This window comes from Marmota monax, unplaced genomic scaffold (genome assembly GCF_021218885.2).
Source record: "Marmota monax isolate L192 unplaced genomic scaffold, Marmota_monax_Labrador192_F-V1.1 WCK01_AAM20220418_F8-fsc00050, whole genome shotgun sequence".
NCBI classification, from domain to species: domain Eukaryota; kingdom Metazoa; phylum Chordata; class Mammalia; order Rodentia; family Sciuridae; genus Marmota; species Marmota monax.
The window spans coordinates 2,672,263-2,816,441 of NW_026694552.1; the positions used below are offsets into that span (position 1 = coordinate 2,672,263).

A 144,179-nucleotide genomic window follows, 5' to 3' on the forward strand; every position below is an offset into this window, starting at 1 on the left:
AGATGCACCCTCTGAAAGCAGCAATTTAAAGGCACAGTCACCAGCAGCTGGAGTGGGGTTCAGAGTGTGTCTCTGTGCTGGGGAGGAGCTTGGGCTGCCGCTACTGCTTGAGAAGAGCCAGAGGTGTTCTGTCCAGCCTCCAACTCTCTAGCTGGAGGAGGGCACATAAGTGGCCCTGCTGCCCTCAACTCAACCACTTTCCTTTTAGCCTGGAGCTAAACTGGGGCTCAGCAGTAAAGTTCCAATGATTGTAAAAAAGACCTCAGAAGGGTTAGGCAACAGCCATTGGGTATCCTCAAGGTAATAGCTTTAGGTCAGAAAGGAGGGAAGGATGAGGCTAAAGGTCAGGGGCAATGTTTTTTTTTTCACCCTCTGGATGGAGGCACAGTGAATGGATGATAGAGGAACTTCAGAGCCCTTCTATGTAGTCTGCCTGCCTGAGAGTCTGCCTGCCTGCCTGCCTGCCTGCCTGCCTGCCCAATCCCCCTTTATCCTTATAGATTTGTGTTCTTTTCCCTGCCTTCCTCCATTAGGCCATCATTGGAGGCTTGGGGTCCTCTATGGCTCTCAGAATCCTTCCTCCTTGACAATACTTCCCTAATGCTGCTCAAGGGAAGGGACAACTGTCCTAAGTGGGGGCAGGACAGAGCAAGGATGGGACACTGCAGGTTTTGCAAGTTTCAGAGGAATCCCAGTGGGGGCAGGGCACAGAGACCTAACTGCCTCCAGCACTGGATGGAGAAGAGGCGAGAGGGTGGGCTTGCCTCCTCCCTTGCCTTCTGCACATTTGCTTATTGGCATCCAGGTGCTTCAGCAGCTCCATTTTCTCCTTTCTGACCCTTGCCCAAACTTTCCTGTGCATCATCTAAACAGCTCTGGGACTTCCCCCTCCCAGTGCCTCTTCCTCCCTCCTTTTCTCTCTTTTTCTCTCTTTCTCCCTCTCTCACTGAAGTTTTCTTTCATCTGTCCTCTCTCCATTCCAGTCTCCCTCCCTGCTTCTTCTCTGTGTCTCACCTTCTGTGTCTTTCTCTTCTTTCTCTCTCACAATTTGCTCCCTTTCTCTTTTCTCTCTAGCTCCCTTGTACCTTCAGTCTCAGATTCTTTCTTCCTAAATTACATCAGTGAGAATCCAAGACTTTTCAGTGGAAACTCAGCCACCAGGTCTCCTGGTTTTTTTTTTGTTTGTTTGTTTGTTTTGTTTTGTTTTGCGGGGGGGGGGGGGATACTGGGGATTGAACCCAGGGGCACTTAACCACTAAGCCATATCCCCAGCCCCTTTTGTATTTTATTTTGAGACAGGGGGTCTCATTGAGTTGCTTAGGGCCTTGCTAAATTGCTGAGGCTAGCTTTGAACTCTTAATCCTCCTGCCTCAGCCTCCCAAGCCACTGGGATTATAGACATGTACCACTGCATCCTGCAGGTCTGCTGAATTTGAGTATGTATTAGGGAAACGGTCCATGCCACTTTATACGGGTCAGTCCTAAGGCTGATTGCAGCCTCCCCAACCTGGTCAGAGAGGAGTTTGTGAGGATTGGAAGCTGTTCTCAGGTGGCCCATTGGCTATATAGAAGGATTAATAATAAAATATGCATGCATGGAACTTGTGCAGCATCTCTCTTTGCCTGTCTTCTTATTAAAGGAGGAATTTTGAAACCACAAGTGAAAGGGAAGAAGATAATTTTCAAGAATATATGCTGAAATATTGATGAGTGAGCTGAGCTTTTGGGATTGAAACTGAAAACATTATAAGCCTCAAATAGTGCCAATATGGCCGCAAAGCAAAATGTTAATTATCCTAGAAACATCTTTAGCCACCCTATTGTCTGCTCACCCTTCCTCCTTGTTTCTCCCAAGCATAACAATTCCACTCCATGGCCCTGAACTGAGCCTTACAGAACCTCTCAGAGCAGCGCTCCAGGATGGGGAATGAAAGGAGGGGGGGCTTGTCTCTTTTGTATAACTTCCTACCTCTGACAACCCTGATCAATCATTTCACTTCCCCTGCCTCAACAGTTCCCCATTGCTCTCAGGCTGCAGTCCAAGACTGTGTGATCTGGTTACTCCTCTTCTTGCATTGATGTGTCCAGAGTTGTCCATTTTGTCTTTCTGGTTCTGAGTGTTTTCTTTTTTCTCCCAGAACAGGGGAATCAAACCCAGGGCCTTGCAAATGCTAGACAAGTACTATACCATTAAGCTATATCCCCAGCCTTTTTTTCTGTTTTATTTTGAGACAGGGTATCATTAAATTGCCTAGGCTGGACTTGAACTTGTGGTCCTCCTGCCTCAGCATTCTGAGTGGCTGGGAGTACAGGTATGCACCACCATGCCTGGCCAGTTCTGGGTATTTTCATTTGCTATTCCCTACAAAGTACTCTTCCTTACACTCTTTCCCTTCTGAACTGAATTTTGTTGTCACTTTGTCAAAGATGATTTCTTGAACTTCCCCCAGTACCCTCAGATCTGAGTCAGGAGATCCTCCCTTATGTTCCCTCAGGACTCTCATCCTTCTCAGCATGGTCATACTCTACCACACTTTCCCTTACTCGTCTCTCTCCCTCCTATTATATAGAGAGTTTCCTGACAGCAAAGACACATTACCTGCCAAATCCCCAGTATACTATAGGCAATTAGGGATCATTTATTAAAAGATGCATCCTGGGCACCCAGGGATACTTTCTCAAGCTCACTGCCTCTCCATCTCTCTGTGTCAAAGAAGAATGATAAGTTTGACACACAGAGAGAGGGGGCAAGTATGAGCTAATGGTAATAAGGAGAAACAAAGAAGCAGTTTTTATTCTCTTACCCCTTGGGCCTGTGGCCTCACACTCTGGAGTTCTTGCCTAATGGAAGGCATAGGTTTCTGGGGATGTATCCATTGTCTATAGTGTCACCTCCCATATGTCCCATGGGATCCCGGAGAGCTGACAGCACGGCAGGGTCAGTTTCCTGGGAGGACATATCCCTTCTTGTGTGAGGCTACTGCAATGAGCACATGATGAAGATGTATAGTTTTCTTAAGGTTCTAGAAACAAATTCTTGGTAAAGATGGGAGGAAATGAGACAAAGAACTGGGTAAACTTCTGCTAGGAGTTGAATAAGCCAGTTCCAAGAATTCCCTGTACCAAAAGGAAGTTACACTCTCTGAAGTTGAACTCAGCATCTTCTGGTGTGTAAAGGGTACAAAGTTGTGTCTATCCTTACCCTATAACCTTTTCCTTCTTGTTACAAACTATGGTGTGTGGTTGCTTTGCTGGTATGAGAAGTGGGTTTGTTGCAATGCTGAGGTTGTGTGGAAGCTACAATAGTCAACATGTTTTCAGGATAAAATACATTATTTTGTCATGAAAGAAACTACTGAGCTGCTAAAAATGGATTGAGCACATTTTCATAAATCTTTCATTGCAGGAAAGATTCCATCACATTTTAGTCCTATGCAGGAAAAATTGCATTTGCACCCTGCTGACATGCAGTCTTCCTGAACCCTCCATCTGAGGGGCAGCATGTCCATATTGGGATGGGTATTGTTTATAAATTCAGTGACTTCTAGGGCTGCATTTTGAGGGGCAAAGTTGGATAATCATTTAGTATAGCTTCCTGAATCCAACTACAGTTACTCACATGGTGTGCCCCACCCCCCATTTCTTATTGAAGTAGAAAGTGGCCTGTGGGGTACCTCAGAAGTCAGACTGTATTCCAAATCCAAGGACCCTCCCAGAGTGTTAGCCACCTTTTAGAAGCATTGGGGTAGGAAGTTGGAGGGGGTTTGAAATAAAAGACAGATGCCTTTTTAAAAATCTGCTGACGATGACTGGGGCATTTCAGTTGGATCTCTAAGGAACAAGTCTGCATCTTTTTGCTGTGTGTGAATTTTTCTTTTCAGGGTCATTTTCAACTTCCAAGGATGTGACAGTGTACTCCTAAGTGGGAGCTTTTCTACCAATGCTTACAAGCATTGGTGGCAGAGGCCAGAAATAACTTAGCCCTCCAGACTTCAGGAGACAGGCCAAGTGTATTTGTGGGCAGTAGTGGCTGTGGGGGTTTCAGTCCTAGACTCAAATGGAGCAAGGTTGAACCAAATTGAAGGTATGTTAGACATGTTCAATTTTCTCTTGACTTTTGGAGAATGGTACAAGTCTGACACTTCAAAGATTTAACCTCCTTTTAATGAAAAAAATATATTTTTTTGATACCAGGGATTGAACCCAGGGTCACTTAACCACTGAGCCACATCTCCAGCCTTATTAAAATATTTTATTTAGAGACAGGGTCTCACTGAGTTACTTAGGGCCTTGCTAAGTTGCTGAGGTTGGCTTTGAACTCATGATCCTCCTGCCTCAGCCTCCTGAGCTGCTGGGATTACAGGTTGCACCACTGTGCCCAGCTTAATGAAATATTTAAGGTTTTTTTTTTTTTTGGTATGTGTGTGTGTGGTGCTGGGGATTGAACCCAGGGCCTTGTACTGACTGAGCTATATCCTCAGCCCCTGTAAGTATGGGTTTTGTAGACAAAACCTGGGGTGTCTGAATTTGGAGGAGTCTGCTGGAGAGGTTAACCAAGTTCCTTCCCATCTTCAAAGACACATCAGGTATCAGCACCAGCATGGCACCAAGTAATCAAATGGCCCTGCCTTTGTTGCTGACTTCTCTGTTCAGTGTCCAGGACACAACAGAGTGGTAGAGCTCCTGCTAGGGAAGACATATTGACAAACATCCCAGTATGCATCATTTCTCTGTTGATGGACCCTCAGAATCATCACTCATCCAATTAGTCACTTGAGAGCAATTCACTACCCATGCAGAAGAGTTTCATTAAGGTTTCCATAGCACTTGCATTGACTCTCCTTGTCTCTTGGCTCTCATAACTCTGCAACCTTCTTGTTAGGGGATGATAGGACCATGTCACACCTCTCCTCAAAGGTAAATTGGTTTATACTTGTGATCATGCACATGAATATCTTATTTCACTCATTTGGGGGATTGTTCTAATCCATGCTGTGTAAGATGTGTGTCTTTACATAACAAAAACAACAGAACTTGGAGAGTGAATAAATATTTACTGTGTGGAATGGGTTTAACTTCCATTAATTTGTGCATACATTCAACAAATATGTATTGAAGGCAAATCATCTGCCGTATGTTCTAGGTGACCGAGATACAATAATGAACACAGGAGTAATTCATACCCTCATGTAGTTTATATTTTAGTGGGTTTGTAATGTAAATCCTTCCTAAAGAAGGCTTCTGTATGGGTCATCAGCTGCCAGGCCTGAGTGCTTCTCTTAGCATTTGAGTAGATCATTTAGTACATGGCCTAGAAAACAGACTAATTTCCAGCAGGCAGTAATGAGTGTCATATCCATCCATCTCAGAATGTATCTGCTAGTCACATCACACAAGTCATCACCTGTCAGACACCCTCCCAAGAAGCTTATCCTGTAATAATCCAACCCTACAGAATACACATATCTATAACTCATAATTGTCTTTCGTGGTGCATACATATTTGTCTGCAACTGCTAATAAGCACCTTCCTCACTAGAAGAATTATGCGACATTAACAGCACTCTTAACTGTGGGGGCTTCTCTAAGTGGTCTCCAATTATTTAGGATTCTCTCCTTCCTCCTTTCTTTCTACCTTTCTTTTAATCTGTTTTCCTGTCTGTCCATCCTCCTGTATTTTCTTTTTTGCTTTTACCATGGATAAATTTAATGTTTTCTGTAATAAGATCCCGAACACTGAAGTAAGGAAAAATTTGTTGGATGATTATATAGAATTACACAGAAAACCAAAATTGCATTAATTATGTCAGTAATATAAATATCATTAAGTCTGCAAATTTTATATGCCAAGAATTGTAAATTTAACATTATGAACAATGCATTATGCCCTCCTATAGGGTTCATCATTTAGGTATCTATACAAGTGTGCATGCAAACACACACATAGAACTCTTTGTCATAACATGAGGGTCATGTCCCTGCTGTTAGCAATTATTTTTCAAGAGTGTGACTATGGCCAAAGAAGTTTGGGTGTGAAGAACAGTCCTTTTAATTTGTGGCTGTGGCCTCTACTTGTACTTCTTGCCAGTCACTTACCCAGAATAATTGGAAATACTAGGTACGGTGCCAAATTAAACTACTTCTTTTTGTACAGGGGGAACATTATTTATTTTGTAAAATTATGCTGCATATGACCCGAAGTGGCAAGTTATAATCAATGACAGGCACTCCTAAAAAGTTACCAGAGATACTAGTCAGACAACAGGCTACTTCAAATCCCAGCAGGTCACACACATCATTTTTTGCTGCCATCCACTCCTGCACTGTCAGCAACATCATTGTCAAATGCCGAGTGTTCCTTTGAGAACTCTGACTTTTCTTTTCTGCCCATTGTCAGTTTCTTTCTGTAACCTTCACATTGCCTTTCTACCATGCATTACCTCCCATGTGTTCTATAATCCCCTTACTTTCCACAGTGGTGTGCCCACTGCTGAGTCAAAGGCAGGTGCTGTTTCACAACTGCAAACCTAGTACAACTAGCCTCAATTATGGTCCAGTTTCAGGAAAGACAAATAGGATGCTGAGGTCTTGACATTTTCAGGCAAGCAATAATGCATAGACAGGAAATTTGCTCAGTTGCATCATCTTAAGCAAAAGCACTTGGGGAACCATGTCTTCTCTGTGTATAGAACCAGGCCTATGAAATGATAAAGGAGAAGGATATGGTTTAGAAGGTTCACTGAGTAGGGATAACCATTTTAGCACTGTACAGAAGAACCCAGGAAGAAACTGGAAATGAGAGTAGGGTAGCTTAACTCATGCTCAGCTACTAGAGGGAAAGAATTTGAAGTGGTTTTCTTCTGTTTCCCTCCTTCTCCTCTCCTCCTTCTCTTCCACCTTCTCTTTGATGATTTGGCAGAAAGTTTGCTGGGATCCCACTCACGATAAAGCAGCAACAAACTGCTCTTCCAATCCCTTTGCCCTGAGGGGATTATCTCATCCCTGTACATACTAGAAACAAGATATAGTTATTATGAGAGAGAAGCTTCTGGCATCCAAGGGTAATGTCAGAGGTATGGAAGACTCTTTGTTCCAACTTGGTGGGATACAGAACAATTATTTGATATCTTTCAGAATCTTTACCTTCTAAGTTTAATTTTATCTGCTATTATGGGCCCTTCTTAGACCATTTTACAGATGTGAAAATGAAGACTCTCAATACCATACATCTGTCTTTTCTCCCTCTCATCTTGTACTTTCACTTTCATCCTACCTCCACTTTCTCAAATATAACTGTATCATGATTACAAGTTGGTGAAAATGGAGGTAGACAAGCAGTAATGATTAAAATGACATTAACAACACTCTTTTTTGTATTTAGTGGCCAAGAAATACTTAGGTGTCTGTCTAATGTCCAATTCCATACTCAGTTTTTGGCCTCTCCATTGTCCTGTACCTACTTGGACCTCTACTAACCAGCATGTTTAGAGTGTCATCTTCTAGAGATGAACTGAAATCTCCTGATGCTCATCAAGGGTGAAGATTGATCTCTTCATTTAAACAAGTGGGATGATAGGAGAAGAATGATTTATTCATTTATTCATCATAGCACTTGATTCTGCTATGTAGCTTCCCTGATCTCAGGAAGAGAGTAGAAAGTGATGAAAGGACAGGTATCCTACTTTTTTGAGAGTCAAAGGCCAGCCAGGCACGGTGGTCCATGCCTATAATCCTAGTGGCTTGGGAAGCTGAGGCAGGAGGATTGTGAGTTCAAAGCCAGCTTTAGCAACTTAGCAAGGCCCTAAGCAACTTAGCAAGACCCTGTCTCAAACAATAAAAAGGACTGGGGATGTGGCTCAGTGGTTAAGTGACCCTGAGTTCAATCCCTATTACTCCCACCCCAAAATGTATCAAAGCTCACCCTGGACAAATACATTCTCCAACCTGTGTTCCACAGAGGTTGGTCATGATATAGGTCTTTTCCCCAAAGGTCAAACAAGTTGGCCATCAAATTAGGGGACAAAGCCAGGTAGGTTCCAACTGACTGTTCTAGTCAAGTGAAAACAAACTAGATCCTTAAAATTTCCTTAAAATATTATGGAACAAAAAAGGTTATGGAACAGTGGCTAGTTCCATCAATACCACCTTCCAAGACAGTCGTGTTGGCACATGCCTATAATCCTAACGACTCTAGAGGCTGAGACAGGAGGATCATGAGTTCGAGGCCAGTCTCAGTGATTCAGCAAGGCCCTAAGCAACTCAGTGAGACCCTGTCTCAAAAATAAAAAAGGCTGGGGATGTATCTCAGTGGTAAAGCACCCCTGGGTTTAATTTCTAGTACCAAACAAACAAACAAACAAAAAAAAAAACCTCCTTCCAAATCAGACTTTGCTGTGGTTAGTAGTGAAGTTGTCTCCATCCCAATAAGGAGGTCCTTTCAGCCACCAGATGAATCGTGGATGAAATGAACACACATTTTTTTCTAAAGGCTTTGATTCTTCTTTGTTCCATAGCCTCCTGCCCCCTGCCACCAATTCTCTTTAATCCTGCTCTGTAGTTTGGCCTACCTCTACCATGAACAGAGATGGTAGGAGCCTTAACTGTCCTCTCAGGTGATTTAGAAGTGCCTTGTGGGTGAGAAATGGGGAGAAAGACTGAAATTTGAGAGGAAAAGCTTGCATAGGACAAAGGAAGAAGAGCTAGCATTACCCATACCCCTCAAAAATCTCATACAAAATCATCAACATAGAAATGGCTAGATCATAGGGATCAAATAAAAACCTCTCATTATAAAAGCCACAGAAGAGACCAGAAAGGTACAATGAAAGGCTCAAGGTGATCTAATGATTTGGTACAGAACTAGGATTAGATCTTAGAAATGTTGGCTCAGAAGCCCACTATTTGCTGCCACACTGTTGTCTGACACCAAAAACCCAAACTGGTCTTCTGCTCTGTGTTCTGTGGCATTTCTCCTATTCCCTCTCCCCACAAGACATGTGTGTGCACACCTATACTCTGCTCTGCACCTTGTAGCCATGAGATCTTCTTGGAAGAGCACAGGCACAGGCAATCTTGTCCTCCTGAATCGCCACTTTGCAGTAAAGATTCAGCACTAAGGCCAAAGGAGTCCCTTTATATTAAGCCATAAGTCAGCAATTTATGCACATGTAATCTCCTTCTTCCACTGTTTACTCAGTAACTATTCTCCAAAAAACAGAGCCAAAGAAAGAAAGAAGAGGATAAGAGAGGAGAAAGCAAGAAAGAGAAACAAAAATGGCTAGATTTCCTGAGAATTTCCTGGCATTCTCCCCTCTACCCAAACCACTTCTTTAAACTTTGCACTGTGGGACCACCTTCCCTTGCAATCTTAGGCATGTCTTGTCACAATATGATGATAATAATTATGTTGTCTTGGCATCATCTTCCTTTATCCAGAGTCCTCATCAGGATGGAAGATTGGTTTTGGAACTGAGTGTTGCACTTTCCGGAGGGCTGGGTCTCTGATCACAAGAAGTGGAAAGAGAAAGCTGCCCCTTTCCAGGAGGTAAGAAGGCAGATTCTGGGATTGGTTGTAGCTCAGTGGTAGAGTGCTTGCCTAGCATGTGTGAGGAATTGGGTTCAATCCTTAGCACCACATAAAAATAAATACATAAAATGAAGGTATTGTGTCCATCTACAACTAAAAATATTTTTTAAAAAGAAGGTAGATTCTGTAGGCAGCCTTGAGTTCCTCTGCTTTGAGAGAGCCCAACTTGAGAGAGGCACCCTGTACCCCAGATCCATCCCATTTCTGGAAAAGTTCAGCCTGACCCTTTGTCTTGGGTGGAAATTTCACATGTAGAAATGATTCTGTCTCTACAAAGTTGACCCTTTTCTGTCAAGCACCATGTTCGGTACTTTCATAGCCATGCTTTTGGTCAACTAGTAAGTATCATTATCCCTAGAAACAAGTCAAAAATGGCAACTAGAGATCCAGGCCTCACAGACAGGGCTTTTGGTACCTAATGGTCTCCCCCAAACAATACAGAGGCCTCTGGATAGGCTGAACAGAGCCTTGTGGAAAATATTGGCTAAATATGTGTTAGACGAATGTCTGAAAAAGAGAAGAGATTCACAATGAGGGACACCTGCATTCCCTTACTCACCTATCTGCTTTATTGTCCCTGTGGACCAGAGCAAGCACGTGTGTGTGTGTGTGTGTGTGTGTGTGTGTGTGTTTTGTTCAGGGCCTCTTTATTAACCAGACAGATTTTAGAGAATGCCAGTTAAAGGCTTTACCTAGACCCCATTCTTCTCACTTAATGAGAAAGGGAAGGTCTTCTTCCTGAAACTTCTTTTGAAAGTAGTAATAAAGAGCAGGCTTTGATGTTACACTGCCTGGGTTTAAATTCTTGCTCTGCCACTTATTAGCTATGTGACCTTTTAAAAGCATCATAACTGGTCTCCATTTCCCCATTTGTTAAGTGAGAAAATAAACAATATCTATGTCATTAGGGTCATCATGAAGATTAAGTGTGATAACAGATATAAAGTTCTAGAGTAGCATCAGGCACATAGTCAGCACTTAACAAAAATTATTATTATTATTATTTTTACCTTGGAGCCCTTCTTTCCCTTTATTTGCTCTGTGGGCTGACATGGTTTTACTGTACTGTGTCTCCCAGCTTTAGAATAGGGGGAATACCAGAACAGAGGATGGGGACATTGGAACATACCCAGAGCAAAGACCAATGCTTTCTAGGCCATTAGAACTACAGCTGATGAAACATCCTGGATGAAGATTTAGCTCTGGGAAAAGGGGTAGTTAGAAATATTGCTTTGGGGGAGAGGGGCAGGAAATTGCAGGAACAGAGAGAAAACAGAGGAGACATAGTGGGGAAAGGAAAAGATGGGGATTCAGGAGAAGAAAAGGTTTGGGAGAGACAGGGAGGGGCTATGAGAGTTGAGAGGAAGCTAAATTGCTCCTGTAACATTAAGCACAAATGAGGGGAAATAAAATTAACATCTTTATTGAAAGAGAAACAAGGAAGTAAAAAATATCCTCGTTTGGGGAAATCTCATGTAGAAAGGAGCAGGTGCTGGCGACCTTTGGAGGCTGGTTGCCATAGTGATGCTATATGTCTTATTTTCTATTACCCTGTGAATCTGTCAGTTGATGGTTTCTTTCTGCTTTAGTTTTTAATACCAGGGCGTAGCCTTTGGTGAAGCATTCGTGTTCTTATCTTTAGTACTTTGGTTTTGCTGTGGGACCTACCGGCTAGTTGTCACAGTTCTATTTTCATGACACCTGTCTAGAAAGAAAAGAAAGACAGAGTGCATGCCAGGGAGCTAGAGGAAGACATTCTGCTCACCTCTTGCCAGATGGATAAGAAGGCAAATTTAGCACCTTGGCCATAGAGAGATTGGAGAGACCTTTAATGACTCCTCCCTTTTAAGGTGAATCCAGGTGGGCATTTCTCTAGGAAATTTGGGTGATCAATATCCTGGTTTGCCCAGGACTGAAGGATTTCCTGGGACACAGAACTTTTTTAATATATTTTTTTTAGTTGTAGATGGACACAATACCTTTATTTACTTATTTATTTATTTTTATGTGATACTGAGGATCCAACTCAGTGCCTTACACATGCTAGGCAAGTGCTCTACCACTAAGCCACAACCCTAGCCCAATAAAGAACTTTTGATGCTAAAGTTGGGTGGGTACAAAGCAAACCAGCATGGTTGGTCAGCCTAAGAAAAAACACTTAGAAATTTTTCACAGGCCTCTAAACATGGGCCATGACTTATTAGCTTGGATTTTGCCACTAACTTGCCTTCTTCATCCTATATCCAAAAGATTCTCCAAATTCCAGCAACTTTAGAATCACTTTCCTGGGGGCCTGGTTAAAATGGAAATTCTTAGACTTAACCCTAACCTGATTATTCATAATCTCTGGAGGAGGTTCAGCCCAGTCATTACCTTTACAGTCTTCCTAGTGGTGGAAGCTTGTGGTCTGATGGGGAGGGGTTGAAAAAGCCCAGAATGTTTGTTACACAAGTGAAAGCCAGCAGGTATCCAGACCTCAGAGACACTGACTCTACCAAGACAAAGGGTTCAGCAATGCAATTTCTCAGGGGCAGGGACAGAGCTAGCTGGTGTCTTCTTTCTTTCTCTGGGTGGAGGCTTAAATATCACCTCCTCTTAATTCTTTCCTGGCCTTTTACTTTATATTTACTTTTTATCTTATAGGCTCTCACATCCCGTTTCTTGATTCTGTTGTGTTTATTGAAATTTGTAATCTCATATCCACATGAATGGTTCTTCATGTGTTCCTCTCTCTACTAGTATTTAGACTCCAAGAGATTGAGGCCTAGGTCTATTCATCTCATTGCTGTGCATTTTACAGCATGTAGCAGAGGGCCAAGCACAGGATACTTGCCAAATAAATCTTGTTGGATGAACGCATGAATAAAAGAATGGATGGGGAGACACTGGTACCCATCCCATTCTGGTTGACAATGCTGGTAACAGTACTTCCATGTGGTCTGTCCTGGGAGTGCAGTTTGTAGCAATGACATTGACTTAGTCAGCGGGGCCACCATAAAAATATCACAGGCTGGGTACCTAAAAACAACAGAAACCAGTTTTCTACAGTTCTGGAATCTAGAAGTCTGAGATTAGGGTGCCTGTGTTTTTCGGTTCTGGTGAGGTTCCACTTCCTAGCTAGAATATGGTTACCAGTTCACTGTGTACTCACATAGGGAGGGGGGGAGGGAGAGAGAGGGGGGGATATGAGTATAAGCATTCTGGTCTCTTCATGTTCTTATGCTGATAATCCCACTGTGTAGGGCGTACTCTCATGACCTCATTTGAACCTAAACACCTCCCAAAGGCCCCATCTGTAATCATATTATGGGTTAGTTAGCATTTCATCATATGAATTTCACAAACATTCAATCTATAACAACTATTAATGTCTTCAAAGGTGACAAAGCAAGGGACTAAACCCTCTCTCCATAGGTTCCTATCCTAAGCAGAATCTTAAGTCACTCCCAAAATGTACTATAGTGAAGCCAAGGCAGCCAGACTTTGTGCAAGAAGGAGAGCGCCTGGTTCTTGCTATCCCTCTTGCCCTGGCTTTTCAGCTTCCCTGCCTCTCTGAGGGGGTCCTCGATGTTTGTGTACCCCTATTGCATGCAGAGTCTGGATGAGTGGTGGGATCATTATTCTCTATGTCAGTGTGTTTTCAAGGGTGTCTAGGAAATGAGTGGGTCATGTTTACATTTGCATAAACTCCCATGTGATAGGTATTGATCTATCTGTATTCTGAAGGAGTAACTTAGACAGCCTACAAACCTGCAAAAATATGATCTTCCCTCTGGAAAGACAGACCTGAAAGTGCATCAAGTTCTACAGAATGAGAGACTCATGAAATGCAAGAAGCCAATGATTATTGAGTGTTTATTAGGGCTGAGTGTTGGTTGCTTTACATACATTTGTAGCAATTTTTCAAGGTAGCACTATTGTATCCCAGAGCTGAGATGTGAACCCTACAGTCTGTCCCCAGATCCCATACTCTGAATCCCTGCTGCACTAGTACTGTCCACCTATACAGCTGAGGACTCAGAGGAAGGGAAGACCAGCAATGCCCCTGGGTTCACACAGCCCATGAATGCCTGAGCTAGAGCTAGCAATTATGTCTCCTCTCCCCGCACCTTGTCCTTCCCACCACATGGCTTACATCTCTCTAGCTACAATAGAGATCACTTGTCCCTGCTTCCAGCCAGAGTCCCAATAGTCAGGCCCAGGTCTCTTGAGTCCCATGATTGCATTTTCTCTGACTGCTGAGTCTCAGAAGGCTCTTAAGACTGGGAAGGCTTGGTGGGAGCAGGCCTTCTGGGTTGGAAACAAGCTTTGGAGAAGGATGACAGCCCCGACTAGCACTGGGCTCATCTCATGGCCACAAGCCTCCAGAGGTTCCATTCATCCTCCCGAGGCTCTGTGTGTCAGGGTCTCTGCCTCACAGCCCCTTTGGGGGCAGCTCCCATCCTGCCACTGCCTGTCTTCTGCCCTTGACTTTCTCTCTGGTTTAGCTCTGGGGGCCTGGGCCCAGTAGGTCCCTCCCACCCAGGGCTCTTAATGAGAAGTTTTGTCATGCCCAGGCAGCAAAGATGAATAATTCAGGGAAGGAAACCCAGGGAATGTTATTCTTTCAGAGAAGAGTCCCCTGACAGTGGGAGAGTCAGAGAACCACTGCATCTTATTATGGGAGTAATGGGGGATGGTCGGGAGCAGGAGAAAGGCCACACAAGAATCGCTGGCAGAATTCTAAGGGATCCTTGTCAAATCCTCTTTGCCACTTAGGAGTTAATCTTACTTCAGCTGGTGCAAAATCCCTAGTAATCTAGTGACTTTTCCCCAGTGAATCACTGATCTCTTTATAATCATGGCCTAACTCCAAAGAGTAGTGTTGTCATATCTAGGGGTGGTGGCCTGTCCCTTTATTCATTGAACTTTCAAATGATTAAGAGTACTCAGAGAGGAAAGAGTACTTATGAGTAGCCAGGCACAGTGCCACACATCTGTAATCCCAGCAGCTCTGGAGGCTAAGGCAGGAGGATCATGAGTTCAAATCCAGCCTCAGCAATTTAGCAAGGCCCTAAGCAACTCAGAGAGACCCTATCTCTAAATAAAAATATAAAATGGGACTCAGGATGTGGCTCAGTGCTTAAGGGCTCCTGAGTTTAATCCCTGGTACCCCAAAAAAGTACTGATGGAGGGAAGGAGTGACATGCATTCTTTGTCCTTATTTAGATGCTAGGGGGGAAAAAAAAACAAACCACAGAAGCAACTTGCCAGCTTGTACTGCACCTGAGCACATATTCCTGTTGGGGGGCAGCCACAGGGGTCATTCTTAGCACCTTTGAGAAGAAGACAGGTTTTTCCTACAAGGTGATTTGTACCTAAGTCTGACAGAGCATGGAGGATACAGGTCTTCCCCGCAACTGGGACACAGCACTGGGGCCCTAGCTTATCCTTGTCTGAAGAAGAGGCAGCCATGTCTTAGTGGGAATTAACACATGGCACAAAACAAGGTTTCCAATGTTTTATGTGCCAAGGGGACCTAACTTTTCAGGCTCTGTTGTTCTCTGACCAGGAAAGAGTGGATTTGAGCATCAGCTCTACTACTCCTTGAATGAGTGACCCTAGGCAATTTTCATAACCTTCCTGAGTCTCAATGTCCTTAATTGTAAAATGAGTACCAGCTAACATAACTCTCTCAAATGATTGCTGTTAAGACGATAGGATATATAAATAAATGTTTTATAAAATATGAAACTGTGCTTGTGTCAGATATATTTATAATTTGAAAGGTGTACTCAGCAACCCACAAGCTCTTACCTGGGCCCCTTTGAGCAAATCCATTTACTAAAGTTGGTAAGAAAGAATGTGGTCAAGGAACTATGTCTGTACAAAGCTAAATGGCATTTCAGGGAGACAAATAGTGACCTTAGTCTCAAGGCATTTCCCTATCTCCAGAGGTGTAGGAGAGGCCAGGTTTGGAGTCCAATGATCTGAGTTTGGCATCAAGATCTGCCATTTATTAACCGCGTGAGTTTGGAAAATTTAATAAACATCATCGTACCTCATTATTCTCATCTGTAGAATGGAGTCAATAATAGTTTCTACCATTCAGGGTTGTACTCAGTTTTTTTTTTAGAGAGAGAGAGAGGAGAGAATTTTTTTAATATTTATTTTTTAGTTTTCGGTGGATACAACATCTTTGTTTGTATGTGGTGCTGAGGATTGAACCCGGGCCGCACGCATGCCAGGCAAGCGCGCTACTGCTTGAGCCATATCCCCAGCCCTGTACTCAGTTTTATGTGCATGTAAACTACTTAACACAGGTCTTGGCACATAGTAGTTGTTCAATGAAAGATGGCTTTACATGTTATTGTTATTTTAAGTGATCAACAGACTCTGAGATTATATACATAGTAGGTTTCATTTCAAAAACAATCTTCACTGAATAATGTCTGCCAAGAAGCACTGGAGACACAGTGGTGAGCACCTGCCCTCATGGAATTTAGTCTAGTAACCCTCCATAAATGTTTGGTGAGTGGGTGAGCAAAAGCAAGATTCTACCCCAGTTCATAAATTATTCTCTCTAAGTTATTAAGGTCCTGGAAGTTTAGGATGAAGGGGAGATGATTATTTTTGCAGATTCTGGGACTCGGCTACTCACTAAGGGAATAGGGAATATTGTGCACATTGTATCAGGCACCAGAGATCATACTGTTTTTAAGGAATAATGGATGCCTATTTTCCTTCTCAAAGGCAGAAACCAAGACCACTAGGAAAACCAAATGAGCAGTAACCTTTTACTAGCTGTTGACATGAATGAAATACCCAGGACGTCCTCTGAGTTCTCTCCCACACCCCAAATTATTGACTTTCCTTTCCTTGTCAAAGCATGAATTTAGGAAAGGTTTTAAGAATTCACCCATACTTTTGTGGTGCAGGACCAATTTGAGCTACCTGGGGACTAACCTCATGTTTGATTTCTAAGTGAATGCTAAGGTCATTCTATAGGAAAGCAAATCTGGCTCCTGCCCCACATCCAGCTCCAGCCTCAGGCTTTTAGGAAAAACATTACCAAGGTGTAATATACAGTCTGTGATGTGACGTGAAGGACTGCCTACAGTGGAAGATGATTGTCCATAAGGGTCAGTGTCCTGTAGTGGGAACAGTGTCATGTTCTATAGTGTAGGGTCAGTGTCCTGTAGTCAGAACAGTGTCCTGTTCTGACCTGTAGTGGTCAGACAGAAGCAAATTAGGGCTGTAGCATCAGTGCTTTGGGGAAGCTTGGGGAGGCAGAGTTGGAGGTCGGAGATGCTGAGTTGCCAGGGATCTTTCCTAAGGAGTGAGTGTACTTCCTGTTTCTTTGGCGAGTTATACTTTCACCATTGACCTGGTACCTCCTTGGCAAGGTGAAAGTGGATACCCTGCTGACTTTTACTTTCTGTCTTTTCTTACTTTTCGTCAAGGAAGAAGCAAATCCCTTTGTACTGCAAAGAGCTGACTAGTATCCACACATGCTGCAGCTTCCCTTACATTGCAGAGTCTTGCCTGAGGGGACTGGGGAAGAGAAGGGCAGGGTTGGTTGTCACCAAGACTGTTGAGGGTTAATACAAGTTGGCGTTAGAGATACCACTTTCCCAAGAGAATTCCTGAGAGATGCTGCCTAATAGAAACTTGCCAGTCATCACCTAAGTCTTCCCTTGCTTCTCTTTGTCATTTCCCTCCTTTAGCTTCCCATCTCCCCAGGACCAGTTTAATTTATCCAGTATTGAAATCATCCCAAACAAAGCAGTCAGCCTCCGCTTTCCACTAACAACTGGGTTGAGGACTGAGGAGGCCTGGAGGCTTACTGGTTGCCATGGTGAGGAGTAGGCCCTGGGAGGATTAAGGAGCTGGGAGTTTGAGATTTTTATTTGTTGGTTTTGGTGAGTTCTGTTTGCTTTTCTTCCCCCACATTCCCTTCCCCTCACTTCCCCTCCTGCCTGCCCCTCCAGAGTCTCAAACCACTAAAGCAGAAGATTACTAGGAGCAAAATCAGCTCCTGATGCAGGCTACACTAAATGCAGGCTGCTCTGCTGAGGATAATTGGTGTGTACTTTGCAATGCAAACACCTGGGGGAGCCAAGTTTGGAACACAAGATGTTATACCTTTGTGTCATGGAGAAACATCCTGAGGCTGGGAAGGACTGCAGCAGGTGGGGTACTGAAGCTCTCTAAAATCTTCATAGTTTTTCCTTTCCAACCAAAGAATAGGCAAGGCATAGGAAAACTAAAAGATAATAGTTTAGGCTGAAGAGAGGCAGCTCAGTCTTGAAACTTTTGTCCTGTGTCTCCCACACTCAGAGTTTGTTTTTGATTGGGGTCCAGGCTTCCAGTCCACAAATTCTCTCAATCAGCAGCCTTCCTTTCCACTGGTGACAAGGTAAAGCAGATTTGTCAAGGAAATTGGGCTCCAGAAAGGTTGTGAAGTTTTTGTATTATAATAATTGTTATAATTATTATTAATGATATGATAATAATTAGTAATATTGTTACTAATAATGATGATAGTAATTACTATTTTTATTATCATTATTTTATAAATAGTTCAATCCATGCTTCTGAGAAGGGAGACAGCTGATTCAGGGAGATTGTGTAGACTGGTTACCTGGATTGCAGTCAGAACTGATTTTGCTTCCTTCTTAATTGGTACCCTGGGGCTGAGGAGCAATAGGAAGGGAAGGAAACCCTTAGTGCACTATCAAGGCCAGAACATGGCATATATTGGAGTCTCAGTGTCTTTTCTCTCTTTTTTCATCCTGTGGCAATTGCATAAAGCTAGCTTAATTGAATGAGCATCTCAGAGTGAAGCTATCAAATGTTGTTCCTATACCCCTAGTCCAAACTTTTCATCCACCCTAGCCTAGAATAGGTATCCTGCTCCCTTTTAACTTCCCAAACTTGTATTCTCGGCTTCCAAGGACTTTTAAAAAATTTATTTGTAGCTTTATGTAGACTCTCAAATTCTTTTCTGCGTCCACGCTTTGTTTACCCAGCTAGATGGGCATGTTTCCTGAAGGCAAGTTCTGCGTCATAAACTCCACTAGTATCCTTCTTCAGGGCTCTGAACACAGTAGGAGCTCAGTGAATGTATCTTAACTTATTGTTCATGAACTGAGAGCCACAGGAAAGGCCCATGCTGTGTATAACAGGCATAATATGGTAATAGTGGGAAAACTGACTTATTAAATAGAAAAAAAGATTAAATTCTTATGTTACAGCAGATACAAAATTAACTCTGGAACTCTGAAGACTTAAACATAAAAGGCAAAATTATACAATTATTAGCAGAAAATACAGGAGGATATCTTTGTAGTATTTGGGGTAGAAAGGTTCTATTAAAGTGTGGAGAGCACAAATCATAAAGGGAAAAGTGGGTGGATTTGATTTTCATTGGAAATAAAGATCTCTGCTCTACCAAGGACAAAATGGGCATATTGAACAGAAAAATGACAGATTGGAAGAAAATATTTGTGATATATATGAGCAAAAAAATAAATATCCAGAAAATGTGAGGCAAAAAAAAAAAAAAAGAGAGACAGGAAATCCAATAGAAAAAACAACAAATGGGCAAGGCAGCTTACAAAAGGGGAAGCCCAAATAAACAGATAATGATCATCTGAACAACTGATGAACCTCATTTTAATTGGTAAAAAACAAAATAGCAGCAAGATACTGATTTTTTTTGGGGGGGGGGAGTACCAGGCTTGCTTAACCATAGAACCACATCCCCAGCCCTTTTTAAATTTTTTATTTAGAGACAGGGTCTTGCTGAGTTGCTTAGGGTCTCACTAAGTTGCAGAGGCTGGCTTTGAACCATGGTCCTCTTGCCTCAGCCTCCCAAGCCATGGGATCCCAGGCATGTGCCACCACACCCAGCCAGCAAGATATTATTTTGTACACACCATACTGGCAAAATATTTAAAAAGAAGAAGCTAATAAACATGAGTAAAAAAATAGGGAGACAAGAATCCTCACATACTGCTAAGGATTATGTACATAGATATGGCCATTTTGGAGAGGAATTTGGAAGTATTTAGAGAATTTGAATTTGTATATGTATTCTGACAGAACAATTTTATTTCTCAATATAAATCACCCAAGAACTACTCTCATAGGTACACAAAATGGCTTGCATGAAAGTTTTTGTTGCAATGTTGTAATAAGGAGGAATTGGAAACAACCTACTTATTCATTTACAGGAGAATGAATTAAAAAACATGCAACATATGGGAATCACAAAATACTATGCAGTAGTTAAAATGAACATATTAGATCCATAGGTATTAATAGAATTAGCTGTCTATTGTAATCTCATATTACATGAAACAAAGAAGCATAAAAGGTGTATGGAATAATACTATTTATGTAAATCACATACACAAGAGTGTCCATCAGGAAAGGAGTTGGAACTAAAAAGTGTGATGAAGAGGAAAAGAAAAAAATACAAAATAGAATATAAAAGGAATTGCATTATTCATGAACTGATGGTGATATATGACTAACAAAATTCCATTCAATGCAGTTCTTTGCACTTGGGGCACTTTCCCCAATCCTAGGGGAAGAAAATAGAATGAAGGGATGAGATACAGTATAAGAACATGCTCAGGACAATGTATGGTAACCAATTTTTGTTCAGCAAATGTAATTTTCCTTTTTTTTCTGCTTAACCATTTTTCTTCTTATAATGGGAAATGATAGTGAGCAGGGAATACTAAGAGCCCAGGAGCAAACACTTGTTCTTATAGCCCATTTTGTGTTTCTGTAACAGAATACCACAGACTGGATGATTTGTAAAAATCAGAAATTTATTTCTCACAGTTTTAGAGGCTGGTAAATTCAAGATTAAGGGGCAGCAGATTCAGTTTCTGGTTCTGAGATGGCACCTTGTTGCAGCATCCTCCATAAAAGATGAATGTATGTCTTCACATGGCAGAAAATAGAAGGGCAACAGAGAGTGAAACCATATTCACAAGCTCTTTTATACAGGCATTAATTCACTCATGAAGGTGGTGCCCTCACACTTCTAAACACATACCCAAACGGCCCATCTCCCAACAATATTCCTTTGGGGATTAAATTTTCAACACATGAATGTTGGGGGACACATTCAGGCCATAGAACCTGGACATTTGGATTGGTCACTGTCATTGGATGCCAATTGGTCTACCTGGAGGAGATGCCCCTACAAGAAGGCACTGGAAGTGAAACAAGGTTAGCTGGTTAGAGACCTTCAAGGGCCCTCCATATTTTGAATGTGTCTCATTGGAATGTGAGCTCCCTTCGCTCTTCATTTTCCAAATCTCTCCATTTTTGTGCTGAGTACTTGACCCAGGATACCCAGTCAGTAAGGCCACCAACCTGCTAGTCCTAGATCAGTGAGATAAGCCTCCCCATTTGCTCAGGAGTTGGGAGAAGCTTTACTTTTTCTACTCACAGAGCCAATACTACACTTGCCCAGAGATTCCCCTGGGCCATCTGGGAGATAGGCTAGATATATAGCTTAGGAACCTGAAAGCCAAGACATCTGGGAGTTGGGGGAACTGCTTTCCTTGAGTAGAGATATAGTAAATGAACCCAAAGGCAGGGATACTGTTTAGTTGAACACAGCCCAAACACTATGCTGAAGAATCCCTAGCAGGGAAGTGCCTGGAAAGTCTGCTTTTCACCTGCTTCAGCCTTGAGTGCTGTAGGCCCATCAGTTTTGCCCAGCTGGGCTCAGCCCCAAGAGGGCTAGTTCTGGAGAGAGCAGACTTTAGGGATTTGCTGCCAGTAAAGAGACGAAAAGGGCCAGCATGGTAGCGCACACTTGTAATCACAGTAGCTCAGGAGACTGAGGTGGGAGGATCACGAGTTCAAAATCAGCTTCAGGAACTGGCCCTAAGCAACTCAGTGAGACCGTGTCTCAGAATAAAATGTAAAAAAAAAAAAAAAAAAGGACAAGAGATATGGCTCAGTGGTTAAGTGCCCCTGGGTTCAATCCCCATACCAAAAAAAAAAAAAAAAAACAATGGGAAAAGCCCTGCTCCAAAGGGCATAAAAAGCAAGAGCAATCTCTGAGACTTGAGTCATGACAAAGGAGGTATCCAGACAGGAATGCAAGTCTCCAGTCTGGCTCTGGCATATTTTATAACTGAGGGATAACACTTCCTTGTAGTGGTCTCTAGATAGAACCAAGTCAAAAGGAGCACACAGGTATATATGGGGACACAAAAAGGGGAGGGCTCTAGAAAGTGTGATTGCTTATCATTTCTTTTTCACTTCTTCTGAGCCAATCTCCTGCTAGCCAGGATTCTCATTGAGCTGGTGTTACTGACCTTGATTTTAGTGGTATTGAGAGAAATGGAGTCCTGGTCCTACCAGGCCACAAAGCTGCTTGGCTGTCTGTCTGGGGAAAAAGGGACTTGATCATGTGGTGAGCATCCATATTTGTGCATATTCATTTCCTTTCCTTAGTTTTTGCCTCCACCTCCTCCCCCACTCCCAAGCTGTGGGGCCTTCAGTCCTTCTGGATCATGCTTCTACATCTGTTGTCTATCTATCTGTCTCTTTGCCTCCAAGGTCAGACAATTGGGATTTGCTGATTTAAAAAAAATGTATTTAAAGATTTTGCAGGCTGCCTGCCCAGGAACACAAATGGCATGGGAAATGCCAGTCCACTCCAGATACTCTTTTGTCCAATGTCCTTGGTGAAATGAGGGAGGGAGGAAGGGGGTTGGTCCAAGTGATAAGGGAACACTGGTAGTTATGTGTTCCAAAGTTCAGTTTCTCAGCTTCTGTTATCAACTTCCCTCCCTCCTCCTCCTACTGGACATTGAGTTCAGGAGGGTGCAAAGAAAAAGAAAATCTTAGTGAGCTATGGAGCGTTTACTCTGTGCTTCCAACTATGCCAGGAATTCTACATACTTTGCTTCACTTAACACTCACAACAGCCTGGGGAGGTCAGTAGTATTATCATTCCCTAGTTTGTAATTAAGAAAACTGAGCCTCAAACAAACAAACACAGGCAACTCTCCCAAGATCTCATGGACAGAAATCTGTGGAGCTCAGATTCAAACCCATATTTGTCTGATTTCAGCTGTGTTGCCTTTAGCCACAGAGCTGCTTCGTCAGGAGCATTAGGTTATGCTCCTGGTCATGCCACCCATACATGTGGCTATTAATGCAAAAACCTCCCTGGGCTTCAGTTTCCTCTGGCATAAGTGGGAATGACAAGCTTTGTCCTTCCAAGCTCCTGGGATTTCTGTGGAAATTGAATTGACTATGGGATATGGAATAATAAAAAGACCTTTACCTCCAGTTGGAATGGTAGGGAATAAAATGAACCCTAGTCTGTGAGTTGGACTGCTTGGATTCAAGTCATGGCTGTGTCCTTTCTTAGTTCTGTGACCTTAAATGAATTAATTCAGGTTTCTGGGCCTCAACTATAAAATGAAGGAGGTGGCCTTAAAGGTCCCAAAGTTCTGTGGGTCTTTGATCATTTCCCCTCTCTTGAGTCTTAGGCCATCTGCCTGCTGCTGAAGTGAAATGATCCTACTCAGCCTTCTTCCTTCACTATGTTCACATTGACTAGGTCTAAAAAGATTTGCAGTGAATAAGTATGCAGAAACCAAAGAGTCTCCATGTTTCCTACTATCCCTCTATCACATTCTACCTTCACAATGTTGGCCGATATTATCTATTGCCTCATGCTACTTCCTTTTCATTAATATGGGGTGGGGAAGAAACTGTACCTTGACCCAATCTGCTTAGAGCTCAGTGTAGACCTACTCCCACTGAAAAAAATGAGTGTTATTGAGTTCATTTGGCATCACCTGACACTGCTCTTGGGAACTATGGGAAGGGCTTAATCTAAGGTTGGGGCTGTGAGGCACCTTATGTGACGATTATTTGCAATCCTAAAAAGCTGTGCTCCCAGTCATATTTTGAATTCATAAAGCATCATTTTATTGAGTATCTACTGTGTGCAGAGCACTTTGCTGGACACTAAGAAAGCAACCATCAGGCATAAGAAGTTCACAGACTGGTGGGTGATAGCAACAAGTCCCCTAGCATATACAACATTTTTTGTACTTGACCAGGGCATTCAGAACTTTATTTTATCAGATTCTCATATACTTCTAGGAGGGGCTGGGGATGTAACTCAGTGGTAGAGTACTTGCTTAGCATGCATGAGGCCCTGGGATAGATCTTCAGCATTACAAAAAGCAAAATAAAGCAAAAATTTCTAGGAGATATGCAAGGCAATATCATCTTCATTTTACAAATGATTAAACTGAGTCTCATAGATACCTGTAAATGTGAGAGAAGAGAAAGAAGAATAGGTGCCAGTTGCCAAGATGGATGTCTAATGATGTGATGTAGACAGGTTTTAACCACTCAGGATGGTGAGCCATTGGTAGAGAAGCAGTAAGGAAAGCTTTTGCTTCACTGTTTAGCCAGCTTATTCTTTGGGTACTAAAGGGTCATCAAGAAAACATATTTATGCAGAGGAGTCAAAGCCTAGAAACTGATGGAGACTCAGCTCTATCCTCAGATAGCCCACTGGTTGAGAAGAAGGAGGATAAGGAGAGTTGAGAGGGAATGAGGCTTCTTCTGGGTGTCTCTACTGAACTAGCCTCAGGAAGGTTCCAGAATGAAAGCCCAGTAGGCTCCCCAGAAAGCTATGCTCACTGCTTCTTGAATGATCCAGTCTTACAGAGCAACCAAGTGTCATCCCAGTGACCATGCTTCCTGGAGGTGCTCACTGAGCCCCGGGAGTTCTGCAGGTCACCCAGCCCCCAGTGCTCTTCCTTCTTTCAAAAGCAGAGCTAGACGGCACATCTGCCAAGCTCCTTCACTAACAAGCAATGTCTTCTCTGGCAGGCTGGCTCTTCCCTTCTGCTGAAATAAACACTGAAGTATGTGCATGTGAGTGTGTACATAAGTGTGTTTGTGGGGGAGGCTAGGGTAGCAGTTGTATTGCCTGGGAAAAGGAGGGGATTCTCTCCTGCTTTCTCATTACCATACTAGCTGCTTCACTCTTCAGATATTTGATTTTTCTACCCCCCCAGCCTTTCCATTTTAAGCCTGCTTCATATTCCTGGGAGGGTCTCCCTGCTCTGTGCCCTAAGGCTACACTGTTCCAAGGTCTTACAAGAGAAAACACTAGGATTTTCTCTGAGGTGGATGAAGCATCCAGGCATTGGAAACTAGGTCCTGAGTGACTAACGGCTCACTTGGTAGGTGGAGGGCACCATGGGGGTTTGTCTATGCATACTCATGCTAGCCAGTTGGTGCATGGTTAAGAGTATGGTTTCTGGAAGGAAGATTGTCTAGGTTCAAAATTTTTTGCCTTTTTTTTTTTGGTGGTTGAACCCAGGTCCTTGTGCATTTAAGGCAAGTGGTCTACCAACTGAATTATATCCCAAGCCTGGTTCAAAAATTTTTTTCCAGCTATGTAACCTCTCTGTGCCTCAGTTACCTTGCCTATACAATGGGGATGATAATAGTACCTTTCTTATAGGGGTGTTTCACACATTCAGTGCATAATTATATATAAAGTGGTTAGAGCAGGGTTGGGTATTTACCAAACACTCAGTAACTTATTAGCTATAAATAGATTTACTCTACCTTCTAGGGAATAGGTTCAGGAGCATTTGTTCTGAACTTCCAAGCTGCAAAGGGCTCCTATTAGATGCCTGCTCTGATAAGGGACATGGCATCTTTTAGTTTTCTGCTCATGGATCATTGGATCAGCCTCAGCTCAGTGTGATTAGCCCTGAAGCCTTGGAGACCTCTAGGATGTGTTTCCTGTGCTGGCTCTAATATTTTGATTCTTTCAGGGCTTAAGGCCTCACCGAAGAGAGAATAGTATTGGGGTAGGGGTCATGTGCCCATAGGCCTCATAGTTAAGAACATCAGGAAATGCCAGAGAGAGCTGGGGAGGTGTTCATGGTGTGCAGGGGCTGAGGGAAGGCCCTCCATACCCTCAGCAAGAACATGCTCCTCACTAACACCCACCAACATAGCCCATGGAAGAGGTTACCTCAGGATCCTCATCAGCCTGAGGCCTAAGGGAACAAGAGCCTCAAATCAATGAAAACTCGAGCATAGAGGGAGCAGGAGAAACAGTTGAGAAATTCAGGCCAACATTGGAGAAACAGAATTAAAAATAGCTGAACTTTTATATATGCACACACACATATGTATATATCATATATATGATTTTTTTTTTCTTTTTGTGTGGTGGTGAAGGTGATTGAGGAGGGCTGGAAATAGACAGGTCAGAAGAAACATTTGTTCTGCCTGCTCCACCTCCCAGAGGTGGGTGGGTGTGAATTTAGTTTTCTGGATCACTGTTCAGGGTCATAATACATTGCCATAGAATAAGGATCCCCTTGCCATAGAATTTTTGTTTTGCAGTTGGGCATCCCCCAACATGCACTAGCTTTCTGCAGTTGGCAACTTCTGTTCTTTGCAGCACTTAAGCTGCCTTTTTGCAACATTCAGTGGCAGTATGTTGGCTAACACTTGAAGAATCCACATTTGGTCCCTGTGCACTGAAGCTGGCATTAAATTGGACACTAGGAGTAGAGGAGGTGACATGGTCTTGGCCCATTCCAGGCATAGGAGTCAGCTCTGAGGACCCCAGAGTAGATGGAGCTGAAGGCATGAGTCTAGAAGAGGAACATAATTCATCTCACCTTTTAAAGAGTTGAGGTCAGTAGAGAATAGTTTCACTTGGGGCTTTGGCATTTGTCTGGAATAGGATGAGAATGGAGCATGGACCCATTGCTAAGGATAGGGCAAGGGGAGGTACTGCCAAAATGCACTAGCCAGGAGGGATCTGGGAGGGTAGTAATCCAGACAGGGTACTGCCAAGCCAAGCCAAGGCTTATGCTATTAGGATGTGGGAAGGAATGACAGAAAAGGGACTTCTGTTTATGTAGTCTTTATTATGTGTAGAGTGCCAGGGCTTCCCTGTAATGACAATGGCTACTTTTAAATAAGCACCTACTATGTGTCAGACACTTTCTCTGTGTGATCTCATTTAATCATCATGACTACTCTTAAGTTTGGCATTAACATCTCCACTTTAAAATTAAGCATCAGAAGCTCAGAATAGTTAAGCAGTTTGCCCAAAATTGTGTAGCTGGTGAGAGAGCTGAGAATTGAATCTGGTTCTGAATGACTTCACAGCTAGTGTTCACTACACTACATTTTTCATTCCTCAGTGTAAACAAATACCTCAGAATCTTTGGTCTAGCAGAAGCTACAGGAAGAAAGAATGTTCTGATTTGCATTGGATATGTTGGCATAGGGTAAGTATTATAACAAACAGCTCCCAAATCTCACTGGTTTAATGTAATCAGCAATGATTTCTTATCCATATGAGAGTGCAGTGCTGCTTGGAGAGGGTAGGGGTGAGGTAAGCTAGTGGGTTCTAATTTTCAAAGTCATTCAGGGACCCAAAATCAGTTCATACAGTGGCTTGGCCATCTTTTATGTTTTTGGGGAACTTTATTGGCTACTCTGCATTCGGCAAACAGTTGAGGAAAGAGAATATGGAGGGGAAAAACCCACTCTGAACTTCTTCAGGCTGGTAAGGACTAAAGTGTCTCTGCCCACATTCTCAAGTTAAGGACTGACCACCTCATTGCAAGGGAGTCTGGAAAGTGTGTAATTTAGTTGTGGACCTGTAAGAAGAGGAAATGGGTTTCATGAGCATCTGTGCAGTCTCTGCCACACTGATCCAATACTCTGTATTACAGTCCCCCAAATTATCAGCTATTCTGAATACTAGCTTGTGACCTTGGCTGGGTTATATAACTTCTCTGTGCCTCAATTGCTTCACCTATAGAATTAAGATAATAGTATAGCATCTATCTTATAAATAGATGCTTGAGGAATAAATGAAGATTAATACATATGGATCAGTGCAGCATATAATAAGTGCTTATAAATGGCACCAAGCTGCAAATTCTATTCTGTTTATCTTTTAGAGACCATAAGTCACATAGTAGAGGTTCTGAGAAGTCTTAGAGATTTTTTTTTTAATAAACTTTGGTTAACCCAGCTAGCTTTGTTTTTATTGATATAACAAAATCCTGAGACTAGGTAATTTTTAAAGAAGAGAGATTTATTGGCCCAGGGTTCTGGAGTTTAAGAAGTCTAAGAGCATAGCAGTAGTGAGGATTTTGTGCTTCTTCGACTAATTATGGAAAGAGGAAGGCCAAGCAGGCATGTGCAGAAGAGACAAACCTGTTCTTATTTTTTTAAAACATTAAATATTTTCTTTTATTGAATATTAAATATGTGATCATGCCAAGAAAATAAAGAAAACTAAAATAAATATTAAATTACAGAAAATGTTTGCTAAAATATGATAACTAATCCAGTTTCCAGAGAGTGCGAGCTCACTCCTGCAAGAAAGACATTAATCCCTCTTAACTACCTAATTACTTCTTTAAGATCCCACCACCTTTTAACACTTACAAATCAGGAATCAAATTTCAACATGGTTTTTGGATGGGACAAACCATATTCAAACTATAGTACCAGCCTTTCCTAAAGGTATTTGTCTGCAAAATGCTCTTTTTTTTTTTTTTTTGTATTACAACTTTCACCATCCTATAGAACTGGTATTCTCTGAAACTTGCTTTGCGAATCTCCCCATCTCCTTCCAGTGAGGGACTCTAATAGAATTTGTCCGTGTTTTAGAACTGTTTTTACTGGATTTAGTTGATACTTTTTTTCTATCCATTATCTCCTGTTCAAGGGAAGATGAAGGGAGGTTATTTTTAAAAAATGCAGACTGTATCAGCTGGGTTGTGGGAAGGAAAAAGAGGCATTGTATTATTGTTGGGTTTGGGGCTTTCTAGGAGGAGGAGCACAAACTGGGCTGGTAGCTGTGGTGGCTGTGGATAAACAGCAGAATGGAAGTCCAGATGGGCCAAGTCTGCCCTCTACTCTATCCTCCTAGATCCAAGTTTGGAGGATCAAATCTCAACCATAGATAATTCAAATGATCCTAATACTCTCCTATATCTATTATGTTCTTTGATTATTTCATAAAGGCAGCCATGCCAAGACACTGTGTTAGTCTAGGGTCCTGTACAGAGGATTTGTAATCCCTATAACCAACATGTAGGATCTATCTAGCATACACCCCTTCCCCTACCACCACAGAACTCTTGTGGAAAAGGTCCTAAATATGGTCTTGGTCAGATCATAACAGCCATTATCCCAGCTGATTTTTTTTAAATTTTTAATTATATATGACAGTAGAATGTATTTTGGTAGAATATACATAAATAAAGTATAACTTATTCTGTTTAGGTTCCCACTCTTGTGGTTGTACATGATGTGAAATTACCTTGGTGGTGTATACAAATACAAGGCTAGGAAAGGTATGACCAATTAATTCTACTGTCTTTCCTATTCCCTTCCCCCTCCCTTCCCTTTGTTTCCCTTTGTCTAATCCAGTGGATTGCTGTTATTCCCCTCCCCAACCTCCCTTGTTTTGGGTTAGCATCCACAAATCAGAAAGAACATTTGGCCTTTGGCTTTTGGGGATTGGCTTATTTGATTTAGCATGATATTCTCCAGTTCCATCCATTTAAGAAGGACCCACTGTATCTGAGAATAGTTTGTCCATTGCTGGCCTCTTTTCAAGACTCCAGAATCTCCTCCTTGATCTCATCTCTCTTGTCTGGCTTGTCCAGAGAAGGAGCTCCTCTCACGACACCTAAAAGCAGGGATATCTGGGAACAGCTTTAGCTCTACTCTTACTAATATTAACTATCACCTGCTTACTAAGCCACCTCAAATGAAAGTATAATCTAAATAAAGTACCCTTAAACAAATGCAGCCTCTAGGCAAATTCCCCTGTTCTAATGCACATTTCAGATTGCTATACCTAAGCCACTGTTGCATAAAAATGGCTACAATCCCCCCCCCCGCCATATTCCCTATAATCTATACATGGAAACTTTTTTGCTTGGTAAATGTCTCAGAGCTGACATTCCTAGATCAATGAGTGCTCACATTTCTTCATCTAAGGGCCTTCATGGCTGGGCTTCATGCCTGCATCAGCCAGCACATCTGTTCCCCTCCCCTTAAGAGGGTTTCCCTTAGCATCTCATTACTTGGTCCCAAATAGAAAGGAGAGGAGAACAGACTTTACCCATTATGGGGTGGGGGACTAAAGTAAAGTAACCTTCCCAGAGCAGACACCATATCTTATACCCCTTCTTAACCCTCCTTCACTCTTTATTTACACCACAAGGTGGGCAGGAGGCTGATAGTAGTAAGAATTCACTCCATCCTTGTGGGGAGACTGACTGCCAATTCCCTTCTGTCAGCACTAAATAGAAGTTCTGCAGTGGGAGCTCTGGCCTCTCCTTTCCTGCTCCTTGGAATCTCCTATGCTGAGCTAGCAGCAACCACACTATGGCCTGCTGAGCTCCTCAACTCTATTAGGGCCAGCTTGGAAGGGGCACAAAGAAAGAGGTTTGCCTAATTTTGGTCTGTGCACATATGGTGGCAGTAATTCTTTTAACCAGGTGCAACCACAAAACGAATCATATCACACATCAAGATGTATCACAACCCACCCACTCATTGCATACACACACATACAAACACACAGAGACACACACACAAAATTTAATGAGAAGCTATTGTGGTGCAAAGTTAGTGAGAGCATTTAAAGTTGCCAAATATTATCACAGAGAAGATATGCCAATATGTTGAAAAAATTGAATTTTCTTTAGAGGAATTGCCAAGAGCTTAATAGAATCTCCCATTATGCATTCTTTTTTTTCCGAGCAGTGTAGCATAATGCAAAGAGCAAGCCTCTGTTCTTGTGTGTTTCTCAGCTTACTATCTGGGTAGTTTGGGGAATGTTATTTAAATTCTGAGTCTCACTTTCATTATCTGTAAAATGGGGATGACAATAATGTTTTCCTTGTGGGATAAAAGACAGGTAATATACGTATTACTTATTGCAGTGAGGGAGAACGTACCCCATGGGAAATCATGTGGTACCTCAATAAGAGGGTGCTGGGAATGACTTATTTTAGGATTTAGATTTGTCTTAAATAATTTGGGGGAGGGCCAAAGGAAGTAAGGCTTTTTTCTGGATTGGATGCTGTTAGAAAGTAGGGTAGTTCTATAATTGGGTGGTTCAATAAACCTCATCTATAGGAAGGGGATATTAAAGCAGAGATAAAGATGTAATTAAAGAAGTAACAGTCATTCATATTAACCAGAATAGGGGGAGTTTGGTCATGTCTATAACTTAGTCACTATTTGTTTTGTCTGTGTTCACATCTGATTACACAATGGTGTTCATTTGTCTTAATCCTCCATGGTCATAGAGTGGCCTTGTCTAATGTTGATATTCTGTGAAATTATTTAGCAGGAGAATAGCACGGCACAACTGGTAGGACCAGACTAGGCCCTACTTCTTAGGGGCTGCTTGTGTTTTTCTTAGGACCTCCCTTATAGCTGAGGGCAGGCAAAGTCAGACTGTGAGTCAGCGATAGCTAGATCTTCACCTTTTCCAAGATTTCATTCAGAGAATGTAGTCTGTAGTAAGGCTAGGATTGGTCTGTTCTGCCCATTTTATTGCAGGACTATCTGAATCCTCTAATATGACAATGGTTATTTGAAACTGGACAGAACACGTTAGCCAACTATAAAGCTCAACAACTATCAGAAATGAAATGATTATTAGTCCAGGAAACAAATGACTTTTTAAATTTTTCACTTGTATTTTTTTTTATCTTATAGGATATAGGCATAGCAGGAAGTAGTGATGGCATATAATCCCCTTGATTAGTTAAGAGGAAATCAAGGGTAATGTGATTGTTCATAACAAAGCTAGCTTTTGAATTTAGAATATTTTGTGGGGCTTTCACAATAGAGGTTATGACTGGCACTAGAAGTCAGAAGCAAGTTTGACATAATTTTTGCCAGTTATATTTTTCCTAATGTGGGAATCCCAGTTTGTGGAGTATACATGAAGAGGCAATCAGTCATCCCTTTTGAGAATTCTCCAAAGTAGTCTGTGTGTGTCTCATTCGGGAGGTCATTGGGTGATTCGGGATAATTTTTTTAAACTTATACTAATTTGTTATATATGACAGCAGAATGCATTTCAATTCATATTACACATATAGAGCACAATTTTTCATATCTCTGGTTGTGCACAACATAGAGTCACATCATTTGTGTCTTCATACATGTACTTAGAGTAATGATGACCCTCTCATTCCATCATCTTTCCTACGATTTGAGGATAATTTAAAAAATTAAAGAAGCATGATCTTTTTGGAGGAATGGTAGTTTTAAATATCTAAAAGTCAGAAAGTAAGGCTTTGTTCTGGCTTATTCTGGATTTCCTATGTTCATATATGAATATACCACAGTGAATCTCCACATCATGTATAATCACAAGAATGGGATTCTAATTAAAATAAGATATACTTCATGTATGTATAATATGTCAAAATAAACTCTGCTGACATGTATATCTAAAAAGAACAAATTTTAGCTGGGTGCAGTGGTGCACACCTGTAATCCCAGTGGCTCAGGAGGCAGAGGCAGGAGTATCATGAGTTCAAAGCCAGCCTCAGCAATGGCGAGGTGCTAAGCAACTCAGTGAGACCCTGTCTCTAAATAAAATACAAAATAGGGCTGGGGATGTGGCTCAGTGATCAAGTGCCCTGAGTTCAATCCCTGGTACCAAAAAAAAAAAAAAAAGAATTTAATTTTTTTAAAAAAATAAAAGTCTCTAAAATTATTCTAAACACACAGGCTAGGATGTGGCATTGATAGCTGATGTCCACATATTTTTGGTAATCAACAGGACACAGATTATATTGAGAGGAAAAGTATCATTTATTACAAGGGGAGTGAATCCATTTTTGTGTCCCTCTAAGTTAACCAAAATTTTTAAAAAAATAGTTGCAGATGGACACGATGCCTTTATTTCATTTATTTTTATAAGATACTGAGGATCAAACCCAGTGCCTCACACATGCTAGGCAAGTGCTCTACCACTGAGCCACAACCCAGCCCCAGTTAACCAAAATTTTTAGTAGAGGTAAACAATTCCTGCAAAGTGGGCTGAAATGTCTCTGAAGGTCTATGCAGGATATGAATTCCCTAATAGAAGTAAGCAATTGTGGATTTTTTCTTCTTCAAGTAAATTAAGAGGCATGATTGGATTTAGAGGATCCCAGAGATGGTGTGAAAGGGGAAGCAGTAATTTTTCATAGGTTAGGCAACTAGCTGAAAAGTATTAAGAGATTTTTGTTGTTGTTGTTAATAGAAGAGTTTTCATTGGCTGGGTGTGGTGACACATGTCTATAATCCCAGAGGCTCAGGAGGCTGAGGCAAGAGCATCATGAGTTCAAAGCCAGCCTCAGCCATTTAATGAGGCCCTGAGCAACTTAGCCAGACCCTGTCTCTAAATAAAATATAAAAAAGGGCCAGGAATGTGGCTCAGTTTTTAAGCACCCCTGGATTCAATTCCCAATACAAATTTAAAAAAAAGAAGAAGAATTTGCCCAGCATGAGGAACCATCAAGTCTAGTGGTGATCTAGAAATAAGATAATTGAAGTTTTTATGTGTTGTGCTATTGTTATTATAGCTCTTAGACAAAAGAGCTATGCTTTAGCTAATAAATCTAATGAAAGACAGAAATAAGCAATATACTTCTGACCATTTAGTACCCTTAACACCTACACAGGAACTTCATGAACAAAAAGGGAAAAAGAGTTTGTGAATCCTGAAAAAAATTTGGATAGACAGATGTTTTATCAGACTTTGTGCTAAATATGATTATATTTCTTTTAACTTGAAAAGTATTCAATCAATGGAAGGTATTATATTTGCATATTGTGTTTGTATCTGGATAATGATTCTAATTTTAATTTGTCCAGTTATTTTAATACTGAGATTGATAGACAGTTTTCATAGCAGTTGACTTAACTAAAAGTTGGAGAAATTTAATTTCTCCTATTTATTCTAAGAAGCCGTTATTCTCATTGCCATTTCTTTTGGCAATGAGATGCAAGCACAAATCTTTGGGTAACTTAATGGCCAATTTAGAAGACCCCAAAGATAGTTGAAGCATAAATGGTATCTTATTAATGTTACTATTCTACATTTAGATAAAGCAAAATTAAGACTAACTGTTAGAAGGGACAAGGTAGAAGTCATATCTGTATCTCAAGCAAGAGAATTTATAGTAAACATTGTAAAGTCACTCAGCAATAAATAATGTCTATTAGGAAATTAGCTTTTTGTTTAAAAGTAAAGACCCCTTTAAAAAGTGATTTCAGAATATGTCTAAAAGCTCTGGGAGTTAGTAGAATAATTTGGTGGCAAAAAGAAATCTCTACTAATCTGGGCAAAAAATAACCTGGTTACTCTAAAGAGAAAAGACTCAAATTCAAACCTTACTCTTTTGACACATTATCCATGTATAGGAAAATATTACTGATATACCTTTATATGCAATACACAGATATATAAATGTAGAACAGATTATAATCATAAGCTTTTAACTACAACTTTAAATATAATTAATGGTAGTATGTTAAATGAATAAAACTCTCATATTAATCATAAGAATAAACTATAACAACTTTCTTTATAAGGAAGCTGCAAATAATGTCTATTATCTTGTATATATATTTTTTCTTATTGTACTGACCATTTTTATTCATTCTTAATTCTTATTTTTAATCAAAGTAATCAATTTTTCTTTCTTCAAACATAAGAGAAAACTAGAGTGTATTAGATAAAGGATTGTTTAACTATGTTTTCTCCACAAATAATTATTTACTCTCATTTTAATAGTTTTAGAAGACAAAATATATATAAATATTATCCAAAAGCTTTTACACATTTTCTTAGTTGATTGCCATTAAAAAATATGTATAAATCTAAGTGTATCTGTTTTTTTTTTTTTTCTGAACTTTCTAGATATTCCAAGATTATAATTACTTAGGTCTAAGGTCTTAATTTTAACTGAGAATCAAGAAATTACAATTGGGTCACCATGTGAAACAATGTTTACAACAGCATTATGTGCAAATTGAAACAATGCAAGTTATATCAATAATTAAAGAATAAATTAAAAGGAAAAAAATTATAATTTGGGTTGAAGTTGTGGCTCAGTGGTAGAGCACTTGCCTAGCACATGTGAGGCACTGGGTATGATCCTTGGCACCACATAAAAATAAATAAATAAATAAAGGTATTGTGTCCATCTACAACTAAAAATTTTAAAAAATTACAAGTTAATTAACACACTTAATTCTTGTGATTTATGGCATTGTAAGAATTTTATAAAATTAAACCCTTTCAATGATATCCCCTGTTATGATTCCATTAATTGAACACAATATCATGTATATAATTTAATTTTAAACAAGTTATGGAAAGAGTGGTAATTTAATTATAAAACCAATGGAGGAAATTAAAGAAGTTTGAATTATGAGAAATTTAACAAAACAAAGAAGTGTTCTAATACTCTGAATCACACCCAAATTCTGCTTGTGCCTTGAAATTAAACCCTCTTCTTATTTTCTTTTTTAAAATATTTATTTCTTAGTTTTAGATGGACACAATATTTTTTTAATGTGGTGCTGAGGATTGAACCCAGAACCTCATGCATGATAGGTGAGTGCTCTACCACTTGAGCCACAACCCCAGTCCTTATTTTTTTATATCCATATAACAAGGTGATTATGTGAATATACTTTTACATGCACACAAAAGTAAAACAGTTTCCCTATTGTAATGTATGTCTAAAAACAACAAATTTTAAAAAGTAAAACAGTTTAATAACTTAAAAACATTTTAATAACTTAAACATTTTTAGATATGTTTGATTTTTATCTGGATGAAATATTTCTAGAGTGTATACAAGACAACTGAGTTTTTGATCAGCTAATCTTTAAAGTTTCACAAGACAGGGAAAAAAGAGAGGAAAAGGAACAGAAAAAATATGCACAAAACAGAAGAATAAGTTAGCTACAGTCAAACATGCAATTACCACTGTAAAAAATGAGTCATGGGGCTAGGGATGTGGCTCAAGTGGTAGCGTGCTCGCCTGGCAGGCGCGGGGCGCTGGGTTTGATCCTTAGCACCACATAAAAATAAAATAAAGATGTTGTGTCCCCAGAAAACTAAAAAATAAATATTAAAAAATTATCTCTCTCTCTCTTAAAAAAGAAAAAAAAATACGAGTCATGTTTCCTCTATGAGAAGATGGCTACCATGTAGAAATACAGACTTTGAGAGAGATTGACATGAAAGAGAGGCATATAGCTGAGTTTGACCTAACATGGGTCCTTGACAGTTTTATCAGACTATATAATTAAAAAGGCAGCCAGCATTTATTAATTTTTAAAGTATGGAAACGTAGGAAGCGATATCTCCTACATTAAACATAATGATCTCTTGTAGACCAAAAAGACCATCTCCTAGTGGGGGTTTCTTTTGCTTTTTGTTCTAAAGTACCTCTTTGGTTCATGTCCAAATCTCCCCAAAGTGCCTACTGCAATTTTAAATTGTCCCTGGTGAAATTGTGCCAGTCAGAGGGATAAACGTACAAGTTAGCATTGTGGTGAGAAAACATGAGGGAAGCAGCTGTTTAGCCTGGAAGAAGTGTATTTTTAGACAGAGAACACCCCAGGAGAACTCAAAAATCTGTAAAGATGGTGGTGGTGAACATTATATTTCTAGAGCTTGACCAAAGGCCAATCATTGCTGATCAGGGCCAGATAAAACCCTCTGATTCTGGGTAGATGAAACTAAAGAAAACAGTTCTCAGGGACACAAAGACAATATTGAGAAGCCTCTGTAAGGTTTTTGTTTGTTTGTTTTTTGTGGTGGTAGGGATTGAATCCAGAGCATTTGAGGCAAGCACTTTACCAACTAAGCTATATCCCCAGCCCATCTGTAAGGTTTTGAAATGATTACATGAGGCAAAGTTCCTCCAAAGGACATGATCTGAGGAGACCATTTGAACTCCTCAGTCACCAGGGACAGCTCAAGGACAAGCTTATTGAATCTATGCCTATCCTTTCCCTATAGACTTTTCCTTTTATAAACCAACATCATCAAAGACATTAGACAAGCAAACAGAAGATAGAAAAGTTTATTATAAACCTAAAAAAGTGTTTTGCCAAGGATCCATATGAATCAGATAAACAGAAATTCCCCAAGGGACCTCATTTCTAGGAAAAAAGTCCAAAGCTAAAGAGTTTCAGTGAAGTCTAACATATGAATTCAGTGTGAACTTACCTCCCAGATATGGACAGCCTGGCATCTTAAAGAGGTAGATAGAAGGAGTTTCAGATATGATCATTGTTACTAAGTGGAAGATCTGGGTCCAAGCTAGTGAGGACTTCTTCAGGGTGAAGATTCCATGAACCTCCATTTCTATCAATGCCCTCCAGCCAAAGACCACAAGAAGCACACCTTTGCTTGACCCAATCATGCTTATTGTTTGTTGCTGTGAGGGAACATGCAGAGTGGGGAACAGTGTGGTTGTTTCTCTTTGCTGCAAGGAGGAACTCAATTTGATCAGCCCAAGGTGTATTCCTGGTGGACTTTGGCTGACAGGCATTGGTAGCACATTCTGGCTTCTGCTGCTTACTAGCTATGTGACCTTGGGTAAGTCACTTGAGTTCTCTGATACTCAGTTTGCTCATCTGTAAATTGGACATAGGAATAGTACTCATTTCTTTGAATTGATAGAAGACCTAGAAGTAAAAATCATTTAAAAATAAAACAAAAGTGATAGCCAGGCCATCTTTAAAGTTGTTCCTAGACTAAACAACTCAGGAATTCAGTGGTCTAGAGCTTCTGGAGGTCTATGATCTTGCTGCACACACTGAGCTCTGCTTTGTTCACTTTGGAGCAACCCTAAGGGAGAATCTTCAGCCTGCCTTTTCACAGGGTCAGAGAGTCCTCTACCTGGTAGCAATTTCTCTGACCCCCATACCTAGAATATTTGTTCTTTAATTATCTATAGTACATAGTAGTATTTTCTGATATATTCTTTCTGCAGTAATAATACCCTTGTGTAGTGGGAAGCACACTAGATTCAGATTTAGAAGACTAGGCTTGAATCCAAGCTCTCTTGGTTCTAGCAGTGTACTTCAGAAGACTCAGTTTGGTAATGTGTGAAATGGGTATAATAACCTAACCTCATGTATTGTAGGATAAACAGTGATCATGTTTGTATGAGAGGAATACAGTGACAAAATGATTATTTTATCAGTTGACATCAAGGTTTCTATTATGATGGAATAGTCTTTTTAAAGGAAAATAACCCTGATAAGCTAACCCAGGGAAAGAAAGAGAATCTTTGATGGAAAGGAGTTAAATATAGCACATATGGAACTAATCTTTTTTCATAAGAAAAGAGCATGAACATGAATTTAGGATGAGCCAGAGAAGAAAGGGGAGGAAATGGGAGAAGGATCAAGTGTGGGTCCACAGAAAGAATTTGGAGTTTGCAGAGAAATTCCAAGTGACAATGTAGCCCAAAACCTCATTTTTTTTTTTTATTTTGGAGACAGGGCCTCACTATGTTGCCATGTGTGGCCTCAAAACTCTTGATCCTCCTGTTTTAGCTTCCCAAGTAGCAGGGATTACAGGGATGCACTATCATGCCTGGCCGCCAAGGACTTTAAAATACTGAAACATCTAGTCATCAGTTTTTCCTTATTTCTGTTACTATAATATATGTCCTCTTCGTCTACCCAAACCTGGATAAAATCCTTTCACTTGCATAAATCCTTCCTATGAGTAGTTGTTTTCATTTTTTTAAATTAGAAATCAGGAAAGAAGGACAGTGTTCACTCTCTCCTGATGTAGTGTCACAAAAAAATAGGAAGAAGAGAGTGGCCATGAAAGATGAATGGTAAAACCAGAAGTTCATTAGGAGCCCAGATTCAGAACCATATGGGATGGTGTGCCCTTCAGAATTTTCAGAAATCTTTTTTTTTTTTTCTTTTGTACTAGGGATTGAACCCAGGGGTGCTTAACCACTGACCCACATCCCAGCCTTTATATAATGTGTGTGTGTGTGTGTGTGTGTGTGTGTGTGTGTATAATTTAGAGATAAGGACTCACTGAGTGCTTAGGGCCTCACTAAGATCCTGAGACTAGATTTGAACTTTTGATCCTCCTGCCTCAGCCTCCAGAGCCACTGGGATTACAGGCATGTACCATCACGCCTAGCCAGAAATCTTAAAGAAGACACTGTACTTCCTTTATAAGGGATGGGTGGGATGGGGGCTTGAGCCAATTTGAATTTGAAAGGACAGGTAGCCCCTCTGCTAACATCAGCTTATATGTACACTTAGGGCAAGGCCAAGCACAATGTTAATGTTAATGTTAGTTTTGCCTTGATCTCTGTTGGTTAATATATCTAATATGCTTTCCAATAAGGCTGTCAGCTCTCTCCAGCAAGGACTGTGTCAAGGGACCATCCCATTCTCTATGTTCCTCTCAGTATCTGACAAAGTGCTGGATACAGCATAAGAAAGAAAGAGAAAAGAGAGGAGAAAGATCAGGCTCTAACTATTAACAACAATTTCCACTTAACTGTGCTATTCCCCAGGCTGAGGTAGGAAATAAACCCAATATGGCTGACCACAAAGCCCAAAACCTTAACTAATGTGCATTCTGCAGCTTGCCTCAGGACTTATTGCCCCAGATGATCTTCCCTAGATCAAAGCATGATAAGGAGCCTAGGGAAGGCCCATAAGTTGAAGGAATTGGGGGCTGAATGCAGAGTGGAAGGTATGTTCATAGGGAACATGATTTCTTGTTTGAGGTTTTCCCAGCATCTCTCCTGGCTCTGTCCCCAGAAGCCAGCTTGACTTGCCATGGCCTGCTGACTGCCCTTGTCTGTAGGGTTGCCAGTTTAACAAATCAAAATACAAGGCACCCAGTTAAATTTGACTTTCAGATAAACAATGAACAGTTTCTTTAGTATAATATGCTCCATCTAGTATTTGGGGCATACTTATCCTAAACAATTATTTATTGTTTATGTGCAATACAAATACAACTGGAGTGGCTAGGTTTGTGGCTCAGTGGTAGAGCACTTGCCTAGCACATGTGATGCACTGGGTTCCATCCTCAGCACCACATAAAAATAAATAAATAACATAAAGATATTGTGTCCATCAAATATAACTGGATGTCATCTATTCTATGTGGCAACCCTACTTGCCTGGGCATGATCTTTCAGAGTGGAGAAATTGGGGCTTTTGAAAGCTCCCATACAGTAGCTTCAGCTCTGGGGAATTGAACACCTGTAGCACTTGACACAACTGCTTCAGTACAAGGCTTAGTGCTGTACTCTAACACTGTACTCTAGCATATGCTGACTATTTTGTCCCGATTTTTCCAAGACTTGCCCAGTTTTAGCACTGAGAGTCCCATAACTTGAGAAAACTATTCTGGGCAAACTGGCATAGTTGGTCACCCTAGTGATGGATATATCTGGAGGAGCTAGAGCTGTCTAGGGAAGACAACACATTTATGCCAAAACTACTAGGTGAGTCTCAAAGAGTTTCAATATTTCTTCCACTTCCTAGGCTCCATTTTAAAAGTAGGCCGATTGGAGGAAATCTAGAAATATGATATCTGAGACGTGTTAGTTCTAGAGACCTCTACATTTTAGCCTTTGTTTGTTAAATATTTATCAAACATTTCAAGAACTGCTCTGTCACCACCACCCCCCAGGTTGTTAGGATTATAATTGTTATTGTACCTTAACACAGACACTGTGCTATTAATTTTATGTACATTATTTTATGTAATATTCTCAATACCCTTTTGAGGTCACCACTATTCTTATATCTTTTTTTAGGAATGAAAATTGGAGACTAGAGAAGTTAAATCAGTGTCCAAAGTCACAGACCTGGCATATGGTAAAATTGATTGCCCATCTCTGGTGTATCTGACTTCAGAGTCTATATTTTTTTTTTCTCAGTAATGGGGAATGACCCAGGGACTCATGCATACCAGGGAAATGCTCAATCATTGAGTCACATCCCCAGTCCCTAAGTTGCTCAGGCTGACCTCAAACCTGCAATCCTCCTGCCTCAGCCTCCCAAGGAGCTGGTAATATAGGTGGGTGCTCCCATACCCAGCTCAGTGTCTGTGTTCTTAATCACTATGTACCACTGCTCATGGAGAGCTCTGATCATCTGGAAGACCTACTTGATGTCTAGCTAAAATTCTTCATGCTGCAGTTCTTACAGCTTTCCTATTGCTCAGTTATCAGTGGAGAGATGCTGGCTACTCCTAGGAAACCCAGGAAAACGAATCTCTCCAAACTCAGCTTTAACAGAGGGATCCAGCCCCACAGCAGCCTCCACCAGTCATCTCTATGTTGCCCTTTTTGAAGAAATTTGAGAACATCTGATATCTTCTGGCTTATAGCTTAGGTTCAGTGGCTCTCCTGGAAGACAGTTCCTTGAGGGGGGTCTCTTAGGCAAAGAAATGAACAGATCCTCTGTAGCTAGGTCACAGTGGTAGAGTCATGGCAGAGAAGACATTCCAGTTGGGGTTTGTTTTTTTTTTTTTTTCTGAAAATTTCTGCTGTGGGCATGGAAGAGAGGCTGCAGGGAGCTGCTGCCACTGTACCCTTTGAAATCTTTCCAAGAACTGCTGGATTCAGCCTGTGGAAATAATTGCAATGCTTTAGAAATTTTGAAGGATTTTCAAGGATAACCCAAGGAGCATGTAAAACCCTGTTTGGAGGGTCCTCCAGGGGAATCGCTTCTTAGACTTTATGGTTTTGGACTAATTGTGCTTAAAAAAAGAAAGCATTTTTCTCTGAGGGCCAGGGTGCTCGCGACCTAGGAAGGGATAGGCCTGGGTGGAGGATGCATTAGCCCCTCCCTACGGTGGGGGCTGAGGATAGGCAGTGGCTCAGCAGAGCCTGCAGAGGCCTTAGCTCCAGGGCCCAGTGCCCCTCATGACCTCCTGGTTTCACACAGAGAATCCTGCAATAATGGAGCTCCTCAGGCAGGAATAGTTGAAGGGTGGGAGCTCATCAGCCCAGAGCCTGCCCCATCCTGCTTGGAGACAGGAGCATGTCTGCCCTCCTTATGCCAAGACATGGGTTGCCACTTGGGTCCTTGCTGGTGGGAGAGTAGCTGCCTAGTCCTGGCCCAGGGTTTGGCTGGGCCTGGGGGGAGGAAAGGGGAAACAAAGTCTCCATGTGTGAGATATTTGCTAGGAGCTCCAGCAACAGGATCTGTTCTTAGTTTTATCTAAATTGTAACTCTCAGCAAGAACAACCAAGGTTTCCCTTCCTTATCCATTCTGGTTGTTGGCACTGTTTTCTGAGGAATGGACCTCAGCCTCAGGGTTAGACAATCTGCTCCACAGCCTCCCTAGCCTTCAGTGGAAGTATCACAGCCCCAAGTGACACCTTCAACCAGCTAAGAAGCCAGAGGCTTGGCCTGGTTTCTCTCAAAGGGGATGTAAACTTTGATGATGATGATGATGATGATGATGGAGGAGGAGGATGAGGAGGGGGGAATCACATCTCCGAAATGGCTGCCCATGGCTACAGCTCTGAAAGGAAGAGGTCTGGCAGCTGCCAGAGCCAGACCCTGTAGGGGCACACATAGCCCTCAGTGTATGTGGAGACAGTAGAGGAGCAAAAAGGGGACTTGTTACCCTAGAAGTCTGCTTTGTTGGGCAGAGACCCTTTCTAACTTTTAAGACCACATGTCTTTTCTTCCTGCAGGGCTAATGCAACCGTTTTTCCCCATCCAGCTGTGCCTCAGGAAGAGGTTCCTGGGAATCCCCTCCTGTGTTTCAAACTAGGCAGTGTTTCAGAGACACAGAAAGCAATGGGCAGTATGAATAGTATGTGTGGACAGTGGAGGCTGGCTAACCTGCCACAGTGAGGGATTTACTGTCATGAGCCACTTGAGATCAGTGGAACAGCCCCAGAGAGCCTACAGACTGATGTCCCTCAACCCAGCCTGAAGGATTTTTCATGAGTGTTTTTTCAATAGACCACACAAGAAATGTGTATAATTACAAATTACAACTGTACTAAAGGGCATAGAATGAAAAATCTCCCTCCTACTCTAAATCCCCAACCTTTTCCCAGAGCAGCTGGTCTTAGCCGGCTATGTGCATTCTCCCAGAAATATCACATTTCTCTTGGACATGTTTTTCCTTTCTTCTGAGTGAGTCTGAATCTTAACTTTAATGGCTCCACTTTTCTGACCTCATGTTCAACCATACACAAAGTAGAGAAAACAGGATAATAAACCCATGTACCCATCACCTAGCTTTATCAAAATGTGGCCAATGTTATTTCATCTAACCTCAAAACTAAAATTTTCTGAAAAGGGAAAATTCCAGGTCTCATGACATTTCACCTGTAAATATTTCTGTATGCATCTCTAACTAATATAGACCCCCCCCTTTTTAGTTGTAGTTAGACACAATACCTTTATTTTATTTATTTTTATGTGGTGCTGAGCATCAAACCCAGCGCCTTGCACATGCTAGATGAGCACTCTACAACTGAGCCACAACCCCAGCCCTGATACAGACCCTTTTTTAAGAAAGGAATCCTAGCTGGGTACAGTGGCACACACCTATGGTCATACCTACTCTGGAGGCTGATGCAGGAGGATCATTGCAAGTTGGAGGCCAGCCTCAGCAACTGAGCAAGACCCATCTCAAAATTTAAAAAATAAAATGGTCTGGGAAGGTTATTCAGTGGTAAAGCACCCCTGGGCTCAATTCCTAGTACCAAAAATTTAAAAAAAAAATTAAAAAGTAATTATGATTGCTATTATCACAACTAACATATAACAAAAATCATTTGTATAATTTAATCTTTACTGAATTTCCCTGATTTGTAATCCCACTGATCCTACAAACTATATGCAACTTACTGCTCTCCTGGATTTCAAACATGGGCCTTCTACTTAGCCTGAGAAATATAGAGGGTTGGAAACTTGGACCATAGCAGCCTGAAGCCTGCCCTTCCCCCCCCTTCCCAACTCCTGCTGCTATCCAGGGCCAGCCTCTGTATTTAAGCATTCTTTCAGAGCACCAATCTTCCTGGCAACTTCTAAGCAATAAGGGTTTAAAGAGAGATATTTTCTAGAGGTGTTTCTTTCCCTTGACTACTAGTAGGCACCCCATTGGTCAAGTGAAAAAAAGATAACATTGGCCCCCTGAAGTTAGGTAAGTATTTGACAGGCAAGGTAAGTATTTTACAGGCAATATCTCTGTGTTTAGAGATCATATCAAACAAGAGGCCTCTCTATAGGGCCACCCTGTCAGAGCTGGCCAAGTTTTCATGGTGACGGAGGTGGGTTATGTGGTCAACTGGTTTCTCTATACTACTGGTAGCTATTTGGTACTCCTCTGGTGCTCTTTCTTGAGTTTATTAATCTGATTATTTTGGCTTCCAGGCTACTCTTTACTCTATCCCCAAGCCATGAACATCTTCCCCTTACAAATACATATCATATTCACCATCTACCCTGGTACTGCTCCTTGAATCTTCAGGAGAGGCAGAAGGACACCTCCCCACATTTCAGGCTAGCTTAAATATATGAAATTTCTGGTCCTCAGACTTCAGTTCTCTTGGCCAGAAATGCATGGCCAAACCAATTGGCATAAAGTTGGGTGTGGAAAGTTCTAGTCACAAATGCATAGGATATAATACACTGCTAGCCAGCCAGCCTTCTATGCCAGTGCTAGAAGTGCTGTAATAAGCAGCCAGTTGCCTCCCCAAATTTGATCTGTGAGGAAGTCATCATGGGGAGGAGAAGCAAACTCTTATCTCTAGAAGCCCAAATGTTAACAGGTGATCCCAGCCTCTCACTGGTATTGTGCCTACTCTATCCTCTTTATCATCTTCTACATGGCCAAGGAAAAGTATACCGCTGGATTGGGCACTTGAATGCCTTCAGATATTTCTGGGAGAAATTTGCTGGACTTCCCTGAATTTCAGCATTCATTCTATACACTGAAACAAGGAGAACCACATGCCCTGTGGCCTTTAAGAATCTGGTACTATGGGATCACAGAACAGAGAATGGAGGTAATATTGAAGTGTTTTGGAGTTATTTGCCAGAAAGTTGAATAACCAACCAAGCTGTGATCTAGGGGACCCAGATTCTCTGAGGTACCATCAGAACTACATGAAGCAAACTGTTTACGAGTTTCATACAATCCTGCATTGTTCCCACAGGCACCCAATGCAGGCAGCAGACTGCCACCATGAAGGCTGGCAGTGCCCTCTTGAGGAATCCACAGGCACTGTAGCAACCCAGCTCAGGAACATTTTGCCAAGGGCACCCAGCAGAACCAATAGAAGCAGAATCACAGAAATAGGTGGGGGTGAGTGGATTAAAAAAGGCCTCTTGAGGGTGGTGGGGAGGACCCAGGAGAAGAGTGCAGAGGGGTTCTCCAGCTATTGTCAGGATATACAGAGTGACTGGAACACACCAGATCTTAGGGAGTTGGGAATCTTAAGGCACTGGGGTCAGTGTCTGTGCCCCTTTCCTACCTCTGGGCACAAGAGCAAGACAGAGGCAGGAAGATTTGTTTCACGAAGAAGAATGGAGAGAGAAAAAGAGGTGCGTGTGCATGTATGCATGTGCGCACGCGCGCACACACAAACACACACAGATATGAAGTAACAGAGGTTGAGTCTTGGGAGAAAATACAATCAATGATAAGACAGTATATATGGAGGAAAGGAGAAGAGAAATGTACATTAAGGGAATGTGGTTGATGAATTCATATTTGTGAGTTTATTGGGGAAATATATTTTCTTCTGAGCAGTACAGCCATTCCCAGAGCTGCTGCTGAGAATCCAGGGAAAGATTATGAGAGGGCTCAGTCAGAAATTTTCCCTGCTTGCAGAGCTGTCTGTCTTATCTACTTAAGTTGTGAAAGATCATCTCTTTGATGCCCTACATCAGAATGCCCAAAGTTTAGGCTCAGTTCCTTCTGTTGTCTGATGAGCTGAAGGCACCCATTTTGCAACTTCTTGCTCCTCCTTCTCCTCCTCCTCCAGGGCCATTTTGACAAGGGCCATCCAAAAGTATGTTGCCGGCACAGTCTTAAAACTGTGCTTCCACAGAAGGTATGGTCTATGGCTAGAGAAGGGGCTTGGGAGTGCAGGAGCCTTAGGATTCTCAATCCTCAGTCAGTGGTGTTAATGTGTTCTCTTATGGAATGCTACTACTATACTGTTCTGTGATAGCTCAGATTATAGGGATCTTTTCACCTTGAGATGAAATGGTATAAGAGCAATGAATCTAGAGTTCTAGGACTCTGAGCAAGCTTCAAACATTGAAGGACTCCTGTATTCCAGTGGGTCCCTAGGGGCCTCTGCAGAAGACTAACCCATTTCCTAATAGCAGAGCCCAAGCCACAAATATGTCCAAGATCATGGCTGAAAGAATAAACTGAAGACACAATCTTGCTTTTCTCACCACATAGGAAGATTCTAGGCTCTGCTCAGTATTTCCCTCCTCTCCTCTCTTACTCCAAGGCAAACTACATGAAAAGTTCCAAGAGGCCATATGTTTCTTTTCTGGGGTCTTCCAACAGGTACTCCTCCTATTTTATGCCAACCAGTTTCCTTATAGGCCATCCATGGTTTGACTTTGTCTTGTAGGTCAAGAGAGCTCTACTTGTCTGAGGCTTCTGAACGTAGAGCGAACACGGACAAAGTGCCCAGATAAATGCTGCTTAAGATTAGCCTGTTCTAGAAATCCTTCCCTGACTAATCCCACCTATCACTGGGTGATCAAATACCTTTACAGTCTTTAGAAATCACTATTATTGGTAAGGCAGATTTTATATATTATTTTCCTGGTTTTGCTGCTTGAACATTTTTTTCCCATGATGTTGTTTCTTTCTCTAAGGCAAATGCAATATTTCCTTTCTCCTCCTCTTCACCCCCACTGTCACCCAATGCTTCATCCCAACCCATTCCCTGCTACTCCCTAGTCTGGCCTCAGGTCTCTGATGAAGACACTACATTCTTTCTACTACCTAATTCCTAGACTGTGTTATTGACTTGTCTCAAAGTTGATTATTCTCCTTGGAAATCACCCACATCCTTGACTCTGGCCTTTTCGTTAGCCTATTCTGTGAATTCACACAGGTCTTGCTCTCCTCTGGGTCTCTGTTATTTTCTCCCTAAAATGATTATGGTTCTATCCTCCCCCAGCTTGCTCACAATCTGTTCATGAAATCAACAGCTTGCATTTTGTCCTCATTCAGCTGAAAAAAAAGAAGGATTTGGAAGAAATTATTTTAAAAGACAATTTTTTTCTTCTTGATTATGTTTCTAGAGTTGGGAGGGGCAGGAGTCCTAATTTGCTAAGGAGTAAGGGGTGGGGAAATGTGGAAAGGGCCCTTAGAAGCTAGAAATGAGGGGTAGTATTGGGACAGATTTGGAAGAACTCTGGGAGATAACATGTAGACTTTTGATCTTGACCCCCTCATCAGGGCTATCAGTTCCATGGCTTCTCATGCTTTTGCTGCCACATCCCACACCAAATAGTCCCCCAGAATCACTTGGAATCTTCTAGGATCTCTTCATTTTATTCTCACTCCTAGTCCATATTTCCAGGTATCTTTGCAGCAAAGTGAAATTCCAGAGAAGCCTTAGGTTAAAAGAAAAAAGAAAACATAACAATTGGCAGTGAAAGACAGAAAGAGAAGATGGATCTCTTGAAGAAGGGAGTATCCCTGAGGAGGTGGGGACAAGGGGAGGAGAAGGGGAGGAGGAGAGGAGGAGGAAAGTGAGGCTGTCCCTTTAAGGGGGTTGGCTGTCAATCAGAAAGCCCTTTTCATTGCAGGAGAAGAGGACAAAGATACTCAGAGAGAAAAAGTAAAGGACCGAAGAAGGAGACTGGAGAGACCAGGATCCTTCCAGCTGAACAAAGTCAGCCGAAAAGCAGACTAGCCAGCCGGCTACAATTGGATTCAGAGTCCCAAAGACATGGGTGAGTTTCAAAAACTTTAGCATGGAAGATTCAAGCAGGCACAGGAATTCACAAGAGAATTCCCAACTTTGGGGTTTGGGATTTCCAATAGTTTAAATGAGTTGTATTTTGGCATTTGTTTTCTTTTTAAATTTCTTAGCATTTAATTAGATTAACCCCTTTTCTGTTGTACTGAACATGATGCTTTATTGTCAAAAAATTCTAACAGAACATGTGGGGTCCCATGAATTCCTGGAGAGAGTGACCAGCAGAATGGATGTGGTCATGTGTCCTCCTACCTCCTCACTTCCTTCTTCCTTCTCTTTTCCCCATGCTAAGGCCCTCGTTATGTCCAGGTCAGCTGGCATCCCTGGTTCTGTTGGAAGCAACTGAGTGTTGGCTAGCCTTCAGATATACAAAACAACTGCTTGCTTGATACAAAATTTGGACCCTGTTTGGCATTAGTAGTAAGTTGGGGGATTTGGCAAACTGGATTCAGGCTTGGCCATGGCTTATGAGGTCATTCTTAGGTTCGGGAAAAGGAAGCAAAATCCTCAATGGCTTTTTTTTTTATGGGAAACAGATATGGGTGTGTATATGTGTTTGTGTGTGTGCATGCATATAGGTGACCATTTCTAATGAATATCATAGACTTAGCCTGAACCCCAGTTGGGACAAAGAGGGTGCTGGGACCTTAGGACTCTTGATGAATTGGTTGAGAACTGAGGGCTTCTCTCAGTTCCATGAACAAAGAAAGAAGTGAGGAGGTTCTGATATCTGGTAGTTTATACTCAGAGTAAGATGTAAAGAACAAAAGGGTCCATATAGGATGGCATAGAGACATGTAGACATTGCTCATGTTTGGCAAAACAAGGGTAGCAGCTTGAACACATCCTGAGTGAAATTAGACTCAATGTCCCATATATTGACCATCAATATAGTACCAAGTAGACAAGATCTATGGAGATGGGTTTTTCAAATATATTGAGACAGTATCAGCCTTTAGGTTGTTTCATCCCAAATCACAGAGAGAGCTTTTTGAAGCACATATTTAGGTATGATGGTTAAGAGGGCAGAGTTCTGGACTAGGACTCTGAATATTCAGGTTCAAATTTCAGATCTGCCTTTAATGAACTGTATAGCCTCAAGCAGGTCACTGTGAATCACCACTTCATCATCTGGAAAATGATGCTTTGTCTACTTTCATGGCTGAGAATCAAGTATTGTTGTGGAAGTCCTTTGAAAATGGACAATCTCTATAACACTTGTAAATCATGATGATACCAAATATAACATTTTGTGAATTGGCTGACTCTTCTTCTTTCCAAGGTGTTTGGATTTGCTTTGGGCACAGTTTGTGTACTTGGGTAAGAATCATAGGACCAATTCATTGTGGCCAGGTGAGAGGTAAATTTTGGAGGAACTCAATTCCCTTCCTGGATAACATCAAGAACCCTCTCTATTGTCAAGGCATGTGATTGGGTGGGTTGACATTCAAAACACAAAGTGTTACTTCCTCTGTATGATGCAGAGTGTTACATCCTTAGGGAATGAAAGCCCTGAAAAAGTGGAGTAAATAAGGCAATGACAGGATCAGTTTCCTGTTACAGAGGCAGGATGATTTCTTCTAGATAAAGATTGACACAAATATGTCCACCTTTGAGGGTTGTGTATTGGGTCCTAGCTAGTGGGGTGGACAATACTTGAACCAAGTACATCTGATGCATTAGCCATTGAGTTTTCAGTGGCTAATGAAATTACTTTGTGAATTATAGGCTATCCCTAACAAGGTACTAAATTGCTATTACTTCTGATGTGGAGTTTCTTGCTGTTTAACTATTGCAGTAGACAAAGCATATCATAGAATCTGAGAATGGAAGGAACTTAGAAGTTATCTGACTAACCTTCAATGCAGAATTCATTTCTACAACAGTCAATTAAACATTCACACAGCCTCTTCTTATTTACCTCCAGGAACAGGAAGTTTACTATTTCAACCATGTAGATTATTTTAGGATTGGAAGTGAAGAGGAACACTGAATGTAGTAATGTCTGCACAAAAGGTTTTATGGGGGAAGTTAGAGCTCATTAAACTTTGTCCTGACTTAGGAGGGAGACGTTCCAAATGAGTGTTTGGGATACAATAGAACCGGAAAGGAGCCAAAGAGCAGCAGCTGATTATTCTCTGCTCAGTAACACAATGCCATTACTGAATAGCAAAATGTTGGCTTCTGCAAGCCCGTTGTTGTTTGAGAACAGTAGCTGTTACCTTGGTAACCAGACTTGGATGCTTCCCTCCAAAAGTGGCTATTTGCTGAGCAGCATAGTTTTGGCTGACTTAGAGTTAAGTGGGTGTAGCCCAAGTGGAAAAAAAAAATGTGAAGGCAGAGCAGAGATCCACTTTTACCAAAAGAATGAGGATTAACTGAATTCCATCAAGGTGGCAAGAAAGCCATAAGAATGCCAGGTGTTAAAAAGAAACCATATGCAAATAAGTATGTTCACTTATTTTTCCTAGAGACACTGACTAAAATAATGAAGGGAGGCCTTCCCTACCCCACTTCTCACCTTGGTCCTGAAGAGTCACAGGAGCTCCTGGAAAATCAGAGAGATTATAAGATTTCTCCTGCTCCAGGGGGCTTTCACCCTGGCTCAGAGCTAGGAAAATGAGAAGTCTACTCAGCAGCCTGATAACAGAACTGTCCTTGCAGGGCTATCTGAGTAGTAACATCCTCAACCCAGGAGGGTGGGCAGGAGGGAACATATAGTCTCCAAACATATTAAGGTAGAACCCCAGCCAGTGACATCTTTTTCCATCTTACCTATTTGCATGTCATATTGTACTAACTCTTATGTATTGAAAGAATACACAGATGTGTCCTCCCTTCCCATAGAACTTCAAGTCTAGAGATCAATTCAGGGCAGTAACATGATCAGGAAGAGTCTCATCAACCATAGTAGGTAAACAGAGCATTTTTCCCTTCCTTTTCTACTCACAGGTTCTACCCAGTGCCAAACTTACATCAAAAGCTCAGCAAATACTGATTGATTAATCTCTTCTTGGCTATTGCAAAATGGTCTTAAGGGCCATCTCTTAGCTCTTCACTGGCCTCTGAGCTCTCTGCCAAGCAGGGCTCTGCAAAATAGTGACATCCCAAGGAAAATAACAAGATCAGCCTCACACTGCTACCAAGGAAAGAGGAAAAGTTGGTAGGAGAGTGACCTAAAGAACTTCTCTCTCTAGGTCCAGGTATTTGTTCATCTCTCCAAAAATGGGAATAGTGGAGACCATTTGCCAGGGATAGATTTTAATAGTCAAACTTGTACCTCAGCCTCCTAATGTTTGCACATAAATTTGTGGGGGTGAGGAGGGAGAGAAAAGGAGTATAGGAAACAAGGTGGTCCAGATGCTGTGTCCATGGTGATAATAATACCATTAAAGAGGAGGCTGGGATTCCTTGTCATCTAACCTTGTCCACATGACTGAGTCCACATGACTATCTAGCAGGCTTGGATTCCCAGGCTCCAGTGGCTACAGGGCTCCTTTCCAGCACTTCAATGTGGCAGAAGTGCTGATATCATGTAGAACAGACAGGATCATAGGCAGGGCTTTGTCTGACCAGGATAAGGCCCAAAGCAAAAGTCTTTGTCTCTGGAACCTCCTGATGATTGTTGTTTTACTCCTAGAACCCACCCACTGATCCCCATCCATCCCTAGTACCAGTCACGGCTGCTCTAGTATCTTGGCCCTGTCAACTGCTATAGGCCCTTATCAAGGAGGCCTCTGTTCATGGGGTGAGGTTAAGGGGTGGGTTCTGGTAGGAGGGTAAGACTGTAGTGCAGATTAGAGACTTAGGGAGATGGGGCCAGTTTCTCACTCAATGAGACCGCCTGTTATTTAGCTCTATTGTATAGGGTTCTTCTATCTCTCCCTTTGTCAGCTGGATTTAAGGGACAAGCTAGGAATTGTGCAGGGTACAATTGGTCTTTATCTACCATTCCTTTCTATGAAAGCCCTTCCTCTCTTCCCTTTGATGAGTTCCCAGATTCACACTGAATTTCCATCATGGAGCTGGTCCTTAAAGCGTGCCCAGGGCATGGGAAAGGAGGGAGGGCTTGGGAGCTCTTGGCTATTGCTTAAAGAGACAGCATCAGGATCAACACAGTCACTGGGATGGACCTGGATCTGAGTTGCAATGGTCCTGTTAATCTCTGTCAAAGAACATTGTGAGAAGTGCCTGAAGTTCTATTACAGATTGATTAGACTTATTTGGGGGAGTTTACAGGTAAATGTATCCAACTCTAAACTGATTTCTTTCCTTTGCTTGCATTTTGTCCACAGGACTTGGTTTATCCATTTCATTACTTGATAATAGGTAGCTTTGTTTTTTGATTCATAGATATAAGTTTGTTCTCCCAAACAAGATTCTCTCAAGAAAAGGGACTGGGCCTCCAAATTACTTCTATTTCTCATAGTGCTTAGGTCACTGCTAATGTGTTTAATGCTTGTGCTGAATCCACATAAACAGAAATAAAAGAAAACACTAGAGAGGGTCATTAGTTTTCTCTATGATCTCTCATCAAAGTCAGGCAGTTTAATCCAATTGAATTGCATTGGGTAATGTTATTACTATACAGTTCTTCTATGCCAACTCTACCATGTTTCTGTCTGTACTTAGCCTGGAAATGTGGGGATGTCTCTTCAGAGAGCCAAGGAACTTCTCTTCCTGATTTCTCACATGTTTCCTGAATCCACTTCACACCCTTTTAACCATGAAGTGTTCTGAAATGGAGATGTTGTGGTTTTAAGACTATTGTTCACACATCCCCAAGCTCATTTCTTGGTTTGTGAAAAATCAAAGTGAACCCAATGGACCTTTTTCAGAATTCTTTGTCACTTACTTTGATGAAAAGACAGTTTCTTGTATGTTCTGAGGTTTTCCAAGTTGGAATTCAAATTGATTTTTGCTTAGACTAAGATTCTTCACTTCTACTGAACTTAAATACCCTCAGAACAAATCTTTCATCTCAATCGTGAAAAGATGGACATCTAATGCTTACGCTGATATTGTTGAACTGTTTGTAGCTCAACAGTGATTGATTTATCCAAGGCTATTTATTTCAGACTTGTCATTAAAATCTCATTAAAGCCTACGTCCTTCTTGTCTCTTGATTTAAGCAACAGTGCAACAGAAAGAAGGGGACGAAAATTTATCTAAGCTCTAAGAAAACAAGGACAAATGGATGTAAAAAGAAAACATCACTTGGTGATTCACAGTTGCTCCCATGGCTTAGCCCTTTGTCACCCAGTAATAATACTACATATGACACTTTCTGATTGCTTGAATGATGGTCAAGGGATCAAATATACTAAGGATAATTTATCCTCTCATTTTATTTAAATTTTTTTAAATTATTTTTAGTCGTTGATGGACATTTATTTTATTTATGTGTGGTGCTGAGAATCGAACCCAGTACCTCACGCATACTAGGCAAGTGCACTACCACTGAGCCACAGCCACAGCCCCCAATTTATCCTCTAATTTTTAAAGGCAGGTTATCTTTTTTTTTAATTTTTTATTGTTGGTTGTTCAAAACATTACAAATTTCTTGAAATATCACATTTCACACTTTGATTCAAGTGGGTTATGAACTCCCATTTTTACCCCATATACAGATTGCAGAATTACATCAGTTACACATCCATTGATTTACATATTGCCATACTAGTGTCTGTTGTGTTCTGCTGCCTTTCCTATCCTCTACAATCCCCCCTCCCCTCCCCTCCCCTCCCCTCTTCTCTCTCTACCCCCTCTACTGTCATTCATTTCTCCCCCTTGTCTTAATGTGATGAGATGAAAAACCATCCTTAGTGTGTTGTTAAGAAGGTACATCAGCTAAAACTTAGAGTGAAATTATCTGTTTGCCTAGCAAGAGTTCAAGTTCCTCCATCTCTAATCATACCTGTACCACCACTTAGCCCTTCCCATGGTGAAAAGTCAGGGGTGAGTGAGTGGGCCCAGGATGGCCACTTGCTAGGGTAGATTACCCTCCTTACCCTGGGCTAAACAAACAGTCCTGCCATTGTTTTCTGGGTCTAACCCCTTCCCCACCCTAGGCCTGCAGGCCCTTTTAGAATACCAATGAGGCTCCTGAGATCTTAGGAAAAACAAGGCTTCTTTGTCTAGGGGAGCTATGGAGGGCTCTGTCCAAGCCCTGACCCTGTGCTGGGGAGAGAGGGAACACTGGGGTCACTGACCTTCCCCTCCCCCAACCCCCTGTCTTCAGATACCTTCTTTACTAGAAGAGTCAACAAGTTTGAGACTGGGGAGGAATAAGAAAGGCAGGGAAGGAAAATAATAGTACTGTTGACTTCCAAGTATCCGTTCTTGACTTACAGGATACATCTAATATTTTATTGAAAAAAAGAAAGGAGGATCAATTTCTGGAATGCCTCCTGAGAACAGTGATTAGTTTCAGCTGTTGTATTTTCGTCTCTAGCATATACGTGTGCATGTGCCCATTTGTGAACATGTGCGTGTGTGCACGTGTGTGTACAAACACTCCACAGGCCAGCACAGATGAAGTATTCTTATCAAGCATACTTGCAGAGTTCATGCTGAGTAAACAGCTTCCACTCACATTAGCACAGCTACAAACTGTTTCTTATGGAGGCCAAGTTTTCTGGCTGCAGAGCTTCAGTTCATAGAAAAGGAAAGAAACTCAATTCTGCTACAAATGTTTGCTATGTATTTCACTTGGCTTGGGCTTCCAAGCCTCCTCTCTAACATGATACATAAGGATCTTTGGAGAAGAAACTCTTTGAAGTTCAGGGAAGGGCTGTAATTTCAGGAGATAGTGGGTAATAGCTCTTACTCATTTTGTGGCTCTGGGAATAAAGACATGCCTCTATCTCAACTTTCCCATCATAGAGAAAATTTGGTCCTTGAAAATATGTTCACATTGATGCAGTTTAGCCATGCAGATCACGAAGTGTTCAAGCACTCAAGGATAAAAAGAAGCTGCAGTATTATTAAGAGAAGCAGGCAAAGGATTCCCATTTCCCCTGGTATCATGATATAGATAAGTGAACTTGTCTTGGCAGAATGCTTGAACATGAAAATCCAAACCTAAGACATTAATAGAATTAATTTTCATTCTATTCATCCAAAATAGCACATTCTCAGCACATTTGCTGATTATTTGTGTGTATGCATACTATATGAATAGATCTATAAGTTAGTATGAATAGAGAAATGCATATATTTAATTTATATGTGTATAAATTACATATAAAATATATAATGTGTATATGTACACATACATGCATATAGAAAGTTTGTGTGTGTGTATATATACATGTTTATACAAGTATATGTACACATACATGTATAAATTAAGAATTTTTGTTTGTGGAACTTAACATTTTCATTTTTCCACCTTTTAGGGATCTGGCCAAGAAGCCAGAGGGAACCATCCATTTACCCATCTAGTCAGTCATCTATTTGGCATTTGACATACTTCATTGCATATGACACCTTAGAAAATGGGATTAGTACTTGGGACATAGCTGCTTCCAGAGCCTGTGACTTGTATGCCTTTCTCATTTCTCAGCAACACTGGCATGGGGCTGGTGTATCAGATCTGAGAATCTTGGGGACTCTTAGCATTTTGAGATACCTGTGTGTCCCAAGTCCTAGTGTATTTCCCTCATGCCAGAAATATGTTTTATGCTTTGATGACTTTTTATAAACTTCCTTTGAGGCATACTGACAAAATTTCAGTGTAGGACAATGGGTAAGGGATGTTTGCCAAGCTGCAGTATGGGCTGGGGGGCAAAACAGCCATTCGAACTACCCCCAAATCACTAAGCCTACATTTTTAAAAAATTTTCTAACAGATACAACATTTTTATGCCTTTATTTTATTTATTCATTTTTATGTGGTGTGGAGGATCAAACCCAGTGCCTCGCACATACTAGGCAAGTGCTCTACCACTGAGCCACAACCCCAGCCCCACTAAGCCTATATTTTTTTTAAAAAATATTTTTTAGTTATAGATGAATGTGATACATTTATTTTATTTATTTATTTTTATGTGTGGCTGAGGATTGAACCCAGTGCCTTACACATGCTAGACAAGTGTTCTACCACTGAGCCACAACCCCAACCGCAACCCCAGCCCTAAGCCTGCATTTTTATTTTTGTAATAGTAATCTTCCTATTATCATTTCTTGTCCTATACCAGTTTCCTTTTTTCTTTGGAATCTTTCTCACATATCTAGACCAAGAAGAATTAAGCGTCTCTTGCAAAAATTATTCTCAATATTCAGCAACATCCAGGACATGAAATTTCCAATGTTTTTTCCACCTGGAATTCTCTTTAAGCCCAAATCCTGTCTTATAATACCAATATCTCTGGTTTTTACTCATCTCTTCTGAACACCAAGCACATTTACCCTCTATAATCATTTACTTGGCTGCTGGAATTGTTAGTTGAGAATATTACGTGTACCTAGTTAATTCTTCCTCAGTGAACTAAGTGCTCCCATCTGGTAGAGTCTCTATCTTTTCTGTCTTCATATCCCATAAAATACCCAGCACAATACTGGGCACAGAGTAAGCATTCCATAAATAATTGATGAATGACTGAAACAAACAGACTGGAACAACATAAAAAGAGGGACTGATTCCATAATCTCTTTGCCTTGCTACTTGAATTACTGAACTGTTTTTAAAATACCATAAGTTCTGGGAATTAAAGGTAAGGATTTATTTTCAAGAATGAAACAAAATAAGGATTTTATATCAATCTTACATTTCCAAAGCCCCAAATTCTAGATTCTCCTGATTTTAGACTCCAGGGTGATCACTTTATCCATATTTGGGAGCCTAGGAGCTGCCAGGTACAGCAAAGTGGCATGAGGGAATGAGCTACCTAATGTGCATGCCTGACTCTTTCCCCCTTTTCTTCCCCAGGTTTGTTAGAGTGCTGTGCAAGATGTCTGGTAGGGGCCCCATTTGCTTCCCTGGTGGCCACTGGATTGTGTTTCTTTGGGGTAGCACTGTTCTGTGGCTGTGGACATGAAGCACTCACTGGCACAGAAAAGCTAATTGAGACTTATTTCTCCAAAAACTACCAGGACTATGAGTATCTCATCAATGTGTAAGTACCTATCCTCCAACAGAAATTCATGTCTTTTTCCTTCTCTCCATCCTGAAGCTATAGAACTCATCAGTACCTTTGTGACTATAGGGAAAAGGAGTGGAGTGAGGCAGGATTCTTGAGTATTCTCTCTGTGTTCATATTCCACTTATACCACATCAGAAGCCCTAAATGAGGGGAGAGTACCAGATTCATAGAGAGGGTGGTCTGTCTGCCTGCCATTCCATCCTACCCACTCCTCATTTCCTCATCCATGTTCTATTCCTGCTGGATATGGTTAATATTGCTTGAGTTGCCTCCACAATGGTAGATATGGAGAACCCAAGGGAGGCACAATGACTAGATAGAGTGGGGTCACTTCTTGATTTGATACACTGCTTGCATCTGCTCAGGCTTAGTACTGAGTTCCTCTTGCTCCCAGAGCAGTTAGGTTACTGTTCTTTCATCTTTCCCTTTTTACCTAGCTCCTCCTTCCTGTGAGGTAGCATCTCTGAAGGATCAGGCAAGAAGGGAAGGGCCTTTGTTCTCTAGGTTGCAGGGTAAGCAGGGGTGGGTGGAGGAGCCTGTGCTTCTGGCCACCTGCTCTCTGTCTTCATTTCCTTCAATAAAGATAAGGTGAAACCCTGGAACACTGATTAGCGATTCCTCTAAAGAACCTCTATCCTTGTTAATGTGCCCATTTACATGTGTACCTCACTTGTGTGAGAAAAGATCTGCATCCTCAATGAATATGAATGTCTGGTCTCAATGCAGGATCCATGCCTTCCAGTATGTCATCTATGGAACTGCCTCTTTCTTCTTCCTTTATGGAGCCCTCCTGCTGGCTGAGGGCTTCTACACCACCGGCGCAGTGAGGCAGATCTTTGGCGACTACAAGACCACCATCTGCGGCAAGGGCCTGAGTGCAACGGTAACAGGGGGCCAGAAGGGGAGGGGTTCCAGAGGCCAACATCAAGCTCATTCTTTGGAGCGGGTGTGTCATTGTTTGGGAAAATGGCTAGGACATCCCGACAAGGTGATCATCCTCAGGATTTTGTGACAATAACAAGGGGTGGGGGAAAATTGGGCGTGAGTCTGTGGCCTCATCCCCACCCAAGACAAGGTCCTGTCTCAGGACCTGGCTTTTGAGTGAGGAAGCGATGGCCACAGCCGAACGAGAGGTCAGGAAGAACGTGGTGCCTGGCCGGCTTAGCCTCACTTCACAGATTCCCTAGAAAATTTCATCTTGAAATGAAAAACATGAGTTTTCTGGGATGCTTTGTATAATCAGACCATTTCTAAGCCATCTGTTGGTATCTCTTTACTCCCTTCTTAGCAGGGACCACAAGAGTGGATCTGACTGTACAAGAGTGTAAAATGCTCATGGGATTGAGTCTTAGACATCTGATCTGAGAGGGAGAGTGGATCATAGAAATTAAATAATTGACTTCGAGGTGGAATGCATAATATTCTGGGATCTTACACTGTTGGGGGTCCCAGACTGAATTAGAGTAGACTTGCATATTTAATGTTTTGTCTCTGCCCGAGGGCTATCCATGCTTCTAATAAGACATACATGGGTTTTCAGTTGATCTTTCAGGGGCTGGGCTGGGTTATGGCTCAGAGGTAGAGTGTTTGCCTATAAGTGCAAGGCTCTGGGTTCTATCTTTAACATCACAAAAAAATTGGGGGGGCTAAATATGTGCGGGTTGTGGCGATCTCTTTTTGTGGCCAGCAGTTAGCTTAGAAGGGTTTTTATATCTAAAATTTAAATTTCCTATTGGCTTTGCTCAATGACTAGGGAACAAAAATCTTGTGACTAGGAACATTTTCTAAGCTCAGCCTAAGGCACAAAATGGCACGACTTTCTTTCAAGATCTGTTTTGATTTCTTTACACCTTATTTGCCCAAAAATTTCCCTGAAGCCTCTCTAACCCAGGGATCCTCCTCACTCCAACCCCCACCCATTCCCCCTACCATCCCTCATACTTGGGGCCGGTTCTCTAGTAAATACTGCCAGTGATACATGGCAGAGATGCCCTGTTCACTAATTTCATTTGGGGGAGATCTCTGGAATCTGGTTTCATTGGCTTATGCCACTCCAGGGTCTCCCAGTTTGTATTTCAACATCTGCAGGCTGATGCTGGTTTCTAACCACCCCATGTCAATTGTTTTAGTTTGTGGGCATCACCTATGCCCTGACCGTTGTGTGGCTCCTGGTGTTTGCCTGCTCAGCTGTGCCTGTGTACATTTACTTCAATACATGGACCACCTGCCAGTCTATTGCCTTCCCCAGCAAGACTTCTGCCAGTATAGGCAGCCTCTGTGCTGATGCCAGAATGTATGGTAAGTTAGGGTATGGGTGTCTTAGCTCCCCTACTAACTATGGAAGTGACATATTTGTTTCTTTTCATAGGGTAAAGGGGTGGTGATTATGAGAGAAATATAATATGATGAACACTTGGGTCTTAGATTGTTAATCCCTTCCCACTGAAACCAGAGATGTTTCTTCCCTGGGAAGGGTACTTGGAAGTGGTGGGAGTTTTCTTGGCTATTCATACTGCTTGCTCTATTCTGATGGACTGCTGTTCCTAACCCCAAAGCAGCACATTTCAATAACAAACAGAAGATTTCGTAACTATTGAGTACCACCTTTGATTTTTTTGTAAGTCTCTAGAAAAGAGGACCCTGATTGTTGGCAACATGCAACTTTACAACCAGGATAATTAGAGAAGGCTCTAGGGGAAACTCTTCAATGTGGCCCCATATTCCATGAAACTTACCATGGTTGATTTGTGCATCTTCCTTAGGTGTTCTCCCATGGAATGCTTTCCCAGGCAAAGTTTGTGGCTCCAACCTTCTGTCCATCTGCAAAACAGCTGAGGTAAGTGGTCCATTTGGTCTATTTTGCAATAGAATGGCAAATACCATAGAAATGTCTATCTGTGGCCTTCAATTTTCAAGACTCAAATTTCTCTTTGTTGGATTTGGAGTTAACAGATTGTCCCTCTACAAAATATTGCGTAAGTATGCTTGAGCCAATGAGCATGGGTGGTGAAAACAAATTCCCAAAATTTTCTCCCCTAAAAAAGAAATGTGTAGCTTTAGGTAAATATAGAGCTTAATAGCAGAATTCCCCAAATGAAAATTTAGATTCTTTTAGTTAAAAACCTCATCAAAAGAATGGGCTGTGTGCAGAGACACACATGGTTTCTATAAAACACTTTCAATTTGGAACTTCTTAATCTCTAATGAGAGGTAAAATAAGTACATTTGAAAAATGTACTATTGAGAATAGATATTATACACAAATGAGGCAGGGGAATAAAAGTAAATCCTGGAGAGGAAGGCAGTAAACTATTTCTTTTTCTTTTTTGGTACTGGGGATTGAACCCAGGGATACTTTACCACTGAGCTATATCCCCAGCCCTCTTTATTTTATTTTATTTTTTTTTAATTTTGAGAAAAGGCCTCACTAAGTTGCTGGGATTATGGGTATGTGCCACTATGCCTGGCTTGTAAACTATTTCTTTGAAGGCAAAGTATTGACTTTAAACTTTGAGATTATGGGCATAACTATAGGGAATAAGTTGATTCTTTGGTAGCACTATCATTATTTTATGAGTCTTTTGTGTTCTGGGTACTATGGTATACATTACAGATTGGGAGGTCTACATTTAGAGAAGTGAAAATAGTAATTAGAAATGCAGAATTAACACATAAGGACGATATCAACATGTTTGAAAAACTGCATTTGTAATTAATAGTGGAGCATATTTTTTGCTGCTACAAGAAATAGTTTTTCCTCTTGGATTTTTCTACAGTTCCAAATGACCTTCCACCTGTTTATTGCTGCATTTGTGGGGGCTGCAGCCACACTGGTTTCCCTGGTAAGTAGTTTTTGAATGATTTTGCAAACAAATGGTCCTGAGATAGCTTGGGTATGATTATGCTAAAAGACAAGAAAATGACTCCTTTCAAATATGAAATGCTGGAGAGAATCTACTAGGAAGATATAGTAAGGTATAGGGCTATATATTTCTTCTTTGGGTTGGCAAGGCAGAAATACTTCAGGAATTAGATGGGAAGAAGGAAAGTGGCATTGAGAAAAGAGAAGGTAAGAGATTAGTCATGACTGATAATTTAGAGCATTTATGAATCATGTAATATTGCCAAGTGCATTGCAGTGAAAATTATAGTTAATTCTCAACACAGCTGAGTCTGATTGGTGACAAGAACACTGAAAATTGCTAACATGATTTGCTATAGCTTAGGATTCTATGTACTATAAATATGAGTCCATTTTGAAACTCTCCAGTGGATCTGCTTACTCTCAGGGAAATACTGGAAGGACCTCCTAACATTATTAGAATTGCAATTCTATGTTCCAGGTCTTTCCCATAGTGTTACAGTGCAGTGTTAAATGAAGTTTGCTTCATTCACTATGAAGATTAAAAACCTAAGATATTAAGGGGTAAATCAATTTACCTGAAGTCATTGAATAAACAATGAACAGAAAAGAATGAGATCATAGAATCCTCCTCCTATTGCTGAGGCTTTCATACAAAGTCAACTAATTTCTCACTTAGTAAAATAGAGCAATCAGCAGGGGAAGGCTATGTCTACACCAAACAGCCTATGACTGCAAGTCACGCTGATGTATGGATGTGGCAAAAGCCATGCATTGTTCACTTCCTTGAGGAAAACTCAATGCTAGGTCAAGCATAGTTTTGACATAAGTCCTTATTGATTCAACTCTCCAGTAGTGGGCCATTGAAAGGAAATGTCTCAGGGAGGATTTCTAATCAGCATGTAGAGAGAAGCCTGGGATGTGCTATCTTATGAAGAGCAGGATTTTCCCCTTTATTCAGTTATGATTTCATTTCTCCCCTTCCTCACTCCCAAAAGGATTTGAGTAGGGAGAGCTTCCTTGTCTACTGTCACTCATATTTTTTCCTGTTCCCTACAGCTCACCTTCATGATTGCTGCCACTTACAACTTCGCTGTCCTTAAACTCATGGGCCGAGGCACCAAGTTCTGATGTTCCATAAAAATCCCCCTTTGTCTAATAGCAAGGCTCTAACCACACAGCCAACAATGCTGCGTCTCCCATCTTAACTCTGCCTTTGCCACTGACTGGCCCTCTTCTTACTTGATGAGTGTAACAAGAAAGAAGGGTCTTGCAGTGATTAATGTCTCTCTGTGGACTCTCCCTCTCATGGACCTCTTTTAGTCATTTTTCTTCACAGCTGGTTCCTGCGAGAAATGGGAAATGCCCGAGAAGGTGACTCCCCAACTGCAAGTCACAAGGAATGGAGGCTCGAATTCAATTTCCATGTAACTCCTGAGGACCAGTCAGTGCTTTCTTCTCAAAGGGCACTTCCACTGATAGAAACAAAGTGGAAAGAAAGATGCTCAGGTAGAGAGAAGGAATGTCCTTGGTCCCCTTGCCATTTAGAGGAGCCAAATATATTCTCCTTGGTGTACAAAACAGGAAAATCATTCCTGTATCCCTATTACCACTGAAGATAGAAGAAAAAAACAGCAAAACATTAAGAGCATTTTCCCAAATCTGCCTGTTGCATCTGGGAGAAGGGGGTCAAAGCAAGGATCTTTCACCCTTAGAAAGAGAGCACTGACCCTGATGGTGATGAACTCTTGAAGCCCTAACTCAGCCAACCTTACTTATAGCATAAGGGAGCGCATAGTGTCTGTGTAGACAAAGAGGGCATCTGGCCTTACACCTCGTTAGGAAGAGAAACAGAGTGTTGTCAGCATCTTCTCACTCCCTTCTCCTTGATAACAGCTACCATGACAACCCTGTGGTTTCCAAGGAGCTGAGAATAGAAAGAAACTAGCTTATGATGAAAAACAGACTGGTCTAAGGAGCAGCAGTTACTGTTGGCTAACGGTGTAACTCAAGATGGCCCTCTGGTAGACACAGGATAGATAACTTTTTGGATAGCATGTCTTTTTTCTGTTAATTAGTTGTGTACTCTGGCCTCTGTCATATCTTCACAATGGTGCTCTTTTCATGGGGTTTTATCCATTCAGTCTTAGTAGGTGATTTGAAGATCTTGATTTGTTTCAGATTGATGCACATTTCACAGTTTCCAGTTTGTTTATTGCTTGTTTGGGGTTGTATCAGAAAGGGCTAGAGAATGATTTTTGGATTATAATTCTTTTAGAAAGAGGAAAGTTGAAGAGTAAGCATAACAAATGATATTTACAATTAGCTAGGTGCTTGAATCTGTTGGAATTTTTTATAAATATTCTGCTGATTGCAGAAACAGATCTGATGAATCTGAACCTCAATTTGAATAACCTGTTTGATCGTTCTTTCTAGCTAATGGGAGATGATTTACTTAGCAGTGTTTTCTTGGTGTGTTAAAAGTTAGGTTTAGGTTTAAGGTAGAGGTTATTTTCTTCTGGTATAGATCACATAATAGAATGTACCAGCTGTCAGCTATTCAGTTAGTAAGCTTCCATGGAAAAGGACAGACAGAAAGAGTTTAAACCTGAGTAGTTCCCAGTCTTTTCCTGTTTTTGTTAACTTTGGGTAGATAAACTTATCTGATTGGTTGTTATTGAAAGGACATTTTCTACTGTAGCTCTTTTGTTGTAAAGAGTTACTTGCTCTTTTCCCCAAAAGTGGTCTCAGCAGTGTTTAAGGAGATACAAAATCTTTACAAAAAGACACTTGATACTTGTTTTCATACCAGTATACAAGATAAGCTTCCAGGCTGCATAGAGGAAGGAGAGGGAAAAAGTTTTATGAGAAACCAATCAAGATCAAGGGAAGTGAAGTAATCTGTACCTTGTGTTTTATTTTGATTTAATAACATAATAAGTAACCAACCCTCCCCTGAAGACCGCACGTGCATACATACACACATGTACACACACAAAGAGAGTTAATCAACTGAAAGTGTTTCCTTCATTTCTGATATAGTATTTCAATTTTAACACACATAAAGAATAAACTTTTAGAAACTTATCTTACAAAATGTATTTTATAAAATTAAAGAAAATAAAATTAAGAATGTTCTCAAACATTGTGTCCTTTGAGTGAATTGTTCTGTTTGATCTCATGATAGAAACTTAAGAATTGTATCTTGTTGAAGAAGTTTATTTTTCAGGTTACCTAAGTCATTCTCAAACTACTTCTCTGAAATAAATAGTAGATAAATAGATCACTTCCATTTTTATAGCTGGAGACACTAAGAAATAGAGGCAAAGAAATTTTCCCAAAAAAATCCAGTGAGTGCCCCACTGTGCAGCCCAGCTGCCCCTGTCTGCAGTCTGGGCCCCATGTCCTGTGCTAGCCCCTCTGACAGGCTCCTGACATGGCTAATGGGCATGTGTGCCCAGTAAAGTTGGCTGCCCAGTTGCAAACCAGGTACACTCAGGAAGGCACCAGTGACCGTTACCACCCTGTCCAGAAGGGACCACAAAGAGTGAAGCAGAGAGGCAGAGCCTGTGAAGGCACATTGGCTGCTCTGGTCCTCAAAGAATTTGGTGTATCAGAGGATGTATGAATCTACTGCAAATGCATAACTCCAATATTCACATGCAGGAATTCTCACCCCCAGGTGTTGGTAGTAAGAGGTAGAGCTTGTGGGGCTCCACCCTCTCCAATGGGATTAATGTCCTGTGAAGCTTCCAGAGCTGCCTGGCCCTTCCATCTCTCCTATCACCATGGAGACGGCATCCTTGAGTAGTGGGCCCCAAGCAGACACTGGGTATGCCTCTGCCAGCACTTTGATTTGGATTTCCCAGCCTCCAGAAATAATAAATTTCTGTTGTTTATTTTTTAAAAAATAAGTACACTTGCAGAGCTTGGGCTAGAACTCCAGGTCTTGGTACCAATTCATCACCTATTTAAAGGTTTCTTCTATCTTTGAAGTTGGGTGTGAGCGTTCTGCTAATTCAAATAGGTTACCTCTTCACTGTCCTAGTGGTGCTCTAGCCCCTGGTGTGTATAGGATTAAATTATTACCTTTACTTTAAATTCTTTGGCCACTTCAATAATGATAGTGTGGTGCTTCATACATGACTAATACTTAGTTTTGTCTGGAAAGTACTAGATGAAAGGTTTGAAGCTTTTTTAAAGAGATGGGCCTTTAGCTATCTTGCCCAGGCCAACCTTGAACTCCCCAGGCTCAAGCAGCCTCCCAAGTAGCTGGCACTGCAAGTGTAGGCTGGGTATAATGTTTACAGGGCAGAGCAGATAAGTCAAGGGCAATGTAAATGTAAACAGGTTGTGGCAGGGCACCATTTAAATAAATTAGTGACACCCACTTCCCTGGATAGCTTAGCCCACTAGTCCACCTGACATAGCATTAAAGCCCCGTCACAACCCTAGGTTAAAATTTGGCACATTTGGGCTGCAGACTGATGACCAGCCTAAGGAAAGATATCTTAAAATTGCTGTAGACTCTCTGCCCCATAGTTGAAGCTAGCAAAGAGCATGATGGGTGAGAATGGAGGCTTTAGCTGGAGGCAACAAGTCAGTCAGTAGTTAAGGAGCTCCGTTCAAAAGTAGTTTCAAAGTAATCTGATTTCTACTTCACCACAATTAATATTCTGCAAGGGAGTCTGGTTGAATGACTTTAAGACAAAAAGAATAAAAATATGACAAGGACTTATTTTTAGACACTGGCAAACAAGGGCACAGCACCATATTTTGGAGAATTGATTCAGGGTGCTACAGAATGAAAGTATTTTTGCCTTAGAGGAGCTGAAAGCCAGTTCCCAAGAAAGCTGTGTTTTCCATCTGCCCTTATTTGGCTCTGCCCTCTGGGACAGATCTATAGATGGAGTTTCCAGGCTCTCAGAAGCTGAGAGCATCTCCAGTCTATCAATTGAGCTCATTGTTCATAGCTCTCCCACACACCATAAACCTCCTTTCTGAGAAATGAAAGAGCTCTCTTTGTGCTTAGATCAGCCAAAGATCAAGATGCAGCAGTATAAACAAGAAACATTTTCTTACAGCATCAGTTGTATGGCTTTTTCCAATTTTCAGGGTCAGTACTGAGTGTAGTTATGCAGCGTGTGAAAGCTGCACTTTGTCCAAAGCAACATTGGGTCATTCATCCATTCTTGTATATATTTATTGAACACCTACTAAGCTTTGTGATAAACCCTGGGAGGTTCACATTTGGGACTGTGAATAGAAAGCTGATGGAAACATGATCTTATATCAAGGGTCTTTCTCAGCTTCATCCACAGCAAAGAAGTCTCCCAGGGTGGCTAGAGTGGAGGCAGGGAGCATTCAAAAGGGAATCTGATTGGCTGACTGCAATGGGCATCTGACTTTTCCCCTTAGTATGTGGGAGAGGTAGTGGTTAAGGGTCATGACTTCAAATGGCTCTGGTTTTCTAGGGCCCTGATAAAAACAAAACATCAATTTAGAATCTTAAAAACTTGTGACTTGCTCTCCCTGTTACTCTGCTCCTTGCCTTACATGTGACAGTATTTGTGCACACCCTGGCACAATGCATGTGCTTGCTTCTACCCACTCCATCATTTGAGGAGTCAGAGGGCACATGGATCAGGATCTGTATAAACACAAACAATTCAGCCTGACTTTTCCTCCCCATCAAGCCTAAATCTCAGAAGCCAAGGAAGGGAAATATAAGTTATAATGTCCTTTTTTCTTTGAATTTCCTTACAGAATTTCCTTATAGTGAATACAGATAGTGTGTCTATTTATATCTTTAAAAGCAATACTTAGCCTTTTTTTGTACTAGGGATTGAACCCAGGGGCATTTAACCACTGGGCCACATCCACAGTCCTTTTTAATTTTTAATTTTGACACAGGGTCTCATAAGTGCTTAGGGCCCCCTAAGTTGCTGAGGCTGCCTTGAACTTGCAATCCTCCTGCCTCAGCCTCCCAAGTCGCTGTTACAGGTGTGTGCCACCATGTATGGCATGGCATTTTCCTACATCAATAAGTAGGTAAGTAATTCAATGTCCTTAATTCAATCTCCTTAAATTGGGAAAGATTTTCCTTGTTCACTCCATTGCTTTGAACCAAGCAGCCATACCCTGCATTATTTTCATTGTTCCACAATGAAATTTGCTATTTATGTGTTCCTGATCTGGTACTCCTTGAATTGATCTACTTTATTTCAAAGGAAAAAAAATAAGATAAACTCATGAATAATTTACAGATTAAAAAATAATCCAACTTTAGCATTTTATTCAAACTTTTGACATGTTTATTTAACAAATCCTTTTTGCCAAGTGTTATGCTGGATGTTTTTAAAAGCTCAATAAAAGATAAAAAGGGTTACAAAGGGAGATAGGAAGCATAGTGAATAATGAGACTACCTATCCTTTGGAAAAAGATAAAATCAGGGAGAAATTTGTGAGTTCCAAAAGAAACAAAGGTTCACATAAAAGAAGACATAGACATGCAAGTGTGTATCTAGAGAAAGAGGCCCATGTTATGATATTTAAGGTTAAAAATGTTTAATAACATTGGACTATTTTGCTTACAAACATGAAAAGTAACCTAGTTCTGGGTTCCATCTAGATTCATTGATATTGTATATATTATGTGAAACTCTTTCAAACATCAAAAAGGAATACCACAATACTGCACTCTGAGGGTTGCAATATTGAAACCAAATGAGCTAACTGGTATGTGAAAGTTTATAGATGGTTTTTAATTCTAATTGACATCTTCAAAAATTCTTAAACTTTAAAACATTTTTTTAAAGAAGGGAAACCAGGCCAGGTACTCTAGGGCACACCTGTAATCCCAGCAACTTCGGAGGCAGAGGCAAGAAGATCGAAAGTTCGAGGCCAGCTTCAGCAATTTAGGGAGTCCCTAAGCAATTTATCAAAAGCCTGTCTCAAAATAAAACATAAAAAAGGGCTGTAGATGTGGCTCTGTGTCCCCTGGGATCAATCCTCAGTAAAATTAATTAATTAATTAATTAATTAAGGGAAGCTAGCCAGACACAGAGGTACACAACTATAAACCCAGCTATTAGAGACGATGAGGCGGGAGGATCACGTGTTAGAGGCCAGCCTGGGCAATTTAGCAACACCCTGCCTCAAAATAAAAAATAAAAAGGATTGAGGGTGTAGTTCCATGGCAGAGCACTTTCTTAGCATGTCTGAAGCCCTGAGTTCTATTCTCAGTACCAAAAATAAGAAGGAGAGGGAGAAGAAGAAGAAGAAATACTAACATAAGAATTGTCCTATATGCAGATGATAATTATAAGGTAGAAGTGGTCAGTGAAGAAATGGCTCAGATAATTATTTCTAGGGAAAAAAGCCTACATGCCAACATTTTAAAAAACAAATTTGTCATTTTCAGTAGATGTTTCCAATTCCTTATTGGTGAATAGTATAAATAATTCCATAGAGCAAGTTCCTCGGGATTTATTCTGCATCTAGTTTACCTGGGAGGATACAAAAAAAATTATATTTCTTAAAGCCATGTGGTATATAGGTGTTTACTGAATTTGCATGTGTGTGTATTGTTGTCATTATGTGTTTGTTCGTAATAGCTGAAGTGGTTTTGGCCATTTTAAAATATCTTTCAGGTTTAAATAATTTTAGATATTCATCAGGACATAGGGTTTTGATGACCTATTTGTCTCAGTGTTCAGGAAGACCCAAAATTAATAAATCTTGGCTCAGTCCATAGGTAGTCACCTCCAGCAATAATATCTGTACTTGATTGAGTACTCCACAAAGTACTTTACAGGTCTTATCTCATTTAATATCAGTCTTGGGAGGAAGCAGCAGCAACATGCTCAAGCATGAACCCTTAATGGTCACATCAGTTTATACAAGAAAATGTTGATCCTATCACAGCTCACCTAATTAATAACCATAGAGATCTGAAGGAGTAAAATTGCAGTGATTATAGCTCGGTACCAACCAAAAACTCCACTGACAGAAGCAGTGGTTAAGAAGGATAAGAAAGAAGTGTAGTTCTGCTGCTGACCAGCTGAAGGTTGCTCTGGTGAATTTCCTGGGATATCAAATAAAACACAGACACACATTTTACCTTTAAATCAAGCTTCAGGACAGCTCCTTCGCTCAAGCTTCCCAAATGGGAGAGCAAGGAAAGTCACGAGAGGCAGGCGAGAGAAAGCTAGCACGATCAGAAGTGAACTTTTATTGTGGGGGACACTCATTCTTTAGAAAGTTCCATCTAGAAAAGGTCAAGAGGGGCAGGGTTACAAGGACAGGTAAGGTAATTCAACCCCTGGGGCTGCGGGAAGCCATGCCTATGCATGAAGACACATTCTGCTACTTGGAGGATGGGGCAGTGTCTAGGCCACTATGAAAGTGACCAGGTCACTACGAAAGTGACTGACAGAGCCTCTTCCAATCATGGGAAGGAAAATGCCAGTCATTCAGCACAATGGCCCCCCACAGTGTAGTTAATGAATTCCCCAATCACCTCCAAACATTTTGTATTGTTTGACCCTATTAAGTAAAACTCAGTGGACTCACCTCCTCCACCACACCCTTGCTGCCTAAAATGTGATCTGAGGACAAGCAGCATCAGGATAATTTGGGAGCTGGTTGGAAATGCAGAATCTCAGGTCCTGCTCTACAACTGCTGGAATAGAAACTGTACTTTAACAAGATCCCAGGATGATTTGTATATACATTAAAATTTGAGGAGACTTGCTGAGTATAATCACAGTAAAATGTATTAAGGTGTACAACACACTGATGTTTACAACATTTTTTATATTTATTTTTTAGTTGGGCACAATACCTTTATTTATTTATTTTTATGTAGTGCTGAGGATTGAACCCAGGGCCTCTCACATGCTAGGTGAGAGCTCTATCGCTGAGCCACAACCCTAGCCCTGATGTTTACAAAATTAACATTATACTCATGTGCTTCTGTCCTAGTATACTAAATGCACTGTAAACAATGCAAAATAGAATGTTAAAGAGAATGAGAAATATGAGATAATATTTTAAAATATTTTCTTTTATTTGATAGTATATAAAATTTATCTCTTATTTGAAACATGCTATTATTAATATTTTAGTGTGAACAAAGTAATTGAATATGTCTCATTAATCTATAAATAGTGGTTTAACATTCTGGAACACTGAGTTCAGTTTAAACTGACAATTGACTTGAACAGATGTCATAGCCGACAATGATACCTTACAAAGATTCTTAGATCTAAATGGACAAAGAATGCCATTGACAGTGCTCAGTAAATTGTGCTACTCAATTTTCTCACTACACAATTTGCAAAGGTTTTTGTTGAAATTTGGCTTATTAAATTTCCACTCTCCCTAACATCATTTGGTGGCTCTTGCAAACTAAAATATTTTTCATAAATGAGTTCAAGCTATTGGAATAGACTGTTTTAGGCATTTAAAAATGTCCTGTTATGGGGCTGGGATTGTGGCTCAGTGGTAGTGTGCTCGCCTAGCCTGCATGAGGCACTGGGTTCGATTCTCAGCACCACATAAAAATAAAGACAATAAACTCAATCAACAACTAAAAAAATATTTTAAAAAAATATCCTGTTACTATTTTCTTTCTAATTGGGCAAACAGTTGACACAGTTTTCAGTAACAAAATCACAAGATGATGAAAACATTTCCAAACATCTGTTTTCAAATGCTCTTTCTATGGCATGCTTCTTTTGAAAGTCACTTGCTTTCTTATTCATTGTAAAGACACATCCTTCCTTGACAAATAGAGTGAGGAAACCAGTTACTTTTTTTATATTTGATATTACTTAAACATTTTTTTTCTTATTTTAAGATTAAAAATTAATAGAAACAGTTTCTAATGGATCATATTGCAATATCCATGCAGTACACACCTTCCACATTAGCACCAATACTGTGCAGCAGTTTTTCTAAATGATTTTGAGTACAAAAAAACCCTAAGGTGATCACTTATAGCAGGCCTCTACCACAATAGTGGCTTTACTTCTAGTATCCATTGGTTGGGAACATGCTTAAAATCTACCATCAATTCTGTAACCCTCTACAAAACTTTTTTCTGACAGGAAATTTTAAACTCACACAGAAGTAAATAGAACCTCATATAACCATCACTCAGCTTCAGTAATGATCAGTATTCAGTAGCACTTTAAAATGATTTAAAATTTATTAATGCTCATACATATGAAGATACATCATTCATCCATTCTACTGACAATCCTTAATGTTTGATGGCTATGGGAATTCCTTAAAAAATGCCTTCATTTTTCTAACCTACTCATAAGAAGACAGAGTATCAAAGCTTGGGAAATATTTTTATTTAAATGTATCTTCCTGATTTAAGCCAGATAAACAGATAGCAACACACTTGAATGGCTCCATGATGGCCTCTATGGAATTATTTTTACTGAATTTCTGTGCTTTGTTATGTCAGTGTAGTATAGTAAAGGTGTGTGTGTGTGTGTGTGTGTGTGTGTGTTTTACTGGAGATTGAACCGAAGTCTCACACATGCTAGGCAAATGCTCCACCATGGTGCTACATCCCCAGCCCTTTTTATTTATTTGAGACAGGGTCTCCCTAAGTTGCCCAGGCTGGCCTCAAACTTGGGATCCTCCTGTCTCAGCCTCCCAGGTAGCTGGGATTACAGGTATGTGCCCTTATATCCAGCTTTAGTGGGTGTTTTAAAAAAGCAATCCTACACAACAGTGGCTATGTTTACTATGGGCATGTTTTGTGAGTCACTCATTACATTATACACTTCCAGAAAGCCAGCTGAGAGGCATTTCTCTTCAGTCTCAGTACCAAAATAGTGGTGCTTTATTTGAGTGGTAGAGTAAGACAGTGTCATTGTGATTACTAATGTAACTGTGTTTTGTAATTTTTGCAGGGTAGAAACACATTCTTCACGTTAGTAATTTAATCTGTTTTTGAACTGTTAGTTCCAAAACAATCTCTTGTTTGTTGAGTTCTTTTTCTCTTTCCACTATCATTTCCATGGAGGTACACAGGGTAGTCAGCATTGAAAGAAGTAGAAAGAAAATAGTTCAAGGTCGTTCTTTCCTAGCTCTCACTTTAAACTTTAGAATTCAAAAAACCCTAAAATACTGGGCTTAGATATGTTTTGGTCTGCAAGTTAATAGATGGATTCAAGTATGGTGAATTAACATCTTCTTTTAACTAGATCAGGATATATTGGATACTTCAGCCCTAATAAGAATTCCAGGATCTTTGCTCGTTTTAATACTTCAATGTGAAAGAGACCCTGTCTGGCAAATACCTCTAGAAATAGATATAAAATTGAATTCAAATGACTGACAGCATTCCCAAAGCTTTTACTTCCATACGTGAGGAAGGCTTTTAAAAACTTTTTAATACATGATAAAAGAATTAATTTTGACACCAAATAAAGAATTTATTTTGACACAAATAATTTGAATATAGAATATAATTTGTTCTTATTCAATCCCCAGTACTTCCTCTTCCTCTCCCCTCCTTCCTCTCCTGTTCCTTTCCCTCTACTCTACTGATCTTTCTGCTTTTTACTTATAGTAATTTTTTAAATTAGAGCCTTATGGGTATTATGGGTACATGATATAGAAATTCACTGTGATATTTTTTTAAAGAGAGAGAGAGAGAGAGAGAGAGAGAATTTTTAATATTTATTTTTTAGTTTTTGGCGGACACAACATCTTTGTATGTGGTGCTGAGGCTCGAACCCGGGCCGCACGCATGCCAGGAGAGCGCGCTACCGCTTGAGCCACATCCCCAGCCCCAAACTGTGATATATTCATATATGAACATAAGAAAGTTATGTCAGTTCATTCCATTGTCTTTTCCAATCCTATCCCTCCCTTTATTCCCCTTTGTCTACTCTATTTTGATACTTCTCATTACCTCCTTTCCAAAGGAAAAGTAGATAATTCTCATAGTTGTTTTCAACATCCTGGGGTATCTTCAATTGTTTTAAGAAGTATCAGAAAAGTGATGTGAATAAGATTTTTATGCAGCTAAATTTTGAAAGTCATGCCATGCATTTTTAATTGTTTTAGGTTAAGTAAAATAAGAGATAATTTTTAAAAAATATTTTTAAATTGTAGGTAGACACAATACCTTTATTTCATTTATTTATTTTTATGTGGTGCGGAGGATTGAACCCAGTGCCTCACACATGCCAGACAAGTGTGCTACCACCGAGCCACAACCCCAGCCCCGATAATTTTCAATTCTAAAAGATATGAGGATTGTTAGCCAGGCGTGGTGGCACACTCCTGTAATCCCAGTGGCTCAGGTTGCTGAGGCAGGAGGATTGCTAGTTCAAAGCCACCTCAGAAAAAGTGAGGTGCTAAGCAATTCAGTGAAACCCTGTCTCTAAATAAAATACAAAATAGGGCTGGGGATGTGGCTCAGTGGTCAAGTGCCCCTGATTCAATCTCGGATACCCCAAAATAAACAACAAATTTTAAAATGGGGATTGTTGTTTATTTATTTAGTTAGTTATTTTTGTGACACTAGGGATTGAACTCAGGGCCTCATGCATGCTTGGTAAGTGCTCTACCACTGAGCTATATCTTGTGCCGATTATTGCTTTAAAACAGGGTTACCACACATGAATCCATTATAGGTTCTGCCTCAGTCTTTCTTCCAAATTGAGTACAATGATGTCTCCAGTACTGGGTTTTACTGTTATTATTTGATACCAGCATCCCATTCTTGCAGCCTGAGTATCCACTCAGGATTGTCTCTATTTCAAGTCATTACCACACTTATTGCTCCATTCCCCTACTAGAATCTTGTTCAGACTTGTTTTTAATCAGTTGGTTCCACCATGTTTCCAAGTGTCCAATTCCTGTTAAGTAATTACAGGACTCCTAATAACCACAACTAACCTGTCTGAAACTATATAAGATTGTTTACTGTTGAGCCCAGCTTCTATACTTGGTGTGACTAAATTATTGTTTCATGAGAGGATCCTGAGATATGATTGATAACCTGGAAATAAATAACAATAAGCACATATGACTTTTACTATGTACCAACATTGTTAACACTTTATAGATTTCAACTCATAAAATTTTCATAATAATTCTATTGTTATTATTCCAATTTTATTTTTTTTATTTTTTTTTAGAGAGAGGGAGAGAGAGAGAGAGAGAGAGAGAGAGAGAGAGAGAGAGAGAATTTCAATATTTATTTTTCAGTTTTTGGCGTACACAACATCTTTGTTTGTATGTGGTGCTGAGGATCGAACCCGGGTCACACGCATGCCAGGCGAGCACGCTACCGCTTGAGCCACATCCCCAGCCCCTATTATTCCAATTTTAAAGAAGAAATGGGACAGATAAGTTAAAATATATCACCAAATTACAAGCCAAAAATGGTGAGACTATGATTTAAACCTAGGTAGTCAGATTCTAGAGTCTCTGCACTTAAACACTGATCAATGTTTTGTTTTTTTTTTCTGCATAAGAAACATCTTATTGTGAGGAGCAGTTCTTTAAAATAAAAGAAAACATTTTATGTAACAAAACTATCCTGTTTGTCCCAGAGAGAGTAATGTCAAGCCTAAAGTGAGATTAATAAGAACAGAATGCTACAGGACAGGACAAGGCAATCAGAACTTGGAACACTCAGTCCACACCGTGAAGAAGAATCCCATTTCATAAATGATACTGTGCAAATTATGTAGCCACTAAATGCAGAGCAAGTTTTATCAAAAAATAAAGAACTAAAAAATAAATACTAGACAAATATCAGCAGATAATTGACACAGATACCAGCATGTTTAAGAACTATATTAAATACTATAAAGTGGGTGCTCAGGGTAGAAGAAGGAAATGTAAATAGGGATCACAGAAGGAGGAGGGGGAAGAGGATAACAGCACTGACGACAGGAGACCTTACCCAGAATGATGACGAAAATTTACTCAGAACTCAAGAATATGATCAATTAAATTCTGAGCAACCTGAGTTCCAAATTAAACAAACAACAACAACAAGGATATCATTCTAGGGCAACTGAAAAAACAACAACAACAACAACAAAAAAAAAAACCCAGTTGCCCTAGAATGATATCCTTTGCTTTTGAGGGTATATTTTTCTGATTAGAAATATAAAATTTCTGATACATTACAAGTGTAAAAAGGATAGGATTCTAGGGAGTCACTGTGTAGGAATGAATTCAGATATAGCCTTTGTTTTACTGGGAAATGACTAGGTTGTTCTTTGCCTCTGCTTTTCTTTGCAGTTAGATGTGAAAATAATCTCATTAAAGAGGCCATGTGTGACATATTACTTTTAAAAGTGGTTTTATTAGTTATATATATATATATATATATATATATATATACACACACATATATATATAATATTGGGGTTCATTTTGACATAACCATATGTGCATTGAATATAATTTGTTCCACTCAGCCCCCAGTGCTTCCTCTTTCCTTCCCTCCTCCCCCCCGCCAATCCCCTTCCTCTACTCCACTGATCTCCCATCTATTTTCATGGGATCCTCCCATTTTCCCTTTATTTTGATCTCGCTTCTGTATATGAGAGCAAACACTTGACCCTTGACTTTCTGAGTCTGGCTTATTTCACTTAGTATGATGTTCTTCAGTTTCATCCATTTACCAGCAAATGCCATAATTTTAGTCTTCTGTATGGGTGAGTATTATTCCATTCTGTACATATACCTCATTTTCTTGATCCATTCATCTGTTGACCGGCACCTGGGCTGGTTCCATAACTTGGCTATTGTGAATTGTTTGACGGTTTACTTTTTAACAACTTCATGAATATATGTGATTTACACACAAACAATTGACCCTAAGCGTACGATTCAATGAAATTTAGTAGACTCACAGAATTGTGCAACCATCACCACAATCAATTTAAAAACTTTTGTATCACTATACCCATTAGCAGTCACTCTCCATTTTCTTGCTTCTACCCTTTCAGCCCCAGGCAACCATTAATCTACTTTCTGTGGATTTGTCTATTCTGAACAGTTCATATAAACAGCACCAGACACTAAGTGGGTTTTTTAAAAATTTTTTAATATTTATTTTTTAAGTTTTCAGCAGACACAACATCTTTGTTTATATATGGTGCTGAGGATCGAACCTGGGCCGCACGCATGCCAGGCGAGCACGCTACCACTTGAGCCACATCCCCAGCCCTAAGTGGTTTTTTAAAAATATTTTTTATTCGTAGTTGGACACAATACCTTTATTTACCTATTTTTATGTGGTGCTGAGGATCAAACCCAGTGCCTCACAGGTGCTAGGCAAGTGCTCTACTGCTGAGCCACAACCCCAGTCCCTAAATGTTTTTTTGTGACTGGTTACTTTCCCTTCGCATAATATTTTTGAGGCCTATCCTTGTCATAGCATCTGCCAGTACTTTATTCCTTTTATTGCCAAGTAATACATATTCCATCTTTTGAATAATATACATTCTGTTGTATGGATATGCCACAATTTGTCTATTTTTCAGTTAATGTGTATTTGGGGTTTTCCCACTTGTTTGATATTATGAATATTGCTGCAATAAACATTACTGCATATGTTTTTGAGAGAAAATATTTTCAATTCTCTTGGATACATACCTAAGAGCAGAATCACTAAGACATATGGCAATTTTGTTTAACATTTTTTTTGTACTGGGGATTGAGCTCAAGGATGCTTAACCCCTGAGCCACATCCCCAGTCCTTTTTATTTTTTATCTTGATACAGCATCTCCCTAAGTTGTGTAGAGCTTCACTAAATCGCTGAGGCTGGCTTTGAACTTGAAATACTCCTGCCTCAGCCTCTGGAGTGGTTGGGCTTATAGGTATGTGCTACCACACCTAGTTATGTTTAACTTTTTGAGAAACTATCAGACTTCTCTCCACAATGACTGCAACATCATACATTTCTAACAGCAATGTATGAAAGTTCCAATTTCTCCACATCCTCATCAACATTTGATACTATCTGAATTTTTGATTATAGTCATCCCAGAGGGTATGAAGCAATATCTCATTATGGTTTCTATTTGCATTTCCCTAATTACTAATGATCTTGGGCATCTTTTCATGTGCTTATTGGCCATTGCATATATTTACAGAGATGGCTATTCTGTAATTTTAAAATTGGGTTGTCTATTACTGAGTTCTAGGAGTGCTTTATATACTTTATTTGCCAGTTCCTTATCAGAAATATGGTTTTCAAATATTTTCTCCCATTCTTTGAGTTGTTTTTTCACTTTCTCCTGGTGAAAATATCTTTAATTTTGATAAAGTTTAATTTATCTATTTTTTCTTAGTTGCTCTTGCTTTTGATAGCAGATCTAACAAACCATTGCCTAATTCAAGGTCACATAGGTATTCACTTATTTTTTCTTCTAAGAGTTTTATAGTTTTAATTCTAACATTTAGGTTCTGTTGTTGTTGTTGTTATTATTATTATTATTATTGGTCCTGGGGATTGAATCCAGGGGCACTCAACCATCACCACATCCCAAGCCCTTTTTTATATTTTATTTTGAGATAGAGTCTTGATAAGTTGCTGAGATTTTCTTTGAACTTGTGATCCACCTGCCTCAGCTTTCCCAGTCACTGGGATTACAGGCACATGCCACTGCACCTGGCTAGTTTTATTATCCATTTTTAATCTAAGTTTTGTATATAATGTGAATAGGGATCTGATTTCATTCTTTTCCATATGAATAGTCAGTTAACCCAGAATCATTTGTTGAAAAGATTTCTTTCACTATTCAGTTATCTTTGCATCCTTGTTGAAAGTCAACTGTCAATACATGTAAGGTTTATTTATGGGCTTTCAAGTCTATTCCATTAATCTATATGTTCACTATTATGTAATTACCACAATATCTTCCTTACTGTAGCTTTGTAGCAAATTTTGAAATTAAGAAGTGAATTCTCAAACTTTGTTCTTTTTCAAGATTGTCTTAGCTATTCTGGATTCTTTCCATTTCCATATTGATTTCAACATCAGCTTATCAATCTTTACCAAAAAAGATAGCTGGAATTTTGCTAAGGATTGTGGTGATTCTATAGATCAATTTGGGGTAGTGTTGCCATCAGAATATTGAGACTTCCAATTCATGAGCACAGGATGTTTTTCCATTTACTCATTTACTTAGGTTTTCTTTAATTTCTTTCAATAGTTTTGTATTTTTCTGTATAGAAGTCTTAACTTTATTAAATTTATGTGTAAGTATTTTTTCTTTTTGATTTTTAATTTCCTTTTTAGATTGTTCATTTTCAGAATATAGAAATATGAGTGATTTTATGTGTTGATCTTATATTCTGCAACTTTGCTGGATTTATTTGCTATAATAGCTTAGAGTTTTGTGATTTCTTTGTTTTTGTTTGATTTTTTTTTTGCAGTCCTAGAGATCAAACCCAGAGATAGCACTGTACCTTGGAAGTACATCCCAATCACCAGCCTTGTGATTTTTAAAAATTTTTTTATAATTACTATCATTTGTGAATACAAATAATCCTACATTTTCCTTTCCAATTTGGATGCCTTTTTTCCTTGATCTTGCCTAATTAAATTGGTTAGAATTTTTATTACAATATCAAATAAAATTTTTATTACAATATCAAATAAAATTGGAGAGAGTGGACAGCTTGTCTTTTTGTTGATCATAGGAGGAAAGCTTTCAGTCTTTCACTCGTGGTAAGCATGTTTGCTGTAGACTTTTTTATATCTTTATTCACTTTTATGTGGTGCTGAGGATCAAACCCAGTGCCTCACACATGCGAGACAGATACTCTACCACTGAGCTATAGCCCCAACCCTAGACTTTTTTTTTAAAAAAATAGTTTTTTAGTTGTATATGGACACAATATCTTTAAATATCATTATTTATTTTTATGTGGTGCTGAGGATCAAACCCAGTGCCTCACACATGCCAGGCAAGTGCACTACCACTGAGCCACAACCCAAGCCCAACTGTAGACTTTTAATTGACGCCATTTTCTGGTTAAGGAATTTACCTGTATTTCTAGCTTGTTGAATTTTTTTAATCATGAAAGGGTGTTCAATTTCATCATCTCTTAGGATGATGATATGTTTTATCCCTTTATCCTATCAATATGCTGTATCACATTGATCAATTTTCAGAAATGAACCAGTTTTGCATTCCTGGGATAACGTCTATTTGTTCATAGTGTATGATCCTTTTTTATGTTGCTTGACTCCTTTTTCTATTGTTTTGATGAAGATATGAAAATGACTGTGTATATCTTTATAAGGACTATTGGCCTCTGTTTTCTCATATTTCTTTATCTGCTTTTGATATATGAGTAGTACTGGCCTCATATAATTAGCTGGGAAGAGTTCTACCCTCTGTTTTAGGGAGGACTTATGAAGGATTGGTATTAGTCCTTAAAAAGTCAATGTAATTGAGTAGTAATGCCTTCTAGTCCTGGGATTTTTTTTTTTTGGTAAGGTTTTTTTGTGTTTTTTTTTTTTAATTTGTTTTTGTTGTTGTTTGTTTGATATCCCCATTGAACCCAGGGACGCTCAACCACTGAGCTATATCCTCAGCCCTTTTTATTTTTATTTTTAAAATATTTTTTAGTTTTCAATGGGCCTTTATTTTTATTTATTTATATGTGGTGCTGAGGATCGAACCCAGTACCTCACAGATGCTAGGCAAGTGATCTACCACTGAGCCACAACCCCAGCCCTTATTTTTATTTTTTATTTTGAGATAGGATCTCACTAAGTTGTTTATGTCCTCACACTAAGTTATGAGGCTGGCTTTGACCTCAGGATCCTCCTGCCTCAGCTTCCTGATCCACTGAGATTACAGGCATATGCCACTAGGTAAATTTTAAAATTACGAATTCAGTCTCTTAAATTCTCTCTTTAGTTAGTTTTGGTTTGGGCACTTGTATAGGAATTTCATCTTAATTATCAAGTTTGATTACCTAGAATTGTTCATAGTTTCCTCTATAATCTTTTTTAACAAACAATTTAAGATGATCTTTTGGGGCTGGGGCTGTGGCTCAGTGGTAGAGCACTTGCCTAGCATGTGTGAGGCTCTGGGTTCGATTCTCAGCACCACATACAAACAAATAAATAAAGGTCCATTAATAACTAATAAAAATATTTTTTTTAAAAAAGATGATCTTTCATTCCTACTTTTGTAAGTTGAGTCATCTTTCTTTTCTTGGTAGGCGTAGCTAAAATTTTGTCAATTTTGTTGATCTTTTCAAAGAGCCAACTATTGAATTCATTGATTTTATCTATTGTTTTTCTATTCTCAGTTTCATTTACTTGCATTCTAATTTTTATTATTTTCTTCTTTCTCTTGGTTTTATTGATTTTCTGTTTTTCTATTCCCTATAGTTACAATTTTGCTATTTTTTTCTGCATGATATGCATTTTATCTTCTTTCTTCGTTTTTTACTTATTTTTCCTTTGGTACTAGGGATTGAACCCAAGGGTGTTCTACCACTGAGCCAAATCCCCCACCCTTTTAATTTTTTTTTTTTTTATTTTGAGACAGGTCTCTTTAAGTTGCTTAGAAGAGTCTTGTGTTGTTGAAGCTGGCCTTGAATTTGTGATCCTTCTGTCTAAGCCTGCTGTTGCTGGAATTATAGGAATTCCTCTCTGCTTGGCCTTTTTCTATTTTCTTAAGATGAAAAGTTAGTTTGTGGATTTGAGATCATTCAATCCTAAAAATTTTATTTATTTATTTATTTAACGTGGTACTAGGGATTGAAGCCAGGGGTGCCCTACCACAGAGAGACATCCCCAGCCGTTTATTTATTTATTTATATTAATTTTTTTTGAGACAAGGTCTTGCTAAATTGCCCAGGTTGGCCTTGAACATGCAATTCTCTTGCTTCACTTCCTGATAGCTGGAATTACAGGAATTATGTCACTGCTCCCAGTCTTATATTTTAACATAGGTGGTAACAACTATAAATTTCCCTCAGAGCACTTTTTTTCCTGAATCCATTATGTTTAGGCATGACATATTTTCTTCACTCATCTCAAAGTATTTTCTAATTTTCCTTTTGATTTCTCCTTATATCTATTGGTAATTTAGGTGGGTGTTATTTAGTTTCCACATATTGGCAAATTTTCCAAATTCCCTTCTGTTGTTGATTTCTAATTTTATTCTACTGTGGCCAGATAACACTCTTTGTATAACATATGTCCTTTTAAGTTGATTAAGGTTTGTGCTGAGGCCTAACATAAGATCTATCCTGGAGAATGTGCCTTGTGCACTGGAAAAGAATATGCATAGTTCTGTTTTTTGGGGGTGGAGTTTTTTTTTTTTTTTTTTTTTTTTTTTTTTTTTATAAACGCCTGTTAGGTCTAGTTGCTATATAGTTCTCGTTGGTTCTTCAGTTTCCTTGTTGATCAAATTATTCTGCCTATTATTGAAAGCCAGGTATTGAGGTATTCAACTATTATTATTGAATTGTCTGTTTCTCCTGTCAATTCTGTCAGTTTTTTTTTGCATCATGTATTTTGGCCCTATATTGTTACATGCATATGTGGAATAGATTTTTGAAGGTCTCTAGGTTCCCTTCTATGCCAAAGTGGTAAGAGGATTTTGTGCTAGACCTCAGGATGAGATTTAACCAGTTCTCTTCATGATAGTCTTGAGTATCAAATGGGAAAACATTGACTACTTGATGATATATTATGTTGGTTTATTATAAGTTTCATGATTATAACCTAAAATGTTAATTAGTGGGTTAATGTTAATCAAAAAATTCTATTCTTGAGACCATTCCATTAAAATTTATAATCGATTACTTAGATAAAGATAAAAATATTGCATATTGTTCCTGTGGATAACAAAAGTTGAAAGTGATCGTAAATATAGGCTACCAGAATTAGGGTAAGAAAGCATTTTAAAAGATTTTAACTACAGGATAGCTCTAACAAGATGCAATTTGATTTAACCACTCTAAATGTATTCACACAGCATTAGCTGCCTTATATTGAATATAGTAATATTGCCTCCTATCCTTATCTACTATAGATTATTTGTGATAGCACAAGATGGGGATTCAAGGATTAACACAGGAGAAATCCAACTAGGAGGTTTAAATGGTATTGAGCACTTTGCATACTAGTTTAGTGACTGTTATATGGTAAGCATTCAAAAACTGTTTAAGAAAGGTAAAAGTAAAGGGAAAGAAGAAGGAAAGGAAGGAGAAAGTGAAGGAAGATTGACAAAGTTGCAAAGGAAGCTAATGTAATTTGAGATTGAATTAACAGGGATTTATTATTTTCAGAAAATCCCACAGCAATGAAGTTCCTGGGGGAGGGAAAGTTAGAAAGTAGTGACAAATGACTGCCTGTGGCCCAAAACATGGCCTATTTTGTATGTTCCAGGACATAGATTCCTTCCATAGTGTGGGAAGAGCAATTAATGGTTGGATTTAACTCTCTGGTCCTTGAGCACACCTAAAAATATATTTTAAAATAGATATTAACAAGGTAGAGTTAGCATGACAGTGCTCAGAAACCAAAGAATTATCTAAGACTCTTCCTTCATGACATATATCTAGTCCTGTCATTTCTATCTTTCCTTCTCTTTGCAACTGAAAACTGAATGATTGAAAGAGCCTCCTGTCTGCTCTTTCAGCCTTCAAATAATGTCAAATCTGATCCATCCCACTAAAGTCCACAGTATCCTTTTAAAAAGGTAATTCTAGTCTCCAACCATATTTCTGTTTAAAACACTATAGTGAAAGCAAGCACTTGTAGTGATTCCTGTGTGGCCTTTCTTCTGCCCCTGACCTCTGCTGCTGTCATATCACCCCTCTATTCCTCCCATAATAAGATGCAGTGGTTCTCTGACTCTCCCACTGTCAGGGGACTCTTCTCTGAAAGAATAACATTCCCTGGGTTTCCTTCCCTGAATTATTCATCTTTGCTGCCTGGGCATGACAAAACTTCTCATTAAGAGCCCTGGGTGGGAGGGACCTACTGGGCCCAGGCCCCCAGAGCTAAACCAGAGAGAAAGTCAAGGGCAGAAGACAGGCAGTGGCAGGATGGGAGCTGCCCCCAAAGGGGCTGTGAGGCAGAGACCCTGACACACAGAGCCTCGGGAGGATGAATGGAACCTCTGGAGGCTTGTGGCCATGAGATGAGCCCAGTGCTAGTCGGGGCTGTCATCCTTCTCCAAAGCTTGTTTCCAACCCAGAAGGCCTGCTCCCACCAAGCCTTCCCAGTCTTAAGAGCCTTCTGAGACTCAGCAGTCAGAGAAAATGCAATCATGGGACTCAAGAGACCTGGGCCTGACTATTGGGACTCTGGCTGGAAGCAGGGACAAGTGATCTCTATTGTAGCTAGAGAGATGTAAGCCATGTGGTGGGAAGGACAAGGTGCGGGGAGAGGAGACATAATTGCTAGCTCTAGCTCAGGCATTCATGGGCTGTGTGAACCCAGGGGCATTGCTGGTCTTCCCTTCCTCTGAGTCCTCAGCTGTATAGGTGGACAGTACTAGTGCAGCAGGGATTCAGAGTATGGGATCTGGGGCTGAGGTAGGATAGAAAAAAAAAAAGAATGAGACAAAAGGGAAGGAAAAAGAGACTGTAGCTACAAATTTAAAAGCCCATGATCAGACTTACTACCCATTTCCATGGTTTTCCTCCAAGTCAGCCACTCCCAAATTTCTGAGAAATCTACTAATATGGAAGTTACTGTAAATTCACACACTTATGAAAATTGTTGCATTTTAATGAAAGATTATGTGCACTATTAACCTACACAGTGTCATTTTTAAATAGATAAAGCACAGGAAAATGTATTTCAGTTCCTATATTAATGTTCCTATAGGAACATGCCAAACATTATCTAGATAGAGGAGACAATGGCAACTTGAAGAATCTAGAAGGCCAGGCTGTCCTAAATGTCTTTTGATATATGAACAAAGAACTGAGTTCAACAGGGTGATGTCATTCCTACATACGTTCCCATGCCCACTTCTCACAGAGTTTCTTTTAAAACACTAGCCCAACACCCCAAAAGTGTGTCTCACTCTTGAGCAATCACCCAAACACCTTCTTCCTTTCAGTGCATATATTGCTCTATTGCTTTCTTTCACTGAATAAATCTCTGTTTATTGTCTGAAGACCCTGAAATTCTTTTCTTTGGTGATAGTCAAGAACTTGTCCAGGGCAAGGTGTAGTCCCCTTCTCCCTTTTGGAGGGCCTTCCTTGGACACTCCTCCAGGGACAGGACCGGGTGTAAGATTCACAGCCCTGCTCTGCCTCCTGCAAGTTGTGTGATATGGACCATGCATTTACCCTGAATCAATCCCTCCCTCTGTCTTTCTCCCCTATATGAGGACACAGTGAGCTGGTAGTCATCTTCCAGCTAGGAAGTGGGACCTCACCAGAACCCAACAGTATAGGCACACTGATCTCAGAATTCCAGCTTCAGAACTGTGAGAAATAAGTTTCCATTGTTTTAGTCACCCGGTCTGTAGTATTTTTATGGAGTCCCATGCTAAGACAGCAGCATTATTATAAACCCTGCCAGCTCTGTGGTCATGGGGTCACACAGGGTCCATGGGGTCAGTTCTAGGACTGACCCCATGGAAATACTGCCACCAGCATTGCTGACCATTCTGATATGGGCACCAGTGCCTCCCCATCCATTCTTTCATCTGACAAGATTCAGCTACCGTGTACCCTGTGCCCAGCCTTGAGCTACATGTTGTAGGATGAACAGCAATTAGATAAACAGGCCCAGGCCTCCACCTCTTGGAGTCAAAGTCTAGTATGGAGGGGAACCCAAGAAGAACCATTCATATGGATATAAGATTACATATGGATATAAGATTGCAAATTGTGATAAATAAAATAGAGTAAAAAACACGGTGTTGTAAGAGTAGACGGCCATGGAATAACTTGAAGATGATGTTTAAGCTTTGACCCCTAGGGAGAAAGAAGACATCAGCTAGGCAAGAGTGGATAGGAGATTTGGGTATGTGGAGGTGAGGTGTGTCCCTGCCACTGGGCCCGGGCATCATCAAACACTTTGTCTTGGTAGTCAGGCTCTCTGAGGTTTGGATGCCTGCTGGCTTTCACTTAAATAACAAACTCTGCTACCATCTGGGCTTTTTAAACCCCTCCTCCTCAGATCACATACATCAAAGTCACTAGGAAGACCTGTGAAAGTGATCACTGAGCTGTACCTCCTTCAGAAAATCTGAAAAAGGAGATCTGGTTGGGGCCTAAGAATTTGCATTTTAAGGAGGCCTCCAGTTGGTTCTGCTACAAATGTTCTGTTGTTCTTTTTACACCATTATTTTTTATACGAATTTTAGGGTATGCAAACATTTAGTTCATAGTAGCGAACAACTGTGACATAGTCATCAATTGATTACCCCCACTCCCACTACAATCCCATCATCTACCTCACTAGAGTAATCATTTTGTTCAGTTAAGCTTCCCACTCCTTTTCTTAAAATACCCACTTTTATTCATTTTATTCAGAATATGTCTACATTCTTTAATATGGCATAAATTGTGTTTTCTGCTTTGGCTTTTGCCTTAACTTCTGCTGCTGCCATTTATTCTCTTCATCTTCATGCTTCCATTTGTTCTTGATGTTCAGTAGACCCTGAACAAATATTTCTCTAATTACTAGAATAATGAGGTGCTTAAATATGGCATACTTCACTAAAGTACCTGGGGACATTTCAAGTCATAAAAATAATGTCTAGGAGGGAAAGAGCTTTCTTCATAGTGTGGAAGGTCTGTGTCATAGGAATGCTTGTTTCCAATGACCCTAGGACCAAGTAGTGGAAGTCCTAAGAAGTCATAATTTTACTCAATATGACGGATCACTGCTGTATAATGTAATAATCCACTTTGAACGATATTCACCATCACCTGAATTATTCCAGCATTGATTCTATGAGTCCTTAGACTTTTTGGTGAAAGTATTTAAGCACTGAGTGGAGTTTAAACAAAATAACTTACCTTTCTTGGGGCTGGTATTGTAGCTCAGTGGTAGAACACTTGCCTAGCACATGTGAGGCACTGGGTTTGATCCTCAGCACCACATAAAAATAAATAAATAAGTAAAATAAAGGTATTGTGCCCATCTGCAACTAAAAAAATATATATATTATAATATATATAGATATTATAATATATATATATATATATATATATATATATATATATATATATATATTATGAGAAACTTCAAGAAAATAAACTTTCTTGAAGTTATGGGATTTTGTGGGAGAAATAAAGGTAAAGAGAGCAAGGAAAGAAAATGAACTCTCCATTAAAGGGAAACAAAGTATGGTGGTTAATTGTTACCATAAATACCATATCTATACATGCCATACATGGAATGCCTATTTTCCATACTATAAAACAGAACTAATAATAATGACCCTTATTGTTTCTTTGATGATCCAGAGAGCAATTTGGGCTCTTAAAATATCTGGAGGTCACTGTTATAAACATTAATTCTGATTACAATATTGAAATACAGAAATGCCATTTAAGAAAGTTCTCTCCTAGACTGTCAGATAAACAAGCTTTTACTCCTAAGACTAAAACCAGATAAACCAGCTCTTATTCTTGTGACTAAAAGTAATTATAGATAAATAAATAAAAGGGCATGATGCTGTGAGATAATAATTCTCCAGCTCAATTTAGTATGTACAAAAAATTAGCATTAGGACAAAGTGCCATGACAATCTAAAGCATAACATCAGACATTAGAAGGATCGATCATTTGGTTTAAATGGAACTAATAACAAAAGCTAATATCTTAGTCTGCTATAACAAAAAGCCATAGACTGGGTGGCTTCAACAACAGAAATATATTTCTCATAGTTCTGGAGGCTGGGAAGGCCAAGATCAAGATGCTGGCAGATTTGGTGTCTGGTGAGAGTTCTCTTCCTGGTTTGCAGACAGCTGCCTTCTTAGTGTATCCTCATATAAGAGAGAGAAAGAATCTCCTACCCCTTTCTCTTCTTATATGGGCACTAATCCCATCATGAAGGCTCCACCCTCATAACCTCATCTGACTCTAATTAATTCCTGAAGACCTTACCTCTAAATAGCATCATATGGGGGGATTAATGCTTCATTATACGAATTTTAGGGTATGCAAACATTTAGTTCATAGCAGCGAACAACTGTGACATAGTCATCAATTGATCAGTAATTTTCATGATTTATTGCCCATAGATGTTCTTCTTATTTTACATCTACATAAAAGAAACAGAGAATGTGGGACTAAGCAAGAGGATCTTGGAGATGATCTCCCTGTCAAGCATTTCTTTCCTTTTTCTAATTAGAAGGAAAACTTAGATTTTAGTTTGGTAATTTTTAGTCAAACTCTTAAAGACTTGGGAAGCTAAGAAGACCCATAAGCTCCGATCTTAGCAATTTTCAAACGCTTTTGTTTATTCAATAGGTCAAAAGCTATTGAGGAGGCACATATTGTCAGTAGTTCCTAGAATTAATTCCTGTGGGGCACTAATGTTATAATTGATTCCAAGGAAATTTCTTCCAGGCAAGAGCTGTTTGCTACTGTTTGTTTCTCTCCTTTACACTATCTGAAGGTTAAACTCTGCTTCGCTTAGAACCAAACTTTTCCTTTCTTTGCCTCTCTGGTTTCATTTCCATTCTATCCCTATCCCTCTGTGTTCTTCCAACTACATTGTTAACATACTGGCCCCAGACAGAGAGGTGTGCTGGAAACAGTCCTGAACTGAGAAGCAGGAGACAAGAGTTTAAAGGCTTGATTGGTAACTGGCTTGATATGGAGACTTTGGGAATTTGCTTAACTTCCCTGTTCCTCATTTTTATTATCTATAAAAAGAGAGGATTGGATCATAGTTCCTTAACATTTGTTTCAACATTTGTTCTAAATGGCATACACATCATCATGCTTTCTGCGCCTCATATCTAAGCCGGACTCACCTTTCCCTTTTCAGAATTCCTCTAAGAAACCTATTTGTTTTACTTTTTTTCAATTTTATTTACATATTTAGGTACTGGGGATTTGACCCAGGGGCACATTAACACCAAGCCAAATTCCCAGCCCCCCTTTTTTGGGACAGGGTCTCACTAAGTTGCTGAGGGCCTCACTAATTGCTGAGGGGGCCTCCTCCTGCCTCAGCCTCCTGAATTGCTGGGTTGACAGGCATGTGCCACCATGTCAGGCATAAAACCTATTTGTTCTAAAGAGGATCTTTTGCATCTATTATATGCTGTAATATTTTGACAACTATGTCACAAGAACCTGACATTCTTTTTATTAATTTTTAACCTCTGAGCACACTTAAATCCAATATAAATAATGCAGTAATATTCAAGAGAAGGAAAAATCCTACTCTGGCATCTATTCTCAATGTGACACAAACATACTAATGCTAGAAGGGGAGTAGCTGATTAACATCTTGAAGGATAGGAATGATTTATTTCCCATATACTCTTTGTCAGGGGAGTTTCGAGGCACTTATGCATTTAATTTCTGGTAATCTTCACACCAATAGGGTAAGGAAAACATTGTTTACTCCCTCACACAAGCTGAAGAAACTGAGGCTCGGCAAGTTCACACAACTAACCTAAGGTAAGAGCCGTTTAGTGATTTGAATTCAGGAAGATTTAAGTGTATTTGCTTAAAAAATTGTGAGTACAGTAAATACAACTAAACTGTATACTTTAAAATGGTTAATGGGCTAGGTGCATGCCTGTAATCATAGCAAATGGGAGGCTGAGTCTGGAGGATCACAAGCTCAGACCAGCCTCAACAATTTAGCAAAGCCCTCAGCTATTTAACAAAACCCTGTGTCAAAAATAAAAACAATAAAAAAGAGGCTGGGGATGTATTTCAGTGGTAAAGTGCTTCTGGGTTCAAACCCCAGTACTGTAAATAAATAAATAAATAGTTAATGGTTGTATGTGAATCTTACTTCAATTAAAAAAAAGTAAAACAGTTTAAAAATCAGGAAAAAAAATCACAGTATGGTAAACTGGAAAGTGCCTAATGCATAGCTTTTTGACTAGCCAGCCCTGTGACCTTGAACAAGTCACATAACTGCTTCAGACTTTGGTTTTCTTGTATATAAAACAAGAGAGGGATGGACTAAATGGGTGATTTCTAGGTGTCCCATCAGTGTAACAGTGTATAGCCTATTGTGGTTAGTCTATGGCAGAACACTGGTCTTTATTGTCCCCTTGTGGGTGAAACCTGAACTGTTCCTCTCACTGTATTTGTATAAGACTTCAGAATAATCTGTTCTTATAACAAAAATAAACTCAATTCAAGCCAGCTCTGTGATACCATGCAGATAAGGTATCTGGATGAATGAATATTTTGCTTTTGATAAGTTATCTTATCATGTTGACATCGGCTTAAGCTCATAAACTTTCTAAAGAAAGTAGTACATGTGGTCTCAAATGTGATCAGGAACAAGGGACAAATCAAAGAGGCATTTCTCTCCCACCTTCCATTGTTTTCTATTTTATCAGAACACAATCCTTTTAATGATTGGCTAGTATATGTTTAAAATACCATAAACAAAATTAAAAGAAAGACATATGGGAGTGGATTGCAGAAAAACAGTTATATGGATAAGATTGAAGGTAACACCAATATATAAAAAGCAGTTCCTAGAAATCAATAAGAAATAAAAATGAATGTTCCCCATCCCAAATGTGCTAAAAAGCAGAAGGGTTCATTTACTTTAAAAAACCAAAAATAGTCAATACATATATGAGAAAATATGACTCTCAAGGAATTAAATAAATGCAAATGAAAACACACATTTTCTCATCCCTCAACTTGGGCAAATGTGGTTTAAAAGGAAGATAATTTTTTATATGTGTGGGTGTTTGGGAAAATAGGCCTGCTCTTATTCTACTAGTGTTGATATTATTTGGGACAACTTTCTAGATGACAATTTGGCAATACATACTAAAATCCATCAGAATATTCATATTCTTTGGTCCAGAAATTTCACTTATAGGAAACAGAGATATGAATTAGGATTAATATTAGGGACACTTACTGCTGCTTTATTTCATGAAAAGGAGACAACTGGAAAATAACCTGCCTAGCAGTACATGTTTGATTACTTATGTTTTGGCGAATCCTTTAATATATTGTTTTGCAAATATTAAATATAATTCCTAAAAGAAAAGATGACAGCAAAGAGTTTAGTGTGTACTAAATGAAAAATATTACAATCACTCTATAAGTATCTCATCAACTTCTTGATATAAAATATATATTGAAAATCCTCAGTAAAAATTAAAATCTCTTTATCTTGGAGTAATAAGATTAAGGATGACTTTTATTTTCTTTTTATTGCTTTTCTATTTCTTCTGTTCCCTCATTTTTCTGCCATGGATGTTTGTAATAAGAAAAAAAAAATAAAGACAAAGTTTAAAAATGTTTACTGGTGACATTAAGATTCAAGGGCTACCAATACGTGTTCATCAATCAGCAGACTTTTGAGTGACATATTACAGAACACACCCCTGAATATATGCTTTTTCTGAAGCAGCCAGGAACAATGTAAGGGAAAAGAGAAGATATGAGCTTGTTTTTTGCTTGCTCACGCATGAACCACAGGAAGGCATGATTTGCATTTTTACTCTAATCGATAGAGCTAATGTGGAATTAAGAACTATTTCTTTCATTAAGGCAACATTTTCTAATTCCTTTTTATCAATTCCATGGAAGCAGCACAGCTTGGCAGGTCTGGTTAAAATTCAAAAATGCTATAGTGAGACTCATTGCACATTTACCCATAGTTTACAGAGCTAGAAAGGAACCGACAGATTACCTAAAATACACATGTTCACACGCATAAAGCCCACTGTTTAAAAAGTCATCCATCTATGGCTGAATCATAATTCTCTGTGTTTCCTTGGAGAAGACAAAGAGATTTATGAAGACACACAGATCACTGCAGCAGTTCCTACATGACTAAAGGTGATAACTCTCATCTTGAGCTGTGAAAATGCTTTTTTCTCACTAGGAAAACACTAAGTAACCCTTTATTCTCTGAAAAAAAAAATCCAAGAAAACATTACATGAATATCACCACCACCACCACAAAGCAAAATAAAAGGCAGATAATTGATCATCAGATTTTGTAAGCAAATCAATAAGAAGACTTTTAATAATCTTTATTTTATTTTGTAAATTTGCCCAGATTCTGTCATTATCCCTTCCGTTAAAAAGACTAAATAATGTGGATTCTGTTAGTGTAGAAACTTGAGAAAATAAAAGAGATCAGCTTGGAAAAGGGGAATATTAGTGAATATACCAAAACTCCCTCACATAATTAACATTTTGCTATGACATGAATGTTCCCCCCCACACAAATATATATGTTGAAATCATAACTCCTAAGGTGATGGTAGTATTAGGATGTGGATCTTTTGGGGATGTAATAAGGTGATGAGGGCATAGCCTCCATAAATGGGACTAGTGCTTTTATAAAAGAGGCCCCGGAGGGACCCCTTGTCTCCTCCACACAGTGAGAAGGTGCCATTTATGAGCCAGAAATCAGGCCCTTACCAGACAATGAATCTACCAGCATCTTGATGTTGGAGTCCCCAACCTTCAGAATCATGAGAAATAAAATTCTGTTCTTTATAAGCCATCTATTATGTGGCATTTTGTTATAGCAGTTTGTACTAAGGATATCATAGTTTACCTTCCCTAAAATCAAGTGTGAGAAAAATCACTCCACTATAATTAATGATACATCTCCACGGTAAGGAAAGAAGTGAAATGTCTGAATGAAAGAAGTGAAATGTCTGAATGAAAGAAGTGAAATTGTCTGGATCACTGAGGTTAAAAAATGCCATAGGGATGACTCTGAATAAGTAAAATGAAAGTAGAGATGCCCACCTCAACTTCCTTCCCGAAATTATTCAAGCGAATTCCTCAATTTGATTATAGAATAGAAGAGAAACCATGTACTCTACACCCCCCAGTTTCTAGAAGCACCACAGGCAAACTATTCCCCCTCCTAAATTAGACTCCATTCTATTTCTTAAGATACCAAGAAGGGCTTTCCTATTGGGTGATGAATCAGGCAGAAATACAACAATGACAGAAATCCACCTTTCTGCTTTGATAATATCAGTCACGAATGAGAAAATACTTTTTTCCATTGCAATGCTGGGGATCAGACCCAGGGCTTCATGCATTTCAAGGCAAATGTTTTACCATTGAGCTACATCATCAGCCTGAGTAAATCCTTTATAGGGTGCTATAAATTTATGACCTTCTATAGCCTGAAAGTTGCATTATTATAAGGTAATCTAAAGGATTTGAGGTACTGTATTTGAAGCATGGTGTGAAATTACATGGCAAAAATAATTTTTTTTTCCTTCTGACATTAATTGTCCAAAGTTCCAATAGGCAATAGTAGATAAAGGGGAAAAGAGGGATAAATAAATGGCAGATAGAATCAATATGATGAAATTATATGCAATGGAGAGATTATTAAAAGGTCACCATCATGAATATCCAAGCCATGTGATGCTAGTGTATCTTTTTTTAAGTATTTTTTTAGGGGCTGTGACTGTGGCTCAGGGGTAGAGCACACGCTTGGCACACGTGAGGCACTAGGTTGGATCCACAGCACCACATAAAAATAAAAGTATTGTGTCCATCTACAACTAAAAAAATACATTTTAAAATACCTTTATTTAATTATTTATTTATTATGTGGTGCTGAGGATTGAACCTGGTGCCTCACACGTGCTAGGCAAGCACTCTACCACTGAGTTACAACCCCAGGCCCAAATGCTGGTGTATCTTTAATGTCTGTTATGTGAGAGTCAAGAGATAAGAATATTTAACAAAATTAGCCTTTGTTTTCTGATTTGTTTCACCTATATTTTCATATTTTTCTAAGATCTGGACAATTCACCAGTCAAGAATATAAAAGGAATATTTATATTTTGTTTCTATTTATGATATTTTAACACTAATTTTAAATTGTACTAAAGAAATAGTTAAGATCTGATTTCTACTCCTAATACACTGCATGCATTAGGAAGTGGTATAAAATAAAAGGAAGCTCCCCACTACAATCTTTTGAGTTTGCTTCCCAATCAATACAGCAGTATCTGCCTGATTACTAGGTAGAGCTGCTTGGAACTTATCACATGAAATATGATCTGGAGGACACATCAGGTACATCTGGGAAAAAAAGTGATTTGATGGACAAATACTATTTGCCACACCCACAAATCCCTCAAAATGAGGGAGGAAAGAAACATAAACATCGTATATTGGTTATTTAAAATGCACTTTTATTCACTTTTATTCACACAGATGAATTTATACAATTGAAAGAAAATATCTGATACACAATTTTGAGATTTTTTAGCAGCACCTGCAACAAGAGATTGTAGAATACCTCAGATAATGTAGAGACGGCTGAGGCAGGCACAAATGAACCTGAAATTTGTCAATCCACTGAAGACATATGGAATCTGAGGCCCCCTGAAAGTTAGCCAATACATGACAATAAACTAAATAAATATTCTGCATGATGTTTTAATGGACCATTGAAAAACACTATACTTCTAATTAGAAATATATTATTCCAAAAATCTAGTGTTCATTAAAAACACCTATTGAAAATATTGCACTGAACATTCTAGGGTACACAGTCAAATTCTAAACCTATATGCACAGTTCCTGGTACACACAGACATCAGCCTTTGGTGTTTTAATCTTACCTAAACTATATGCCAGCACCCAAATGCCACTGTTTTTGTAACTTAACATTAAGTACTTTTGTTCATATATTGTGTAGTAATTTGGCAGAAAAACATGGTATGGCTAAGAAGAAAGGGGCTTCAGTTGACCTGCTAATAAAATTAACAGTTTTTCTTGGATGAACAGGATACCTATGAATTAAATACCCATGTAACTTTTTACTCAAATGACCACATGCCACTCTACAAGACAAGTAATTTTGTGAATTGATGGAGGTCTTTACGAAGGCCTGAGATCTACAAATAGAAACTATTATAAGCAGAGTGCAAGTAAAAAGAGAAGGCCCCAGGTCTCATGCACTTAAAAATACTTAGCATTTAACAGTTCTGACATACAGATTTCACTCTAACATGATTGTAGCAAAAGGATCATAGGACTTGGAAAACCAGTGTGGCTCACTATAGGCATAGGCAGGATAGGAACCAATACTTAAGAGCTGTGGGGTCCCAGTTCTGGCTTTGACTTCTGGCATCAAAGTTAATTGGACAATGGGGTCAGGACTATATATGAATTGGAAATACTGAGTTTGACTGAGTTGAGAAACTGTCTCCTCTTGTCTATGTGGCCAAAAAGTCCCAGAGCTCTTAAAGCACATAAGGTCCCACATGTAAGGCTGATTCCATATGTGGCTACAATGGAGAGTTCTAGGCTGTATTACTGTGAAAGTTCCCTCTTTTGAGGGTCCTTTCTAACTGTCCCTTACTACACTGGGTCATGATTATTATCATAGATGTTTTAAGTACAGATTAAAACTATGCAGGATGATCAGATCAACCAACAAGAACCAGACTGCATGCTCATAATACAGTACACAATTGGCAGTCATGGTAATAAAAATTGTCAAACCATTTTCATTTTTAATATGCTATCTTTAGGCAGTTTGTATAAGAGCTTAAGGATTTTTCCTGCTATTAGTGCAAAAGCAAAAAGCTATGTAGTTGCTGTTAAAAGCTGATCACAGAATGGTTTGAGAATTTTTAAAGTCCCTCTCTGCAGTCTTAGCTGTTATCTTCAGATAAATGTATCCACAACATGGCACTGACATGGTTTATAAATTCACAGAACTTAGAGCTGGAAAAGACCTTATGCTAAACATGTAGCCAATACAGAAATTCTTTTTATAGTATTTTAACAGATGATCATCCAGTGAGTATTTTCACTGGAAGGGAGTTCACTATTAAGGCAATCTATTCCACTGTTGGACAACTCTAGTTATAAGAAATTCATTCCAACACAACATTAAAATCTGTTCTTTTGTCACCTTCAGTGTCCTAGATTGGTTGGCCAAACATACAGTACTACATATAAGAAATCAGTTCCTTCTACTCTACTAAATTTATTTGAGTCTTGACTCAAACCTGGTGAGAAAAGCCTGTTATCTCCCAAACTTTTCTGAAGCCTTCTCCTTAAGCCAGCATGGTGAACCAAAGGACCATTTAAATTATGAACAGGGAACACTGCACCCAAAGCCATATACTAAGCAGCACTGCTAAATTGAAAAGAGGTTGTCAGAGAAGCAACATCTCTATGTAGCAACAGTAGACTTACGAAGAAAAAGCAGATCAACCATTTATTTGCAGGGGTGATTGGAATATTTAAGCATAATCCATTCACTAGTATCCTGTAACTTTAGATCACAGGATTGCAATTAATTTCCGGTATCATTAGAATCTCATATTGAGATGGTATTTTTTTTGAAAATCTCAGATGGGAGTAAACCATATATAAGGACTTAAACAAATCAGTGTACATCTTAAACTTTTATATTCCTAATCATCATAATCTCTTTATAATTCAAGCTTAGAAATTCTTGTTTGTATATTATTTTATCATAACATAGCTCAGAGTTTGTTTGTGTTTTTCCTTTTGGCAGAAATGTCAGAAACTATTTGGCAGGAGTCTGATGGTGATATTTGCTAGTTGATTAATGGAACGCCTTAAGGGATAGCTGTAGCTCTTTAACTCCTTCATGCGGCTGGGTTCTAGGTTTAAACTGCGATTTTTAAAAATATTTAAGTCTCTCAGGACTAAAACTCTCTGAAGTGTTCTGAGACACACAGAAAGGGAAAATAGCAGAAATCACGCAAAATACACTTGGCTCAATAAAGCTTTTTTTTTTTAATCATTCTATAACTTCAATTTGAAAGGTTCTGATTTCCAATCAGAACCTTACCTCTTACTCTCTTGTGTGTGTGTGCACACTTAGAGGGGCACAGTAATTCTTACACTACTGATTGACCAATTTTAGGACACACTTTTTTAACAGCATGAAGAACCTGCTTTGGAGCCACTGTTCAAGTCAATGGTGTGACCTAACATGCAATGCTCCAGCTGTTCCTCTACAGCCAGCACTTGCCTGACAGCTTCTTCAAAGGCCACTGTCACATTAGTATCATCTTTGGCACTTGTTTCTAAATAAGGGTAATCCCCATTCTCCATGCACCAGGCTTGTGCTTCCTCAGTAGTTACCTGCCTATCCTCTTTGTCTACCTTGTTACCCAGAACTACAAAGGGGAAGTGCTCAGGGTCCTTCACATCTGCATAGTAGATGAATTCTTTTTGCCAGTTACCAAGGTTTTCGAAGCTCTGCCGGTCATCCACACTGAAGGTCAAGAGGCAGCAGTCTGCTCCCCTGTAGAACGGTGTTCTAAGGCTCTTGAACCGTTCCTGTCCTGCAGTGTCCCAGATCTGGAGGGTTACAAAGCGTCCATCTACCTCCAGATCTCGATTTAAGAACTCTACCCCTATGGTGTGAAAAGCTTGGGAGTCAAACTTATTGGTTACATAACGGTTCATAAGCGAGCTTTTCCCCACTCCACCATCTCCCAAGAGAATGACTTTTAAGAGGAGGGATTTCCCACTCATTGTTGCAGCACCAGACAGGGAGGAATTTGTAACCAAGAGAACCTGAAAATATATGAAAAAGTGGTGGGGAAACAGTTAAACCTGAAACTGAAATCAACTTTATAGCACATTTCTCTGAAATATGAGGTCTTCTAATTTAGTTTCTGTTGATTTACACTCATTAATTGACATAGAATAGCAGAAGAAATAACACTTTTTGCATATGGGGGAAAGCAGGTCTTGTTTTTCTCAAATCTTTTGCCTGTGCCAGGAAAATGGCTGAATGCCATGAGTAAACCAACTAGCAGATGGTCCTATAATTTGGTTCAGTTGTGACCCTATTCTAGGGGAGAGAGCCTAGAACAGAAATGACACTCAAATGTGTGATCATAGTAGCTTCCAATTTGGAGAGTTCCAAACGAGAGACAAATTGTATGAAATTGATTTGAGGTTTGAAATTTGCTCCTCAGGGATGTAAAAATTCAATAAGTATTGAGGAGGGAAAGCTGCATAAACTTTTTTTTTTTTTTTGGTACCAGGGATTTAACTCAGGGGTTCTTTGCCACTGAGCCACTTTCACAGCCCTTTTTATATTTTATTTTGGAGACAAGGTCTCGCTAAGTTGCTTAGGGCTTTGCTAAGTTGCTGAGGCTGGCTTTGAATTTGTGATCCTCCTGCCTCAAGCCTCCTGAGACACAGAGATAACAGGCCTATGTCACCAGGCTTAAATAAGCTGTATTTTTTTTATTTGTAAGTAGAGGTCTGGGCCAGAATTAGACTGGACCCCAGAATATGGAAGAGAGAAAAATGTCAAGTTTTTTTCAGGCATTTACCACATTGTACTTGCATTGCTACAGACACTTAAGTTGATGACAGCTAACTGATTATCAATATAACAGATTATTAAGGAAGTAAATATTGAATAGCTAACCAGTGTTTGGATGTATGTTCTAATTCCATAAAAGCAACATATGAAAACTCATGGTGAAAATCTAACTGCTAATAATTATACAGTACCTTTCTTGTTACCTCTTCAACATGTTGACTCATAGACTACCAGAGTATATCTTACAGTACAAAGATCAAATGTCTACTGAACAAGTACCTTTTGCCATATTCTGTTAGGTACTTTTTCACATTAGGTCCACTGTAGGAACTCAACAATGATTATGCTAATTGAGTGATATTTATGCAAGACACCCAAAGGGATGAAAACTAATTACTAATCAAAGGGGTACATACCAAAGAGCTTCTTGAAGCACAGATATTTAAAATATAATTTTAAAAAATTAGTAGTCTTAAAATTATTTTGAAATGTATGTGTACTAACTATAAATTTTCTAAATATTTCTTTTTAAAAATATTTTTAATTGTAGATGCACATAATACCTTTATTTTATATATTTATTTTTATGTGGTGCTGAGGATCTAACCTAGTGTCTCACACATGTTAGGCAAGAGCTCTGCCACTGAGCCCTAGCCCCAGCCTTAAATATTTCTTTTTTTTTTTTTTTTTTTTTTTTTTTAATTTTTTAATATTTATTTTCTACTTTTCGGCGGATACAACATCTTTCTTTGTATGTGGTGCTGAGGATCGAACCCGGGCCGCACGCATGCCAGGCGAGCGCGCTACTGCTTGAGCCACATCCCCAGCCCTTAAATATTTCTTTTTAATGAATCAAATTTTAAAATATCAAAATCCAGAGTGTACCCCCATGACATACCTACCTAGTCAGGTTTTTGACGAAATTTTAATCTTTTTTTCTTTTTTCCAGTTGTTGCTTTATTTTTTTCTTTTTATGATTCTAAAAAACAGAATGAGAAACATTATTATTTTTAAAAAGCATGCATAATAAAATTAAGGTAAGTCTCTATATAAAAATACATTCAAGTTCTCTTTGGTTCTTGCTTCCAAGATGAACAAAAAAAAAAAAAGAAGGAATAATGTTTGTGCCAAAAAAGGCCTGTGCACCCTATTCATTGTATGAACTGTACCCAGTGTGTACCTCAGGACAAGGCCATTAAAAAGTTCCTCATTCAAAACATCATTGTAGAAGCTGCAGCCATCAAGGACATTTCTGGAGAGTGTTTTTAATGCTTACATGCTTCCCAAGCTCTTTGTTAAACTGCATTACTGTGTCAGTTGTACCATTCACAGCAAGGTGATTTCCTAATCTTGGGAAGCCTGGAAGGACGGAACACCCCCACCCAGATGATTTATACCTGCTGGCGCTGCCCCATAACTTCCACCAAAGCCCATGTAAGGTCCTGAAGGAGTGAAGAAAAGCTATTCTCAGGGAAAAATAAAAAAATAAAATGGAAATTATAATGAAAAAAGAAAATACATTCAAGCAATCTTGACTAACTTTCAGAGGATACTTTTCACGAATACACTTGAATTCAAACTGATTCAGATGTTAAAATGAACACGATTTTATCACAAAAATTTAACTTTTCCTAATTTGAGTGTACTTTATATAATTTAAAAATGATGTCAGGGCTGGGGCTGGGGCTTAGCGGTAGTGCACTTGCCTGGCATGTGTGAGGCACTGGGTTCAGTTCTCAGCACCACATATAAATAAATGAAATAAAGGTCTATCAACAACTAAAAAAAAAAAAAAAAAGAAAAAAAAATTTAAATGATGTCATTTTTCTATTGAATTCTTCACTCAAATAAAAGTAAATCAAAGAGAGTAGCTGATAATCCTAATAGGTGATGTTCAGTAAAAAGAAAGAACAGAGGAATCTAAACATTTTGAAATATTAATTCAGAAATAAAACTCGTTCCCTTTATACCTACCAACCTTCTCAACTCCAAAAAGTCATTAGTACACTCACCAATCTGCCTTGAGGTTGTGTCTCATTGATTTCTTATGATCAGAGCAGAAAATAAAATTATGTTTGTGGGCTTCCTGTTTACAATATATACTCTTGGCTAATTATTTTATTCGTTAATTTAAATCATCATCTTGAACACAGGTGTTAATATTTAGCTTGCCTTATTTAATTCAAACATACTTTCATTTAATATTATACTTAATTATGGTAAGAGTCTTATTGAAGCAACATCAAGAGTACTGGCACCAGTAGCACCAGCTGGGCATGGGGGCGCATGTCTGTAATCCCAGTGGCTCAGGAGGCTGAGGCAGGAGGATTGTGAGTTCAAATCCAGCCTCAGCAAAAGTAAGGCACTAAGCTACTCAGTGAGACCCTGTCTCTAAATAAAATATAAAATATGGCTGGGGATGTGGCTCAGTAGTTGAGTATCCCTGAGTTTAATCCCTGGTACAAAATTTTAAAAAAGTACTGGCCTCAAAAGAAAAACAGTTCCTAGAACTGTTTAGTGTTCTTTCTTACTGAGGGATAAAGAAGCTTTACAAAAATCCTAGGTTTAGTAATTCCATGCTATTTAAAAAATAATCAGGAGTTCATGTAAATCAGTAATTATGAATTTAAACAATATCTCCTAAATTAATAGGCTTTGTCTTCCTTCTTGATCTGTATCTACTCTATAGAATTCTCAAGTCTCCTACAACTCCTGAATTTTTTTGTCCTATTTTTATCTGATTTAAAAAATTTTTATCTGATTTTCAAAATGTTGTTGAATCTAGCTCCAGGAACAAACATTTCTTGTAATGGAGGTGGAACAAGTGTCAGCACACTTCTTTATTATCTCTTTATTATATTCTTCCTTTATTCCTTCTTTCCTTCCTTTGTTTCTTGATTTATTTATTTTTTTGTGGTGCTGGAGCTTGAACCCAGGTCTTCATGCCCATGCTAGGCAAGTGAGTTTCCCCTGAGCTACACCCCAGCTCACACTTATTTTTCATACTGGTCTATAGGATAATTTTACAATTCAGTACTCTTTAACTCTTTTAAAAAGTAACAGAAGGAAGTATCAACTTGGGCACAACACTGATTGCTATTATTAATGGTGCATGTCAAGTGAGTTTCCTGAAGTTCCTAGCAAACAGGTGTTCATATCATTAAATGACTCATTAACCTTACTTTCTCGGCTGTGGATAAACTCAATAGATGGTTCTTGGACTGAATGAATATGGAAACCAAATACTCAGCTCCAGGAATAATGATTAAGTATTAATAACTATCTGAGATAATGCTTCAGTTGTACATTTCTCCATTTGGTTATGTGCACGCATACCTTCTGGGTACATAGGCTTTGTGCCAGGGATAAAGGAGGAAAACCAATGTAATTCCGTTGTCAAAATCACTGGGCTGGCAGCCAATAGGATATCAGGGTCTTCCTCACTGTGACACTATTCATTTATTTTATGTACTTAGGCAGGTCATTTAATCTTCCTCTGTTTCAATATCTTCCTATTACAAAAACAGACCTGGTAATACCCTCCCTATTTAACTCACGGGATTTAGAGGAGAACAACTTAGGATGTTTGTAAATATTTGTAAGCATTTCTTGAAAGTGTTGGCTTGAGATTTCTGTTCCCTTGGCTCCTCCATCCCCTTTCATTCACTGGTCGGGATCTCTGTCTCAGTATTCACCCTTCTCAGAAAGGGCTTGCTAGTTAGAGGATAATTTTTTTTTCTTTTCTTTCTTCCATAGCTAAGAAAAACTTATTTCTGAATAATCTTGGGCATCTGCCTATGGCACAGAATCTCAGCACTGCAAGGACCTAAAGGATCTTGGGTCGAATCCTGCTACTGACATTGAGGAGATATTTGAGTGTCTTATTGTGTGCTGTGTTCTTACCAAGATGATCCTCTACCCACCCCCTGATGTTTCCAATTCCCATTTGTTCACTAGAAGTAGAAATGAATGAAATTTAGGCTTGTCTCCGTCACTAAATCCTATTGACATTTCCTTAAAATGCCCTTTTCTACCATCTTGTTGTTGTTTTAACACAAGATCTCACTATTCTCACCATGTTGCTCAGGCTGGCCTTGAACTCCTGGGCTCAAGCAATCTTCCTGCCTCAACCTCCCAAATATCTGGGAATACAGGTACAAGCCACAAGGCCCAGCTCCATCCTCAATTTGATCCATATCTCCTCATATCCAATTTATTTTGAGAGCTTCCTGGCTCTTCTCTGCCTGTCTCTGGTTTCACTTTACCCAATCTTTGTAAAGCTTCATCACTTGAACACCCATGATGAAATTTGAAATGCATAAGTATTTAAGGCAAGGACTTTCCCTCAAGTTTACAAATTAACATATAAACTTAAGATCTCAAGCAGGGTATATACTGTCTATGAAATTCTATGATCTATTTCAAAATAACTAGAAGAATATGAAAGTTCCCAAAACATACAAATTATTAATGTCTGAGGAGATGGAGGTGCTTACTACCCTGATTTGATCATTACATATTATGTATGCATATAAAATTATGATATTGTACCCCACAGATGTATCCAAATATTATGACTCAATTAAAAAACTCATTCTATATAATTGACATTATACTGCTTGATTTTGTTAACAAAATTTTAATGTATGTATTTCCTACACAATCAATTTAAAATTCCTGAAGGAATTTTAAAGGAATATGAAAGACAGTGGAATGGTTCTAACATAATTTCCCTATGTACATATATGAATATGCCACAGTGAATCTTTACATCGTGTACAACCATAATATCAGGATCCTAATTAGAATAAGATGTACTTCATGTTTGTATAAATAGGTAAATTATACTCTACTGTCATGTATAACTGAAAAGTACAAAAAGAATTCCCAGATAATAAGACCTCTGTTGGTATATATCTTTTTCCCTGTGTTTGGTACTGGGGATTGAACCCAAGGGTACTCTACAACTGAGCTACATCCCCAGCCCTTTTTATTCTTTATTTTGAGACAGGGTCTCATTAAGCTTTGCAGGCTGCCCTTGAACTTGCCATTCTCCTCCCTCAGCCTCCTGAGTAGCTGCGATTCTAGGCGTGTAATACCATGTTGGCTTGTATATTTCTCTGAAGCCCCTTTAGCATGCAACACCTTCATAGCGATAATCAATAAAGATTTGGTTATGAATTAACTGATCACGCAGGAGAATTAATGCCTCTGAATTAATGCCAAGATACAATAGATCTACAGTTCTATAAAATGTCCAAATATTATTTTATGAAAGGTCCCTAAAGAGTAGAAGTGATGAACTTCACTGGATCATTTTTCAGACAGGATTTAATAGGAATTCCATCTGGAAATGCTCTAGTTTCCTTCCCCTACCACATTTTAAAAATTAATAAATATTTCAAACACTATCTCCATTACTACTAAAATTATGAGCAGCTGGGCATGGTGGCACACACCTATAATCCCAGCAGTTTGGGAGGCTGAGACAGGAGGATCATGAGTTCAAAGCCAGCCTCAGCAAAAGTGAGATGCTAAGCAACTCAGTGAGACCCTGTCTCTAAATAAAATACAGAATAGGGCTGGGGAAGTGGCTCAGTGGCCAAGTGCCCCTGAATTCAGTCCCCAGTACCAAAAAAATATCATGAGCAAATTACTTCATGTTTTCAATGGATGCTATCATCCCTACTATTATTTGTCAATGTTTGAAAGTGAATATGATGTCCTTCATTACATATTTAAATTAAAAAACAACCTGCATAGTATAAAAACCAATGAAATAATTTTCTCCCCCAGAATATGCCATATTTAATCCAAACCTTAAAAGAAGGTAGGATTAAGAAGGCAAAAAACTTTGATAATTAAAAATACATTTAATAGAAAAGTCAACTTCTGTATGCATTCCTTGTAGTCCTATATAGGCTATGATTTGGACCCAATTTTTTCCCCCAGCCCTGGGGATTTAACCTAGGACCTTGCACATGCTAGGTAAGTGCCCTACCACTGAGCTACAACTCCAGCCCTTGCACCAAAATATTTATTCTGATTTTAATCTTATTCAGAGAAAGATCTGGCTTTGACTCAAATATCCAAGAGATGCAATTCCCCTTTGTTACCCCCAAACAGATTAACAAGCACTCTCTGAAGATAGCTTATTCATTTTTTCTCCAATTAGGGTCTCAGTCTTGGACAGTATAGTGAATTGAGAATTCAGTAATCCCCAGCTCTTTGTTCTTCAGCACACTTGAAACCTTTTGAATCTGCTGTTCCTGCACCCACACAGGCTATTAAAATTATTGTATTTAGTTGGAGATGCTTGTGAGTGGGGGTGGAGGTGAAGGAGAAGCAGTACAATGAAGAGAAAGATTGAACCTTTGAAAATAGTACACTTTAGTGTGATGACAGGAGAGAGGCAGACAAGCAAACAGACAATGTCAGTCCAGTTGCCATGGGACGGAATTGTGCTCAAAATCAGTAGTGCATATTGTTTGAGAGCAAGTCTTGAAAGGGATGTGTACTGCAGGGCTGGGTGGGGGAAGAGCAACAGGGGATGGTTAGGCAGTGTATGAGAGTAGCCTTCGTGGAAGTCTGCACAGAGGAGAAGCCATAACTGGATTTGTGGGGAAAGCCCATCTTGTTGCAACAAACTGATTAGGGCCATTCAACTCTCTGTTGAATTCTAGCACAATATTCTGAAATACTGAATTGGAGAATTGAGTGTGGCTTTCTTTAACATATGTAAAAACCAACACAAATAAGAAATGATTGGATCTTTCAGATCCTTTAACATAAAAAGATGTAGATTGTTTCTAATACAACCTGATGCTTGGTGTGTGTGTGTGTGTGTGTGTGTGTGTGTGTGTGTGGCGGGGGGGGGAGGTGTTTCGAAGTGGGAAAGCTCTATGACGCACTAGATTCATTTTGTAGAAACAAGTTGTCAGCTATATACCTGCTATGAGTACAAATGTCATAGCTGCCATGTCACTGAAATGCTGTTCCTACATTCATGCCCACTTTTATATTTTATTTGCAACTCAAAGGGTCCAATGTAGAATTTCATGTCTAATCTTTGGCTCTTCACAACCACAGCTCTGGGGCTATAAGCCCAAAGACACACTAGGTAGCAATTTGGCACTGTTCCTAGGCCACTCCCCCACCCCCAATATAGGTAGGTAAGGTTTTGATGACATTAAAGAAGCTCGCTTAGGAGACCAGGAATGCTGGCAAACGTACCTCATCTGCACTGTTAGCATTCGGGACTTAGGAAGTGAGATGCCACGTATAGTCCCAACTACCTAGAACCCAGGTCCTCTCACCTCACCCCCCAGCTCTTAGAGGGAGTCAGCTGTGGTGCATGCGCAGTGGGCCACACCCGCTCCCCAAGGAGCTCTGCGCCTCTGCCGGGCTTTGGCAGCCACTACGGATTACTCAGCAACGCCCCCTCCACCATCAAATATCCCCGACTCCGACCCCAGCAGAGCCTAGGCCCTTTTCCTAAGGTGCAGGTGGCCCTGGGGGTCACCTATAAGGTCCCTTCTCCCTCTTCCCACAGGCCCCCACCTCCTGGCCTCCCGGGTCCGCCAGTCTTAGCCCTTCTTTCTGCCCACGCACAGGCACCTTACCCAACACAATGGGAAGGAGAAAGGAGAGGGCTGCGGGTACCAGGCAGGTCAGTTCTGCGTGCCGCGAGTATGGCTCCTCAGCGACACCGTCACAGCTCCTGCTGCTGCCTCGTCCTCAATGGGGCAGCAAGTGCAGCTTGGACCTCTGTGGCCTGACAGCTGCCGCTCGCTCCCGCCGCTGCCGCCGCGCAGCGTCTCGCGCCCGCGCCCGCCAGGGGAGGGGGCGGGGCCCGCGCCGCCTCCTCGTGCCCCTTTCTTGGCGCTGGGGACCCATTGTGGCCGCTTCGCGCCCTTCCACGTGGAGAGCGCTCCCTGGCTATCTCGTTCTTATTTCTTGCTCAGTGCCCAACCCTGATCTCCCTCATCATCCTTCCTCTCCCCTAGCCTTATTATTAGTAGGCACAATGGGCGTCAAACATTACTCTCTGGTTTAGCTCCTCTGCAACGAGGGGCTTAAGGTCCTCAGACAGAGCTAGCCACAGCCCCATTCCCTGCAGTTACCCACCGATCCACCGCGTTTACCGGAACTCCAAATCCTTTCATTTTTGCCAAGGGGACACACATACATCTTCTCATTTCAAATAACTCAGGAAATACAATCACAACATTAGTAGTCCCTGGAGGTGGTTACTGCTCATGTAATTCTCATGACAGTCCAAAAGGAAAGTCCCACCACATCTGTAGCTTAGGCACAGAAGACACAGAGCCCTTTATCCTTACCAGTTATTGTCTAGGGGACCACAGACACCATTACTTGAGGTTCTCAGAATTGTTGTTGGGGTAGAATTCAGTGTTCCAACTGTGCCTACCTGCATCTCTGGTACTGTCAAATCCTATGTCTCTGGTACTGTCAAATAGCTTGTGATTCCCCTCACCTCCTGGAATCAAAGATAAATCTCCCGAGGTCATTTAACTTGCACTCCACCTCACTATGAATCAGATTCATCTTTTAAGCTTCTCTGTTGTCTGAAAACCTGTGTCTGTGTAGCACTGCCTGTATTCATCATGTGCCCCTGAAAGGCCTTCACACCCAACCTCTCACCATTTAGACCACTCTTCCTCTACCTCTTCACAAGTCAAACACCACTCAATCAATCCCACCAGGTCCCAGCTTAAACATCACTTCTCAGGATAACCATGCTCCATAACATCAGAATAGAGACAGTGCCTCAAGTTATTATCTTATAGTCTCCTGCAGTTTGCTGTATTTTTACTTTATAACAGTTATCATTTATGGTGGTAAATTAAAAAGTATAATTATTTGGTTGATAGTTTTCTTCCCCCACTAAGCTATATTGCCCAATGAGGTCAAGGACTGTGAATTATTTAGGTTCACTAGCATAGTCACAGAGCCTAGATGCATATGATATACTCACAAAATATTTGTTGAATATAAATGCTGTATCATCGATAACTGTGGTTATTTTTAAATAAAATAAATCAATTTCACGGAATCCCTTGTGTTCTTAATTTAAACCAGCACTACTTCCCACACAAATATAGCATAATACTCTTCTGATGGAGAAAAGATACATACACACAAATCCTCTAAATTAAATTTTTACTCAGACATTCTAATCTGAAATAAAAGACAGAAAATGATTGAGCATTGACCCGGCTAGAGTTTGAATATAGTTTATCCCCCAAAGGTTCATGTGCAGGAAGCTGGGTCCGCAGTGTGGGGGTGTTTAAGTGGTAGAATCTTTAATAGGTGGAGCCTAGTGGAAAGGTAATTAGCTCAAGGAGGCTCCACATTCATAAATGGATTAATGCTGTTCTTGAAGAGTGGTCTGGGTCTCTCAGTAGTGGGACACTTTTCCAACAGCAAGTTGTTATAAAATGAAGGCACACTAGGTACCCCTTTTGCACTTAGCCATTTACCTTTTCCCTTCTGCATGCTGTGATGCATCTGAAGGGCCTACACCAAGATGCTGGTGCTATGCTGTTCATATCCTCCAGCCACTAAAATCATGAGCCAAATAAATTTCTTTGTTTCATAAGTCAACCTCGGGCTTTTGTTATAGCAACACAAAAGACAAATCTCAACATTTTTATATGTATTTATAGATTATATACATGTACAACATATTCTATGCATTATTTTGTACCTATAAGATATGTACATTAAAATACTCCAACATAGAAATTTTTCAAAATGAGAAAAGTAAGTATATTGATGTTTTAATTCTCTACCCCAATGGATTATTTTGTGAATTACACTAAATAATTATTCTTCACATTAAAGTCTCATCTTGAAGTGTAATTATCTAGACTCTTTTATCTTTTTCTCATAGAAGCTATTTTCCAACAGTTTAATAATATTTGAGAATTCTCAAACCTACTTTCAATTTAAAAAAAAATATTTTTAGTTGTACCTTTATTTTATTTTATTTATTTTTTAATGTGGTTCTGAGGATTGAACCCCATGCCTCACACATGTTAAGTGAGTATTTGATCACTGAGCCACAACCCCAGCCCCTCTACTTGCAAGTTTTAAAGGCATTTTAATTTCTAGTTTTGGATAATTTGTTCTGAACTCAGGGCCTCATAATTGCGGAAGACATCAGACATTTGGAGAATACTGGACCCTTTGGAGTAAGCAAAATCCATATTATCCCAGAGACTCATAAACTGCAAAGTCTATATTAAAAGAGTTTATACACTTGGAACTCTTAGAAGAAAATGTAGTAAATCTTCATAGCCTTGGATTAAGGCAATGAATTCTTAGATATGATACCAAAAGCAAGAGCAATAAAAGACAAAAGAGATACATTTGACTTCATTGAAATGAAAAAGTTTTGTACTTCAAAGGACACTAACAAGAATTCAAAAAGACAACTCACAGAATGAGGATAAATATTTGCATATCATATATCTAATGAGAGATTAGCATATAAAAAGTTTGTTGCAACTTAAAGATAAAAAGATAACCCAACTTAAAAAAATAAGCTAAAGATCTGAATAGATTTTTCTCCAAAGATGTACAAATGACGAAAAATATATGAAAAGATGCTCAGCACCTTTATTCATTAGAGAAATGCAAATCAAAACCACAATAAGATACCAATCCACACCTGCTAGGATGGCTACAATCAAAAAGTCAGATAATACCAAATGTTGACAATGATATGGAGAAAATGTAGAGTATTATTCATATGCTACAGGGGTGGGGATGTAAAATGCTGTAGCCACTCTGGAAAACACTCAGCAGTTTCTTAGAAGGTTACATACCTGGGCTCAATGGTGCATGCCTTTAATCCCAGCAACTTGTGAGCTGAGGCAGAAGGATTGCAAATTCAAAGCCAGTCTCAGCAGATTAGCAAGGCATTTAGCAACTCAGCGAGACCCTGTCTCTAAATAAAATATTAAAAAGGGCTGCAGGTGACTCAGTGTTTAAGCAACCCTGGGTTCGATACCTGGTACCAAAAAGGAAAAAAAAGAAAGTTGAACATAACATTACCATGTGATCAAGCACTTACGCACCTAAGAGAAATGAAAACATGTGCACATAAAATTTCTACGTGATCACTTATTGTAGCATTATTCATGGTAAACAAAAGGTAGGAAAATGTTAAATTTCTGTCAACTGATTAATGGCTAACAAATTGTGATATATCCCTATAAAAGAATATTATTCAGCCATTAAAAGGAACAAAGTTTTGATACATGCTGTAACATACATGAACCTTTAAAACATTATGCCGGGTGAAAGAAGCCAGTCACAAAAAACCGCATCTTATGTGATTGCATTTATATTAAATGCTAACAATAAGCAAATATACAGAAAAAATAGATTCATGATTGCTTAGTACTGGAAGGTAATTGGGAATATTGGGGGTTGACAGCTAAAGGGTATGAATTTTCTTTTTGAGGTGATGAAGATGTTCCAAATTTGATTGTTAAGATGGTTGCATAACTCTGTGGGTGTACTAAAACCTCTTTAATTGTACATTTAAATGGACCAACACTATGCTGTATGTATGAATTATATCTCAATAAAGTTGAACCCCAAAAATTGCAGGGAGGAGAATAAAAGATATAGAAGGGGAACCTATAGACAAATCTATAGAATAAAAGGAATCTAAACCTTTTTCTGGAGTTCTCATTTAAAGTTAAACTAAACAACATCTCTACTAAACTCTTTAAACCATTAAAACAACAACCACCACCTAAGCAATACATCAACCAATTGCAGTGTTATTACCTTTCCTGGAGAGTCCTAATTCTGATTTTGACACAAGTGAAACAACTGTTAAAAAAGACAATCAGGGGATGGGGTTGTGGTTCAGTGGTAGAGCTCTCTCTTAGCACATGTGAGGCACTGGGTTCGATCCTCAGCACCACATGGAAATAAAAAACAAAATAAAACTATAAAAAGTTTTTTTAAAAAGGACAACCAGGATCCAGGTGTAGTGGTGCATATCTGTATTACTAGCAGGTTGGGAGGCTGAGACAGGAGGATCTCAAATTCAAAGCCAGCCTCAGCAACCTAGCAAGGCCCTAAGCAACTTAGACCCTGTCTCTAAATAAAACAAAGAAATGGCTGGGGATGCAGCTCATTGGTAAAGCGCCCTTGGATTCAATCCACAGTACAAAACAAACAAACAAACAACAAAAAACAAAGACAATCAGGGAAATTTTGAGCACTGGGACATATATTTTATGATATTAAGTAATTGGTAATTTATTTCAGTTGTGATAAAAGTAATGTGGTTATGATTTAGAAAGAATCTTTATCTTTTACAGATGCATACTGAAATGTTTATAGATTAAGTGATATAATATTTTGGATTTTTTAAAAATAATCCAAGTGGTGGAAGTGGAATTATGGAGGTTTAGAGAAAACTAAACTGGACATAATTGAAGCTGTGTAATGGGTACATAGTACATACTACACTATCCTTTTGTACATGTTTGAAATTTCCATGATAAAAAACAAAAAAGTGAAAAAATATCTCAATTATATTTCAATAAAGTTGAACCCCAAAAATTGCAGGGAGGAGAATAAAAGATATAGAAGGGGAACCTATAGACAAATCTATAGAGTAAAAGGAATCTAAACCTTTTTCTGGAGTTCTCATTATTTCATTCTATTTGCTTCCTTCTATGTTGTTAAAAGCTCCTCATATTACTCTTTCTTTAGTACCTTGGTCCTGGTTTAGTCTGGAGAATGATATGAGAATCTATGTTTTGTCGAATATGATTCTTCATTGTAAGTGAATAAATTGGGACCATGACCATCATGGGTTTGATTAGTATGTATCAGTCTCCTTGAAGTTTTCTGGAACCTGCAACTCTACATACAATATGCCATATATTGCCCATACACCATGGTTCTTCCATCCTTCAAAGTTCTGCTAAAGGGGCTGGGGATGTGGCTCAAGTGGTAGCGCGCTCACCTGGCATGCGTGCGGCCCGGGTTCGATCCTCAGCACCACATGCAAACAAAGATGTTGTGTCCGAGAACTAAAAAATAAATATTAAAATTTTCTCTCTCTCTCTCTCTCTCTCTCAAAAAAAAAAGTTCTGCTAAAACAGCAAACCTTCACCTGATATCTATACAGCTTACTATATAGATTCTAGGTTTTGATGGGGGCATTAGAAATCATCGAATCCAGTGATTCTCAAATCTAGTTGCACATCAAAATCACATAAAAAAGTACAGAGTCGATGTCCCTGCCTTGGAAATCTCTGCAGCCGGGACCAGGAATCTACATTTTTAATAAGTTCCTTAGGGAATTCTATTAAGATGGCCCATCTACAAGCATTTAGGAACCATGGACTTTTCTTAGCTCTTTACCTATTGCCAGAATCCTTTCTATAATTCCTTGACTTGTGGTTACTCAGCACCTGTCTGAATAATGACTTTATAATTAGCCTACCCTATCATTTAGGCAATTTGCTTTGCTAGAAAATTCTTCTTTATGAAATGATGAAATCTGAAATTTCTAACTCAAACTAATTTGATACTAGTCCTGATCTCAGAGCTGGTGGATAGGTTTTGTAGAAGTCTCTCTTAATATAGGGACAAATAAAATCAGAAATACAAGTTTCTTCTTTGAGAATGTGGATAGCTTCTAAAAATAGGTTGCTTGCCAGCAAGATTGAAGGTTTAAAGAAAAAAATTCAAAGAAAGTACAATGTTCAGCATCTCTGTGCAAGTAGTTCTTATTTGCTAAGATACTAACAATTTCACTTTTATAAGATAAGATTTTTTTAAGCTGAAAGATTCAATTGTTTACTTTGTATTCCTTTTAATAACATTACAGATCTGTTGTCTTATAGTTGTTCCAAATGCTGAAAAACATTGTTCAGATGAATATGTAAGTCATAATATAATGGTTTGAATGAAAATTAATGTTTTAAAAATTGTGTCAGCTAATACAAAATATCCAAAGTAAGCTGACTCAACTTTTCTTAAAGCATTGTGTTCAAAGTCTATAAAGGATCTATTTATCTTGACAGTAAAGATAAAGTTTCATCTCCTGATTATCTTAGAAACTTGTGTCCTTAAATCTTTTTTTAACCTTTATTTTATTTATTTTATGTGGTGCTGAGGATCAAACACATAGCCTAGGACATGCTAGGCCAGCACTTTACCGCTGAGCCACAACCCCAGCCCCTTAAATCTTATATGTAGCACAAAAGTTTATTTGCTTAATTAATATTCTTGAGAGTTTACTTCATTTGCCAATTTAGCTAGATAACAATGGGAAAAATACTGTAGTGTCTACTATGGGGACAGGAACAGGATGGTAGCAATCTACATACCATGTACTAGCCAATGCAATCCCTCTTAAACATAACTGTTTTCCAGATATCCAGATTGCTCTCTCATACTATTTAAGCTTTCTTTTCCCCATTTTTAGAATCTTCAAGTTTTAAAATCAGTATTCAGGTGGAGCAGATTTTTAGATAATTCATTCTTCTCTACCAATACTCACAAGTTACATACTGTTCCTCCAGAAATATGGTACCTACCCATGAAGTCAATACAAATATGTTCCAACCACATTTATAGAATTAACAATAATTTCCAAAAAAGGTTACTTATTTTACTCTATCAGTGATCATTTTGTTTCATTTCTGGCCATTTCTTCCATTTGTCATGGTCATATAAAATTATTCTTACTATGTGTTTTTAAGATGCTGGCATCTTCTCCTAATTTGGTTTCATTTATTAATTTAGTTAGCATGTTCTCAATTCCATAATTCAGGTATTGATTCATCCAACTAATACTACCCTCTGACTGGCTCTGCTCTAGAACCTGGAAATATGGTGGTAAGAAAACAAAGACAAGGTACCTCATGTCAGACATTTATAATTTAGTGGATAAAAATCTAAATGCCATGATGTCTATAGGATATCAGCAACATCTATTATTACAGAGAATAATCTGGGACAGTTGTTATGTCTTGCACCAGCACAGGAGTGCTTTAGAGGAGAAACTTTGTTTAGATAGAAAGTGTTTGGATTGCCCTGTAACTCACTGTAAAATTCAACATCTGCTGAGCAAAACAAGATATTACTCCACTATCAAGGAAGACATATATGATGCCCTGTCAGTACAATAATCCAAACACCCACATTCAATGCCTATAGAAGGAAATACCATGGGTATATTCTACACTATAGACAAACAGCAAATCTACAGTATATTATGCCACAGACTGGAGGGGATGATGTAGAGTTTATGGTTATTATCGATTAAATATAAAAAGAATGCAGGCTAATATATGGGTGAAATGTGTTTCTATTACTGTTTGGAGGAGGCATTTGACATCATGGAAAGGGTATGAAACCAGTTGTTAGCATGCTTGGGTCTTGGTGCTGGCTGACTCTGTCATATAGGATATATGAGAACTCTGCTAAGTCACTTAACCTTGGCTACAGTTTCTTTATCTATAAAATGAGGGTAATATTACCTATCCTGCCATCATCATAATGTTGCTGGGATAAACTAAATGAGATAAAGTTCACTGAGCCCTTTGGAAAATGAAAAGCAGCCTGGAAACATAAGTTTCTTACATTTATTAGTCATTTTGTTTTAATTCTAGATAGGTTAGGAAGATGTTATTCCCTCATACAGCTCTATAGCTCTTTTATAAGGGAACTGTAAGGTATTGATCACTATGATTTGTATATTGCTTTACAGTTTCAAAAGTTATTTTTTTAAACATCATGCCCCTCCCCACAAAAATTATGGCATCACATGACCAAATGAAGATTCAAGTAGAAATAATTACTTTTATGATGCATTTGTTAGAAGGTTTTCAAAGGCCAGCATAAATAAAAATATCACATGGATACTTTTTAACATAAGATGCCTATAGAAGGAAATACCATGGGGAGAATGACAGAACAGTGCTGAAATTACTGAAGATGAATCAGTTCCTGAAAAAACTCAGTCTTAAAAAAAAAAAAAACAAAAAATGAAAAGCATCCAGGTGAAGTGGCACACACCTGGAATCCCAGGAACTTGGAAGGCTGAGGCAGGGGGTTGCAAGTTCAAGGCCAGCATCAGCAACTTAGTAAGGCCCTAAACAATGTAGCAAGACCCTGCCTCAATAAAAAAAAATAATGAAACAGAGCTGGGGATGTAACTCAGTGGTAAAGCACTCCACGGGTTCAATCCCCAGTACACTCCCCCCAAAAACCCCACCAACCAATCAACAAAAACCTATAAAATCTTCAAGGTTTAAGGGGTAAATCCAATGGCTTCCAAATATTTCATCTTCCACAATTATATATCTTCAGCACTCTGAGTTATGGGCTCTTGTCCTTCTTGTTCACTTACAAGGTAACAAATAACAAACAGCATGCAATACCAGGAAATATCATATATTTGACTTGTGCATTATATGTTATCAGTGCTGATGATGTTATCTTAAGTTGGTCCCCTCCCCACTCTCATATTCAACTACTGCTATAAAATAAAGGAGCTAGGATGTTAGAACAGATAATGTAGAATTTTTAAAGTGATAGTTATAATCTAATTCAGTGGTCCTCAAAGTGTTATCAGTGTCAGCCTCACATGGAAATTTACCAGAGACTTGAAATAATTCAATGAGCATTTGTTGAAGCAAGTTAGCTGAATCTCAGTAAGAATAGGAAGCTCTGTGTAATTTTAACTTATCCTATTCCCATCCTTTTTCCTCACTTTTGTGGTAGCATTGAAACCCAACAGCCTATCATAACAGTGAAAAGCAGCAGACTTACAGTTACTAGATAGGTCAAAATGGGGATGGACTCTTTCAAAACCTCATTTCCAGAGAACTGTCATTATGTGACCTGTCTGGCAATTTCCTAAAAACTCCACTCACAGAACTTCTCTTTAACTCACTTTACCTCAGAGCTTGCTCATAGCTTGCTCATAGCAGAACACTCTTTTCTTCAGGGAATTTGTGTAAAACAATCACTGTCGATTGTGTAACATTGCAGATGTTTGTGGCAATAACAATTAAAGAAACTAAGAAATTGACTTAAAACCTTAAAAAGGAAAGCTGAGAAAAGTGTTGTTTGATAGACATACAAAAAGCAGTTGACAAAATTCTCAACAGACTAGGAGTAAAAGGTAAATTCCTTGACCTCAAAGACCATCTGCAAAAAACCCAAAGACACCACTATACTTAATGGGCAAAAGACTAGAAACTTTCAACCTAAGATCAGGAACAAGACACAGAGATAGACTCTCATCACTTCTATGTAACATTGTATTTGAACCATTAGACAATAAAATTAGATAATAGGCACCCAGATTTAAAAGGAAAAGTTAAACAATATTTATAGATGACATGTTCTTGAATATAGAAAATCCTAAGGAATCAATTTTAAAATCTTGCAAAGGACCTGAACAGATATTTCTTCAAAGAAGACATAAAAATTGTCAAGTATATAAAAACGTACTCAACAATATCAGGAAAATTCAAATCAAAACCACTATTAGATATTACCTCATACTCACTAGATGATTATTATAAAAATGACAAAAGATAAATGTTGGCAAGGGTGTGTAGAAGAGGGAATGCTTGTGCATTGTTATAGAAATCAGTATAGAGGTCCTTAAAGAAATAGATCTAGATAGATCTAGAAATTCTGCTTTGGAAAGTATACCCCAAAGAGATGAAAATCCATCAGATAAAGCTATCTGCACTCCCATGTTCACTGAAGCACATTTCATAATAGCTCAGATATGGAATAAACCTGTATTCATCAACTGATGAATGTATATGTTGTTCAATCATAAAAAGAGATCCTGCCATTTGCCACAACACAGATGGACATTTTAAGTGAAATAAGCCAGAAGTAGAAAGAAAAATATTGCATAATCTCACTTATATGTAGAATCTTTTAAAAAGGTCAAATATACAGAGATATAGAATAAAATCATGATTATGGGGTGGGGAAAAGAAATAAGGAGATACAGGTCAACAATACAAAGTAGCAAATACGTAGGACAAACAAGTCTAGAGAAGTAATGTACAACATAAAGACTGCAGTTAATAAAATCATATTAGAGATTTTTGTTAAATAGATTTAATTGCTCTTGTAATAGAAAAAAGTAACTATGTGAAATGATGGATATGTCAATTTTCTACACTACAGTGAACCATTTTGTTATTTACGTATACCCCTAATATCATGTTGCACACCTCAAATATTCCAATGAAATTCACTTTTAAAAACATTAAAGCTAATAAATGACTAGCTTCTTTTAAATCCATGTCCTCTGTCTCCAAATGCATGCATAACTATGTCTGACAATGTTCCAGTGTATGTCTAAGAGGCACAATTTATGACACTCTTTTAAACTTTTTCTTCTCTCATCAAACCTTCCATGTCTCCTCCTTCGCTTTCACTTCTATCTGCTGACCTTGATTCATATTGTATTGCAAATATGCAAGCCATTACATAAAACTCCTGTTTTTTCCCATCTCAAGTCTCCAATCCTTCCTATGCTTTCACCCACATTTTCCTATTATTTTCCCTTATAACTGAATAAGCATCCATCCTCTTACCAAGGTTAAATTCTCAACAGGTGCTTTAAGCATTATCCCTATGTATCTTTCAAGGAACTTGCTCTTTTAATTGTTTATTCTATCTCTCCTTCACATTAATTTCTGTGTTATTATTACTTCCATCAACATAAAATTTCTCAAGAAAAGCAGTTTGAACCTAGGTCCCCCTTCAATAGCTGTTCTGATTCTCTGTTTCTTTTTACAACAAACTTTCCAGTAAAGCTGTCTGTAGGTGCTGTCTTGACAAACTCATCTCTTCATTTATCCTCAGATCACCCTTTTCTGGTTTCCATTTCCACCACTCTATGGAGACTGTTTTCATTGAGAACAATAATTACCTATCAAGTTCAGTAATCACTGCATTCTTTTTATTTATTTGACTCCTCAATAACACTCCTTTCTTCTTTTGAAATATTCTCGTGGTTTCTATGTTAGTCAACTGGATCTGTCATAATGAATACCAAAGACTGATAAAAAACAGAGATGTATTTGTTTGAGGCTGGAAAATCCAAGATGAAGGCCTGGAAAGATTTGGTTTCTGGTGAGGGTTCTTTTCCTAGCATGCCAATGGCTTCCTAGTCATTGTATCCTCACATATCAAAGAGAAACAGAGAGAGAGAGCAGGAGAGAGGGAGGGAGGGAGGGGAGGGGGAAGAGAGAGAGAGAGAGAGAGAGAGAGAGAGAGAGAGAGAGAGAGACACGGAGGTCTCACTCTGATCTTTAATTCACTTGTGTTAAAAATATCAGCCATATCAGATTAGGGTTCCACTCTCATGACTTCATTTAACCTAAATTTACCTCCTAAAACCCTGTCTCCAAATACAATCATATTGAGGGGTATGGGTTGTGTACATCAACTTTCTGTTTATTTTGGCTTAAAGTTTTGGAGGTTCCAGTCTGTGATTGAGTAGATCCATAATGCCTTACTCTTCCTTGAAACAGAAACACCAGCAAATCATACTAATTGCAGTGTCAACATATAAATAGAACCTACCTTTGACTTCTATTGCTACCATTTTAGTCAAAGCACTGTATATGTCACTTGAGCATACTACAATAGCTTCCAATCTGGTTTCCTGGCTTCAATGATTGCCTCTTTTAATTAATTCACTACATAGTAGAGTGATTTAATTTTTTTTAGTGCTTGTAATTTTACATTATAGTTGGGTTCATTTTGACATAGACATAAATGGATATAAGAGTTTTCTCCACTTTATTCCTGAGAAATATCACCTTCCTTTCTCTCCTCACTCCTCCTGATCTCTTCCTCTACTCTATTCCTTTCCTCTCGGTCTTCCTTTTATTTATTTCCTTATTTAAATTGGTACATTATATATACATATATTTATAGTTGAAATGCATCATGATATATTCATATATGTACATGGCATAATTTTGTCAACTTTTTCCCCTGGTCCTACCCTTTGACTCTTTCCTCATCCCTGGTCCCCTGCTTCTACTCTACTGTTACTCCTTCTATTTTTATGAGATACCCTTTTATTATTCCTTTTTTTTCTCTGTAGCTTCCACTAAATATGAGAGAAAACATTTGGCCTTTGTATTTCTGACTCTGGGTTATTTCACTCTTCATAATGTTCTCCAGTCCATTCATTTATAAGCAAATGGCATATTTTCATTCTTTATGGCTGAATAGAATTCCATTTGGTATATATAACACGTTTTCTTTATCCATTCTTCTGTTGATGGATACCTAGGCTGGATTGGGCTGTTCTAAACATTGATATACATATATCATTCTTGCATGCTGATTTTAGATTTTTTGGATAAATATGAAGGAATAGGACAGCTGGGCCATATGGAGGTTCCAGTCCTAATATTTTGAGGACCCTCCGTACTGCTTTCCAAAATGGTTGTACTAATTTTCAGTCCCACCAATAATGTATAAGTGTAGCTCTTCCCCTACATCTTCACCAGCAATAATCATTATTTGTATTATTAATGATTATCATTCTAGTAGAGTAATTTTTAAAAATATTGAGTGAATAATGTGACTTTCATACTTAGAATTGTTCAATGGTTTCTGGTCATATTTTCAATAAAATTCAGTCAGGTACCATGACCTGGATTCCTTGCTTTTTTGATGCTCACATCTTTCACACTTCTCCCCATCATGCATTCTTCTCCAGGCACACTTGTTTTCTTAAAAGGATTTATTTTATACTCAGGGCTGTGTCTTTTTTATTATTTTATTCTTTTTAGTTGTAGATGGACACAATACCTTTGTTTTATTTATTTATTTATATGTGGTGCTGAGGATCAAACGCAGTGCCTCACACGTGCTAGGCAAGTGCTCTACCACTGAGCACAATCCCAACCCCACCTTTATCTTTTTTCACCTTTTCAAACAAAGAAACCTCTTTACTATTTCAAGGCCTTTTTAATACTGTCCATTCAATCTAGAACACTCTTACGTTGATTTTTCTCAAAACAAAATTCTTAGGTCTCAGCATATGTGTCTCTTCCTCAGAAGGCCTTTTCTTGTCATCTTATGAGAAATAATTTCCTCCAATTCCTGCATTCTATAACTCTCTCAGTGCCTTAATTTTTTATTTCATTAACATTTACAACTTACAAATTTTTCATGAATGTATTTTATTTTGTTTAATGTCAATATCCCTCACTAGGCCAAAAGACCATGTTTGTCTCTCTTGTTCACAGCTGATTCCTCAAGTCCTGTCCTTATACCCAACATATAGTAACCCATCAATAAATGATACTTGAACAAAAAGTTAAAAATGACAGGCCTGAGGGCTTTATTTAATACATTGTGGCCAAGCACGGTGGTGCAAGCCTGTAATCCTAGTGACTTAGAAGGCTGAGGCAGAAGGATTGCAAATTGGAGGCTGACCTCAGCAACCTAATGAGACCCTGTTTCAAAATACAAATAGAAAGGGCTGCAAATATAACTCAGTGGCAGAACACCTCTGGATTCAACACCCAGTACCAGGAAAAAATAGATCTTGGATTTCTAGCTCAATGGAATCCATCAGGAGGAAAAAAACAAAAACAAAAAACAGGAAGGACATAGGAAACTCCGATCCTAAATTCAGACTCCTAAGCAAGGATTATTTATCCCTTGACCCTCCCTGCTCCTAAGGAGATTCAGTATTGCTCTATTTATCTAATGTCCTTTAAGGTCTGTGGCAGAGGTTCTTAGCCTGGGATGTATGTATTGGCTCAAATGGTTAATGGAAACTCTGAAATTTGGAACAATAATCTAGAAATATGTTAATCTGTTTTATTTTCTAGGGAAAAAATTATATAGCTTTCTTTAGATTCTCAAAGGGGTTCATGACCCAGAAAAGGCTAAGAATCATTCACTGAAGGACTGGTCCTTCCCTGGGAGTTGGGCCAGTCAGCAGTTCTGAATTGCCTTAATTAAAGTGTAACTGGAGAACATAGTTAAAGCAACCATTTCTGTAGGGCTTTCCTTGGATCTATGAACAAGTCTGCCTGAGACTTCCCTGGTTTTGAAATACTTTTTGGTATTATCTAAAGTACCTTAAATCCTCCTTAGTCCTGATATCCCATTACCCATGTTGACTTCATCATCCATTACCATAATGACTGTTTCCAGACTCATCCCAAATTCTAACTAGAGATGTGCCAGTATCCCGACCAAGCTAGTATCACCAGCCCATCTTTTTCTGATTCACTTTTGTCAAGACTCTTCATTTCCCTTAGACTGATGGATATGGGGAACTATCATGTCACTGACAAAGAAAATAAAGCAGGAGTAGACAGAGAACTGATTGAAATGGAATTTGAATAGGATAGTGAGACACCCAAGTAGAAACCACCAACACTGAGTCATTTATGTGTACTGCCTGGCCCAGGTAGGCAGAATTTGTGTGAACTATGACTGAAGGCTGGGAAAACCCATCTGAGGACTGAAGGAGGAAGAATATTATTTGAAGAAGATCAAGAAGGAAAAGTTGGGGCTGGGGTTGTGGCTTGGTGGCAAAGCACTTACCTTGAACATGTGAGGCATTGGGTTTGATCCTTAGCACCACATAAAAATAAATAAACAAAATAAAGATACTATGTCCCTCCATAACTTAAATATTTTTTTTAAAAAAAAGAAGGAAAAGTTATGTAGGGGAGATCCTAAAGAGGGACACACTGCAATAAATAATGGGAAAAGATTCTCTCTAGGGTGAAGTAATGGACTAAGAGGATGAGAATGAGTGGAACAATTAGCACTGCATAAGATGAAGGAAATTTCCAGTGTATAGTTAGAGATAGGGACTCTTAGAGTTTGAAAGATGCCTTGACCATTACCATTATTTTGAAGCTTCTTAATATATTAAGAAAAACAATGAAGACAATTTAAACGAAGTTTTAAACATCATGAGGTGTTTAAAAAGATTATATTAAACATATTGACATTTCTAACACCACCAAATCCTCCACATAATGTAATATATCCACAAAAGATTCAGAATGTAATCAATAATGTTCTTTGTGGCCTGTGGTTCAGTAATAAGAAACAAGTTTAAAGTTGTCTTATACATTTCATTTTCTTCAATCCAGTCATTTTATCCCTGGAACTCAAACTGGATTTCCCAGATGTACAATCTTATCTGAAGAAATCATTAAAAGTCTAAATAGAGCCCTTATAGAATGCGAAAAGTATTTGAAATGGTTCTTCCTTTTTAGAGATATGGGGCTTCTGAAAGAGTAGGAACAAAAGGCATGAGGAAATGAAGTTAATGGCCTTTTTTAAAGATATATATATATATATATATATATATATATATATATATATATGAATATACTACATAGATTTTTAGATCTTAAAGCACCCTTTAAAATCTGGTAATTAAAACTAAATCTGGTAACTTGTTTTATTATAGGTGGGGGAAACTCAAAGAGATTTATGACTCTCCAAATGAATGTTACAGCAGGTGCCTAGACCCAAGATTTTGAGCCACATACCCTTCAGACTTTTCCAAACTTACATGATCACATGAATCACCTGTATTGGGAAATACAGATAAATTCTGTCTGTCCCTATCTACTGAACCATAATCTTGAGGAATCTGTATTTTAATAAGGCCCACATAGAGAACAGTGCTATGATCAGATAATTTTAGGAAAAATTTCCTCTGGCTTGCAACTCACTGACCTTTGCATCTTGACACTTGACTCTCACAATCACCATAATCTATGAAATTTTAAAGACTGGAAATATTCGTACTTCATAAAATTAATTAGGCAGAGGGTTTTGAATAGTGAATGAAGGCAAAGTTGTGGGCTTAGCCTTAATCATCTAATTTATGTTTGAACACTGAAACACTCCATCTTCTCAGTCTGTATTAAATTATTCTGGGACTTATTTTCATCAGGGTTCTATTTAGTATTCCATTACTTTCCCTGAGTTCTGGAGACATTTGGGCTACAGGTAACCCAGTGTGTACTCAGAAACCTCTTTTCAAAGAATTTAAATATTCTTTTATCCAGCTTGTCATTTGCCACTAAGATGTTGTGTTTGAATAAAGATTACTTCTACAAAAATAGAGCCTCATAGTTCACATTTTGTAGATGAAGAAATGGACACTTGGAAAGCCTAATTGATTCACTCAAGATTTCATAGCTGTTCAGCAGCAGGGCCAAAGCATAAACTTGTTCACCCATCTTGTGCCGATTGAACATCTGCTCCATCTGGGGAATCTACTCACTGATGAGGCTATGCAGATGCAGAACATTTAGTCTCCAGTCTTGTGAAGTCCATGTGTCTTCAGGTTGAAAAATAAATCAGACAGCCTGAAGATGCCTCTATTTTTCAAGCCATTCCTTAGGACTGTTGCAGGAGATAGATTGCAAACTACTATCCCAGAGACTATTTTGTTTGGTTTGCATTTTGATATATAATTTTAAACTATCAGTAAAAAATTGGGAGAGTTCATATTTAAAATCTAGATTTCAGGATAATCTTATAAAACAAAACAAAACAAAAGAAAAACCCCTAAAAATCTGGCCTTACTGAACCAGTGTTTCCTTGTGGTGATAATTCTCTGGAGGTAAAGAGTTGCTGCCTGCCTGTAATCCTAGTGACACAGGAGGGTGAGGCAGGAGGATTGCAAGTTCAAAGTCAGCCTTGGCAATTTAGCGAGGCCCTAAGCAACTTAGGGAGACCCTGACTCTAAATAAAACACACACATAAAAGGCTGGGGATGTGATGTGGCTCAGTGGTTGAGTGCCTCCGGATTCAATCCCCGTACCAAAAACAGCTGCTGCCTACTTAATATGGGCTAGTGCTAGCTAACTCAACATAGTTCCTAATCGGCACCTTTCATTCATTGTTACTGCCTACCCAATCCCTGAAGTTCTTAAATTTGCTAAACCTGGCAACTAACTTCTAGAGCTATTGTTGTCTAAGCTGTGCCTAACAGCAGGTGGCAGCAGTAAGCTGTCATTATCATTTCTCCTATAAGTAGGAAAGATGTACTGCAGCACTGGTTGACTTCAGGGGATTTTTTTCTTTTCCTATGAAAGCCCTCCTTAATCTCTCTCCTAAAAAAAAAAAGAAAGAAAAAGAAAAAGTAAGAAAGAAAAGAAAAAAAAAGCCCAAGGTTGAAGCCAGAATTACATAGGCAGTCAGTGTAGATAAGTAAATCAGTTAGGTCAGATCAAGGAGGCCAATTTTGAGTGAGTCTGGGAAGTTGGAGACTGTCCCCTGAGGGATCTTATCAAGAACCTGCCCCTGCTCCAACTGTTGCCAAGGTAACCTGTCCCAGGAATTGCCCCTCCTTACAGGGAGCTATGAGGTTGTTAATGTGTCCTGGGCTGCTCCATCCTGGACTTCCCCCTTCAGCCCACCTGTTTCCCACCTTTTGGCCATCCCACCGAGTATTCCTGGGCCTAGTCACATACGCAGGAAGGAGAAAGATAAGGGGAGGAGGTCAGGAGAACAAAGGAAGCCTAGGACATATAAAAAAGGCAGAACACCCCGTTTCTTGGGATACCATGATATCAGCTATGGCCCCCTTCTCCCTCGCAGCAGAAGTCTATGTTACCCCTTTTTAAATAAATCCTGCTTCATATGCTTGCCTTGGCATGCTTCTCTATGTTCAAACTTCAACATGTGGGGAAGCAGGACTTGTCATGGATAACCGGCGGTATCAAGGTCACTATACTTAGCTAAGCTATATTCTGACAAAGTAAGCTATGAAAGAAAACAAAATTAGTAAGGCATGACTATAATAACTGGCCATCAAAAATAATTAAAAATGATAAAAAATACTGACGTGGAAAGATATGGTATGCTCGTTAGGGAACCTGTTCTTTATAGTATATTACAAGAATTAATTCAAAATGGATTATAGACCTGAATTAAAGAGCTAAATTTTGGGGGGTGGTACCAGGGATTGAAATCAGGGACACTCTGCCACTAAGCCACATCTCCAGTCCTATTTTTTGTATTTTATTTAGAGACAAGGTCTCACTGAGTTGCTTAGCATCTCACTTCTGCTGAGACTGGCTTTGAATTCGTGATCCTCCTGCCTCAGCCTCCTGAGCTGCTGCAAAGAGCTAAAATTTTAGAACTCTAAGAAGAAAACACAGGGGTAAATCTTTCTGACTTTGGATTAGGCCATGGTTTCTCAGATATGACACCCAATGTACAATAACAAGAGAATAAAAACAGATATACATGACTTTATCAAAATATAAATGTTTTGTGCTTCAAAGTATACCATCAAAAAAAGGGGAGACAACCTGAATAATGGGAGATCTTTCCAAATCATATATCTCACAAGGGACTTCAGAGAATATATAAAGAACTCTTACAACCGAATAACAAGAATTGCCTAATTTAAAAAATCATTTCCAACTGGATAGACATTTCTCCAAAGAAGACATACAAATAGGTAATAAGCATATAAAAAACCTCACTAGTAATCAGGAAGATGCAAATTAAAACCACAATGAAATACCACTTCCCTCCTCATAGGTTGGATAAAATTTAAAAAGGCAAATAATAACAAGTGTTAGAAATTAAAAAAAAATTGGAACCCACACATGTTACTGATGGAATAGCAAACAGTGCAGCTGCTTTGGAAAACAGTTGGACAATTCTTCAAAACGTAACCCAGCAATTCCACTGCCATGTATATAGCCATAAAAAATGAAAACATGTTTACACAAAACTCATACATGAATATTAACAGCAACGTTATTAATAATAGCCCAAATGTAGAAACAACCAAATGTCCATCAACTGGTGAATTGATAAACAAATATGGTGTATTCACACATTGGAATGTTATTCAGTCATAAAAAATAATGAAATTCTGGTTGATGCTACAACATGGATAAACCTTGGTTATGCTAAGTGAAATAAGTCTGTTAAAATAATCATATTTATAGAAAATGTCCAGAATACATAAAAATATAGACAGAAAGTAGATTAGTGGTTGCTGAGAATGTAAGGGGGGAGGAGATAAAAGTGGCTCTTAATGGGTATGAGTTTTCTTTTCAGAATAATGAAAATATTCTGAAATTAGATCATGGTAGTAGTTGTACAACTCAGTGCATATACTAAAAATAACTAAATTATACATTTTAATTTATGGTGTGTGAGTAATATTTATCTCAATTAAGTTATTTTATAAAAAAGGCAGCTAGATATTAGTCCTTTATAATGCTTCAGGAGCAATATGAGAAAGTCTGATTTTTCACATTGAGGAAATATGGCTTAGTGTGGTTATTTAAGGTGTTGGGATGTGGGTTAAAGAATCTATGACTATGTCCCAGATCCACTCTCTGGCTTCTTGAAGACAAAAAACTGGCATAAGGCAAAGTAGAGAAATTGGAGAAAAGGAGAGCAAAGAGAGAAACATAGCCTGGGATTCAAACTATGTTACTCCCAGTGGATGGAAAAGATCATGTCATTGAGCTTCTATATATCTTTGTGTAAGATCAGAAATGAGCCTGATTAAATAATATAAAAGGGACACAATATGAAGAAAGTACGCATTTCAGCTAGGCAAGTGGTAGGTGGGATAGGTAGGTCTTTCTGTTAGGGCTTCCTGAATAGAATTTTGTCACTTCATGCTATATCCATTGCATGTGACACATACACGAGAGAGGTAGGGGGAGTGGGGAGAGAAAGAGGAAGAACTCAACATTTCATGGTGGCCAAATTAATCATTTGCTAGAGAAAATGATAGCAAAACTCTTAGCAGGCTCCAGCAAAGCTAAACCTAAAACATCAAGATTCTCAGTCACCCAGGCTGCAAGCCCTGTTGTTGAATGGATATCTTCCCTCTCCTGGGCTTTCATCCATATCTAGATAGGTATCATAATTTGTTGGTTTATTTTTCTCACCTAATGCACCACACACCTGTCCTTTTATTTTCAATCCTATTATGACTCTATTAGACCAGGTGCTAATCAATTCATGCCTGAAAAACAACATGAACTATCTAATGGAGAGAAAATAAAAGTGTCAGTTTAAGAGTTAAATAACTGTAAATTTCCTCTTAGGGGAAGAATCTATGTTTGTTTTAGCTTAACACTTTGGTTGGTCATTTTGATTGCTCAAAGATTACTCTTGCATCATGGTTAGAATAAACCTGTACTAGACTGCTCTGCTTCAGAAATTAACAGTAATGGCTTAGTTAGTCGATTTGTAATCCTAGGGAGTATAGGGAGAAAATCAAAGAAGAGAAAAGGAGAATTGAGCAAATTCAGGAAATGTCACGCCATTGTGTAATGGCTAAATGTTTTTTTTTTTTTGAAGAAATCTTATATGTACTTTTAGTTGTTGATGGGCCTTTATTTTATTCATTCATTTATATGTGGTGGTGAGAATTGAACCTAGTACCTCATACATGCAAGGCAGGGGCTCTACCACTGAGCCACAACCCCAGCCCCTGGCTAAGTAATTTTTTTACATATATATATATATATATATATATATATATATATATATATATATATATATATATATATATATATTTAATTTTTTAGTTGTAGTTGGACACAATACCTTTATTTTATTCATTTTTATGTGGTGTTGAGGATCAAACCCAGGGTGTCATACGTGCTAGGCGAGTACTCTACCACTGAGCCACAGCTCTAGCCCCTGGCTAAGTGATTTTTAAAGTGAGGGATGTACGATATTTAATTTTGTTTTTTGTGGCACTGCAAAGACTCCATCCTTCAGTAAAATCTGTGTGCTGCACACAGCTACTGGTAGTACATGTAGATGTAGAATAAATAGGGAATAGGGGGATAACACTGTGCAGAAAAGGAATCATACACCAAAGAGGCATGAGAAGGGAATGAGAACATAGTGGAAGTAGAAACTCATAGATAAGGCAACCAGAAGAAACATAAGCATCTAACCTTTTGCAGAATCTCCTAAATTCTAAAGGGCATGGTGACACCAGCAAATCAGAGAGCTTGAGGGCATGCAGGACCTGAAATTTAAATCACACTCTCTTTTATTATTGGCTACTTCCTTACTGTTCTTCTTTATCCTTTCCCATACTTTTCCTCATGGTTTGTGTCCTAGGAAATGGATCGTATTAACATCATTCATGAGCTTTCTCGTGTTAAGGCCTCCTATTGGATTCCATCACTGAGAAGACCTGGCAGGTATCTTAGAAAGGGGGTTCTGATACACACCAAAGTTTGAAAATCTTGGCTGTAGGAGATCTGTAAATGATACATTGTTTCTGCCTTACTCATTCTTTCCTTCTTTACCTGTGCTTTTCTTTTCCTTTTTCCATTATTTGTTTCTACATAAGACAAGTTCTATTTTTCTTCAGAGTTTGGCTTTACTCTTTCCTTGAGAATAATCTTATTTTAGCCACCCTCTGATACATACTTTAAATCTTTAACTAACTCTCTCTCTCTCTCTCTCTCTCTCTCTCTCTCTCTCTCACACACACACACACACACACACACACATATACACTTTATGCTTTGACATCTTGAAAGGGGAATAGGATTTAGATGTTACCAATTATTATTATTTTTAATATATATATACATATTTTAGTTTTCAGCAGACACAACATCTTTGTTTGTATGTGGTGCTGAGGATCGAACCCAGCGCCACATGCATGCCAGGTGAGTGCGATACCGCTTGAGCCACATCCCCAGCCCCTAGATGTTATCAATTATTATTCTTATAATATTTCTAATTCCTCTAAGGAGCAGGAATTTGCCTAGCCTCCATAAGCCTCTTCCAAATTTCCAATCTTTTAAGAAATTAATTTCAGTTCTTACCATAGCATGATGACAAATGTTGATAAATTTCACTCCATTTTACAAAAATTTGGTTCTTTCACATAATTCTTATCAATTTACACACATCTTTATTTTTTAGTGATATGTAAACTGGATTGACGTTATGAATTTCAATCTGATTTTCCAATGCTATGTCAAACTAATGTTAACCACCTGGCTTCATAGATCACTTTGATTACTTCCCTTTCTCAAGACATTTGAAAATCTCTCCACAACCCCTAAAATTTTAAAATACTTTGAATGAATACATTACTGTTCTTGCTATAGATTTTTTCATGGACATGTGCATTCTTCATAAATTAGATCTTTTATTCCTTCAAATACACAGCTCTTATTACAATGTTGAGTAGGCAAAAGACATCAACTTTGGTTTCTCTTTTCTTCTTTGTAAAAGAAGACTGAAACCAAGACTCTCTAAAGGACTTTTTAGGTAGTCTATGCCTACAGAGGACTGAGGAATAAGATGTCAGGACTGGTTACTAGGAACAAATAAGAAAACTTCAGTAAACCAAGATTCTTAAATGTTATAGAACAAGGTTTCGGAAACTTGTCTTATATGAAGAATATCCTTAGACAATTGGTTTTAAAATGATGAAACCCTGCACCTGCCTACTCCCAGAGATTTTTATTTGGTAGGTCCGGAGTTAGGCCTGGGAATTTGTATTATAAATAAGGGTCCCAAGCAGTTCTAATGATCAGGTGAATTTAGGAGTCACTAATAAAAAAAAAATGTAAGATGCTACAGAGTTTGGGTCTGTTTTGAAATCTTTATTGTTATTGAAGTATAACATACATAAAGGAAAACAGACAATTTACATTTTCAAAAAGTGAACACAGCTGTATTATCACCACCAAACCAAGAAACAGAAGAGTACCAGCAGATAGAAACTCCTCAGTGTGCCATCTCTCAGTGACTCCTTTGTCTAAGTGTGCTAAAATTCTCATTTCTAATAGCATTGATAATTTTGTCTGTGTTTGAATTTCATGTAAATGGAATAAAATCTGTACTTACTGTGCCTGGATTCTTTCACTGTTTTTTTTTTTAAATGAAATTCATTCACACTGCTGTCTGAATGACAATCAGTCATTCTTATTACAATTCTATGATGGGAATATACTCCAATTTACTTATGCATCCTATTGTTCAGTTGTTTCCAGTTTGGGGCTGTGATTATAAACTTTCTTGTACACATCTTTTGGTGCACACATTCATTTGTTTCTTTTTTCGTTTTTTAAAATTTGTTCTAATTAGTTATATATGACAGTAGAATGTATTTTGACACATCATATATAAATGGAGTATAACTTCTCATTCATCTGGTTGTACATGATGTACAGTTACACAGGTCATGTAATCATACGCACATAGGGTAATAATGTCTGAGTCATTCCACAATTACTCCTACCTCAATACCCCCTCCGTTCCTTTCACTCCCCTCTATTCTTGCCCTCCCCTTATTATGAATTAGCATCTGCATATCAGTTAAAATATTTGGCTTTTGGTTCTTTGGGATTGGCTTATTTTGCTTGGCATAATATTCTCCAGTTCCATCCATTTACTGGGAAATGCCATAATTTCATTCTTCTTTAAGGCTGAGTAATATTCTATTGTGTATATATACCACAGTTTCTTTATCCATTCATCTGTTCCATAGTTGAGCTATTGTGAATTGAGCTGCTATAAACACTGATGTGGCTGCATTACTGTACATTTTAAATCCTTTGGGTATAAACCTAGGAGTGGGATAGCTTGATAAAATGGTGGTTCCATTCCAAGTTTTTTTTAATATTTATTTTTTAGTTGTAGTTGGACATAATGTCTTTGTTTTATTTATTTATTTTTTATGTGGTGCTAAGAATCGAACCCATGGTCTCACACGAGGTAGGCGACCACTCTACCACTGAGCCACAACCCCAACCCCCCATTCTAAGTTTTCTTAGGAATTTCCATACTGCTTTTCATTGTGGTTGCACCAATTTGCAATCTCACCAGCAAAGTATGAGTGTACTCCACCCACCCTCACATCCTCACCAACATTTATTGTTGCTTGTATTCTTTGATGATTGCTATTCTGACTGGAGTGAGATGGAATCTCAGTGTAGTTTTTGATTTGCATTTTTCTAATTGGTAGAAATTTTGAACATTTTTGTTCAGATATTTGTTGGGCAGTTTTATTTCTTCTTTTAAAGTGTCTCTTTAGTTTTTTTGCCCATTTATTGTTTGGGTGATCCATTTTTTGGTGTTAAGTTTTTTTGAGGTCTTTTTATATCCTGGATATTAATGCCCTATCTGAGCAGCCAGTGGCAAAGATTTTTCTCCCATTCTGTAGATTGTCTCCTCATGTTCTATGCTGTGAAGAAGCTTTTTAATTTGATTCTATCCAGATTTTGAATTTTGATTTTACTTCTTGCACTTTGGGATACTTGTTAAGAAAGTCAGTTCCTGAGCTGACATTTTGGAGTGTTGGGCCTACATTTTCTTGTAGAAGGTCCAGGGTTTCTCATCTAATTCCTAGCTTTTGATTCACTTTGAATTGACTTTTGTGCAGGGTGATAGTTAGGTGCTAAATTGAATTCTGCTACAGACAGATTTCCAATTTTCCTAGCACCATTTGTTAAAGAGGCTATCTTTTCTCCAACACATGTTTTTGGCACCTTTGTCTAATATGAGATGACTGTATTTATGTGGGTTTGTCTCTGTGACTTCTATTCTATTCCATTGGTTTTACTGCCCGTTTTGGTACCAATACCATTCTGTTTTTGTTACAATAGCTCTGTAGTATAATTTGAGCTCTGGTACTGTGATACTTCCAGCATTGCTTTTCTTGCCAAGGATTGCTTTGGCTATTCTCGGACTCCTATTTTTTCAGTTGAATTTCAGGACTGATTTTTTTTTTATTTCTGTGAAGAATGGCATTGAAATTTTGATGCAAATTGCATTGAATCTGTATAGCACTTTTGGTAGTATGGCCATTTTGATAATACTTACTCTGCCCATCCAAGAACATGGGAGGTCTTTCTGTCTTCTAAGGTCTTCTTCAATTTTTTTCTTTAGTGTTCTATAGTTTTCATTGTAAAGGTCTCACATATACTTTGTTAGCTTGATTCCCAAGTATTTTATATTTTTGAGGCTATTGTGAATGATATGTTTTCCTAATTTCTTTTTCAGCAGATAAATCATTGAAATATAGGAGTGTGGTTGATTTATAATCTTTGATACTTTGCTGAATTGATTTTTGAGCTCTAGAAGTCTTCTGATGGAATTTTTGGGTCTTCTAATTATAGGATCATGTCAGTAAACAGATAATTTGAACTCTTCTTTTCCTGTTTGTGTCCCTTTAATTTCTTTCTTCTGTCTATTTGCTCTGGCTAGCATTTTAAGACTATGTTGAATAGGAGTAGTGAAAGTGGGCATCCCTGTGTTGTTCCTGTTCTTAGAAAAAATACTTTGTTTTTCTCCATTAATAATAATGTTGAATTTGGGTTTGTCATATATAGCCTTTATTGAGGTAAGTTCCCCCTATCCACAGTTTTTCTAGTGTTTTAAATATAAATGGGAGCAATACTTTGTCAAATGCTTTTTCTGTATCTATTGAGATAATCATATGATTCTTTAAGTTTATTTATGTGGTGGATTACATTTATTAATTTCCATATGTTGAACCAACCTTGCATCCCTAGAATGAATCCCACTTGATCATGGTTCACTCTCTTTTTCATGTTCTTTTGTATGCAGTTTGTCAATATTTTATTAATAGTTTTTGAATGTAAGTTCATCAAGGATATTGGTCGAAGTTTTCTTTCCTTGATGTCTTTGTCTGGTTTTTGTATCAGGGTGATACTGGCTTCATAGAATAAGTTTGTCAGAGTTCACTCCTTTCTATTTTATGGAATAATTTGACAAGAATTGGTATTATTTCTTTTTCAAAGGTCTGAAAGAACTTGGCTTAGAATCCATCTCATCCTGGACTTTTCATTGTTGGAAGGCTTTTGATGGCTTCCTCAGTTTCCATACTTGAAATTGACCTGTTTATGTTTTCTCTGTCCTCCTGGTTCAATTTGGGTAGGTTATATGTCTCTAGGAATTTGTCAATATCTGTAAGAATTTTTTTAGCTTATTGGAGTATAAATTTCAAATAGTTTCTGATGATCTTCTATATTTCTACAGTGTCTGTGGTGATATTTCCTTCTTCATCATTTTGATAATTTGAGTTTTTTCTCTATTTCTTTTAGTTAGTTTGGTTAAGGATTTATTAATTTTGTTTATCCTTCAAAAACCCATCTTTTGGTTTCATTGATCATTTGTATTGTTTTTTATTATCTCAGTTTCATTGAATTCAGCTATGATTTTAATTATTTCCTGTCTTCTACTGATTTTGGGTTTTGGTTTGTTCTTTTCCTAGGGCCTTAAGATGTAATGTTATGCTAGTTATTTGTAATCTTTCTATTCTTTTAATGTATGGTATGAGCTCAATGCTATGAACTTTCTTCTTAGAAATGTCTTCATACAAAATTGGTATGTTGTATCACCATTCTCATTTTCCTCTACGTATATATTTTTTTCATTTCTCCCCTGATTACTTCTGCTATTTATCAACATTCAAGAGTATATTGTTTAATGGCCAGGTGTTTTTATCCTATCATTGATTTCTAATTTCATTCCATTTTAAACTAATAGAATTCAAGGTATTATCTCTAGTTTTTTGTACTTGCTAAGATTTGCTTTGTGACCTAAAATATGGTCTATTTTAGAAAGCATTCCTTGTGCTGCTGAGAAGAAAGTGAATTTAGTCATTGATAAATGAAATAGTCTATAGATGTCTGTTAGGTGCAAATAACTAATTGAATTTTGTAGTTCTACAGAAACATTACTTAGGTTTGTTTGGATGTTCTATCCAGTGATGAGAGAAACATGTTAAAACCACGAAGTATTAGTGTATTGTGGACTATTTTATTCTTAATATTGAGAATGGTTTGTTTGATGTATGTAGATGCTCCATTGTTTGGGGCATAAATAATTACAATTATTATATCTTCTTGTATTATTTCCTTAAGCAGTATGAAATTACCTTCTCTGTTTCTAATATGGCTTAAAGTCCACTTTGATATGAGAATGGTAACCCCTGCTTATTTATGAGATCCATGTGAGTGATATAGTTTTTACCATCCTTTAACCTTCCATCTTATAGAAGTCTTTGCCTGTGAGGTGAGTCTCTGGCAGACAGAATAATGTTGGGTCTTGTTTTTAAATCCAATCTTCCAACCTATGTCTTTTGATTGAAGTGTTTAGGTGATTTACATTCAATGTTATTATTGAGAGATGATTTTTATTTCTTGCCATTGTGATTTATTTCTAGTGTTTTGATTGGATTTGATTCTCATTTAGTTGTTTATTTTTCTAGTGTAATGGCTCCCTATGCTGATTTTCATTTTTAATTTTCATTTCTTCTTCATGAAATTTTGAGTATGTTTTGTAGTGCAGGCTTTCTAGTTATGAATTCTTTTAGCTTTTGTTTATCATGGAGGGTTTTTATTTTGTCTTAAATTTGAAGCTTAATTTTGCTGGGAATAGTATTCTTGGTTGGCATCCATTATGTTTCAGATCTTGATATATATTATTCCAAGCCCTCCTTGCTATTAGGATCTTGGTGGAGAAATCAGTTGAAACCCAGACTGGCTTACCTCTAAATGTGACTGTTAGCTTTTCTCTTGGGCTTTTAAAATTCTATCTTTATTCTCTTTTGTTAGGTATTTTCATAATAATATGCCCTGGAGTGAATCTGTTGTGATTTTGTGAATTTAGAGCTCTACATTTGAATGTCCTGTATTTGAATGTCCATTTCATTCTTAAGGTTTGGAAAATTTTCTGATATTATTTCATTGAAATGATTGTGTATTCCTTTAGTTTGTGTTTCAGAGCATTCATGTATTCCAGAGAATCTTCAATTTGTTCTTTTAATGTTTTCCCAGATTTCTTGAATATTCTGTTTGTGATCCCTTAACATCTTTTCTCTATGGTCAACTTTATTTTCAAGATTATATACTTTGTGTTCAAGGCCTGAAAATCTATCTTCAAAGTGGTATAATCTATGGGTAATGCTTTCCATTGAATTTTTAATTTGATTTATTGATTCCTTCATTTCAAGGACTTCTGTTTGATTCTTTTTCAGAATCTCTCTCTATTGAAATGATCTTTCACTTCCTGTATTTTGTCTCTGATTCCACTTCTTACATCATCTTTAGCTCATAGAACAGATTAACTATGAATTTCCTAAATTCTTTGTGTGACATTTTCTCCACTGTAGTGTCAATGAAGTCTGTTGTTGAAGCATTATGGAGTGTTTGGGATGGTTTTTCCCTTGCTTTTTTAAATTTGTAGTTCGACACAATACCTTTATTTTATTTCTTCATTTTTATGAGGTGCTGAGGATCAAACCCAGCACCTCACACAAGCTAGTCAAGTGCTCTACTGCTGAGCCACAACCTCAGCCCCTTCTCTTCCTTTTTCATATTGCTTGTATGTCTTCCTCACTTACCAGTATAATTCTGACTTCTTATTTAAAGTGAAGGACTACTATGTGAACTTCTTTTTCTTAAGAGCCCTGGGATTGGATGAATATCCAGATATTGATATTTTAATTCAATGTATGACCTCTATGAACCCAATATCAACTCCACTTTAAGATACACAACTGAACTGGGCATGGTGGTGCATGCCTGTAATCCCACTGGCTCGGGAGGCTGAGGTAAGAGCTTTGTGAATTCAAAGCCAGCCTCAGCAAAAGTAAGTCTCTAACCAACTCAGTGAGACCCTGTCTCTAAATAAAATACAGAACAGGGCTGTGGATGGGGCTCAAGTGCCCCTAAGTTCAATCCCCAATGCCCCTTTCAAAAAAAAAAAACAACAACAAAAAAGGGATACAACTGAGCTCTATTTTCTGTAATCACTTCTGAGCCATGCTTCATACTGTTCAAACTTGTAGAACCAAAACCTGTGGCAATTGTTCTCTGCACTTCCTCCAATTCACATATGAACCTATAATAAAGGTCTGGAACAGGTCAAAAAATTATTATTTTTTAAATTTAGTAAACTTATAGTAAGTTATAGTAACTTTAAGTAAGTGCTAAAAGAAGGGGAAGAAGGAAGTTTCGGCAAATGAGGGAGGGAAAATAAGGTCAGAAAGAAAGAAACAGGTACAGTGAAAGATGTGGGGCTATGGAAGAGTAGATTACACCAAGGTAGAAAGGAGGAATAGATGAATTTGTATTAATTGAGGTAATAGCCAATAGCACAAGAGGTTGAGTGGGAGAAAAAAAAAACAGCTATAAACTAGAGCTAGGAAAACAAAGACAGGAAGATTGATTCCAATTAATTTTTTTAAGATTTCTTTTTATATTGATTTTTTTAAATGGTTTTCGTAGTTGTAGATGGACACCATACCTTTATTTTTTGATTGTTTATTTATATGTGGTGCTGAGGATCAAACCCAGGGCCTCAGATATGTGAGGCAAGAGCTCTACCACTGAGCCACAACCCAGTCCCTTTTATTGATTTTTTAAAAAAATAAATGACAGTGGAATGCATTACAATTCTTATTACACATATGCCACAGTCTGGCTGGGCACAATTCAGGAGCCACTTGTCAAAAGAAACGAACTTTATTTTTAGAACCACACACGCCAAACAAAACAGCTCCTCAGGAAAAACCTTCAGAGCCCAACTGCCACCACCAGCTTCCCACAAGCCTCTCCACCTCCCCCACTCCTCCTGCTCTTGAGGCCGATTGGCTGGGTCGCATGGGCGGAGCCAAAAAAAGTCCCCCAATGAGCAGCTCCGTAGTCTGAAAGGGCAGGGAAACAGCCCAATGAGCATCACCGCAGAGGAGCCAATCAGCTAAAAGTTGCTGGGGCCGCTGTGAGCCAATCATCAGCTGGCAGTCTGAAAGTTTGCTGGGGCCCCTACGGCTGTGTCTCTCAACACATTACAATTCTTATTACACATATAAAACATAATTTTTCATATCTCTGTTTGTATATAAAGTATGTTGACACCAATTCATGTCTTCATACATATACTTTGGATAATAATGTCTATCACATTCCACCATCCTTGCTAATCCCCTGCCCCCTCCCTTTCCCTCCCACCCCTCTGCCCTATCTAGAATTCATCTATTCCTCCCATGTTCTCCCTCCTTACCCCACTATGAGTCAGCCTCCTTATATCAGAGGAAGTATTCTGCATTTTTTTGGGGGGGGATTGGCTAACTTCACTTAGCATTATCTTCTCCATCCCCATCCATTTACTTGCAAATGCCATGATTTTATTCTCTTTTATTGCTGAGCAATATTCCATTGTGTATATATGCCACATTTTTTTATCCATTCACCCACTGAAGGGCATCTAGGTGGGCTCCACACTTTAGCTATTGTGAATTGTGCTGCTATAAACATCCATGTAGCTGTGTCCCAGGAAGTATGCTGTTTTTAAGTTCTTTGGGTATAGACTGAGGAGAGGGATAGCTGGGTCAAATGGTGGTTCCATTCCCAGATTTCTAAGAAATCTCCATACTGCTTTTAAACCATTAGATGAAATACATTCAAATTGGTTAGAGGTACAGCTATTGAGTTAACAATTATCATGCAAGTTAAGGAGTTATTTATGTGATCAAAGCTGACATTAGAGTTACTTATAGTCTTGGAGGATGCAGTGTTGTTAGTTGGCTGATTCTAATGTAGAAATTCATCATGCAGGCTCTGAAGTGCCCCTATGTTTGCTGTGTGTCACTGGTATAACCTGTTCCCCTCTGCTAGATTTATTTTGTGATAGTGAAGATCTTAGTAGTAGTCTGTTTGTGCAGAAACACTGTTTATTGGTTTTCTGCAGGTATTCTATGGTGCAGTAGTATTCACTCTCCTGCCTCCACTCTCTGTAGTGTAGGGTCTGTGATGATTCACCTGGACTCTAGTTTCCACTGCACCAGATTGTGAATGGTGGACATTGATTCCCTCTGCTGGTTCAAGATCCAACATGTATTCAAATAATGCCCTGTCACTTGCCACTTGTGATAATGGTTCAGACTGTGTACCTACCATGGCTGGTATCTAGTCCTTTTTGTTTCATAGGCTCTGGAAATTTCCCACTGGGTCTCTGTGTCACTGGGTATTCAGGCAGCTTTCCTCTGGTATGGTGGTGTGATACTGGGTCTGTCCTAGTCTTCCGACAATGCCTCCCCCAGTGCCAGTGGCTGTGGCATGGTGAATAACTTTCCTTTGTTCAGGGCCAGAAATACTTTGTTGTAGCCTCTGTCTGAGTTGAGTAAGCCTGAGCAGAGCTTTCTGACCTTGCCTGGATCACAGAGGCTGAGTAGAGCTAGGAGCACTTCCTTGGCCCAGGTCTCAACCAGCCTGCTCTGTTCCCTTTGCCCTTGTTGAGGGGAGGGGGTTTCCAAGATTTTCTAGGGGTGGTCCTTCTAGACATTCTTTCTGGCCAGATTCTGAAGAAGGCCCACTGTATGGGGTTTCTGCCTGGTTTAATTTGCAGCTGTCTGGGTGTGAGAAGATGCTGTGCTGATTTAAAGAGAGTGACTGGTTGGCTGTGGGCTCCACAAGATGGCTGCAGGGTACCCATTCAGTTTTCTTTACACAATTTGGTTTTAAGTGGTTTGTGCTGTTTTAAGGAGCCTTCTGCATTTTAAATTTCATCTGTCTGTTCAAAAGTTTTCCCAACAGTTTTTAAGTAGGTGGCCTTAAGAGAATGTTTGGTCCCTTAACTTTCTCTCTCTGATGCCCCTCCTCCCAATCCACAGGTTTGAGCTAGGGCACTCTGAGTTTTGTTTTCTCCTCTAGTAACCTATCTTCCAGTCTCTCCAGGACTCAGACAATGTAGTATTGTATCTTAGAGCATTTATTTTGTCACACACCTCTCAACTTTGCTTTTATTCACCGCCTCTTTCCCATGTTGTGAGGAGATTGGGACTTGCTGCCTAGTTTGCTTTCACCATCTCCCAATGCTTCCACATTTCTATAAATTGTTCTATATAGTGTGTATATATGTTATGTATTAGTGCTAGTGAGTATTAGTGATTTAGTCTTTTATTTAACAGATATTTAACATTTTCATTTTATTCATATATATTTTAAATTGACACAGTAATTATGCATAGTTATGAGGCACAATGTGGCATTTCAATACATGTATACAATGTGTAATAATCAGATCAGGGTAATTGACATATCTAACACTTCAGACCATTTCTTTATGTTTAAAATATTCAAAATTCTCTTTATTTGGTATTTTGAAATATTCAATAATATTCAATTAATTGTTGTCAGTCTAGGTTAGCCTACTATACTACAGAAATTACAAGTTATTTCTCTTACCCAGCTCCACCCTCATACCCATTAACCATCCTCTTCCCATCCCATCCTTCAGCATCCCCTTTCCAGACTTGGGTAACCATTATTTTATTCTGTACTTCTTTGAGATCAACTTTAGCTTCCATATATGTGAGAACATGCAATATTCATTTTTCTGTGCCTCACTTATTTCACTTAACAATGTCCTCCTTTTCTGTCCATGGTGTTTATCATCATCCCTTTAAAACTTCCTTTTCTCAGTGCCTCAAGAAAGTTAGTCTTTGGTAAGAAACCCAGGGGCATCATTGGAGGTTATTTTCACATATCATCTTCTGAAAATATAGAGTGAAGCAAAAAACCTCATTGGAACACACAAAAATATCTTGTCATTGACCCTCGCTTCCCTTTCCCTCCCTTCTCCTTCTTAGCTCTTGAAACAAGTTGATCTGGGTTGGTTGCCTATCTTTAGGCTCCTACAACACAGGGACTCACTTCTTTATAGCATTCATCATACTGTCTTATAAATGTGTTTACTTGATTTTCTTCTATTAGATTATACATTTTGTGAGGCCAGGAGCTGTGTGTTTTATATTTATATACCCTCAACAGATATTAATTGAACACCTAGTAGATGGAAAGCTCTGTGATAAATCATGGTATAATGGAAATTATGTGGGATTTGAACACTAATATACCTGGTTTTGAATCCTTGATCTTCCACAAGTCATTTAGCCTTTCAGAGTCTCAATTTTCTCAATTGTAAAATATAATTATAATAACTTTTGGAGGTTTTTAATGGAGATTAAATGAAGAATGCATGTAAAATGTCTGGTACACAGAAGTCACATAATACTTTTGTTCCCTATAGCCCTTATCAGAGCATGGTTAGCCTACTATACTACAGAAATTACAAGTTATTATAATTATATGTATTCTGCCTCCCACTTTTAGATTGTGACTTCCTTAAGAAGAGTGAGAATCCTATTCATCTTTGTTTCTGCATGTCTTGCAAGCAAAACACTGACTTTCATTTGCTTTGGACTGTTTTTTCAAGGATATCTATATAGAGAATAGTCTTGGAAGATAAATTGACTCTCACCAGAACAAAAGGTAATTTGCTTATGTCTTGGAAGGTATAAGATAGCCTTCCCTCTGCAGCAAAAGACAGGCATGTTTACTGCTCATTGCAAAAGATTTATATCCCCAAACTCAGGTTGCCTCTCTTTTAATGCAAACCATTGAGTGTGAAGGTGTAATCTTTTCCTCCTCCTGTCACCCTGTAGGAACTGACATCAAAGAAACCAATACAAAATTCTGATATTCTGACTACTGCTTTTGTCTTCGTAATGAACAGTCTTTTGTGTCTACCCCAAGAGTCCCACATTGTCTACTATGATCCATATAACTGTGACAAACTAAATTTCATAGTTCTTCACAGTTCTTGACAGTTTAGGTGATGAAGTGACAACGAAGTTGATAGAGACAAGGTTTTTAGAAGAGAAAGAATGAAAGTCCTATAGGGTGATAAATAGAATTCAGGGGAAATCCACATGAATCAGTAGCAACCCATTGACAAAACTGTATGGACATTTGTGCAATAAATGGTATGATTCTCCATTTAATTTCCTGTTGATAAGGAGTTGGAGATTCTCTGTTGCAGACAGAGAATTGGGAGGTAAGTTCAAAGACAACTACTTGAAGGGAGCTTTCATTGTTACTAAGTCTACAAAAGTGGAAGTATTCACCGTTTGGTGGTTATTCTAAGGTCCACCCCCTATAACAACTGGCATTAAGATTCAGTGAGTAGAAGTACTTGCCCTTTTAAGACAATAGTTAAAAGACTATTGTGAGAATAAACCAGGTAAATTCTTAAAACTTTGCTTAATTTAGGAGATAGGGTTTGTGGATAGCATAAACCTTGTTAAGGAAGAATAGGAATACTAGGCCTTCTTACAGATCAATTGTTCCTTCATTCTGTCATTTTGTCCTGAGATTCTGGCTGCCTATAAGAAATATTTCCTTGAAACAGAACAACAACAACAAAAAACTTCCATGGAAAACCATAGATGAGGCATTTAGTAATATTCAGGCTCCTCTTGGTCCAAATTGGGTTAATGATATCAATGAAGGTGACTGACTGGAGAATGAGAAACTGATACAAAGAAATCTAGACAAAATTATGCAATCAACCCAGTTGTCCTATAAACTTCCCTAGCTGTAATATTGAAACTGGCCAAAACCTTAGGAGAAGTTATGACAATGATGCTGCTGATGCCCTGGATTAAAGTGGACTCCATAAAATAATTTATTGCTATGTAAGTGAAGCCTGAATCAGAAGATGTAAACCTCACAGTCCCAGTCAGAAAGCCATGTGGTTTGGGTTGTGGCTCTGGATGCTGAGTCACTGAATTCTTAAGATTGAAACAAATGGTGTCAGCTATAAGGACTTTGCCACTCAATATAGAACATTAGAGAAACTGAAAACATTGGAAATACATTTGGCTGTGTCATGAGCTGCTTCCATGACAATAAAAACTGAAAGTATATGCAAAACATTGTTTAATGGTGCAGAACTTATTTTTCCATCTCCCTTGGTCCTTCCCAATGCACCCCAATCTCAGCTATTTTAAAGAAAAACAGAACTATGACTGATTTGAGGGGAGATAAAAGGCCACAGACATTCATATAATTATGTTTCAGAATTTGGGGGAGGAAAGGGACCTACATTTTAGTGGTTCTGTTGGATATGTGTGCTAAAATCACTATATTACTTGAAAGTTTCCTGAATAAAATTTGAGGAAGGTGTGCACTGGGACAGAGAAGCTAATGTCAGCTCATTGATAGGACACTTTGAACCAATTCAATGTACTATGATTGCTATTTCTCTACTTGCACATACAGGAGGAATTAATATGCTTGTTTGTCATCATTTTATAAGTGGAGAATGTCTCAATCAGGAAAAGCCACAAATAGAGGTGCTACAGGGGCACATTAATTGTTCTCCTGTCTGCATTCTCCTCCCCAGGCAATCTGACAGAGACAATACAGAATCCCATGAGGAAAAAAATAAATTGCCTTATTTAAGGATTTAAAGGTAGCAGATGTACTAAGAGATACAATATTTCAACACAACAGTTTTGTTTAGCCAGTGAAAAATAATAACAGAAGCTGGAAGCTTTCAGTGAATTTTCTCCCATCATATTCAGATTTTGCTCCTATATCCCTGACTACTTTAGACATTGGAACTGTAACTAAATCATTACACAGAATGATGGTATTTGGTGTGCTGTCTTGGACAATGTGAATGACTTATTTGTTCTACTAGTGGAGCAGACAATCCTGGTAAGTTATTATTCATGTAGCAAGGCCCCTAATATATACCCAAATTTCCATGCCCCTTTCCACTAGTGAGTGGGTTAGGATTTAGCATGAGTGTCTCTGCTCTCTGATAATCATACATTTTATAACATGAACACTAGCCTGTTAGTTGCCAAGTCAGAATCCTCAGTGTCATTGTCCTGGTGTTATCACACCTCTGATTGTTAAATCCCAACAAAAATCAAGGATCTACTTATCTAGTAAAAATTTCTTGAGACAATATAGGTAGATTCACAATATTTAATCTTTCTGGAAGTCAAAGAATAACTTTTTTCCTTTAGGCCACAGGAATCAAAAGGAAAACTTTTAAGACTCTGATCATGAGAGATAATATGGGTCTCACTTGGGTATTCTTGGTCCTTTTTATCATATCAGCTAACCCACAAATCAGAATCCTTTGAGTGGAGCCCAAACAAACAGGCTTAATTAGAATCTTCCCAGAAAGCTATTACATGCACTATACATTTGGGTCTTCACAATCCTAATAATCCTTTTGAGCTGCAAGTTCCTGTGACTGATGATTCTCCCAATCAGACTCTCTAGCAAACGGAAGTAACCTCCACCTGGAGATACCCATTTGAGATGTGGATTCATTGTCTTCCTTTACAGATAATTTCCCTTTTGAAAAGTAGCTATTAGCTTGCTATTGGGCTCCAGTCAAAATTAAACACGTGATCCAAGAAAATTTTGTGATTCTCCAGCTTGATATTTCCATTTTGGAGTGGGTCAACTTAAACTGTGATGACCTGTTTTCTGATGAGACTGACTCGATTCACGATGCTATTTAGGTCTGCATTGGCTTGACCTGAAGTGCCAACAATTCTGCTTAGATCATTTCCACCGTCATAGATTGGGGACAAAGTAAATGACTTTTTGCTTCTGATGCAGAGGTTTCTACTGCATGTTAGACTTGTGGATCTCTACTAAAATGTTCAGATTCTCTTAATTTAGAGGTCCTCTGCTGTATGTCATTCGACATATAACCCTGTAATATGATAATGCATGTAGGTGTCATCATCTGGCCCTCTTCATATTGTCTTTTGGAAATTGGATCTACAAGAACTAAAAGTATAAAAATGCTGGCATTCTGGTTACTGCCATGCTGTAAGAAATAAACTTTCTTTCTTCATTGACTCAGGATTTCAATGTCTTCTAATACCATCCATCATATACTCACCAGCTGTCTTTTTAGCTTGCAAGTAGTGTGAAAACTCAGACTTTTCTCAGTTTTGATATATCCTTGGTATGTTCTCATTTTACAGATAATAAAACTGAAGCTCAAAGAAAGTCAATAAATTGTGTCTGATTAATGTCACCTAATTGTTCCTCAGATTGATTTTACCAATTTAATCTCTACTGAAATTCAATGTATGGAAGTGATCATTCCTTGAATTCATACCAATATTGTAAATTATGCTCTAAAAATATTTTCCACATACAAATAATGATAACTAATAATTGTTAATGGAATTTTATTACTACTAATTCAACATGAGATTACATATGGCCAAGAGCTCTCTTTTACTACTTCTTCTTCCTAGCTGAAAAATTCACCCAAAACAGTGATTTCCTTAGTGAGGTTATGATGCAAAAGTAAACTCTCCATTTAACACAATCAAGAATATCTTTTGTCACCTGGTAGTAAAAGGGTCCTTTTATGCACAAAATGAACAAATAAACAAAAATTTTGATTACCAGCCCAAGGAACATGAGGCCAAGGTTTGGGAATAATAATAGTTAAGTATTAAACAATAGGTAACTACATTATTAAGTACCTGAGAATTGTGATTATTTAACATATTAAAATGGGCTTCAGGTACAAAAATTAAATTAATACACAATATCTTTTTTAATTCACTGGGTCAACATACATTTATCTCAACTTCTATAATCAGATTGAGTTTAAAATGTAATTTTTTTTCTATTTTGTTTTAATTTGGATTTCTTCTTTAAAAATGTGTTGAGAGCCACAGCTGAAAGGGCCCCAGCAAACTTCCAGCTGCTAGCAAACTTCCAGCTGCCAGCAAACTTCCAGCTGCCAGCTGATGATTGGCTCACAGCAGCCCCAGCAAACTTCTAGCTGCCAACTGATTGGCTCCTCTGCCGCGATGCTCATTGGGCTGTTTCCCTGCCCTTTCAGACCACGGAGCTGCTCATTGGGGGACTTTTTTTTTGGCTCCGCCCACGCGACCCAGCCAATCAGCCTCAAGAGCAGGAGGAGTGGGGGAGGTAGAAGGCTTGTGGGAAGCCAGTGGTGGCAGTTGGGCTTTGAAGGTTTTCCTGAAGAGCTCCTGTGGTATCGCGTGTGTTCTAAAAATAAAGTTCGTTTCTTTTTATAAGTGGCTCCTGAATTGTGCCCAGCCAGACTGCGGCAAAAATGTTTATTTATTTATTTTCCTTTTTTATTGATTTTTAAAAAAAATAAATGAAAGCAGAATGCATTACAATTCTTATTACACTTATACAGCATAATTTTTCATTTCTCTGGTTGTATATAAAGTATGTTGACACCAATTCGTGTCTTCATACGTGTACTTTGGATAATGATGTCCAAAACATTCCACCGTCTTTGCTAATCCCTGCCCCCTCCCTTTCCCTCCCACCCAATACACAGTATCTTATTGACACGCTGCAATAACCCCACAAGGTAGGTATTGCTGTCACTGTTTTTACAGAGGAGGATGTTGAGTCTCAGAAACATTCAGTAAATAGCTATTAGGTGATATAACCAGAATTCCAAGTGTCTACAGGCCAATTAGGTAAGGCTTGAACTGCAGGCAATCTGAATTTTGGCAGAGCATCTTGTAATGTTTCTGAAACATGAGAATACTTTCTGACACCTGTGAGGAGCTGCTATGAGCCATCTCCTACTCTCTTCCCTATGTGGTAAGGAGGCTGCCATAAGATAGTTTTTCACAACCTCTTGAGTTCTGATAAAGTATGAATCTTTCTGCCTCAACCCTTTCAGGTGCAATTACAGATGATAAAACTGCTTAGCTTCTTCATAACACTGACCCCATAGCAAAAGGATTGCTAACAACTCAATATGTGCTTCCATTAGACTCCTTTTTTAGTTTCACCCACCTTTATGTATATGACTAGGGCCATGGGGAGCTGGCTTCTTTGGTAACTTTTCCTTTCACTATCTATGTAAGTAATAAACTGTCTAAATCTAAAAAAAAAAAAAAAAGGCTTGTTGCATATTTACAGGCCAAATTTGTTAGACCTTGACCTTATGTTGTGCTATTATTGTCCCACCAAAACACAAGTTGAGCCTCAATCCTCAACATGGCAGCATTGAAAATTAGTGGAATTTTTTTTTTTAACATACAGAGC

The 144,179-nt window shown here is 38.7% G+C and overlaps 2 protein-coding genes and 1 pseudogene across 3 annotated transcripts; 2 read left to right on the forward strand and 1 right to left on the reverse strand.

The window, feature by feature from the left end:
- Positions 1-9,528: 9,528 nt before the first annotated feature.
- Plp1 (proteolipid protein 1) lies at positions 9,529-63,827 on the forward strand. 2 transcript variants are annotated; one of them, XM_058571602.1, is made up of 8 exons: positions 9,529-9,544; positions 47,504-47,650; positions 56,609-56,795; positions 57,549-57,810; positions 58,952-59,120; positions 59,585-59,658; positions 60,599-60,664; positions 61,744-63,827. In XM_058571602.1, the coding sequence occupies exons 2-8, from the start codon at positions 47,647-47,649 to the stop codon at positions 61,813-61,815; spliced, it is 834 nt and encodes a 277-aa protein (XP_058427585.1). In that variant the 5' UTR covers positions 9,529-9,544; positions 47,504-47,646; the 3' UTR covers positions 61,816-63,827. The 2 variants fall into 2 exon arrangements, with proteins under 2 accessions (XP_058427585.1, XP_046276731.1); XM_046420775.2 differs by having other exon boundaries at positions 9,530-9,544; positions 57,549-57,705.
- Positions 63,828-93,022: 29,195 nt separating this feature from the next.
- Positions 93,023-104,971, reverse strand: Rab9b (RAB9B, member RAS oncogene family). Its single transcript, XM_046420836.2, has 3 exons — positions 104,808-104,971; positions 98,088-98,164; positions 93,023-96,422 (listed from the first exon to the last, which is right to left on the reverse strand). Exon 3 carries the CDS (start codon positions 96,378-96,380, stop codon positions 95,775-95,777), a length of 606 nt encoding a protein of 201 aa, XP_046276792.1. The 5' UTR covers positions 96,381-96,422; positions 98,088-98,164; positions 104,808-104,971; the 3' UTR covers positions 93,023-95,774.
- Positions 98,276-98,623, forward strand: LOC124076729 (small ribosomal subunit protein eS26-like; annotated as a pseudogene).
- Positions 104,972-144,179: the final 39,208 nt, after the last annotated feature.

Bases quoted from the DNA above. Each gene is read 5' to 3' on its own strand.
- Plp1 (XM_058571602.1), top strand. The intron at 56,796-57,548 runs GTAAGTACCTAT...GTCTCAATGCAG, and splicing joins TATGAGTATCTCATCAATGT to GATCCATGCCTTCCAGTATG. The intron at 59,659-60,598 runs GTAAGTGGTCCA...ATTTTTCTACAG, and splicing joins CCATCTGCAAAACAGCTGAG to TTCCAAATGACCTTCCACCT.
- Rab9b (XM_046420836.2), bottom strand. From the start codon at position 96,380: ATGAGTGGGAAATCCCTCCTCTTAAAAGTCATTCTCTTGGGAGATGGT.